The sequence below is a fragment of the Cupressus sempervirens genome, chromosome 3 (genome assembly GCF_028749045.1).
Source record: "Cupressus sempervirens isolate cs-2001-9-10 chromosome 3, ASM2874904v1, whole genome shotgun sequence".
Lineage (NCBI taxonomy): Eukaryota > Viridiplantae > Streptophyta > Pinopsida > Cupressales > Cupressaceae > Cupressus > Cupressus sempervirens.
Window position 1 is genome coordinate 325,033,523 of NC_143120.1, and position 144,179 is coordinate 325,177,701.

Consider the following 144,179-nt stretch of genomic DNA (forward strand, 5'->3'; position numbering starts at 1 on the left):
ATTTTTAGTTACATATCCATCTTCTTCATGCTGACTGCAATCATCTAATTCATTAAATCTAGAATCCATCTCTTTACACTCAAAAGAAAAATTATCATTATCTACGGATTCACTACACACTATTATCTTCAACACATTCACTTTTTCTATTAGAGTATTCAATATAGAATTCATTGCTACTTAAATCACTCTCAAATTTCTTGAAAAAATTTTCAACCTGTAAAATCTTTTGTACTCTCAAATGTGCTGGCCAGTTAACTGAATTAGGCATAAATCCATCTAGAAAAAATAGGCCATGAGGATTCCTCAGGTCTTAAAGACAAGTGTAATTCCATGAGTTCTGACTTGAACATTACATTAACTTGATCATCTCTTAGAGCTTGGATACTTCCTATGGTACTTCCTATGAAACTGACAATCTTACTATGGATTTCCTTTTTCAAAATAGCAATATTTTTAACCACACTTTGATAAATTGGTAGACTAACCTAAGATCTAAGATTTGATTCCATTTGAAATAAAAAATCCTACCTCTTTCCTCATAGTGCTAAAATTCACTATATAAAGGTACTAATTTCTAACACTTGACTTTCATGAAAATCAAAATAGCTTAAGTGATGATGCTGAAAATCAATCTGTTGATCTTGGCATGGGTGTAACTTGACTTCTTCACACCATTTATCAAAACCATGTAGATCCACCTACTCCTTGAAGAGGAAAAATGAGATCATTGCTATGATTCACTTTCTAACATTCAATTTCTTAAAACATTAGATGAATAGAATACTTTAAAACTGATAACTTCTTATCTAAGAACTACTCTCAAAAGATTCAAATTTGCCCATACAAGTTGAAAATACTTCAAATTTTTTAACATGAAATCAACTATGATATTGGTACAAAGATTTAGTGTCACCACTCACACTGGTGAGAAATAAAACATAAATTTTCATTTGACAAATCTGAACAAGACTTCTAGTTTACGAAAAATATGAAAATCATCAAACTACTCTTGGAGATTTACAAGTTTGGAAAAGAGAACAAATACTATTGTTCATTCTTGACTCTAAACTTTTACAACAACACTTTGAAACCAAACCAAACTAAATTGATTGAAGATGAACTCTCTTAGTAACAACACAATTTACACTCAACCCTCAAAGCTAATGCTACAAATGAATAAACCATTACTGGGATGCATGATTTTGAGTAAGAGACTAGAAAGAACATTAGAAAAATTACTACTGCAACTTGTTCCATGCATTTATTTCAATCATATTGAATATCTTTTCAAATTCTTAAGGTTTTTCTACTATACAGATTCAATACATCCCCAGTAGAGTCGCCATTTTGTTGGCTGCTAAATTGATAATTTTTAATAACCTAGTGATAGGAACACATACACCTAGGGGCCATTAATTCCCATGTTCAATGTACCTGTTTAGTCATTGGGGCCAACTATAAGGCTATACTCCTACTTTGGGCTCTACAAGACCTAGATGGGTGAACCTCAGATTCAATAATATGGTACCAGTTTCTAAAAACCTACACTTACATCTATATAACAGATATAACCCCGATTCTTCTATTGCTTATACAAAAATTCATTCACATGAAAGAGCTAATAAAATGACACATAAACTTGATAAGCTAAGTGAGGGAAACTATTTTCATATCCTAAATAGAAAGGGAAAAGATATTTGATTAAAGATTTGAATCAACATAACCTGCATATGCAACAACAATAAATATGAAATCTGCAAGCTGATTAGTTCCTTATTGATTAAGCATTAAATAAGTCAAAACATACACAAGGATACCCAAAATATATTCATATACCCAAATATTAGATCTATCATTCACCTTGCAAAAAAACATCTATCTTCAAAACGAAACTCATACTTATCAAATCCTCCTATGATCACTGCAATTCTATCAATGCATATCATGAAATTTACTCAAGTCCTTGACCCAACAACAAGATACACAATGGCATACAATTTCAAAGCCAACCTACAACTTGACAATATGCACCTTGTAAATATCTCACATAAAACTACAAACCCATGAAAAGGAGACAAGGTTCAGATTGAAACTTTCAACAAAAGGTTTGTATTCATTTCCTTGAAACCAATACATCAAATGCATGTAAAAAACTTAAAAGATACACAATAGATGAATGTACTATCTAAAATGCTTATAATAAATTACACTACTATTTAGATAGGGAAAGAATACTGAGAATGGTGGAAACCCATCTGAGAACTTGCTCAGAAAACTTGGGAACCAACATGTGGTATCAAAGTTGTGAAATAAATTTCAACCAAATCGGAACAATCCTTGTGGTATCACATAACTGAAAAATGTCTAATAACTAGAACCCTTATAATGAGAAAAGATGAAAAATATATAGATAAGACAAAATTCTCGGATAAAATCTCATACTGCCATGTGTCCACATGAAACTCTTCTACTTGTTGTTGTAGAACCTATCTCTTCTCTCCTTAGCCAAAAATCAAATATCATAACTATCAGATAGTAGACTTGTAGAAATATCCCCTTAGAATAATAAGAAAAACCTTCCTTTGATGGGATATCAGATAAGCATCCAAAATGAGGAAGAGTTTTCAAATTGATTTTGTTTTTCCTCTACTGCCCTCAGTTGTGTAAATCTCCAACTTCTTTTGCTGACAAAACCTTATCATTTGCATCTTACTTCAAAACATTCATTTTATTCTTGGCAGCCATTCAATGAATCTAATTTCATCTAAATCTGATTTTATTCCATCTAAAAAATTAAATCCTCATTATTGCTGAGAATATCCTAGAATTAAAAAATTACCTATAACTTTTGCTACTAAAGACCAATGAAAATTTTGTCTGTGAAAATGGAAACTTTAACTTTTCCCAATTCCAGTGGTATATTATACTCCATGTTTTGGATGTAAATGGTGCCCCTAGTGCTTGTTTGAAAAATGAGGCCCTAGGCCATGAACTGAACATTTAAATTGAAAAATTTAACATGATATATAGTTTCAACTATAGACTATATCAATTTTTTATTTCAAATTTTCCACTTTTCAGCTTCAAAGAACATGCACTCAGTATTTTTTTTTAAAATTTTATTTTTCTTTACCTTATCTCTCCAATCCCCAAGTGCCACTTGTCAGCTTCTCATTGGTCTAAGTGCCTAGGGAGGGCCCACATATTTTTATGCATAACTTCCAAACTTCTCAAATCTTGCCACCTGATCTCTCAAATTCAAAATCTTACAATCAATTCATAACTTTATTTCCTCAAGATCCCAATCATACGTCTTCATAGCATCTTAACTTGAAAATTACCTTCTCCCGATCATACGAACCCCTCATAAAATCTTGACTTTAAATTTACTTTCCTACGATCTCACACCTCGTAACATCTCAAGGCTCTATTTTCCATCCTATGAGCTCACACTAATTGTGAGATTGCAACTCTCCTTGTTTGCTTCTTTCAATATTATGAAATGCCTCCATGCTTGCCATGTCATCCACCTTTCTTGGTCTATGTTTAGTTTCAAAATTTCTATAATGTCTTTGCCAAGTCAATGGGTGCCACCATGCACTCAAGTCTTGTCTGTGAAAATGTGTTTCTTTTAAGACATTTAAACTACGAGGATATGGATATTGAAAAAGGTTAAACTTCCCTCACTCACTACATGTGGGATATCTCCACATTTTGAAAACTAAGATGCAAAGCTAGGTGAAGGGTTGAATTCCATTGATATTGTAATCCAAAAAGATGCACCAATCCTTGAGCCATTTTCCAATGAAGATGAGCCTCTGCCAATCTAGAGGAAATCCTTCCTATATTCTCTCATAGTCAGTTTGTTTAAGTTCTTTATGTGTATCAATGGCCAAGTCTAGTTTTGGAGGGGCATCATTAATGGTAGCATTAGTTTTAGTAGTGACCATGGTAGTGGAGAAGGAGGAGAAGGCCAAGGTATACTCATGGTGCAAGCAAAAAAAGGTACTCCACCCACTTAGCCTACACATTCTTCAATTCATCCTCCTACATGTGTGGAAGAGAACCCAACTTTAGTAACATCCAAAATGCCTGCGATCACTTCCATGTGCATTTACGAGTAGAGGGGAACTTTCTATCATTGCAATCCTTACATTGTATTCCTACATTGGAAAAGACACCGTAGCATGCAAGCACATCTCCCACCCATGCCTCTCATCATCTACATTTCAAAGTTGTCTTTGCTTCAAACAATGACTGCAAATTTGGAATTGAACAAGTTCCTTTAGGTTTTCATGGAGTGATCAGTCCTAGGGAAAGAAAATGATGGAGATACCGATTGTATAGACCATTCTCCAACTAAGTGAATCATGATGCATTAACATACTGGAGAGAGACTACCTCTTCTTTCACTCTAGCCCAATCCACAAACTAAAAGACTTTGAGACTTGCTCATTACTTTTTCTTATGCTCCTGTGAATTAATTGGAAAGAGATCCAGTCTCATGAAATGACTACTTGGAAAATCAAGGAAGTTCATCACTTGATCACAAGCCTCCAACATTGTAGTGCCTACCCCTAGTTTACAATTAGTTATTATTTCTGAACTCTTTTAGGCTAGTTTATGTTTATGCTTGATGATTAGTAGCATTATTTTCCAAATTATTGGATATTATTTTCATACTCAACTGATCATATGATGAGACTAGTTTGGTACTAATTACTTCATGTATGCATGATTGTACTTTGATGATGATGATTTACAATGATTTCAATTATTTAATGATGTTAGTTAGATGGATTATTTGTATGTTTTTTCTATGGATACTTACCCCATACTTGCATTTGTATGGTGTGCGTGTATGTTTTCTTTATGTATGACAAACATGATGTGGTTAAAGAAGGGAGTCGTAGTCACTTGCTAGTCGAGATCTACATGATGTACCACTTCCTGCCATTGTCTATTTAGTTTAGAATATATTTTTTTGTACATGTGTGGATTTTATGCAGATTGTAGGTACTAGATATCAACTTCCCTGAATTGCCAGGATGAGTGTACCCTATCACAATATCTCAGTGGTAAGAGAGGGGAGATAAATTCTTGAGTCCAAATCCTATCCTTAAAACCAATTGTCCTAGAAAATTAGGACAAGTATTTGAGATGATTACCCTTCCAAATTCGTCATATGATGTAAATTCATGATTATAACTGATGCAGGAGCATCCAGAGGTATAAGGGCAATCCTGTGTCACCCAAAAAAAATGTACTTAGACTTAGTTTCTGTTTCATGTGTTTTCATTTTTGGATACCCATTTGGGTCAAATATAGGTTCCAACTCTCACAGTTCCACTATCAGTGTTCGTGTAAATCCCAAAAAAATAGGAGTATGTAATTGAGCCATCATTTTGGTAAACTAGAAGGTGTGAATTGGCTAGATGAATGTAATTGTGATTTAGAGCATTCCAAAAAAAGAATCAGGTCAATAGGCCCCACGGTTTGAAAGTTATTGCAGTTTTTCGAGTTTTGGAGACCTCCTAAGAATGCTTCAAAGTTAGGTTTGGGGCATTAAATAACTTCAAAAAGGGTCAAAAAATGGGAGATGAGTGAAGCTGGTCCATAGGGCTATAGAGCACTTCGAGAGATTTCTGAAAATGTAAACGGTTCGTCAATCAGAGCTACGGTTCAAAAGTTATGCCTCTCGGAAGTTCGGTTACCATTTCTGGATTCTTCTAGATTTGCACCGACTTCTAACACAGCTTTCAGAACCTTCTATTTCGTCGGTGGATGCCTACTAGCACTTTCTAGAATGTACTCCTAGTCCTTAACCCTCTGGGGTCTATTTAAGGAGATTTTTGGCATTGTAAAAGGCAGTTCGGAGTGGAGTTTGAGAGGAGGTGCTAAAAGGAGAAATATTCTCCAGATTTATGCTATTGGAAGCCCTTAGGGCATGTTCTGAAGTTTATTTTCTTTGTACTATTTGTACTAGCTTATTTTCTCAGTTAATATAATTTCCCTTTTCTTTTGTGTCCATTCTGTTCTTGGGTCGTGTCTCCATCAAGTGGTATCAGAGCGGGTTTTCCTGAGTGTGTAGACAGAGCGCCGAATGTGAGGCAGTTTGCACCAAGACTGTGTGGTTGTGGGTTCGAGTTAGAAGATGCCTCCATGAAGAGAGCGTGGCAGAAGGGCCAGAGCTATTAATCCTAAGGAGGTTAGAGCCCTCCAGAGGCAGGTACAAGCATTGCAAGAGGAGCTTCGTAGAGGAGCAAATGTTGCCGCAGGTGACAATAGTGAGGATGAAAATGAAGATGAAGTAATGGGACCAGAAGGGGAAGTTGACAGGGAAGTTCTGAATCCTGTAGAGGAAAGGCTTTTTAGGGCCATTGCTAAGTTTGGGAAAAGACCTACAATTGAAGTGGGTATATTTTTAGGAAATCTGAAACCAGATGAGTTGATCGATTGGATCAATGAACTGGAAGAATACTTTGAGTATGAGGATATAAGGGACCCAGATAGGGTTAAGTTTGCAAAGGCCAAACTGAAAGGCCATGCCAAAATCTAGTGGCAAGAGGTTCAACTGGAAAGACTTAGAAGAGGAAAGGAGAAGATCACAAGATGGGATCGCATGGTGGACAAATGGAAGAAGCAGTTCATTCCTGTGGACTACGAGCTTGATCTGTTTAAGAAGATGCATGGGTTAAAGCAAGCAGGAAGATCAGTCCAAGAATATACAGAGGAATTTTACTAACTCTTGATTAGAGAGCGGCATGCAGAAGTAAATAAGGAGAAGGTTGCTCGTTATATCAGTGGATTGAGACCTAGTATCCAGGAGGAATTAAGTCTAGTAAGAATGACCAGTGTTGAAGAGGCATACCAGTTTGCCCTACGAGTTGAAAAGAAGCTGAATAAAAGGTTTGAAGGAAGACAAAGAGGGCATGGTCAAGGAGGAAGGGGAAGTGGTAGATCATCTGGAGGCCGCAATGAAACCCAAAAGAAAAATGAAGATGTGGGTACTAGCAAAAACCAGAGGAATGAGGGTTTCAACCGCTCCCATGATCAAGACTTTGGAAATCAAAGAGGAAGAGGTAGAGGAAGTGGACAAGGAAGAGGAGGCTTCCATGGTACCTATTTCCATTGTAATGAAGAAGGTCATCCTGCCTTTGAATGCCCTCAATGACAAGGAAGGACAGATAGGAGAACTGAGGGCCAAGCTAGGGTTGCTCATGTGGATGAGGATGCACAATCATCACATTCAGAGGATGCAGAAAGAGGAGAGACCTTGGTAAATGAAAGAGTCCTACTAAGCGGTGAAAATGAACCAGGACAGTGGAGGAGTTTGTTCCATACCAGATGCAAGTGTGAGGATAAATGTTGTGATGTGATCATTGATGGTGGTAGCACTGATAACTTGGTATCAGAAGAGATGGTCTCTAAGCTGAAGCTCAAGAGGGAGAAACATCCCCAGCCCTATCGGATTTCTTGGGTAAAAGATGATCATAAGGTCCTGGTAAGTGAACAATGTTTAGTAAAATTCAAAATTAGGAGTTACCATGATGAAGTTCTCTGTGATGTTATTTCGATGGATGTTTGCCATCTATTGTTGGGTAGACCATGGCAGTTTGACAGACATGCAGTGCATGATGGACATGCAAACACATACTCTCTGACAAAGGATGGAGTTCACCACAAATTGAAGCCCATGAAAAAGGAAGGTGAAAAGGTATGTAGCAGTGCTAGGATTTGTCTTGTTGATGGAAGGAAGTTTTTAGATGGCATGAAACATCAGCATATGTGCTATGCTTTGATTCCTAGGAAAGATAAAGAAGGTAGTAGTGAAATACCATTTGAAGTTTCAGATTTACTAGGGGAGTTTGGAGATATTATCTCTGATAATGTTCCAGATGGATTGCCACCAGTAAGGCAAATCAGTCATCAGATAGATCTGATTCCAGGAGCTAGTTTTCCGAACAAGGCTGCTCACAGGATGACTCCGAATGAAACAAAGGAGCTAAATAAACAGGTTTAGGAGCTGTTGAGGAAGGGCTTGATTCGAGAGAGCCTGAGCCCATGTGCAGTAATTGAAGTACTTGCACCAAAGAAGGATGGAGAATGGAGGATGTGTATAGATTCTCGAGCTATAAATAGGATCACCATCAAGTACCGATTTCCTTTGCCAAGGATGGATGATATTATGGATTGCTTGAGTGGAGCTCAATACTTCACAAAGATAGATCTGAAGAGTGGTTATCACCAAATACAGATTCAAGAAGGAGATGAGTGGAAAACAACCTTCAAGACCAAGGATGGTCTTTATGAGTGGTTAGTCATGCCCTTTGGATTGACGAACGCCCCAAGCACCTTCATGCGGCTCATGAATGAGGTACTTAAGAAGTTCTTGGGAAAATTTGTTATTGTCTATTTGGATGATATTTTAATTTTCAGCAAGACTTTGGAAGAACATTTATTGCATATTTGTAGTGTCCTTGAAAGGCTAAGGGAAGAGAAACTGTTAATTAATCTGAAGAAGTGTAACTTTGCAAAAAGGGAGTTAGTCTATTTGGGGTTTATTATATCACCCGAAGGTCTCAAAATGGATCTGGAAAAGGTAAAAGCCATCTTGGAATGGCCTACTCCAAGGTCTACTACTGAGGTAAGATCATTTCATGGTTTGGTTAGTTTTTATAGAAAGTTTATTAAGAATTTCAGTGGCATATGTGCACCCCTAACTGATACAATAAGAGGGGATAGAAAAGAGTTCAAATGGACTGTAGCAGCTATGAGAAGTTTTGAATTGCTAAAGAAGAAGGTAATAGAACAGCCTGTGTTGGCACTTCCAGATTTTAGAAAAGTTTTCCAGGTGGATTGTGATGCTAGTGGTAGCGCTATTGGGCCTTTATTAAGCCAAGAAGGTAAGCCTATTGCATATTTTAGTGAAAAATTGAATGATGCAAAGAAGAAGTATTCTGTTTATGATCAAGAATTCTATGCAATAGTTCAGCCCTTAAAGAAATGGAGGCATTATTTATTGCCAAAGGAATTTATTTTGTATACTGATCATCAGGCATTACAGTACCTAAATAGCCAAGGTAAATTGAATCAGAGGCATATGAAGTGGGTAGAATTCTTGCAGAGTTATACATTTGTGTTGAAGCATAGAAGTGGAAAATCTAATAGGGTTGTAGATGCACTAAGTAGGAGGCAGTCACTGCTTACAGTAATGTAGGTTGAAGTAGTTGGGTTTGATGAACTCAAGAATTTGTACCCTGAGGATCCTGATTTTGCTGAAGCATGGAAAGCTTGTAAAGAACCTGTTGCTGTAGATAGAACAAAGTGGTTAGATTATTTGATTCAGGATGGCATGTTGTTCAAAGGTAGTTAGTTGTGCATTCCAAGGAGTTCCATGAGGGAAAATATGATTAAGGAGAAACATAGTGGAGGGATGACAGGACATTTTGGTTGGGATAAGACCATTGCCATTCTTAGAGAACATTATTTTTGGCCTCAAATTACACAGGATGTGAAGAAGTTTGTACAGAGTTGCCAGGTTTGTCAAGTTGCCAAGGGGTTTAGTTAAAATACTGGCCTATATTAGCCATTGCCTGTTCCATCAAGGCCATGGGAGGACATAAGCATGGATTTTGTTCTTGGATTGCCAAGGACACAAAGGGGTAATGACTCAGTATTCGTGGTGGTTGATAGGTTCTCCAAAATGGCACATTTTATTCCATGCCACAAAACACATGATGCTATCCATATTGCAGACTTGTTTTTCAAAGAGGTGCTAAGACTACATGGTCTTCCAAGGAGTATAGTTTCTGACAGAGATACTAAATTTGTGGGGTATTTCTAGAGGACATTGTGGAAGAAGTTGAGAACAGACCTAAAATTTAGTTCCACGCATCACCCACAGACTGATGGTCAAATAGAAGTGGTAAATAGAAGTTTGGGCAATTTACTGAGATGTTTAGTTGGAGATAAGCCCAAGGGATGAGATTTGATTCTACCACAGGCAGAGTTTTCTTATAATAACTCTGTAAATAGGAGTACTGGAAAATCACCATTTCAAATTGTATATGGGAATAGCCCAAGGACTGCACTAGAATTGAGGAAGATAGAACAAGGGGAGATGACAAGTGCTGAAGCTGAGAAATTTGCTGAACACATCAAGTGTCTACATGAGGAGGTTCAAGCACACATTATCAAGATGAATCAAGAGTATAAAGCTAGGGCTGATCAAAGGAGAAGACATAAGGAATTCCAAGTAGGGGATCTAGTCATGGTGCACTTACAAAAAAAAAGATTTCCAGTTGATACTTACAACAAGCTGAAAATGAAGAAATTTGGCCCCTGCAAAGTTTTGAAGAAACATAACTCAGGAAATGCATATGAGGTGGAGCTGCCAGATGGTATTCACATTTCTCCCATTTTCAACATTGCAGATTTAACAGAGTATCATGATGATGGTGCAGATGAGGAGCTGGTTTTAGAGCCATGTCCAATTCCTGCTTCTAAGAAGGAGGAGATAGAAGACATTCTAGATCATCGTGTGGGTAGGAGTACCAGAAACAGGCAGTATGAAGAGTATTTGGTCAAATGGAAAGGACGGACGATCGAGGACTCAACTTGGATTTCAACAGCTGAGGTTTCCCATTTTAGATTTCCTCTACCATCCATAAAGTGACAGGGTCACTTTTCAATCTACCCTGGGTGTCTGATGCAGGAGCATCCAGAGGTATAAGGGCAATCCTGTGTCACCCAAAAAAAATGTACTTACACTTAGTTTCTGTTTCATGTCTTTACATTTTTGGATACCCATTTGGCTCAAATAAAGGTTCCAACTCTCATAGTTCAACTATCAGTGCGTTTGAAAATCCCAAAAAAATAGGAGCATGTATTTGGGCCATCATTTCGGTAAACTAGAAGGTGTGAATTGGCCAAATGAATGTAATTATGATTTAGAGCATTCTAGAAAAAGAATCAGGTCAATAGGCCCCACGGTTTGAAAGTTATTGTAGTTTTTCGGGTTTTGGAGACCTCCTAAGAATGCTTCAAAGTCAGGTTTGGGGCATTAAATGACCTCGAAAAGGGTCAAAAAATGGGGGACGAGCGAAGCTGGTCCATAGGGCTATAGAGCGCTTCGAGAGCTTTTTGAAAATGTAAACGGTTCATCAATCGGAGCTATGAGTCAAAAGTTATGCCTCTCGAAAGTTCGATTACCGTTTCTGGATTCTTCTAGATTTGCATTGACTTCTAACGTAGCTTTTGGAACCTTCTATTTCGTCGGTGGATGCCTACTAGCACTTTCTAGAATGTACTCCTAGTCCTTAACCCTCTGGGGTCTATTTGAGGAGATTTTTGGCATTGTAAAAGGCAGTTCAGAGTGGAGTTTGAGAGGAGGTGCTAAAAGGAGAAATATTCTCCAGATTTATGCTATTGGAAGCCCTTAGGGCATGTTTCTAAGTTTATTTTCTCTGTACTATTTGTACTAGCTTATTTTCTCAGTTAATATAATTTCCCTTTTCTGTTGTGTCCATTCTGTTCTTGGGTCGTGTCTCCATCAATAACCCTTGAGTTTGATCTTGTATATGGTATTTTATGATGGATTTTCATATTTTTTCTTGTAGGTCTTTGGTATTTTTTTGTTAATTAAGTCAAATTAAATGATTAATTAATGATTTAGTTTAATGAAAAATTATTCAAATAATTTCAATATTTAATTATATTTAATTAATTACAAAATTAATTAAATAAAAAAATAAATTTAAAGAAAAAATTATAGTTCTAATTTGAGAACATAATAATATTATTTGATTTAATAATAATATATTTAGGAGATCATTTGTAAACAAATGCTAAATATTATTATTAGTTAAGTTAATAAATATTTTATCAAAAAAAATTCTTCGAAAATTAATTAAATAAAGAAAGAAAAATTAATTTATTAAAGATATTTTAAATTGCAAAAAGTACTCATGAATATTAAAAAAGTAAATAAAGAGTTAAAAGATTGTGATCAATGAGTTCTGTCACATGATCCCACAATCAGTGCCTCAAATTTAGGGAAGAACTCCATATCAGAGATTTAGAGTTCATTTCCTAAGGATTATGATTTTAAGGAGGGACTTTCAGAAAGAAGGTTTTGAGAGAAAAGAGAATTCTCTCACAATGTTTAGGTGGTTGCTTATCAGCATCAGATTCAGGTAGAATCTTGTGCTTTATTTGCATAATGAATTATGTTATTCGATATTCTTGTCTACATCATGTTTGTTGAATTATTTTTCCAAATTTCATTTGTGATGAATCTTTCAATCTTTCATTTTGAATTTACTGGTAAACTTCTATTTGTATATGAGGATTGAAAGATTAGGAAACTTTCGTTTTATAAATTGAATAGTTGATTATTTTAATCAAGAAAAGTTTTGAAATGAAATCAGAATTTAGAACACAAATTTGACTGGTTTATCTAGGTTTCCGTATTAGACTAAATTTGTAATGTTTATATATATAAATAATATTATGGGGTCTTGTTTTAATAAAAACATTTTATATTAAACAAAAAAAAAAAAAAATGTGGGAGGGAGGCAAGACCCATACCTTACCTCCCCTCCCAATGGTGAATTGAGCCATGACTGCTTGTAGTAGCATTGCAACAACAACAACAATACTTTGTACTATTGCTACGGTCATAGGCTACTATGACAACAACCATTGAAGGCCAGCTAACAGGCCTAAAATGCTTTTTCATATGAGTTCTTTTAAAATTTTTTTTATTAATTATAATTTGTTACTAAATTTAATTATTCTTTATTAATAATTTTTTATTATTTATTAATTTAATTAATGATTAATGAATTTTTAATATAGTTTATTTTAAATAATTATTAATTTAATTTAATTGATTTAGTTTAATTAAGTTTTTAATTAATAATAATTTATTATTTAATAACATTTAAGTTATTTTTTTGATATTATTATTTAATAATTTTGATTGTCAATAAAATCATAGTGTTTTAATTAATGATCAATTATTATTATTATAATTTATTGGGGATAATTATTTTAAAGTCATCTTCTGATATTTAATTGTGAACCTTGAAATTTCATAAGGATAATCATGTAATTTGTTTTATCACAAGAAATGGGTTAAGTGGTAAGGGTAAAATGTAAATCTCATCTACTCGAAAACTTACATTGAAATGAAAACTTAAACCTTACTGTAAACTTAGACGGTGTATCTTCAAAATCAAACAAAACTATTAAACTACATTGTTAACTATATTTTGTCTTATGTTTTGGGGTTTTTAGGTTGATTGACATGTTGACTAGTCCTAGGATGTTTACCAGAGGCTCAGGAGTTCTATTTTTGTGATATCGTGATGATGCTTTGATATTGATCTTTTAAACTCAACCATGGTAGTGCGTCTGATATGCTCTATCATGAGTTTGGATCTATTGTTTGTTATTTCTTTCCAATGTTCTTATGTGAAACTGAGATGAAGGGTATGACCTATTTGACTTATCCGTTGAGTCTTTGATCAGTTATTTTTGGATCCTTTCTAGTTGTTTGTAAAGGACTGAGGTGTTATTTTGAATTGTATTTTGATGCTTTCCAGTCACTGGTATAGGACTGAGGTGAAAACTATGATTCTTTGATTTGTACTTTTATGAGCATAGGGTAGGTTATTTGTATGTAATGTTGGGAAGTGGCTTGCAATGGAGGTCAGAGCCCAAAGTGGTTGCTTGGATAACCCATTGTAGGTTATTTTAATAAGTGAAAACACTCCACTAAATGAGAGTAAAATGGACCTAATAAGAGTCTTTGTCTATTCCTTGCCCATACCTCAAGTGCTAGTACATACTAGGATGGGAGTAGAGAGGATGCTTGGTTGTGACTATGCATTGTTAGTATGCCTATTCAGTACAAAAGGATACTAGTGCCACATAGAGTCACTAGGGGGCCAGGGTCATGTCAAACTATGAGGGTAACTCTAGAGTTGACTCATGTAATGACACTTACCTATTTGCATAGTAGATTCCCTACATGTCTTTCTTTGCCTCTGGGTTTAGATGTCATTTTATCTTGGTATCCTAAGTTAGATTGCTTTTAGGTTTGACCCTTGACCTAGATATTACTTTTGATTTTGGGATTCTTATCTTGTTTAGGACTTGAGACTATCTCCTTAGCGTAGTGGGAGTGAACCTTTTTGGGTTACCATGAGGTTGGGTTGTAGTGCTTTTTACTTTTACCATTGAGATCCGTCCATTGATGCCATGGCTAGAGTTCCTTGTTTTTCTATTCCTTTCATTCTATCTTTGTGTATTATGATGGATGGTTATATCTATATGATGGATGATTTTGCTTATTTTATTGTATTGTATTTTGTCTGATGGATCTGAAAGGGATGATGTAATCCATTATATAAATGTATATTCTTTTAGCCTTTCATACCTTGTAACACATACAGTGGGTGATTGTGCATTCCAATTATTACCAAGTGGCATTTGGAACAAATGTATATTATTTAAAATGTTATGAACTTGTAATTATTCTTTAATGTGGATGTGTTATTTATTGGACTTAGTATTATTTAAATTTAAATGTGATTCAACGTCTTGGGATCCTTAATGAATGTAATTTGTTATGTTTACTGCTGTATGATTCTATATTATTGCTTTCGCTACTTTATAATTTTTGTTATATATTATCTAAAAAAAAAAAAGTTTGGCAAACTTGGTAAAAATTTATGTTAGTTCTTTTGGATCCCTTGGTAAGGTGTTACAAACACATTACTTATCAGAGCTTGCAAATGATTTGCATCTAAACTGCTACCTCTCTATAAGTTGGCTCTCTTTCCTCAAATGTTTTGGCTTCAAATACAATAGGCTTCAGACCTAAACTCACTAAATATTTAGTTGCTAGGATCTCACTCCATCCTACTCCCACAATACCCACCTTATTTTTCCTATACCCCATTGAACTGACAAAGGTCAAAAATATTGCATACTAAATCCCCTTTTCTAAAAGTCTTTTTATATTTCCCATGGGTTCTTCTCCATCTTTTTCACAGATATGATGGGTTTAGATATACTAAGAACTTCAGTCCCTTTCCGCTTCATCAAACATTAATACATAAGGGAATAGTTACCCTCTAGGTAGACATCATGCCTAGAAGTTGTTCGGGCAAGATTCCTTAACTGAAAAATGGATAAATGTTGACTTCACTGATTTGGAATTGTAACAGAAATCATAAATTTGTCATCCTTCCTGACTTGTTTGCATTCATTAGGCAATGCATCATGAGACATATTTAAATGTTCATAATTCTTATATTGTTGTAATCTTGTTTCATAGTAACCTTTCCATGTTCATCTAGTATTCATGGAAATGTCATCATTTACATCTCCCAACTCTTATTTCAACCCCAATTCCTTATCAATCTATTGAAATTAGTCAGGCCCCAAAGTAGGTCCAACTAATTTTTTTTTTAAAACTGAAACACCTGACGCTTTGAACTAATTAGTTAATCACTTGGAACTAATAAAACTCAATTTTGACCATTAATTGGTCACTTAAAACTGAGTTTACCTTTTTTTTTTCAAACTATGATTCTCTAATGGGGGGCCTATAGACTAGCTTTAAAAATTGACCAAAACACTTGAGTGAGCCCTGAAATCAGACATCTTGATTCTCTATTTCACATTCTTTCACCTTGTCAAATTTTGCTACATGATGATATTTTGGTCAAAAGCTATTAACTATCAAATTTTCCTTCTCTAAATTTCTTGCAAACAAACATTTTAGAAAACCATAAAATGCATACAGTTTTGGCTTCAGAAATAGGTCAAATGGATACTTGAGGGCTTAAAAAGTGGAGTTATAGTTCATTGTCATGAGGAGAATATAATTATGTGATTTGGGCTAATGATGAATAATAGGGTGCATTTGGAAAGAGGTCAAATTTAGGTACTTAGATTTGCAAAATTGGGAAAAGTGGTAGAAAAGCAATTTTTACAAATGGAATGGACATAGGGAAGTGTGTAGATGGATTGTTCAAGACTTAAAAACCAGGACACTTAAAGTATTTTTAGAGTACAACATAGTGGTACAAAACATTTTATTTGATCTATCATAGATTCATAGTTATGACATCCTGAATAGGGCTACCAATCAATCTATACTTTGACACTGGCAAAACTTTAGAAATTGCATTTGGAATTGCGTTTGAAAACTAGTCAAATGGATTTGTCATAAGCTCAAATCTATAACATAGAAAGTGTCCAACTCCTATAATTTAGTGAAAAAATAATTTTCTTAGTAGGGTCAACTGTGTCAAAGATATAATTGGTCAAATAGTCCCTCCCAAAATTTTGAGAAATATGCATCGGTATGACAATAATAAACAACCAACATTGAGGGATTCAAAACCTAGTCAAAACATATTGAAATGACTTGAAAATTTCTTTGATATGCATAATAAACACTCCCAAAGAAAAAAGTCATGAAATTTAACCAGGTGCAAGATATTCAATTGCAAAGTAGGCTTCCTATTGTTGTTTGGCACTTGAGAAAAATTACAAATCTGAACATTGCTCAAAATGAAACTTCACAAAATGACTCAAGATGACAATTTAATACCATGAGATGCATGGAAATGTTGAATGAAAGGTGTTAGAAACATAAAATACTTCATAGGGCTCAAAATGATGACTGGGTACACATGTATAAAAAGCTCATATAAAGAAATTTTAGAGTGGTACTCAAAACAAGATTGGATTTTTGAGACCCATCAAGAAGGATGAGAATTAGTGAGAGAATTGACCTTGTAGGTAGGGATATAATCATCAAAGAACCCCTAGAGATTACGGTCATCATCCTCCTGCTCATCCGACTCATAAATTATAGTCACACAAATGAGGACAGAGTTAGAAGGTTTTGCCAAAGTACATAAAGGTTCTTGGTTAGATGACAACTTCTAGTCCAAGTGGGAAATTTGTATTACCTTTTCTAAGGTGGCATGACTAGCCTCTAAATGTGTTTCTATATCATGTAACTAGCACCAGTTGGTTAGGGGATAAAATTCTACCATGAGGGTGATATGACTAGCTCCTTTGCCCCCTTAGTTATTTGGTTGATTTAGGGGAACTCTCCCATTATTCAAAATGTTATTCCATTATTTATTACCAAATAGTTGATTGTAATTTCTTTTATTTTTGTTGTAGGGACTAGATTTAAAGGATCCTCTTTGTCTTAAAAAGATATTCCCCTGCTATGGAGGATTTGGTTGTTGGTTTTTCACTGCAGTCTTGTCTATCTTCAATTGGCTCATGTCATTAGGCATAGTAGTGAAAATTCTATAGAAGGCTTTCATTTCAGCCATGGAACACGTAATTTGATTAGGTAGTTGAGAAGATTGGACGTGCATGTCCATTGAATTAATGGGAATAACATGGTTTTTCCCATTTGGGCCGGTCGATAAAAAGGTAGGGAATTCATATGATGATGTGTCCCAGGGGACAAATTAGAGAATGAAGTCCCATGTACCAACTATACCATCTACTAAGTCTAGTGGGAATATTTTTAAATTGGGTAGAAATAGCCTGTGATGCATAAGTATAATGGGAGGTGGGATTAGTTGGTAGTCCTACCACCAGAATCATGTTATAGCTATTGGAAATCTAATTGAAAAGATCATTGTGAGAAGAAGATTGATTGAAAGAGGGAGATTGTTGTTAAAATAATGTTTTCAATCATTTTTTTGTCATTGATGTCAAACCTGCTATTTGTAGGAATGACAATTGCTTTTAAGATCCAAGTACTATCACTTAGTTGAGTGATGAAGATGATTTAATCAACAAGATGTAACAAGAGTACCTAAAGGAAAGGTTGAGTTATGGTTTTTTAATGAAGTGCAAGGATCAGCTAAGACAATGGTTAAATGATGTATTGATAACATACTCAAAGATATAGAGATTGGCCACATTGAGAAACACTAGAAGTATAAGTAGTAACAAGGTTGACTGCAAAGCTTAAACTAAGTTCATCAGCGGGTGCCAAGCAAGCTAGTTTAAGCTGAGAAAATTTTTAGTTGGAGCTGAGCAAATGGAAAATCTAGTGGGTGCTGAGTGAAGTTCAAGTGCCGAGTGATATAGAAGGAGTCGAGTGTCAAAAAATCTTAGTAGGTGTCAAGTGAACTTCAGGTGCTAAGCATCAGTAAAATGTAGTTGATGTTGAGTAACACAGTATGTTTTGAGCACCAGAATTTCAATAGTGCCGAGCTGCTACATTATTTGAAAAGTCAAAGATTCACCAGATCTGAGCCGATAGAGTTGTTCTCTTAAATTTTGTGAACCAGTTGGAGGATAAGGATGATGAGCTAGTGGCACAGAATTTTGTGTAAACCTTTTTTGAGTGAATTCAAGAGGATTCTTCATGATGTTTCTAGAAAGAACAAAATATGGGTTAGATTCAATGAATCCTACCTAATCGATATGAATTAAAATTCAAGGAGGGAAGAATTGAGTGGGAAAAGAAATTTTAGACTTCTATTTAAGGAGTCATAAACCAAGAAGCAAGAGCTACTGGTGTGCCAAATTGTGAAGTGGTTGAAAGGGTGTTAAGGAGAAGACATCTAGGAGAAGGAAGAATAGAGCACATAAACTCTGCTTCAATAAGTGGTCAGAAAGAGAGGACTACACTAGTACATCAAGCATGGGGACTCAAGGAGACAAAGCTTGAAAGGAGGGAAAGCTATCAAGTGTTGCAAAGACTGAAAGCCAGACAATGTTATGGGTTGATAAGTGATCTGAAATCTGCAAGCTAAGTTGTATGCTGTAATCAGGTCAAACCCCTTATTGTTACTCTCTAGAAATTGTATCAGTTAGGGTAAAAGAAAATCCTATGGACTTAGGTTGGCTTAACAACCACATGTAAATCCTTTAACAGGGTGGCATTCCAAGTGAATGTTCTAAAGTCCTCTAACCAAACCCACTTCTAATAGGGTGGTTAAATCTTTTAACTAGGTCACATTTAACAGTGTGTTGTAGCCTTTATTAGGGCATCACTTTAGAAGAGTGAGAATTGAGTAGCATGTTACTGGTGGTTTTTCCCAAATTGGGTTTCCATGTAAATCATTGTGTTATGTGTTGATCTTTTCATGTGTTATGTTTGCATGTTGATTTACAATAACTTGCTGAATAGGAAAGTTAAAGCTTAGATGAATGAATAAGTTTGATGGGCACACTTTACTTGATGAAAAGTTTGAATTGGAGATTTGGACCTTGAGTAAACAATTCACCCCCCCCCCCCCCCCCCCCCTTAGTTATTTTAAAGCATTTCTAATAATTGGTATTAGAGCCCATCTACTAATTTAGTTTCAAGGTACTAGAAGCAGGAAGATCAAGATGTCCAAGAGAGAAGTACCCAAGCTTAACAAAGACAACTTTATTGCATGACAAAGTTTGATGAAATTGAACCTTGGATCAATAGGTGATTATGCAAAAACCTCAATTGGAATAGAGCATGTAGACCCAACTGGACCTCTTACTGCAAATGATTTGAACAAAAAGAAGAAGCCCCATCAGACAATGCTGGAGATTGCCTTTGCACTCAGTTATGCTAAATTTGATGACATCAAAGGATGTGATACTGCATTCAAGATGTGGAAAGCCTTGTTAGATATCTATGGAGGAGATCAGAATGTTCAGAGAGCAAAGAGATAAAGCCTCAAAGGAAATTTTGATGACATGAAAATGGAGGAAGGTGAAAATGTTGCTCAATATGCTGCCAGAATGAAAGAAGTGGTAAGTGCAATAAGAAGTTTAGGTGGTCAATTGGAAGAAGATACTGTCAATAGCAAATACATGAGAAGCTTGCTTCTTAAATATGCTATTAGAGTTTCATCCATCCAAGAGCTAAGGTGTGTACAAGGAAACACATTGACCTTTGAAGGAATAGTGGGAAGACTTATTGCATTTGAATTGTTCAACTTTGATAATTATAGACCTAAGAATCTTGAATCTTCTTTCAAGGCTAAGATGACATTGAAAGACACTGAGGAGGTGAAATCAAAGAAGAAGATTAGAAAAGGAAAACATGCATCCAATGATAGCAACACAAATAAGGAAGATGTGGAACAGTTGGAAGCACTACTGACTAGAAGATTCTATAGAAACAAAGGTAAATTCAAAGGTAAGCTCCTTATCATTTTCTTCAATTGTAATGAAGTAGGTCATATTATTGCAAGGTGTACATAGAAAAATAACTAAAAGAAGGAAACGAGTACAAGAACAAAAGAGAATATGATAGCAGAGATTACAAGGACAAAGGTAAAAGATGCTACATTGTTGAAGAAGATTTTGATGAGAATGATGATGAAGTAGTTTATGTGGCCATGAAGGATGAATTAGATGAAGAGGAAGCAATATCACTAGTGACTTGTGTGAACAGGAATGACAAGTGGATCATAGACAGTGGGTGCTCACATCACATGACAGGAGACAAAAGTAAGTTTATTACCTTTACTTAGTATGATGGAAATAGTGTTAGATTTGGTAATGATGCTCCATCTCAAATCAAAAGAAAAGGTTCAATTAAACTTATAGAGAAGATTTCATGTGATAATGCATACTATGTTGAAGGATTGAAATACAATTTGTTGAGTGTATCATAGTTAGGTAATGTAGGTTGCGAAGTAGAATTTGAAAACAAAACTACCAAAATCTATGAAACTGATGGAAATCTGATAGGAAAAGGTGAACAAACCAAAAGTAATCTGTTTTATCTAGATATGGAAGATGCAACTTGTCTTGTTGTTAGACTTGATGATGTGTGGTTATGGTATAAAAGATTGTGTCATGTTAACTTTGACAATAAAATTAGCATCAACAAAAAGAAGAAAGTCAGAGGTTTGCCTAAACTGAAGAAACTTGAAAACACAATGTGCAAACAATGTCAACTAGGAAAGATGACTAAGTCTAGTTTCAAAAGAAAAATATACACTTCCAAAGAAGTACTAGAGCTAGTCCATATAGACTTATGTGGACCAATAGAAGTACAAAGCTACCTATGAGACAAATACATAATGCTATTTGTAGATGACTATTCAAGGATGATGACTGCCATGTTCTTAAAAAAAAAATATGATGCATTCCAAATGTTTAAGTGGTATTTGGCTAGAGTTGAGAAGGAAACATGTGAGAGTCTGAAATTCCTAAGATCAGATAGAGGAGGAGAGTTTACATCAAAAGAGTTTGAGATGTTCTACAATGACAAAGGTATCAAAAGGCAAACATTAGCACCAAGAACTCCCCCACAAAATGGTATTGCTGAAAGAAGAAATAGATCAGTAATAGACTGTGCTAGAACCTTGATGATGGAGAAAAATGTTGCTGTAAAGTACTAGAGAGAAGCTATAAGTATTGTTGTTTACACCCTTAATAGAGTCCAAGTCAAGAAAGGAACAACTGCAACACCTTTTGAACTATGGTATGGTCACTCACCTAATGTAAAAAATTTCAAAATGTTTGGTTGCAAATGCTATATTCTTAAAGAAATTACAAATGGCAAGTTTGATGCAAAATGTGATGAAGGCAGATTCCTTGGGTACTCCACTAGAAGCAAAGCATATACGTGTTTGAATACTAACACTAACAAGATAGTGGAGAGTGTAAATGTAAATTTGGCTGAGTATACAAATGTCCAAGTTGATGAAACTAAGCAATCACAAGATTACAGATCTTTTGTATACTTCTATGAAGGAATGACTATTGAAGATAATGTTGCCAATCAAGTTGGGAATCAACAATAAATTTCAGTCTTAGTTGATTCACAACCAGTGAATGCCGAGCTACATTCAGAAGTCGAGTTGTAAAATGAAGAAAATGAAAATTTTGACTCTAAAAATAGTACACATGGAAGAGATAATGAAATACCATATGGAGAAGAGAAAAATGACTCTAAAGCTGAAGAAACAAACATGGAAAGAAGGACATAACCAATATTAGACAAGTATGTAAGGATACATCACTTTTCAGATCAAATCATTGGTGACAAGGATGCCATACCAATGACAAGGAACAAACTAAGGAATGAATCATGTCTACTGAGCAAGGTTGAGCCCAAAATAGTGAAAGATGCATTATAAGATGATGATGTAGGGCCCATTTGCTGTTGCACCAAAAGCCATGACTGTTAGTGAACATGGAACACCACATAATTAACCACCTGTGGGCAGGGGAGCGCATCGCATCACCCAACAATCTCCCCCTCGACGCGCATACCAGGTACAAAACCTGGACCCTAGTTCTTAGACTAGCTAATAAGAATGTAATTGGTACCAAATGGGTGTTTAAGAACAAACTTGATAAGAATGGTGAGATAACAAGAAATAAGGCTAGACTAGTTTGTAAAGGCTATGCACAAGAAGAAGGATTTTATTATAGGGAAAAATTTTCCCCTATTGCAAGAATGGAAGGAGTAAGAACACTACTTGCATATGCTGCTTACAAAAGTTTCAAAGCCTACTAGATGGATGTAAAGTCTGCTTTTCTGAATGGTCTACTAGAAGAGGAAGTCTACATAGAACAACCAGAGGGATTTGTTGATGAAAACAACAAGGATATGGTCTACAAACTGCACAAGGCACTCTATGGCTTAAAGAAAGCACCTAGAGCATGGTATGAGAGATTGCATAAATATCTTGTGAAGATAGGATTTGAGAGAATAGATGACAACAACCTATATATCAAGGAAAAAAAGGTAAAGATATCTTGATATCTAAAATCTTTGTTGATGATATAATCTTTGGAGGAAAAGATGTCCTATCTAAAGATTTTACTGATCAAATGAAACATGAGTTTGAAATGTCAATGTTTGGAGAAATAAAATTCTTTGTTGGATTAAAAGTACATCAATTGAAGCATGGAATATTTGTGAGCCAATCAAAATACATCAAGGAGATACTCAATACATTTGGATTAGAAGACTCAAAACCAATTAGCACACCAATGGTGACAAGACATAAGTTATTCAAGAATGATGAGTCAGTTGAAGTGAATTAGACAATGTATAGATCAATGATTGGAAAGTTGCAATATGTTGCACATAGTAGACCAGACATTACATTAGCTATTGGAATAGGGGCAATATTTTTTGCAAATCCAAGGGAAAATCATCAGATGGTAGTAAAAAGAATATTGAGGTACCTAAAAGGAACTGATGACTTTGGTTTGTACTATAAGAGGAGTGAAAAGTTTGAGCTAAGAGCCTACATTGATGCAAATTGGGGAGGCAATATTGATGACAGAAAAAGCACCAGTGGAGGAGCACTTTTCTTAGGAAGAAGATTGATTACATGGACCAAGAAAAAACAAAGTTGTACCTCACAGTCCATAGCAGAAGGTGAATATGTTGCAACTACTATCAATTGCACTAATATTGTATGGATCAAACACTTATTGCAAGATATGAGGGAAGAGGTAAATGAGCTTGTGATACTTTATTGTGATAATACAAGTGCCATCAACATATCAAAGAATCCTGTAATGCATGCCAAGACCAAGCATATAGAAATTAAGATTCACGATGTATGAGAATTGGTGGAAGACAAACAAGTGAAAATGGAATATGTAAGTTCAAAGGAACAAATTTCTGACATCTTCACAAAATCACTACCTAAAGATGCTTTTGAGTATCTTAGAGGTAAGTTAGGGGTAATACCTCTAGCCAAGGCTACTTGAGGTAAAAGCAAGACTACCCTGCATCAAATGAATTTATTGTTGAAATATTACACATTGATGTAGAGGATACTTACTTTAGGATTTTCCCTAAAGTAATTAAAGTGATGAAGTTACAAATCAGTCACAAGCAAGGTGATAGAGGGAGAAATTGAAAGAACCTGTAAAAGCTACACTTGCATATTAAGATGCTAAGATAATATGTCTTTGGCATTGTTATCAAAAGGGAGAAATGGCAGAAAACTGATTAACAATATTCAATTGGATAGAGGGAGAAGATAAAGAATGAAAAAGAATGAAGATTGAGGGAGAAGATGAAGAAGCTCATTAGAACAAAGAATAGTAAAAGATGCACAATGCATATAGAGGGAGAGAATGTAAGAAAATAAAGAAAAAGGATATAGCAGCTAAGAGGGAGAAGTGGAAGTAAAGAAATTAGAATAGTAGAACAAGAGAGGAAGAAATTGTGTAATCCAATCCAATTTTCTTTTTGGCATTTGACTTACTGTTCTAACCTAGTTAGCATTTTGATAAAATGATTGAATACTTTGGTCTGATGGTTGATCAGTTTGGTTTTCCATCAATGCCAAAGAGGGAGATTGTTGGAAATCTGATTGAAAAGATTGTTGTGAGAAGAAGATTGATTGAAAGAGGGAGATTGTTGTTAAAAGAATATTTTCAATCATTTTTTTGTCATTGATGTCAAACTTTCTATTTGTAGGAATGACAATTTCTTTTAAGATCCAAGTACTATCACTTAGTTGATTGATGAAGAGGATTTAATCAACAAGATGTAACAAGAGTACCTAAAGGAAAGGTTGATTTATGGTTTTGTAATTAAGTGCAAGGATTAGCTAAGACAATGGCTAAACGATATATTGATAACATACTCAAAGATACAGAGGTTGGCCACACTGAGAAACACTAGAAGTATAAGTTGTAACAAGGTTGACTGCAAAGCTTAAACTAAGTTCATCAGTGGGTGTTGAGCAAGCTAGTTTAAGTTGAGAAAATTTTTAGTTGGAGCTGAGCAAATGGAAAATCTAGTGGGTACCGAGTGAAGTTCAAGTGTCGAGTGATATAGAAGGAGTCGAGTGATATAAAAGGAGTTGAGGGTCAGAAAATCTTCGTAGGTGCCAAGTGAACTTCAGGTGCTAAGCATCAATAAATTGTAGTCGATGCTGAGTAACACAGTATGTGCTAAGCACCATAATATCAATAGTGCTGAGTTGTTGCATTATTTGAAAAGTCAAAGATTTTCTAGATCTAAGCCGACAGAGTTGTTGCCTTGAATTTTGTGAACTAGTTGGAGGATAAGGATGATGAGTTGGTAGCACAATATTTTATGTAAACCATTTTAAAGTGAATTCAAGAGAAGTCTTCATGATGTTTCTAGAAAGAACAAAATATGGGTTAGATTCAATGAATCCTACCTAATCGATATGAATTGAAACTCAAGGAGGGAAGAATTGAGTGGAAAAAGAAATTCTACACTTCTATTTAAGGAGTCACAGACTAGGAAGCAAGAGCTACTAGTGTGCCAAATTGCAAAGTGGTTGAAAGGGTGTCAAGGAGAAGACATCTAGGAGAAGGAAGAACAAAGAACAAAAACTCTACTTTGATAATTGGTCAGAAAGAGAGGATTGCACTAGTACATCAAGCATGGAGACTCAAGAAGACAAAGCTTGAAAGGAGGGCAAGCTATCAAGAGTTGCAAAAACTAAAAGCTAGGCAATTTTATGGGCTGAGAAGTGATCTGAAATCTACAAGCTAAGCTCTATGCTATAATTAGGTCAAACCCCTTATTGTTACTCTTTAGCAATTGTATTAGTCAGGGTAAAAGAAAATCCTATGGAATTAGGTTGGCTTAATAGCAACTTGTAAATCCTTAATAGGGTGGCATTCCAAGTGAATGTTCTAAAGTCCTCTAACCAGGCACACTTCTAATAGGGTGGTTAAATCCTTTAACCAGGTCACATTTAACAATGTGTTGTAGCCTTTAACAAGGAAGACCTTTCATAGGGCATCACTTCAGAAGAATGAGAATTGAGTAGCATGTTACTGGTGGATTTTCCCAAATTGGGTTTCCACATAAATCATTGTGTTATGTGTTGATCTTTTTATGTGTTATGTTTGCATGTTGATTTATAGTAACTTGATGAATAGGAAAGTTAAAGCTTGGATGAATGAATAAGTTTGATGGGCACACTTTACTTGATGAAAAATTTGAATTGGACATTTGGACTTTGAATAATTGATTCACCCCCCCTCTTAGTTATTCTAAAGCATTTCTAACAATAGCTACCTAGGTGAGGGGCTACTATGGATTTGGGTTGAGATGCCATACCCTTCTAAGCATAGAATAAATGATCTGTAAGCTGACTAGATGCTTCCAAGGCCAAGGCATAAATTTTGGTTGAGGCATCTTGATCTTCTTGAGTTATAATTTGTATGATGAAAGTTGACAAAATTTGAGGCATACCATACAAATACATCCTTAGGGTCAGGTCTGGTGTAAGAGAAAAATCACCCAAAAATTGTTTGAGAGTGCACTATAATTAGTTATTAAATACTGGAAAAGGTTCATTTGGCTCTTTTTGGATTCCAATAAACTAACAATGGCATAAATCAGGGTCATTCTCAGACTAAAATGTCAAGAGTAAGGTTTTGTCCATGTCAACCCATCCACTAATAGCGAGAAGGCAAAGGTACTAGTTTAGCTTGTTGGGACTGAGGGTCATCAAGAATAGGCACCAAGAAACATCTTCATGTTCTACATTATTCTAGACCAAGGAATCCTTTAATTTCAAGACATGTTCCTCCACTATCGAGGGAGCTAAATGCTCATATTTAAAAAAAGTTTCTCAAGATGTAATGGTAGATTGTGCATTGTAGGGAAAGTTTCCAAAGGTGACAACTACCCACCAAAAAATTCAAGTCGTTATAGAGTAGCCATTGTTCCTAATGGTAATCTACATGCAAGTTGGGGCTTGGAAGCCTCAACTTTCTTATTCTTCTTCTTGTTTTTATTATTTTAGGCTGTGGGTCCAAGTTTTACAAACTCTATGGGGATAAAAAATGACCACAAATATTGAAGGTGAGTTATAGTAAAATAGATGAGTCCACATAGGGTTTATAGGACATGATATTTTTTGAACTCTTGTTTGGGTGGAGACCAGTCAAGATCCTCAAACCCAAAAGTAAAATTGGATGGAGCCAGCAAACTCAAACTTCTTTGGGCTAATTTTTATACTACATAGGGTCAAATGAAACCCAAGTCACTAATACAACACAAGAAAACCATACAAAGGATAAAAAATGACCTTCTAGTGCTATTTATATATTGATAAAACTTTTTTTCATGCACTACAAATAGAGTAACAATTATCACTAAACTACAATGTTCAACCAATATCACCTAGAAGAGAAGAGAGATGAAATATTGACTCCCAAGATCCTGTAGATTGGGTCTCAATCATGCAAGTAATAGGAGAATTTGGATGAGGAAGTGATTTAATTTATAGTAAGGTAGGTGGAGTCTTCAACAATTCATTGTGTTCATTGGATTTTGATGATGAGTCAGTTGAACTGAGTTGGGAAAATGTCATAGGGTGGAACTAAAAGGGGAGTTATAGAAAGGAAATAATAGAGAAGTAAAGAGCCTACAGAGTTAGAGATTTACTATAACTATAGTCTACTTTTGCAATATTATTATCAACAATACATTCTTAAATGATAGGATAACTTAACATGCTTGATCAATTAATCAAACATTACTAAGTGTTGCAAATGAAATAATACTAAAGTAAAGAAAATCATTTAGATTTATCCAAGCCAAGGAGGATAACTATAATAAAATAGAAATATTTCACTACTTTTAAAGATAAATGAATCCCATAGCAAGCATTCTAGGATTCCTATACTCTAATAGAAGCTTAAAATACTAGCAAGCACTAGGAAAAACAATGCTTCAAGGAAGAAAAATTGGAAAAGGAAAAGGTGTTACTTCTTTCATTCATAACACTAGTTTTACAATGAAATGGAAGATAAAATCATCAATTTTTCTGACCCTAGAATAATCAATGATCTTCATATTTATAGGCTAAGATCTATAACTTTAGGTAGGAAACAAACTTAATTCTTACCCCAACTAGTTCACCTACCACCTTAATTTATGAGTCTTACAAAATCTACTCCCACCTTCATGAAAAATAGTTGTAGAAGAGGAAAATACACTTGAAAAGGTATAAAAGGAGGATAGAAAGAAGTAGGGAATGAGGAAATGTATTTCTTAAAGAAAATTTGATCTATAAATGATGATCTTTAGACACTTTCTATGTCACATCTCTATAGTTATCTCTTCAAGGCACCCATAGATTGATAAGAGCACTCCACTTCTTAGAAAAGATTAAATGCATCAATTACATGAGGAAACATGCAATTTGACTAAAGAGGAATTCTTTATCTTCCATCATGAACATCCTATTGTGTTATTAAGAAATATGTTAGCCACATCAGTGATGAAAGGCTAGATTTAGAAGGAATCCAAGCACATTTGTTTTTGCATTGAAAGGATTGGAGTTCCAAAACCTTTGAGCACAAAAAAATGACTTTTGGCTACCATGTAATGCAAGTTCACCTAACTAGGTCATGATATTTGTATTCTACAAAGTTATGCTACCTTTGAAAGAAAGAAAAACTTCCACTAAGATGGTATTGAAGCTGGCCAAAAGGGTCCCTACATGTCAAAAATCTTTCTTTTAGGGAAGTCCTTGTAATGCACTCTCCTGCATCATGACACCAGAAGGTTTAGAAGTGAAAGGGGAAGAGGGGAGACATCATTGACCCTAAAATATATTTGTTTCAAACTCTCTCATGTGGAGTGATAATCATGTAAGTAGCCTTTTGTGCGCTAACTCGTTGCAACCAAGGAGTTTGTTCCTATGAAGACTCATCTCCTATGTTGATAGTTAATCCTTCCATGGTTCAAATATTGGGATCCAACTAACCTAGACCCATCAGGGAATCATAATCTCATCATAGTTTCAAGATACCCCTTTTATCAGGTGGCCTCTATCTTCTGAAATTTGCATTAGTCTTTTTCCAGCCACGATACTCAAAAATATTTTTTGATCTTCCAAAGAAAGTACCCATCAACACCTATAGAGAATGAACAATCATTTTTACCATGACCCTCTTTTCAATAGTAATCCATTTATCAAATTCAATATTTTTGGGATTTTGAAGATCCATTCCTTGCCATCCTTACAAAGGATAAATGTGCGATAAGGGAAAGGGACACAAAAATTTGATATCCCAAAAAAATATAGTAACTAATAAAAGACAAAATAAGGGAAATTGAGAGCCATACCTTGGAAGCATGAAATTTATCTCTCACTATTAATGGGGAAAATATTCCTCCAATCTTGAGAGATTTCTATTTTAAACTTTGTGAGTGCAAGAATATATAGTTTCAAGACCCAAAATTGGATTATTTTCTATGTACCCAAAACACAAGATGCATCACTTAGACAAATGTTTTAGCAACACAGCTCATGATACTGAGTTTTCCTTGTTGAAAAAAATTGATCAATTGTATACTATCTTTGATGTTACACAAAATTTCATATCTTTACCAGTCAGTGTCTGTCAAGCTCACTCGAATGATTAAGATAGTTTCCTATGTCTATTGAGCATTCTAGTGTTTATCAAGTTCACAAAATAGTGTCTACCGAGTTCACTCAGGCACCAAAGAAAAGTTCACAAAAGTTTAGTGTTAAACAAGCTTACTTAGTTTCCAAAGGAAGATTAAAAAGTTTCAGTGTTAACCGAGTTGACTTGGTTAACATAGGAAAATCATTTCAGAGTTAGTATCTATTGAGCTAGGTTAGCTAACAAAGGATTTTCTTGTTTTGGCATATTGAATAATGGATTTGTTTATTGGTTCTAACCGGCTGAAGAGATGAAGAATTATTGTTATAAGTTGTATTCAAGCCAACTTGATAATGTATATTATATAAATATGAGGTCAAGTTGAGGATTGAATGAGTGAGAGTGTGTGGAAGATAAGAAGATGCTTAGATGAAGAGAATTGGAAGGATAAGCAAAATATCCTTATTGGGCTGCAAAGATTAATCTAATCAGGAAGGATCAAGTATTCAAGCTAGAATGGAGATATGAAATAAGAAATATAGTTGCATTAGAAATCAGGTCATATGATTGTTACTCTCTAACTATTTTAGTAGTGAATCAGTATCTTAACAGAGTTAGCCTAACAACTATTTGTAAATCCTTTAACAAGCTGTCATTTCTAGATTGAAGTGTTTAAAGACCTCTAATAAGGGCACTCCCAAAAAAGTGATTAAATCCTCTAATATGGTAACATCTAATAGTGTGTTTTTTAACCTTTAACATCATTGTCTCCTAATAGGGCTCACTTTAGAAGAGTGAAAAATAGTAACTAGTTGCAATTGGTGGTTTTTCCCTAATTGGGTTTCCACGTTAAATCTTGGTGTCATTTGTGTTCATGCTATTTCTTTTATGTGTATGCAACTAAGTTAATTAAGGTTGATTACACTTATTATCCTAAGTTATGCATGTTCAGTATTTTTTGTGTAACAATTGATATTACAGTACTCACCAAGTTACAACATATTGTTAGTGTTAACCAAGTGCCTTTGTGTTAACTGAGTGACAACAATTTTTGCAAAATTTGTGTTTTGTATTGTCATTTAAGGGATCTAGAATTTATTTTTGTTGTAAATGATTCACCCCTCCCCTCTCAATTACTCCTCTTATATTTCCAACAATTGGTACCAAAGATTTTGGTGCTTGTAGAGAAGGTTTCAAGGACCTAAGCTAAAGATTGGATGTCTTACAAAAGATAAATTCCCAAGTTGAACAAAGATAACTTTAAGGAATGAAAAGAACTTATGAAACTACATCTATCAACCATTAGTGATTTAGGTTTGAAATATTTGAATACCTAGTATAAGGCTCCTACTGGAACTTTGTCTGTGGAGGAGATTGCTGAAAAGAAGAATCATAACATTATGATGATTGACATTGCATCCACTCTTAACTATGCTGAATTTGATGAAGTCAAAGGGTGTGCTACTACTCATGAGATGTGGAAAAAAATAAAAGATATCTATGGAGGTGATGATAATGTGAGAAGAGCCAAGTTAGAAAGCTTAAGAGGTTAGTTTGATCAGATGAAGATGAGGGAAGATGAAAATATTGCAAAATATGTTGAGAGAATCAAAGCTAGTGTAAGTACAATCAAAGCCTATGGAGGGAAAATTGATGATGTGATATTTGCAAGAAAGGTACTTAGAACCCTTTTTCCTATCGATGCAATTAGAGTGTGAACTATTCAAGAGATGATATGTGATCCCAATAATAATATAAATTTAGATTCTCTAGTGGGAAGTTTGACAAAATTTGAGCTAAATAACTATGATAATTATGTTCCTGGTTATAGCAATCTTGAGTTTGCATTTGAAGCTAAGTTGTCATTTAAGAAGAAAGTTGCAAATTCTAAAGAAAAACTACTTGAAAGTGAAGAGGAAGATAGTTTTGATAGTGATCTTGAAGCCATTGGAGCCCTTCTTGCAAGAAGATATCCCAAAGGAAAAGGAAAGTACAAAGGTAAAATTCCTATAATATGTTTTTCTTGTGAAGAAGTTGGTCAGATTGCTGCGAGGTGTCCAAATAGAAAAGATAAAGAAGAAAAGAAGACATCAAGTAAAAAGATAAGAAGGATTTCAAAAACTACAAGGACTACACAGATAAAGGTAAGAAGTCCTATTTCATGGCTAAAGATTTTGATTGTAGTGATGATAATGAAATGGTTTATATTGATGTAAAAGGGGAATAAGAAAATGAAGAAGATAAGATGGCATTTATTTCTCATGTTAGAAAAAATGATACATGGATTATTGATAGTAGTTGTTCTCATCATATGATTGGTGATAAAAAAAAGTTTTAACATATGGAACACTATGATGGTGGGAGTGTCAGATTTGGAAACAATGAACCATGTTACATAAAAGGAAAAGGTTGTATTTCTCTAACCAATAAACTTAGATGTGACAATGCTTATTGGGTTGAAGGACTAAATCATAATCTACTAAGTGTGGCATAGTTGAATAACATTTTATTTAAGGTAGAATTCATGAATGGGAATGCCAAGCTACTAGATGAAAAGAAAATCTAGTTGGAACTAGTAATCAAACTAAAGGTAACTTATTCTACCTAGATCTAAGTGAAAGTTCATGTTTCATTGCTCAAGTAGAAGAAAGATGGGTTTGGAATAAAATATTGTGTCATGTGAACTTTGATAATTTGATCAAGATAAGAAAAAAACAAAAGAGTGAGTAGTATTCCTAGTCTAAGGAAACCGGACATAGGCATGTGCAAGAATTGTCAAATTGGTAAGATGGGCAAGACAAGTTTCAAAAGAAAGAACTTTCATTTTCAAGAAGTCTTGAAGCTAGTTCATATAGACCTTTGTGGACCTTTTGGTATAGAGAGATATAGTGGAGATAAGTATTTGATTTGATTTGTTGATGATTATTCTAGGATGATGGCAATAATGTATTTGAAAGATAAGTCCGAAGCTTTTCAAAAGTTCAAGTGGTATCTGCCTAGAGTTGAGAAAGAAATAGGAAAGAAACAAGGTTAGATAGAGGAGGTGAATTCATTTTTAATGAATTCAATAAATTTTGCATTGAGAAAGGAATCAAAAGACAAGTATCAGCCCCTGGTACACCTCAAAAAAATGGTATAGCAGAAAGAAGGAACATATCAATCATGGATTGTACAGGAACCCTAATGATAGAAAAAAATGTTGAAATCAAATATTGGAAGGAAGTAATTAGTACAATAGTTCATACCTTAAACATAGTATAACTGAAGAAAGACTCAAATCAAACTCCTTATGAACAATGGTATGGATGGAAACCTAATGTAAGTTACTTTAAAGTATTTGGTAGCAAATGTTATATCTTGAAGGAGACTAGGAAAGGTAAATTTGATGTCAAAAGTGATGAAGGCATAGTCCTAGGATACTCTAGTAGAATTAAAGCATAAAAATGTTTAAATCTAACTACTCGTAAGATCATAGAAAGTACAGATGTGAAGATTGATGAGTTTATAGATAAGAGTGAAGAAGAGAGAAACAAAGAACCTAAAGACTACAAAAAGTTTTTTTACTTTGAACCTAATACATTACCTAATCTATTTGGAAGTTAGCACACTTCACCTGTTGAGACCCTAAAACATCTAGAAGCTCCTAAGTTGTAGCTAGTACAATTCGAGTCATAGTTTGAAGGACCCAAGTCACAATCATAAGCTACCAAGTTGCAGCCAATGCAACCCAAGTTTAAGTCTAAAGGACCTGATTCATAGATAGTGGGACCCGAGCATGATGCAAAAGATCATACTTAGGCAAGTGAAATAAGCTCTAAATCAAAGTACCTATACTTGCAAGATATGTTAGAAGGCACCATGCACCTAAGAAAATCATTGAAGACAAATAAGAAGGTACAATGACAAGGAACAAAATGAAAGGTACATGTTTGCTTACTAAATTTGAACCTAGTATAGTTAAAGATGCTTTGGATAATAAAAGTTGGATTGAATTAATGAATGAAGAGATAGAAAGAAATAAGACCTAGGATCTTATGCCTAGCCCCTAGGATAAGAATGTAATTGTACAAAAATGGGTGTTTAGGAATATGTTGAATGAAGATGGAGAAGTTTCAAGAAAAAAAACAAGGTTAGTATGAAAAGGTTATTAGTATGAAAAGGTTATTCTCAAGAGGAAGGTATTGATTATGGTGAAACTTTTTCTCCTATTACAAGATTAGAAGGTGTTAGGAATCTACTTGCTTATTTTGAACATAAAGGATTTAAAGTATATTAGATAGATGTGAAATCTACATTCTTGAATGGAATTCTAGAAGAAGTCTACATAGAGAAACCTGAAGGTTTTGTAGATCCTAGAAAAAAGAATATGGTTTGTAAACTACACAAAGTATTATATGGTCTCAAACAACCTCCTAGAGCTTGGTATGAAAGACTTCATAATTATTTGATGAAGATTAGTTTTCAAAGGGAAAATGATAACAAGAGCCTATACATCAAAGAAGGACCAAACAAAAAGGTTGTGTTGGCAGAAATCTTTGTAGCTGATATATAATTTACTAAAAATGATGATTTGTTCAAATATTTTTTAGAGGAAATGATTAAGGAATTTGAAATGTCAATGTTTGAAGAAATCATATTTTTTATTGGCTTGTAGATTCAACATAAGAAAGATGGTATCTACATTACTCAATCTAAGTATATCAGGGAGATACTAAAGAAGTTTGGAATGGAGGATTCAATACCAATTGGAACACCTATGTCTACTAGACATAAGCTTTCTAAAAATGATGATTCCAAGGAGGTAGATTAGACCACCTATAGATTTATGATTGGAAAACTTCAGTATGTATTACATAGTAGACCTAATATTGCTCTTGTAGTTGGTATGATGGCAAGATTTTTAGCTAATCCTAAAGAAAATCATATGATGGAAATCAAGATAATCATGAGGTATTTAAAGGGTATTAAAGATTATGAATTATAGTACAAGTAAGAAGGAAAATTAGATTTAAAAGCCTTAATTGATGCATATTGGGAAAGAAGTGTTGATGACAAGAAGTGTACCAATGGTAGAGCATTCTTTCTTGGTTAGAGACTAGTGTCCTAGACAAGTAAGAAACATAACTACATCTCTCAGTCTACAATAGAGGCAAAATATTTTGTAGCGGTAGTCAATTATTCCAATATTGTTTGGTTCAAACAACTGTTAGTAGGTATGAAGGTAGAAATCAAGGATCCAATGGTTATATTCTATGATAACAACAGTGCAATCAATATATCAAAGAATCCTGTGATGCATACCAAGACCAAGCATATTGCAATGAAATATCATATTCTAAGAGAATTAGTGCAAGACAAAGAGGTGAGATTGGAATATGTGAATACTAAAGAACAAATTGTAGACATATTCACCAAGCCATTACCTAAGGATGCATTTTTGTATCTAAGAGGTAATCTAGGGGTTATTCCCCTATCTAAAGCTCATTGAATGAAGTTTAGTGATGCATCAACTAAAGCATGTTGAAGATCAGTCAAGTTGATGTTGTAATGAAAGGGCACATTGCATATGAATTAGTACATTAGGTACATTGGAACTTGTTGAATATTGTCTTTGGCATAAGATGTCAAAGAGGGAGAAGTTTTTTGTCATATCACAAATTTTTTGTAAAGGGAGAATTTGTTATATCAGAGAATTTTTTCTAAATGTTTGAAGATGCAAAAGAGGAAGAGTTTGATGAAGAATAAACTTAGAGAGTTTGCTAACAAAGGGAGAAACTAAAATCAGAGGGAGAGATTGATGTTAGAGGGAGTTCACACTAATAGAGGGAGTTCTCATGGATGAGAATCAAAATGAAACTAAGGATGTTATCCTTACTTTTATTTTCTCTAAAATTTCATTGTATTATGACATGTTGTATTGCCATCAATGCCAAAGAGGGAAATTTTTGAAAATTATTGATTAATTATATATTGACTTTGATGTTACACAAAATTTCATATGTTTACCAATCAGTATCTGTTGAGCTCACTCAGGTGATGAAGACAATTTCCTATTTCTGCCAAGCATTCCAATGTTTACCAAGTTCATAAGACAATGTCTACCGAGTTCACTTGGGCACCAAAGAGAAGTTCACAAAATTTCAGTGTTAACTAAGCTTACTCAATTAACAAAAGAAAGTTGGATGGAACCAATGTTTATCGAGATCACTCAGTTACCAAAGAGAGATTACAAAGTTGCTTTGTTAATCAAGTTGACTTGGTTAACACATAAAAATAATTTTAGAGTTAGTATCTATAGAGTTGGGTCAGCTAACAAATGATTTTCTTGTTTTGGCATATTGAGTTTAATGGATTTGTTTATTGGTTCTAGCTAACTTAAGAGATGAAGAATTATTGTTATAAGTCATATTCAAAATGACTTGATAATGTATATGATATAAGTATAAGGTAAAGTTGAGGATTGAATGAGTGAGAGTGTGTGGAAGAAAAGAAGGCACTTAGAGGAAGTGAATTAGAAGGATAAGTTGAATATCCTTATTGGGCTGCAAAGATTAATCTCATCAGGAAGGATCAAGTATTCAAGCCAGAATTGAGATATGAAATCAACAATATAGTTGCATCAACAATTAGGTCATATCATTGTTACTCTCTAACCATTGTAGCAGTGAATTAAATCTCTTAATAGAGTTAGCCTAAAAGCCATTTATAAATCCTCTAATTGTTGGAAATACAATAGGGAAAGTAAGCTTTCGAAGGTGGAGAGGGTTGTGAATAGGTACTTAAAAAATTTAACCAGAAAATCATTCACCACACATCCATCTCACAATTTGCATGTAAACTAAAATAACTAGCTAAACATATTCATCCATAACATGAAAGAAAATAACATTCAACACATATATGACACAAGATATTTGGTTACCCAAAAACCCTCTAATGAGAAGGTAAAACTAGGGTGGAGATGACACCTGCAAATCTTCACTACTATAGTTGTAAAGTGTATCCAATGAAGGTTACAATATTTGATCATAAACTATGATCTACCCTATGAAAGGTCTACCTTGTTAAGGCTTACAAGATTGTTAGATCTTACCCTATTAAAGGATTTAAACACCTTATTAAAAGTGTGTCTGATTAAAGGAATTAAACTTACAATGAAATAAGAACCTTATTAAAGGATTTACAACAACCTATTAGGACTACTCTATTAATATAATGTCTCAACGATGATCCTATGTTTAGCACTCTACTGCTACATAACAAATCACCTCTTTCTTGATGTGTACTTGATCCTCTCTAATTAGATGTATCACTTCTATCCTCTAACTCCATTCCTCTATTCTCCTTTAACTAATTCAACAATGTATAACTCAATTCACAACTCCATATCCACCATGAATGCTTTGTTTATGCAAGCAAACTTTTCTCTTTGCACATACAATGTATAGGGTTTTCCTTCCTTAAGAAGACCTAGGTGACTTAGGGTTAGGTATGAATCAACAATTGTCATTCACTAACTTTTCCACTTAATTCATCCCTTTAACTAATTGGTTGCATGTATCGCATAAGGGTCCTCAATATAGATTCATTCTTATCATCTAGAATCATAAAATAATCCTTAAGTTGGCTAAAAAATAGTTTACATAGAAGTTTGTGCCATTACAAAGAATTATGTCCAAAACTATTTTACTCAGCACTTGAAGTCTCTAATGCTTGACATCCACTATATCTTCAATGCTGTAACTTAGCGTTTGAATGACTCAACATCAATTTTCTACTCAACACTTACTATTTACTTGACACATACTATATATCTCGCTCGGCATATACTATCTAACAACTTATGCTTGACATATATTGCTTGTTTGGAATGAACTAAGTTCTATCTTGTAAATGACTTATGTGTATTGTCACTCATATGTCAAAACCAATCTAAGATTAACAAAGTTCCCTTTGACATGAGTGGCAAAAATACTTGGTCATGCATGAATAACCTTAACTTATGAGCATAAATTAGATAATCTCTATCTAGTACATGGCTTAGATACAAAATTTTAGAACTTCAAAATTTTGCAAAACTTGTGACTTATTAGTCATAACTAAATTTTTTATAACTTCCCTTGAGTTGATTGTTCTTTTCTAAATCTGAATACTCCTGCTGAGTAAATCTGTTTTGTTGGCTCTATTTCTATACTAACTCCCCCTTTATTTGATCTCCCCCAAAACTTATGTATTCTCCCCTTTTAACTCATTCTCCCCCTTTTTGACACTTATGTCATGGGTGGTACACAAATAGTGTATTTTTCCAAGAATGATTTATGGACCCCCATTATTAGCTTTAGTGTTGCATCCCAATTGTCACACGATACCTCTAGAGATTTAATTTTAATACCTAACTTAGTAGCAAGGTTAACTAGGTCTTCATGAGTATAAAGATGGGGATCTTTCTTCACCATTGCTTCTACCAAGGCTAGTTCCTTATGTAACACCTCCATGTGAGGGGTCAACATGGACTAGATGCTGATTAGTGTAGCCTGAATGTTTGCATCTTGAGCTTGCAATCCTAGTAACTGAACTTGGGCTAAAAAAATTTGTCAAAAATGAGACTGGCATTAACTAGGAGATTTTTGTAGGATGGTACCTATTTTCTTCAAATCTCCCTCCAAGTTGTCATTGTGTCTTTGCACTTCTTGTGTGAATAGGGTGCATCACACAACTTGGTGTAAAGAGATAAACTATTCTCCAATAATTTCTTCACACCATCAATTTTGGTTGCTAACTCAACCTTACTAAGTGCAATGGCACTTGATATCTTTTTAGTTACCTTGGTATGAAATTTCTTCTCAAACCATTCCAGTAATTTGACATTTGTATCTAGGTCTTCATCATTTACCTTCTCCACAATATTTGCCAACTTTTCAATGATTGGCTTTGCTTCATCAGGTGAAAGTAGGATGAATGCATCAAGAAATATGTCCTTGATGTCATGAAGTGTTTATTTCTACCTATGCTCCCTTTTGAGGAGTTCTTGGTGTTTCTTTTTAGCTATAGCTTCCTACAATATGCCCATTTTCTCTTTGGTGACTGATTCAAGATCAAACTTTGGCAATTCAATCACCTCATCTAAGTTGATATCACCATAAGATGTGACCTCATCAACCTTAGATGTGCTAGAACTAGGCTTGATGACTGTAATGGTGTAGCTTCTATACTTGTCCTATGAAATGCTTGACTAGGAATAGGAGTAGTAGCATTTGGTAGGGTAACCAGTGTTTGAATTGCTATTACTTCCTCTAGTTTTAAAGTCAAGACTAAATCTTTAGTCCTATCCTTCTCATTTTTTGTGATTTTTGTATCACCTTGTGCTTATGTTGTAGGTGTAGGAATGGCTTCCTGACCTATTTGGAATGGTGTCCCATCTTTCTCGTCTATTGAAATTGCATGTACTAAGACATTTTGCACCAATGTGCTAAAATGTGAGGACATTGTGTCCTTCCTTTGATATACTACCATGGGCATTGTAGATTTCACTTCTATAGATTGAGGGGGGGCAATGGATAATTCTAGAGTTTTCTCCCCTACAGATGCCAATTTTGCCTTCTCAATCTCATCCACACTCACTAATACAAGATGGTTGCATAGTTTTGCCTTGGTGGTGGTATCAATCAATATCTTCATATCCTCCTCTATTAAGGGATTGATTTTCTCAGTGGAGTTCTCAAAGACATCCTTGATCTTTACTATTTCATCTTATTGATCCTCTTTGTCAATATGAGGGGACTGACACTTAGCATGTGTACCTCTAGTACATTCTGATCTTGCTTTTGCTCTTCATCAATTATAGCCTCTGTATTTGCTTCTTTCTCAGTGCCTTCCTCATGTCCTTCCCTTATAGATTTCTTTTTTGTTACCTCAAATTCCTCTCATTCAACATTTTCTTCACCTACTTCCACATGTGTCTATTTTTTTGACTCATCTATTGCTACCCCATATATCACTTTCCATAGTAGGGTGGTCTTTTGGACAACATTTTCAATATTGTTCTGTAGAATGTTAAATGCTCTATATTTTGGAGCAAATATCCCCTTATACTTATTTATGGCCTTTTTCATTACAAACTTGTCCAAGTTTAGCATCACACTTTCTAGAGTAGTCTCTCTAATATTCCTTTCAATTCAAAGACTGTATTGCTACTTTTGCTCAACTTTGTTAGATAGACTTTTTGGTAAAGAGTTGGCAATCTCAATTGGAGCTTTCTTATAAGTTGTCATCATGGCATACACAGATTCTTCTACTTTATTCATTTCTATCTTCCCAATTTTATTGAATTCAACATGTGTGAACCCTAATAAATCAACATTGTTCTTGATATTATCACACAAGTTGTCCAAATGAGAAGAGGGACTATGAATTACCACTTTGAATTAGTTGTTCTCATCTGACTCAGTCCTCTCCTCATATGATTCAGCTAGAGCTATATATTTCCTCCTTTTTCTTTGCTTAGGTTCATCTTCCATAGTAGCTATACTAGCCCTCTTTCCTTTATAATTCTCAACTTCTTGAGTCTTCTTAACAGTATCTCTTGGGCTAGCCCCAGTGATAGGAACTGTAGGCTTTTGTTGTGAAGGTTTCACAACTTTCTTGGGTTTTCTTACTGTTGGCTTCTTTTCTTTTCTCTTTTTCTTTTCTGTAGTAATAGGTGCTTCATTGGATTCTTCTCCCTCAACACCTTCATCAAATTTTATTTCTTCTTCTCCTTGGTCCTCACCTTGACCTTGTGTGAGAGAAATTCATGCTTGGATAGGTGTATCTTCTTCATCATCCTCTTCTTCTTCATCTCCTTCTGCCTCTTCACCAAATTGTTCCTTCAGATTTTTCACAATTTTGTTCTTCTTCCTTATCATAGAAGATTTCTTTAAGTCCATTGTGATTTTAGACTTGGCTACATCTTAGTTTCCAAATGTAGCAGCCTTCTTATCTACTTCCTCTACTAATAAAGTAGTGATGGTTGCAAATGCCTCACCCACATTAATTATAAGGCAATGTTTTGAGTCATCTCACCCTTGGAACAACAACTTGAACATAAGTAAAATCAACATCAACTAGAAAAAAAACATCATTGAAATGTTTTTCTACTAATGATACTGGTATACTCTATCTTTATTTCATTAGCTTCTTAAAGTCTTCAAAATAACTTGTCATTATAGTCTCAAAATTATCTCCAAGTTTCTCTATATATTCTCCAATCTGTACCTATTGGTCTTCCAAGCAACTTTTCCAAATGAGGGAAAAGTATTCTGCACATAGAAAAATATGCAAACAATTATTGAACCAAATTTGCATTGTGCACTTTTTATCTTTCTTATGGCTCCCAAGTTTTCTGATAACTACTGGAGTTGTAAGCTGACAAGGTCATAAGAGTGGTCCTTCTTAACTATCTTATAGTCTAAATCCATAGCTATACATGGTATTGTATTCAATTTGCTAGATTGAAAGAACTTATGTACAATGACTCTTATTGTAAATGCAATTAGGGGATCAGTGATTGTATCTATGGTCATCCCTCTCTTGTTGCACACTGCCCCTGTATTCTTTTCAAGTGCCTCTTTTACATCACTCCTCATAGTCATTTTTTTGTCTAGGGTAGGATACCTTGTTACTCTTTAAATAATCCTCTTTGTAATCTTGATAGGGCCATCTTCTAACCATACAAAGTTATGATATATTTTATTGAGAACTATCTTAATCCACTCTATCTTGAATACATTAGGAAAATATAGGGTATGGGTTAACCCTTTTCTCTTTACAATTTTCTTTTTCTCTTTCAACACTCCACTTTCACACAATTTTCCATACAAGTCTCTAATTTCCATGTCTCCTATACTCCCTACCTTACAAGTGTAGCTACACCTTACATCTTGTATCATTAAAACTTGTGGTGATATCATAGATAACACACTAGATGGGTCTCCCTTGTATGTAATGTTAGGAATTGCCCAAAAATATGGCTGTTTAATCTCATTACTAATAATTGAACATTTAAAACTTCTTTTCCTTCCAAAACCATAAAGCAAAAGAGCTAGATGCTATAAGAACTATCTAGGGTTTTCATAAATTCAAACAACGTCGCTTGGCACATGATAAATACCTTTAAAAATTTGATGTTTGGTGGTGAGTAGTAGTTGAATTCAATATGAAGATGCTTGAATTGATTTTTCCAATTTTTCTTAATCTCTTCGTGCTCTCTTCAAACTTGAATGATTTCAAATGAGTCAAGAAATAACCATATAGCCCTTGAAACTTTGCAATAAATGCTTAGTGCTTACACAATTGTAAGCTCAACTCCAATAGAAATTTTGACTCACTCAGCTTCCATGTAATTCCTACCATGCTTGACAACCATAATAAGCTCGGCCAACACTATCACCTTTGATAGCTCTACATCAACAAAACTTTCACTTGACAACAACATGAAAAGTTATAGTTTTCTTCTAAGTTCTAACCAATACTTTGCATCCTACTTTATACCATATGATGTTTTCAAAATTGAATCCTTGGAACTAATGCATAATTGAACTTTAAAATATCAGTCCTACACATACCTCTTGATTGCCTAGTTGAGGGTTGTGTGATCACTTGACCTATTGGATGAAGTGATCCCATCTAAACTCCATGTGCTGCAATTTTCCTTTTTCTTCCATGTCTTGTTCATCTTCACTTTGACTTCTTCAACATCAACCTTTCCTTTTCCTTTATTGAATTCACTAATAGGTGCTTTTGACCTTGTTGGACAATTTTTACTAGTGTGACCAGTCTTCAAACAACTAAATCTTGCAGTTTGACTCAACCATCTACTGTAGTCACTTTTGAAATGTGTTCTAATACAATTCTTAGTAACATGTCCATACTCTTGACAATAGTGACAACTATACCTTGTATTGTAATCCCAATTGTAGGATTTTCCATTGTGTTGTACCTTTTTTACTTGTTTGTTGACCAGTTAGGCTTGGATCTTCACTCATATGCTCTATGTCCATACTTCTTATAGTTGTAGTAGTAACCTTCAACTATTTGTGAACTTGTTATCTTGGTCTTGCATTCACATGCTTGATGTTTTTGATTGTTGCACTTATGACAATTACCCATGAATTTCTTCTTAGGGTTCTGATTTGCATTGTTGCTCCTACAAACATTTGTTGTATGATCTATCTTTCCAAAATTATGACAAGTAGGTTTGTAGTTCTTACCTTTGTTGCTTCTTTGTTCACCACTTTTAGATGATTCTCCTTCTTTAGTAGTAATGTAACCCAATCCAATAGTATCACTATTAGATCTAGGAGATCTCATCGATTTATCAAAGTACTTGATGGAATCATTAGGTTTGTTGAAACTTTTAGCAAATTCTTTTTCTCTTTTTAGATAATTTTTTAATTGTTCATTCTGCACTTTAGTGTTGTGATATCAATATCCTTTCTATTCTATTCATGATTGGTAATCATCATTTGATTCATTGTTTCCAGTTGCATGTGAGAAATCCTATTCACCTCTGATGTCTTTTCTTCCAATCTGTTAGTTAGTATCCTTTTGTCATCTTCAATTATGATTTTTTCTTCCTCAACTTTATTTTTTTGCTCAATCACCTCACATAGCAATACTAATTGGACTTCATGTTCTATTTTAATATTTTTGACTTGTTCAATTAGGGCTCCATTATTTTCCATTAGATTTGCAACTACTCCATCAAATTCGCTTGTGTTTCCACCTATAAACAATTCAGTAGTGTTATTCTCCTCGATAGATGTCTCTTTTACTCTCTTCAAGGAGTGCTTTAAATAATCTCTTACTTCATTCAGATGACGTAGGGAAAGTTGTATTTCAATCTTTTGATTATCAATAACCTTTCCCAACTTGTAGACTTCCATCTTTAAGATTTTTCTTCAAAGCTGCTAAGCTTTCCTTTCTAGAGAACTAACACTCTTATACCAATTTTTGGAAATACAATAGGGAAAGTAAACTTCAAAAATTTAACCATAAAATCATTCACCACACATCCATCTCACAATTTGCATGTAAACTAAAAGAGCTAGCTAAACATATTAATCCATAGCATGAAAGAAAATAACATTCAACATGTATACGACACAAGATATTTGGTTACCCAAAAATCCTCCAATGAGAAGGTAAAACTTGTGTGGGGATGACACTCACTAATATAGTTATAAAGTTTATCCAATGAAGGTTACAATGTTTGATCATTAACTATGATCTACCTTGTGGAAGGTTTTCCCTGTTGAAGGCTTACAAGATTGTTAGATCTTACCCTGTTAAACGATTTCAACACCCTATTAGAAGTTTTCCTGATTAAAGGACTTAAACTTACAATGATGAAAGAAAAATGTTAAAAGATTTACAATAGCCTATTAGTACTACTCTATTAAGAGATTTAACTGATTCACCTAGTAGAATGTCTCAGCAATGATCCTATGGTTAGCACTCTACTGCCAGATAACAAATCACCTCTTTCCTGATGTGTACAATGTGTAAGGTATAAGTATAAGGTTAAGTTGAGGATTTAATATGTGCAAGTGAATAAAATAATAGAATATTCTTAAAACAAGAAAATTAGAAGAATAAGAAGAATATCCTTGTGGAGCTACAAAGATACATTCGATCAGAAAGGATCAAGTATACTAGTTAGAATTGAAATTTGTAATAAAAAATTTAGTTGCATTAGAAAATAGGTCATCTAATTGTTACTCTCTAACCATTGTAGTAGTGATCTAAATCTCTTAATAGAGTTGTCTTAACAACTATATGTAGATCCTCTAACAAGGTGGCATTTCTAGATTGAAGTGTCTAAAGACCTCTAACAAGGCCACTCCTAATAGGGTGATTAAATCCTCTAATAGGGTTACACCTAACAGTGTGTTTTGTAACCTTTAATAGGGTTGGCTCCTAATAGGGCTCACTTAAAAAGAGTGAAACATAGTAACGAGTTGCATTGATGATTTTTCCCAAATTGGATTTCCACATTAAATCTTGTCGTGTTCATGCTATTTATTTTATGTGTGTACAAATAAGTTAATTAAGGTTAATCACACTTATCATCCTAAGTTATGTATTTTCAAATTTTTTGAGTAATAGTTGATATTATAGTGATTTCTAAGTTACATCATATTGTTAATGTTAATTGCGTGTTTATGTGTTAATCAAGTGACAATAGTTTATGCAAAGTTTATTTTTTGTACTGACATCTAAGGGATTTGGGATTTTTTTTGGCAACTGATTCACCCCTCCCCTCTTAGTTACATCTCTTATTTCTCTAATAGTCCTTACATGATTGACAATATTACTATTTCACATCCACTTACATGACACCCAAAATTTGTGAATATTGGTTACTTTTGATGTGAAAGTTGTTTAAATTCAAAATACTAATGAATACATAGTGAATGACATAAGGAACTTAGTCCTAGGAGGAATATTTCATCCATGTAGATGAAGAAAGTGAAAATCCACCACTGACCACCACCTAGAATGCTATGGAGTCATTGGGGTAATGCCAGGAAAGCCATCGCTTGTCCTACCAAGGCTGAGGTTGCACATGTGCATGTAATAGTGGAAACATACCTATACTTTTCATCTTTCAGAGCCTTAAACTAGACATCTATGGGGGTATAAGTGTAACTTATTTGGTCAAGAAAAAGAATATTTCCTAGTGAGGTCCTACCTCACACCAAAACCAAGACCAAAATGAGGTACTACAAAGTATCCAGATGGCAGAGGCTACCTCTTGGCAGAGCAAGTTCTTAAAAAAACTAGAGGAAATGAAGCTCGCACCACCATACTAACAAGAAAAAAGGAACCTACTATTCCTTCCACTAATGGGATGAGTTATTCACTATGAATTATGGGAAACCCTTTATAGGGTCCCTAAGTCTAGGCTACATAACTCATCTCATTGAAAGAACCAAAAAATCAACTTGATAACACACAAAGGGTGGAGTCAAAATGACTCCACTTGAAAAACTAGAATAAGAAAAAGAAAAAAAATCAAATCCAAATAAGCTATGCCAAAGTGACAAGAAAAACAAAAAAAACAATGGAAAGGGATCAAACAAAAGAAAGAAAAAACCCCACAAAAAGGAGCCAAAAAGACATGACCTATAGATGAAAAAAAATGCCACAAAGGTGAGACAAAAAACCAACCTAGAATAATAGGGTGAGGGAGTATCACAATGATAGAACCCATCCTTGTCTTCATTTGAATAAGAACTAGCTCTATCCTAAGAAGACACCTTCATAGACTTGCAAAACAAAACACCTTTAGGCAGGGTGATGACTCAAGTGAAAAATTTGCTTGCAAATCACAATTGTGATTATCAAATAAAGTGTCAATTAATACCTTTAGATTTCTTAAATAACCTATCAATCATGATATTTGAAAAGATGTATTAATTATACTTTCCTTTATTAATGAACATTACCAAGTGTCTAGCCTTAGGACCATTGAAATCTTAACCCATCATTGAGGATACAAGAGAGTAGATTCTTGCATGATTTGAGAGTAATCTTTTTTGGAGGCAAAGGAATTCCTACCCCAAGGTTAGAAAGTCTCAATTTCTTCTTCATCACAAAAAGGTGCTACATCCTTGACAAGGATAAAAATACTGGAAGATAAAAAGACAAAACCAAACAAGGGGACCTACCCTATTTGATGTAAGTCAAAAGAAAAAAGAGGGAACCCATCTTTTTGGTCACAAAAAGTAGGGACATGTATCTAGGGCATACCAATATGTTGCCCACATTTTTCACTCTAGATTTATATAATCATTTTACTTAACACAAGAAACCCCCAAGTTAGTCATTAACCCTAAAGTTGAACCAAGTGATTCCATAATTCAAAGGTTCAAAGCCATCTATACTTCGTGTCGGGTATTTTTTCATTTTTTTCATTTTATTACATTCCAAATCTTGAACTTGAACCATGAACCACAAGGCTCAAGGTTTAAGGCTCAACTGTTAAGGGTTGCATGTTTTGTATGTTTGACATGAAGCCTTATGTTTGTTGGGGAATATTGTCATCAATTTGGATAAGAGTCGAGTATGAAAATTCATTATGGTTGTCATTTATGGAAACATGTCATCTATATAAAGACAACATATCATGTAGACATAACTTTGGTTTGATGGCTTAGAAAATAAACTAAGTATCATAGAGTTTATCTATTAGCATAAACACCTCTTTGGTTTGCAAATATCATAGATATCAAATTGGCATGTGTGAACTTGAGGAAAGTAAGAATAGGTTATGAGGATCCCACATGAAAGAGAGCAAGTCATTATGATTAGTGCAGATAGATTTATCAATGTTTTATTAGTTGCAATACTCTACAAGAAGAACATGACAACATTAAGGAAAGTGGTATTTTAAGTTAAGGAATTATTTTTTTTATCAAAACAATTACTTAACCAATTTGGGATGACATCCAAGATGTTAAATCAAAATGAGAAAAGTATGGTTTTTATATTATGGGAGACATGTGAAGACATGAAGACTGATAGGAAAGCTTTGGAAGTACATAATATCATTGTAATTTCATGTTTTAGAAGTAGGATCACCTTGCATACATTTTGTATTACTACAACTCCTAATAGGGTTGATGCTTCTAACAAGGCCTAATCCACTAACAAGGATAAAAAAACTATATAGATGTAATGGACTCCTAACATGGTCAATACATTTCATGAGATACTTTTGATTAGTAGACAATTTTGTGGGTACCATCCCCACTAGGGTTTTCCCTTGGCTAGGGTTTCCTTAGTTAACAAATAATGGTAAAATAAGTTGCATTGTTTTATTTCTATGTTTAATTTTTAGTAAAATCACATGTGCATGTTTTAAGGTTATAAAAGATATCCATAGTTGGAAAAAAGTTTGTGAAATACTAATTCACTCTCCCTAGTATCTCCTAGGTTTAACAATTGGTATTAGAGCATAGTTACTCAAAAGAGGCCTAACAACTTGAGTAAGATCTCTATGGATATGGATCAGTTGGAGAAGAATATAGATGAAGCTCTTTAGGAACTTGATGTGATCAATGAAAAAAGAGATAGTTTAAAAAATAAACACAAAGAGAAAAAAGCTTACAATCAAAAGTTCAAAAAGGAGATTGAATATGCCAATTCCTAGATGAATGATCAGATTAGAGATTAAAAATATAATATTGAATTTGAAGGATGATGAAAAAATATTGAATCACATTTGAGATCTGATAATGCAAATCTGAAATCCAAACTTACCAAGGTGACATCTAAACTTGAGACTTCAAAGCTACAATATGTATAATTTGGAAAGTACAACATTATTGTGAAAGGAGAACTTACATAGACTAAACAAAATCTTGAGAAATTATATTCAAGTAGTGAAAATCTTGATGAGAAGATCATGATGCAAAGACCTCCCTATGATAAGAATGGTATTGCTTAGTATGATGGTGAATCATCAAAGATATTTGAGGTTACTAAGGAACCAAATTGTGTGAGCCAAAAACTTGAAAAAGAAGAAGAATGTATGAAAAAGGTTGATACCAATCAATCTAAAGAAGTGCCTAAACAATCTAAACCACCTAAAGAAGTAAGAAATAAATTTACTGAAAGATGTCATGTATGAAATGAATTTGGTCACACAAAGAAGGATTGTACAGGTAAGTATGCTAACCCTATTTCTGGTTATTGTTATAATTGTTAAGCTTATAGACATACAACTAGTGAATATAGAAGAACTATATTTAATAATATGCATCAAGGTAGTAACCCTATAGCTATTAGACCCATTGGTGCAAGTAGTTTCATGAAAAATGGAGTTATGTGTTATAAGTGCAACAAATTTTGGACATATTTCTAGAGAATGTAGATTACAAATCAACTAGTTAGGAAATAAATATGGAAAAAATGTGACATCATGTCATATTTGTAACAACATGGGTCATATAACAAGATTTTTTAGAATGAACAAAATAAGAATTCCAAACAACTTGAGATCATAGAATCCAAGGACACCTAATTTTAGAAGGAATGTAAATAATGTTAGAAGGAGTGAAAATGGTGATGATAGAAAAAAGGAGAATGTGAAAGAAAATGTAGAAAAAATTCAATGAAACTTTTTTTTGAAGCTAAGATTCCAACAAGCATACAAATTTGAGTAGAGAAGAAGACAAGTAACACACCTAAAAACAAGTTGAATTCAGTGATAGTTTCTTACAAATCACTATCTATTTGGGAAATTTACTTCATAGAAGATAAAGGGGACTTAGCATCAAAAAATTATTTAACTCCTATATGATTTAATATAGGCTTGTGTAATTAAGAGGAGGTAGATAAGGATGTAAGGTAGGTATGCCTAAGTCCACATAAAATTTTGAGCTCATATGTGAGTGCACAAACAAAATAAAGTTCTCTAGTTAATGTAATCAACATCTTGAAGCTTGTGCACTTGTGCGTTTAATTTAGAAGTAAATTGGAAATGATTTAAAGGTTTAAATTGATTGTTTGAGCATCATTTAATCGTGCAAAGAGTTGAGGAGCCCTTAGAAGCAAATTTTAGAGAAATTTATCAATAGTTTGGAGTATTTGTCAAATCATTTTACCATGATTGCACAAAAAGCCCTAAATCATAAATTAAAGGTATTTACACTCTTGCATGGTTAATTTGTGAAATAAGATTGTGAACTATTGAAATAGAAGAAAAATGAGAAAAATGTCAAAAATATTATAATTGAAAACACCCAATGAACTTACAATGATAGAGGCATAGTCATAAGTTAAATAAAACAAGATGACGTATGGTTTATTTTTGGGATTATTGCTACAAAGTCATGTTCCAAATCTAGAGATGATGAGTTAGCAAATAGATTTTTGCATGAAGCATATAAATTATGCATTAAAAAAACCAAAGTGAATTTGTGTGAAATCCTAAGAATTCAATTGATAGATACTTTGGAGAAGATAAATAAAACAAGGAATGGATAGCTTATATTTCAAACTTTGATTGCTTGCATGCTTTTCCATATTTTGAGGAAATTTACATTCATGTCCATAGCTGATTGGAATAATGACAAATGTAGAGTGGATAAGATTATAGACTTACATAGGAGGCACTCTATTAACAAGATTAAGAGCAGTGAAACACTTATTTTGACAACATTTTAGTCAAAGATGAAATAAAGAACAAGAATCCAAAAATTGATGGTTGAGATGTATAAAGATGGGATATGCTTTGATGGGGGAGCTTCTAAGTATAAAAAACTCAGCAATTATGGTAGAAATAAAGGTGACAGTAGTCTAAGAGAAAATAACATAAAATTACAACCACATCATAAGACATAAAAATAAGCATGTGAGAAGAACATAAAGAATTTGCATAGGAATATAAAACCACTGAAGAGTATGGAAGTGAATGTAAAAAAGGAGAACCTAAAAAATTTGAGTTAAAGAAGGTAGCAATAAAATGAGTAAAGAGAGAGTAGAAAATAAATTAATAAACATTCCACTACCTTATAATAATAAGGTCTATATTATCTTACAAAAGGTCTTATAAAGAAATTGGAAGTTAAAGTATGTCGGAAGACATTACTGAAGTTTATAATAAAGGAAAAAAAGATAATAAAAGAAATTTAGAGGGTAAAAATCTAACTTATAAATAATATGGGCATACCACCATATCACAACATAGTAAATGTGAGGTTGTCATGAGGATTTTTTCCTCTTTGATAATTCAAAAATGTTGAGGAGATGGAAATGAGATGGAAACCACCTACCCTTACACAATATAAATTGAATTTTGATGGTGCTAGAAGAGGAGGTGTAGGAGTGGTGGGAGGAGTGCTACGAGATATGAATAGTGATGTGCTATTGGTTTATGCTGGGAAGGTGGGAAATGTTAGCAATAATCTGGCTAAGGCAATGATGTTGTTTTAGGGTCTTTAGTTGATTAGTGAAATGCAAATTAGGGAAATAACAATAGAGGGGGACTCCAAATTAATCATTGATCTATTTAAGGGAATGTCCCAACTAGGATGGAATATTTGAACTATCATTATGGATATTAGGCAAATTTTGGAAGGGATGGAAAGTGTCCACCTGCAACACATTTATAGGGAAGGAAATAAGGTGGCTGAAACATCGGCTACCATGGGGTTTAAATCAATGCCAATCACATGCTGGAGGGATATGATAGATCTTAACGAAGACATTAAGTCATTGATAACCAAAGAAAGAAGTGGGAATATCATTTAATCATGACTATACATTTTAAATTCGGGGCCAATTTTGGCAATTTTTTTTTGATGTCCGCTAAATTTAACAAAGGCTTTTTGGAAATGATTAGAAGAAGTGGTCACACAAATGGAAAAATGAGCAAATGCAAATTAAGAGAGATGTCTTTTCACCATTATGGTAACCCATCACGGAATTCAAATTACTTTCCAATTAAAAGTATGAATGATATCTTTTATCAGATTGTCAGAGATTTTTGGGGTGTGAAAATTATGATACTATACAATCATGATTTTGATAATGAAATTGCATGGGATTTTGGAACCTATCAAGCATGAGACTGTAAAATTATTTTTCTTATTGTTAAAGGTCTTAGGGTGGAAAGTAGTTGCAGAGATTTTGTAGAGAAGGAAGTTCAGATGTGCATCACTGAAGTAGATAAACGAGATATTGGCGGAATAGATATGGGTGGGGACTTGAACAGGCTGGAGCCCACAAAAATGGAGAACTTCAAGGATAGGATGGCCACTTGGTTTCTGCTGAAGGAAGGGGGTTTTTTTCCCTACATGTAGTCGATGGCAGGGTACGATGAGAATTGTGCCTTCCAATTTGTTAACGAGTGGAATGACCGCAAGGTCACCATTAATGGAATCACCTTCCAAGTGAATGAGGAAGTGATTGCCATGGTGACTAGCCTTTCAATGAAAGGGAAAAAATGGAGAAAGGTCACTAAAATTGCTAATGAGGCTAGTATGAACAATTTCTTTGCGAAAGATAAGGAATCAGTTTGATATAGAGGAGGGTTTAAAAGGGTCAAGCTGCTAGCCCCATGGGATGATGTGTGCCTGGTTCTCATGAGATATCTAACATTGGAGGGTAGGTTCAGTGTTTGCTACTACTACCATTTCCCTTAAATCATTTTAGGAATAGGGATTTCATTTCTATCCTATTTTTCCTTTTGCATTCTCTTGAGGATATGGTAGCTAATGTTAGGGAAAAGAGGAATAAAGGGCATAACTTTACCATAATCCATCAAGGCCTAATTTTTTTCCTCTACCAATTCCACCTTACCCTATGCCCTCCTAGGGTGGTGGTGGTTGACAACCAGTGCCACTGCCAGAATTCACCCTCGAGCACCAGTACTGGCACTAAAATTCATACCGCCCATCCCTCCCCTAGCTGGGAAAACAAGAAAAAGGAAAAACCTGATATGACTATGGAACAAAAGGGAAACAAAAAGATAAAAGTTGAAATTTTTTTTGAGGTGGAAGAGGAGGATTTGAAGGAGGAGGTTGGGGGTAAGACTAGGAGGAGATTTGGAAGACTCACCTAATCCTAGGCAAGGTGCAAACAAAAATCCAATAGATTTAGAGTTGAGGAGGTTGAGGAGGAAAACTCAAAAAATAATAAAGAAGAAAGGGAGGAGGAAGACAAATCTAATTCTAAAAGAGAAGAAGGAAAGTAGGAGGTGGAAAAAAGTTCTAACTCAAAGGATAATTCTGTTGAAAATGCTTAGACTCAGGTGTCAGCTAATAATGCTGCTACCATAGAGATCACCCATGTTTCTGCTAGCTTCACCGTCAAACCCATAACCTTCTGTGAAGAGAGAAACAAAGTAGACACCTCCCCCATAACTATCTCATCTATGACTAAGGAAAAATCTAAGATTTCTACTAATCCAAAGGTTTTGCATGATGATATTGAGGTATAAAAAGAAAAGGAGGAAGCAAAAAAGGTGGAAACGGATATGAAGGAAGAGATTGAGGAGCAAGTGGAGGTGTATGCCAATTTGGATAAGAGGGTTAAAATTTTAGAGGAAGGTTCTTTACCTTCTCTAAATTTTTCGTCAAAGTCACCCATGCAATGGCCACTACCCTCCAACTACTGACATAGGAAAAGGAAGATACTGGGATGGATATGGAGGACCATAAGCTCCTCTTCAAATTCCTTGCTGATGACTGGTCTTAGATTCTACTGACTATGAAGGGGAAGGAGAAAAAAGAAAATTGAGTTTTTTAGTTTAATGGGATCTTCGGATCCAAGACTTTTTTATTATTCTGTTGTTTTTGGTTTTGCTAGTATCCAATTGTAACTAAGACTTGGGTTGGCTTGATATGCCAATAATTATTTTGTTGAACTTCAATAGTTGTTAGATCTTTTGGAATTTTATTTTAGTTTAGTTGTTCTTAAGTTTTTACTGGTTAGTTATATTCATTAGGTTCTATGGTTTTGTGAAGCTTTAGTTAGTTTTTTGTTTGCTGTTGGTCACTGTTGGCAATGCATTGGTTACCAACTTTTGGTTTGTAAGGGCCGACCCCCTTGTTTTTGGTCACTTTTTATTTCAAAAACATAGTAAATGTGAATATGAGTTGGGGAATTCTAAATTAATTAAAGCCTTGATAAGAAAAATTATATGATTAAAAGAGTGAGTGTAGAGGAAAATAATAAGGATAAAAAATATAACAACCAACAAATGTATGAAGAGGGAAAAATAAGGTTTATATTTTAGAGAATATTAAGTATTAAATGCAAGTGATTAATATATAATGATTAACTTAGTCAAGTGTAGATCTAAATTACTTAGTTAAAAAAGTAAATAATAATTTTAAACTGTGAATAAAAAAATATATCTATTGATGTTAGTATCAAGCATAAATGGAAGGAAAGTACATGGAGTAAAAAAAATCAAATGATGACTAAGTCTCTAGAGGATAGGAATTTCCATCAACTAATTGAAGTAAAATCAATGGTTGGAAAATAGATCTTGAAGGGGTCACACCAAGTGGAAAAACTTACCAACAGAAAATTCTCATTGGTAGGATGAGAAATCACTTTTGATACAAAATTGCTCAAGGACAAGCAAAATTTAGGCATGGTGGATTGTCACAAGCCATCCTTTATGTATGAGTATATAAGTAAACATGTTAACACATATTTATCTATAAAGATCTTAAATTAGTATTTATTCAAATATTAAATAACTAATCTATATGACTAAATGAACACTTATAATGTAATGGAGAAATAAAATATATTTTATAATTATTTATAATTTACCATCCATTTATAATTTATAGTCAATATTGTTTCTATCTTAGTATTAATAATTTATAATGAATTATAATAATTTATAATCAATAGTGTTTTATTAATCAATATTATTAAATTACAATTAATACTCTAAATATACAATTAACATTTTGAAAAATATGATATGGATTATTGGTAATAAATGAATATTACATTAATCTATTTACTAATCACTTATTAATAATTAATAACTCCATAACTTAAATAAATTTATCCAACAAACGGTCCGTAATGAAGAAAAACAACAACTTTAAACGACAATGGTAAGTTACATAATGATTGGAATAGTTGCCTCTTTGTTATTGACTCTGTATAAATCCCACAATCGATTGAAACCAAAAGAATATGATAGAATATGGAGCTTTTATATTAGGTAAGAATTCGTAGAGAAAGTTGAGTAATACAATTGGATTTGGAAAAGAAGATTCACTATGTAAATAATAAACCAAATTCTTGAGGACCTAAATTCATATAATAGTAGATAAGTAAGCTTGTATTTTCCCATATCTATAATAAAGAGGGAGTTTGTGAAAGGTGGAGTAATTCAAGCACAATGAGGAGAAGATTCCCAAAACAAGATTAGTTCATGAGGGAGGCTCTTAATTAAAATTTGTTTCCACCTTAACACAATAACTCTAACATTCATTGTGGAATATGAAAAGACTAAAGAAACCCATCTATTAAATAGAGTACTGATAGTCTATGAAATAAATAATAATAATTAGTATGATAAATAAACTATAAATGACTATGTTAAGTTCATGATCTCTCATCTCCACCTAGAATTCAATATGAAACAAGTTTGGGAAGGGATCATTGTACAATTGGTATTAGAGCATGATCCTATCATCCTATGGGAAAAAATTCAAAATAAAAAGTGGTAATTATAACTAATGTAACTATTTTAGACAAAGAAAACTTTACTACAATTGAATCAATCTTTTATGGACTGTGATATTTTATTGACAATAGGGGGCTTAAATTACTTCACATTCACTACACTTTTTCAATGCTTGTTCAAAGACTTTGAACTCAAATTTGACAATTTTGTTTGAAATAAATTCATTTATTTATTCTATAATTGGATGATGCTTTGACTTATTCCTTGGTTGTGTAATGTCTTCATGAAGGGATCTTGCATATGTTTTCAATGTGAATGCTAATTGTTGAGTATTCTTAGAAGTTAAAACTAGGCATATTTGAATTGTGCTCATTTTCACGATCGCAGAGCATCTATGAGAAGATACCTTTCAAGGAGTGGACAATTGAAATATTTATTTCATAGTTATACATGGGTTTCTTTATAAATGTAATTACATATCTGTATTGTCAACATTAATAGGCATATATATTCTCCAAAGGTCTTGCCCTACATGTTTGATTGCTTAGATATAGAAACATAGTTTATTATAGAATCCCTTAGTTCTAATAATTTTAGATTGGTCACTGGTTATTCTTCTTCTTAAATTTGGTGTTCAATGACTATGTAAAAACACAAACCTATGTCACCCTTTTGTAAAGGAAAAGGCTAACAAAAGTATATTTGTTCAACTTCAATGACATAAAATTGGTATTATTATTTAGAATTTGAAAATGAAGTAAACTAATGAAATGTGTAGAAATGGATGAAGTTTAGGATTATAATTTTTAATAATAATTTTAAATAAGAATTGATAATTTTTCCTATTTTTCATAGATTTTTTTTAGTTGCTAAAAAGAGATGAAAACTAGGGGTTTAGTTCTACCACAAAACTATATGGAAATAAACTTATTTCCATTTGAACTCAGACTATGTTATAGATAACATATATAGCTAGAACAATAAAAATTAAAAATTAAATTTAGACCAATATTTTCTCTTTTATAATGATTCAAATTTCTACTTACCTGAAATCGATAGTTTTCATCTCCCACCATATTTTTCAAAGTAGATCTATTCTAACTAGAAAAATTATACATCCTAGAAGAGGAATATCTCCTCTAGAAAGTCATATAATATTTTTTTTATAGATGATGTAATATTTTTCTTTTTCAAAATTGACATCTTTTCAAGTGTTCAAATACGTGCTTGTAGAATTTTTAAATTACAATATGCTATATCTAATTAAAACACTATAAAATCTATATGAGAATATTCTAGACTTTGAGCTCTATAAAATGGTGTTTACATATTACTAAAAAAATCATAAAAAATAGTAAGAGTTATTGAAATGTCAATTTTCTAAAATAATTTTATTTTTTTGGTAATTGCTTACAAACTAGTATAAAATATGCATTTAATAGACATTTCCAATTGAAAAAGTGTGAGACCATATATAACTTAGATAGAATGAATTTATCTAGATCATATGTTTGAACAAAATTAATTTTTGGATAGAAATACTCAAATTTAGTTGTTCTAATAAGTCATCCTAAAACGTGACACAACTTTGTACTTTTACCTTACTACATATTTTCTTTCACCTGGTTGTGTAATTATATCTTGATTTTCTATGAGTACAGTCATTGAGGTCATCTTTATTATTGAATTATAATAACTGACAACATCATAGATGGCACGTCATCATTACATTTTTAGTAAAAATGAATTAAGGAGAGATACATGTTGGACTTGTAGGAAACACCATCGTTGATCAATCTAAAATTGAATTAAATATTTGCAAATCCATTTGGATAAATGGTTGTCTACAACCTAAATAGTTCCTCAAATAGGAATACATGACTTTATTCATGTGAGTATTATCTAGGTTGTTGAAGAATGCTGGCCAAACATTCTGGGCTAAAGTTATTGAGAACTGATTGGGTAACTTCTAAGATGATAGTGATAGGTACAATTTTTTTTTTGCATGGATTTATAGCTCATAACCATGGAGTATAGCCGTGCCAAACAAATTGTGAATATAGATGAGGTGATTGGTATCATGTATGAGATAGAAGAGATTTTTTTTTAAAGATGTCATTGAATAGACATAGAGAATAATTCACACAATCTAGAATAGACTCTACTTAAACCAATGAGTTAATTTATTTGTGCAATCTACTTATATAATAGTTTTGTGAGGTTCCATACAATTGGATCACATGATCTCTATAGTTTGGATGCTAAGTCAATTTTTTTTTTTTAATATATAATTTTAGAGTTAATCAATATCATTTTGAGGATTCATCCATCAAAATTTATTATTAGTGGTGGAAAATAATCATAGCAGTACATACGTTCCATTTAAGAGATCCAATCTTATGAAAATAAAAAAACAATCAACTAGTTGTGATATATATAATGACATGAACATAAATTAATAAAAATGGAACAAATAAGTTTGAAAGGGGGGTAATATATATGTGAAGGGGTAAAAGAATTAAAAAAAATTAAGAGGGCATATCAAAGAACTTATCAACATCAAATAAGGTGAAGAAAAATATAAAAAGAATCCCGCTACTATCATGCTTGGATTTTTTATCTAGTGTGCCTCTACTAAAAGTTCTATCATGTTGAAATCACAATAAAGAAAGTGGATATGGAGGGTCACCCAAACTAAGAAGAAATATATTAAATTATAAAAAAAACTAGCAATTATGGTAGAAAGAAAGGTGACAGTAGTCTAAGAGGGAATAACAAAAAATAACGGCCACATCATAAGACATAAAAACAAGCATGTGAGGAGAACATTAAGAATTTGCATAGGAATATAAAACCATCAAAGAGTATGGAAGGGAATGTAAAAAAGGAGAAACTAATAAATATAAGTTAAAGAAAGTAGAAATAAAATAAGTAAAGAGAGAATGGCAAACAAATCAATAAAAATTTCACCACCTTATAATGATAAGGTTGTTATTATGTTACAAAAGGGGCTTTAACGGAAGTGGATGTTAAAGTATATCAAGGGACTTTACTGAAGTTTATAATAAAAAAGAAAAAGATAATAAAGGGGAATTTAGAGGGTAAAAATATAACTTACAAATAATGTGGACATACCACCATAACACAACATAGTAAATGTGAATATGAGTTGGGGAATTCTAGATTTTAATTAAAGCCTTGAAAAAGAAAAAGAAAATCTTAAATAAGACGATTAAAAGAGTGAGTATAGAGGAAAATAATAAGGAAAAACAATATAGCAGCCAATAAATGTATGAAGAGGGAAAAAATAAGGTTTCTATTTTAGAGAATAAAAATATTATATACAAGTGATTAAATTAGTCAAGCATAGATCTAAGTTACTTAGTTAAGAAAGTAAATAATGATTTCAAAGTGGGAACAAACAAACAAATACATCTATTGATGTTATTATCAAGCATAAATTGAAGGAGATTACATGGAGTAAAATAAATCAAATGGTGACTAATCTCTAGAGGATAGGAATCTCTATAGTTGGAGAATAGGCCTTGAATGGGTCATACCAAATGAAAAAAAATGTACCAATATAAAATCCTCATGGGTAGACAAGAAATCACTTTTGACACAAAATTGCTTGAGGAAAAGTAAATTTAGGTGGGGTGGATTGTCATGAACCATCCTTAGTGTATGAGTAAATAAGTAAAAATGGTAACAAATATATTTATCTCTAAAGATCTTAGATTAGTATTTATTCAAATATTAAATAACTAATCTATATGACTAAATCAACACTTACAATGTAATGGAGAAATAAACATATTTTATAATTATTTATAATTTACTATTCATTTATAATTTATAGTCAATATTGTTTCCAACTTATTATTAATAATTATTTATAATCAATATTGTTTTATTAATCATTATTTATAATTTACAATTAATAATTTGAATATACATTTAATATTTAAAAAAATATAATATAGATTATTAGTAATAAATTAATAATACATTAATTCATTTACTAATCACTTATTAATAATTAATAACTCCATAACTTTAATAAAGTTAATAAACAAATGTTCTGTAATGAAGAAAACTAACAACTTCAAATGACAATGGTAAGTCATGTAAGGATTGGAATAGTTGCCTCTTTATGACTGACTCAGTATAAATCCCATAATCAATTCAAACCAAAAGAATAGGATAGGGTATGGAGTTTTTCTATTAGATAAGAATTAGTAGAGAAAGTTAATGAATACAGTTAGATTTGGACAAAAAAGAATAACTAAGTAAATAATAAACCAAATTATTGACGACCTAAATTCCCATATCTATAATAAAGAGGGAGTTTGTGAAAGGTGGAGTAATTTGGGCACAGTGAGGAGAAGATTCCCAAAATAGGCTTGGTTCATGAGAGAGCGTCTGGAGCCTATTTCCACCTTAGCATAATAATTCTACCATTCATTATGGAATGTGAAAAGACTAAAGAAACCCATCTATTAAATAGAGTACTAAGAGTCTATGAAATAAATAATAATAATTAGTTTGATAAATAAACTATAAACAACTATGCTAAGTTCATGATGTCTCATCTCCACCAACAATTCAATATGGAATAGGTTTTGGAAGGGATCATTATATTATGTGTTAAGAAAACTAAACTAAATTTGTGTGAAATTCTAAGAATTTAGTTGATTGACAATTTGGAGAGGATAAAGAAAACAAGGAATGGATAGCGTAGATCTTAGACTTTGATCACTTACATATTTTTCCATCTTTTGAGGAAGTTTCAATTCAATCCATAGCTGATTGGAATAAAAAAAAATGTAAAAAGAATAAGATCATAGACTTGCATAGGAGGCACCCTATTAACAAGATTGAGTGTAGTGGAACACTTATTTTGACAACATTTCAGTTAGAGATGAAACAAAGAATAAGAATCACAAAATTGATGGCTAAGAATTATAAAGATGAGATATGCTTTGATGGGAGCTTCCATACTAACCCTAATTACTAGGGTTTCTCTTAATCCCTTTGACTAGGCCTTCTTCGAGATCAGTTCTTTGGTCCCTAGGGGTCCTCTAGACTCCCTATCCTGTAGGAAATCTCTCCACTAATTCAAATGTTTCAACTCTCGCTAATTAGGGCACAATGAATTCCAAGGCTCCAAAATGCAACTTGGCTTCTACCATGAATGGATGGGTGTTAGAAAGTGTCAACACTTTATTCTTGCAAGGTTCTAGCTATTACAACTTTTAGCTTCAATATGATCTTTGCAATCCCTATAAAATAGGCCTAGTAGACCTAATAGCAATTAGGCCTCCAAAAATAGGGTTTTGTCTTTAGTTTGAAAACTCCCTTAATAACACCCCAAATAAATAATCTTTCTTGATACTATTTTGTCCATTCTTATATATTTTCTTAGTTTAGGGTTCCCATCCTATCCGTACACCCCTAAACCCTAACTAGCTCAAATTGTAAAGGAAAATAGCAACTTATTGTATTTGGTTGTGGATTCCATGAATTTTCCCATACATGATCAATCCAATGCTTCTAACTACTTCTAAAACCCCTCTAGAGAACATCTAAACTCCACTTTTATGCTCTCCAACCCATCCATCCTCACAATCACCAGTTGTGATGCTTCCTGCACCTTGCCAAGACCCTATTGTATCACCTAGGGAAAGAATTTAAAAAATAGCTAACCAACTACTTTGGCCTTTAAATTGCATATTTACAAAGTAAATTGATTTTCCTCCCATGTTCTAATAGGCTGTGATGATCCTAAGGTAGGATTTTATGTTAAGAGAAAGTTTTCCTTGCCTAGTTAGAACTAGACCAGTGAACTGGTTCTTCGCAAAAGATTTACAAAATTAATAAAAATGAAAGCTTCAACATCTAATCTATTGTAAAGAATTAGTAAAAACATGAACCTAACTAACAAGAATGGACATATACCAAGATAAATCTATTAAACATAAGTTGATTATGTTGCAAGTGGACTGTGACATAAAAGTGCAAAACAAATCCAATAACTTGCAATGGAAAATTCTTCAAAACATCAACCAACCTCTACAATAGGTTGTGGATGGTCTTATATACACCTCCTCCTCATGATCCAATAGTTGTGGAATTTCTATAACTACCCATGCTTAAAAATGCAATTGTGCAAGAAATTTTGTCATCAAAACATTGTAAAGTTGCAATGTTGTCATTGACAACTTTGACAACTTTTTGCAATCATGAATTTCATTTGTCTAGTTTCTTTTCCAAAATTGTCTCATTCATATATTATACCTATGGATGGAATTCCACCTTCTTTCAAAAATTGCCTCATCAATTTGGGTTCCAAGACCAAATTGACCCCCTAATTGCACTAGAGCAACTTTTAGCAACTTTGAACCATTATGCATTCTAGGTTGAAAAAGTGCAACTTGTCACCTTGTTGGATATTCCTATCACCTAATCACACTCTTAGGACCCTAAGTGTCCCATTATTCACTAGTGTCTTGGATATGACCACAACTATGAGAAAAAATAGACTAGGAGACCTAGGGTTTTCAATACCTTACCTAGGTGCTTGTACTGTAGAAACTAATTTGACATACATGGAGGAAGTCACACCTAAAGTATTATATGTTGACCCACTTAGATATGAAGTTATTGAAGAGGCAATTGAAGGATATGAAAAAGCAATTCTTAAATCAAAATTAGATCCTAATAGTGAAAGATTTGGAACTTGTGAGAAATTTTTTTCTTTCGGAATATCAAGCTAAGATTTAGAATTCCACAAGGAAGAAGGTATAAAGTAAAATGAATAAAATCATGGAAGAAGAAAAAATGACTCAAAAGTGTTTGAAATAGTAAAACAAACAATGTCTGAAATGAAATAGATTGGACATGAAGATATTTTATTTGTTCCATCTTTGTCAGTTGAAGGCTCTAACTCTACACCTGCCTACACCTAACACTCAATTTGTTTTAGCACTTGTAGTTTTTTTAGATTATCCCTCATAAGAGAAAGATGTCGGTATTATACACATTCAATAATTTTCATCTACTAGCCCAAGAGGATTAGTGAGGTTGGTAGAAGTTAAACAAGACCATTGGAAGCCCCCAAGCCAAAAAGAATGAAATAAATAGCTACAAGATGAGGTTAGAGACATAACTTTATAGCTACATATGAAGGTAGAAGGATGAGAGGACAAGTTTATACGCCTGAAGTTAAGCCTTAACTACAATAAAAAGAAGGAAGTAGTAAGAAGAAAGCTTCATGGAAGCCAAGAATTATGAATCTTAATGATTCTATATTGAATGAAGGGAATCTCAAGAAGATCAAGAAATTATATGATAGATACCCTATATATGAACAAAGAGACTTGGATGTGATGATAATTCAACATATGACAAAATTGAAGAAACCATTTCTCACCATTCATGGTGAATTAACTCAAGAACTATATGTTAGATTAAATGAGGATAGCTTAAGGATAAAAAAGGAAGAAGAGACTTTCAGAGAAGTTGTAAAGAGATGCTTTGATGTAAAGAATGATGCAAAAAGGGATAGAATAATGTAGTCACTTAGTAAAAATATGTGAAATAAGATGAGAGTAATAAGGATTATGAGAGGATTAAGAGATGAGATTATAAGAGATATGTAAATAATTTTATGGATACAATTTAGAGTGAACTAATCTGTAGATCCTATATAGAAGAAGTTGGAAAAGAAATCACAAAACCTCCATCTACTGGATAACCACCAAGGATATCAAAGAGAAAAATTCCTATGACTTAAAAGAAGACTTTAGAATACAAGATAATGTTAGATGTCCCTAAGGCTATCAAAGAAGAGAGAAACACAATGTTAGGGGGGAGAACCAAAATATTCATTTCCTATTCCTATGGAGACAAAAGAAAATATAAAAAAAGGCACTATAATGATAGAAGAAAGAGAAATCAAGGAGACATAGGTAGATATCAGTAAGCCACCAAAAATTACCATTAATGTTGACACTATGAGTATTGATAGCTCACATATAACAGTTGATGAGACCAAGGATCCATTTAAGGATCAAGCAAATATTGTTGAATTTTTTTTTTGTGAAGAATTTGGTTGAGTATCCAAGTTTTGATGATGATGAGAAGAAAGTTGACAAAGAGAAATCAAAATATTTAACCATGTTGGTAGGTGTTCTTAATAGTGATGATTAAAAGTTATAAATTTATTAGAAAATAATATAGCAAGAGACTTCTCATTTCATGCCTCAGCTAAACCATATTGAAACTGAGAAGGAAATCATTGAAAGTCAATAGATAGATGAATTAGAAACATAAAAGGACTCCACTAATGATGGGTTGACACTTTAGCCCTTGAAAAAAATAAACAAAGAGGATGACCATCAAAAAATAAAAGAACAATTGGTTTCCCCTACCAAGGATACAAGTAGAGAGGCACCTAGCTCATCTAAATCACCATTGGAATAATTTACTACAAGAATGATGAGTAGTACACCACTGGCAACAATAGAGGACCCTAAGATTGAGGTGCTTAGTCAATTATCAACATTGGCTACTAGCAGTATTGTAGAAAAGAGAAAAGGAATCAAAGGCACTCAAAATATACTTGAGAAGATGATATAAAGAATAGAAAGTTTAATGAACATTTAGATCACTGAGAGTAATCCACAAAAGAAGAAAACCAAAGTTCTTGAAGAATTTGATAGTCATAAAATTTAGTTGAAGTTTCTACAGTTAAGGCATGAGTTAAGCATGATGCAAACCTTTTTTACAAGGTATGCAAAAATGTGAAAGATGACTTAGCTAACTTGGACACTTTTATAAAAAAGTTGAGAAATGTGCACTAGAACATGAATACATTCATACCTTCACATCTCAGATCAAGGGAAAGGAAGATGAGCTAAAGAATGTGACCAATGAGCTTAAAAGTGTAGATGTTCAAGTTATTTAGTTGGAACAAAAGATAAGTAAGATCCATGATCAAAGAAGAATACTAGAAGTCAACAAGGAACATACATTGCAGAGATTCTCTTTATTGAGAGAGCACTTATCTTTAAAAATTGACCCAGTACAAAAATAGCTAGACAATTTCTTGAAGGCAAAGGTATCACATGAGAATTTTAGCTATCTAGACTTCTAAGACATAGAGTTAGCCTCCTATGGACTACACACACTTATCATAGTTCCAGATTCAGTTAAAGGAGAATGGGATGAAGGTTTGAACAGTTTAAAGAGAATTTTTTATGATTGCATGCCATTACTAAATAATTCATCAGAATAAAAGGAGTAAAGGTAAAATAAAAAATTTGACTTGTAAATAGCCTTTTGACTCACCTTTTTCATTGATGTCAAAAGGGGAGTGTTTCTATGGAAAATTGCTTGTATCAGGAGATATAAGGTAGAGCATATACTAAGAGGTAATATGAGTATGTATAATGAAAATATAGTAAATGGTATATAATATAAAAAATGATCCACATTAAAAAAAATCTGTATGGCCACGTGAAGATCTTCATAATTTTGAAATTTTGCATTTTGGGACTTAGCCAATTTTCCCATATGTTTCCATCAATGCCTTAGGAGGATATTTTTAGAAATTTGGCGAAGAAGTGAGTATGGAAATGTATTGAGGTTTACACTTATGAAAACATATCATCTATATAAAGACAACATATCATGAAGACACTACTTTGGTTTGATGACTTGAAAATTCTCTAAGTATCACAAAATTTATCTGTTAGCAGACATACCTTTTTAGTTTGCAAATATCATAAAAAATAAATTTGCATGTGAACACTTGAGGGAAACAATAATGAGTTATGAGGATCCTACATGAAATAACCCAAGTTATTATGTACATACATAATTATTAAGGTTTAATTGGTTGTAGTATTGTACAAGCAGAACATGACATATTTAATGAAAGTGTTTGTTTAAGTTAACAAATTATTTTGTTTATCTAAGAAATTACTTAACTAATTAGGGATGAAATCTTAGATTTTAACCCTAAGTGAGAAAATTATGGTTTTTGTATTTTGGGACATGTGTGAAGACATGAAGGGTGACATCACATAATAACTTGTTATGAAGGATAAATTTGGACATGAGAAGTTGTGTGATAAAAATGACTTTGAAATGCTATTATTTTGTGAGGTGAACTTGATGTTAGAGAAGAGAAGGATTAGTACATGTGAATTTATGTATAGTGAGATTCAATGGAAAAATCAAATGTCGAAGACATCAACATTATCAAAAGGTTTTTGTATCTATGCCTTCTATGTACATAAGATCATTGTAATTTTCATGTTTTGAATAGTGGACTCGTCTTGCATACATTTTATATGATGCATCAACATCTAGTGGTGTATGGGCAATCCTGTATCACCCAAAAATATGCTTAGTGTTAGTTTCTATTTAATGTGTCTTTACTTCTTACCCATTTGGGTCAAACAGAGATTCCAACTCTCATAGTTCCATTATTGGTTTTTTGGGTTAGAGTTTTGAGCACCTTGAGATATGTGCCAATGTAGAAAATAGGTTGTTTTGTAATTGAGCCATAATTATGATGATTCATAGGGTGTTATTTGGAAGTATGAATATACTTGTAGCTTAAAGCACTCCAGAAAAAGAATTAGGTCAAAAGGCTTTACGGTTTGAAAGTTATTGTAGTTTTAAGTTGCTTGGAGACCCCCCAAGAGTGCTTCAAAGTTAAATTTGAGGCATTAAACAGCCTCATACGGGCTTTAAAAATGGGGAACTAGCATAGCTCATCCATAGAGCTATAGAGTGTTTTGAGAGCTTTCCAAAAATGTAAACAGTTCATCAATCGAAGTCCTAGATCAAACGTTATGCCTCCCAGAATTTGGACTACCATTTTTGGATTCTTCTAATTTTACATTGTAGACACCTAAATCTGATTACACCGCTTTGGTAATCTTATTTAGCTATCTCTAAAGGAATCATTAATTAAATTCCTATTTAATTAATCCTTTTGCCATCCCCTAGCTGATTAATTTAATTAATCATCTATAGTCCTAATTGATAAATCAAATAACCCATTATTTATCAATTAATCCTATTCTCCTATCTAATTCCAAAACCCTCATTTATTAAATAAATCTATTTGATAAATAAAGCCCTCAAATCTAATAACCCCTAAACTATCCTAAATCCTCCATTTAGCCTAATCCACCCCATCCACCCATACTAACCAAGCTTAGCCACTAACTCACCCACCCTCATTAAATGCCATCCACTTGCATATCTCTAACATCCCTAATCTAATCCCACCACTAACCTTGTCACATTACCTAAGCAAGCTTAAGACTTTCCTAAGCCAAGCAAAGTCAACAATCTCAACTCCCTCCAAAATATCCCAACCACTAAGCCTTCAATGCTCTTACAAAGCCATAAAAGACTCTTACAAGCCCATTCATTTCTCTTACAAGCCATTATGAAGGGTCTTTATGAAGATATTATCCCTTGAGCCTCCTTTGTTGACTCATCCTTGCCCTTTCCTCCATCCACTCACCCTATGACATGTGTCACTCCTTGATTGGCTATAAGGAAGCACAATCCATGTGCTCTCCTCTCATGCAATCTAAGCCCTCCATGAGCTTTTCCCCATCCTTGCATCTTAGCCCTCAAACCCTCAAGCCCTTAGCCTATAAATTGGATCCCCTCCCAAGCCATTTTATCACAATCTTTGAGTTAAATTTATAATGTTAGTTTGAGAAACAAAAGCCATCAACCATACCCTTATAATGCCAAATTGAGAGCTCACAAAGCTACCAATTTGCCATTACTCATCCCCACCATTGAAGCATAGAGCAAGTTTGAGCATACATCCCAAATCCTATCAAATAGACTCATCTACAAAGCAAAGAGCTAATTCCTATTGGGAGAGTCCATTCATTTGGCTCACATTCCTTATTAGGGGTTCCTCTTTAGTCTCTCATATATGTTATATTGATCTTGTTAGTTAATTCTTTTATTCTCTTAATAGATTAGTATTTCTTGCTAACATATTAGTATATACATACACTAACTTTTGATGTGTTTTCTAGAACCTTCTATTTTGGTAGTGGATGCCAAATGGCATATTCTAGAATGTATTCCTAACCCTTAACCTAATTCGGGTTACTTAAGGTCATTTCTGGCATTATAAATGCAATTTTGGTGGAGTTTGGGAGAAGGTACTGTGAGGAGGGTTTTTCTCCAAAATCAGACAACATTATAAGCCCCTAGGCAATGTCATTGTGTCTATTTTCATTGTACTAAATGTAATAGCTCATCAGTTCTGATAATAATATTCCCCTTTTCCTATTGTGTTCATTTTTCTTTGCTTGTGCCCTCATCATTGTATTACTAAAAATCTTAATAGGGTTGAGGCTTCTAAGAAGGCCTAGTCCTCTAATAAGGACAAAGACACTATACATATTAATAGACTCCTAATAGGGTCAATATCTTTCATAAGATACTTTTGATTAGTGGATCATTTTGTGGGTACAATCCCCACTGGGGTTTTCCCTTAGCTAGGGTTTCCATAGTTAACAAATAATGGCATTATGAGTTGCATTGTGTTATTATTGTATTTACTTTTTAATCACATGTGCATGTTTTTATGGTTATAAATGATATCCATAGTTGGGCAATTTTTTTGGAAATGCTGATTCACCCCCCCTCTCAATATTTCTTATTTCTAACAATTGGAACTCTTGAATATGGTTAAAATTGTACCTCAAGGTTTTATTGTTAGAATTAATGCTAATGATATTCCTATGGGGGAGTCATAGTTTTTTGGAGCATTGGAGAGATTAATAACATGACTATGTTTTTTAATTAATGTCAACATATTGTGAAGATTGGCAAAGTAGTAGATAGAGATTGAGATAATACAGATCAAGGTTTGAAGACAAGGTCAAGTGTAGTTGGGGACATGTTGTATAGAGTTTCATGATGATGTGGCTAAAATATTATAAAGAAAGACAAATATTGGTAGCATTAATTCAAGATTTAGAGAAGATAGTTTATAGATAGAGTTCCTAAGAAGTGGTTTTTGATGTTTGGATTATATCTCCTAACATGGATAGAATATGGTTGAGTGTAGTTAGAATAAGATAGAAAACATCACGATGATGATATCAGTGAGTGTGTGAGGTTAGAGGTGGCACATATAAAATATTTTTGATGACTATGAGGCCACAATGTTATTTATTTATGAAAAGACATAATGTAGTGTGTTATCTTAATGAGGTCCTATTGTAATTATTTGGGAAAGCCTCAAGGCCATTTTAATGAATTATTTTAAGAAACACATATAAAGTATAGGTATTTTCCTTGTGTTTAAATGTGTAACGTATTCAAATGTGCAAGTGTATGCGATAACAAAAGAAGATTAGTAAATGCAAGCAAGCAATGAGATTTGAGAAGTGTTTGGTGCAAAAAAGTGTAATGAACCTAGATTAATGTGTTTTTCTTTATCAGAAATATTATGCATCAAATTAAAATATTTATTTAATCAATTTCACTTCTATGATAGCACTACTTTAATTTGTTTTAATCAAAATAACATACTAGTTGTGATAAATATTAACTTCATAATTTCCAAGTCCCATATAAAAATTCACATTATAAATATATATATGAACATTCATATTATAAAAATATTATTATATAGTTAACTTTTAATATATATAGATCTATTATTACAAATATTATCTATGTTTAATAAATCTAATTATTATAAACATTCTTTGAAAAAAGAAAAACCCTAATCAGCTAATTGTTATTATTTTGATAGTTATATATAATTACAAAGCACTTACTACATGAATGTAATAATGCTTATTGAATAAATATAATACACGCATTGAAATATACAAATAAGAAGTTAAACTATAATCAAATGTAAGTCATGACTTTACATACGTGACTCCCAAAAGGTATATAAATACCCATTATTAGGGTTAGGTCAAATAACAAGGAAACAACAGAATATAGTATATCAATCAAGTTATAAAGCAAGGAAAATAATAATTGAGCCACATGTACTCTTTACTCAACATACGAAATACCTTTTCCAACCACTGATCACGCAGTACTATACTGAGGATAGATAGCCTACTAGCTTTTCTCACCAAAATACGATACGGGAGTCCAACGATAAAATTACGAGAGTCCAGTGATAAAATAAGGAAATCATAATAAATACATCTATACCTTGCATGAAATATCTTCTAAAGTCCACTAGTCATGCCAGCGTGTACCCACACTGTACCGAGGACTATCCACCACCTACAAATTCATCATCAGGTACGATGCCGAATCCTAATTACATTTTTATTGGTTACAAGCAAACATTGTTATCGAATATATTATGAATATTGGTAATAGCCCCATGCATTATGAGTTGGAGACCTACATACCACATAAGACTTAATTATATATAAAGTTCCTTTCATATATCAATCTAAATTGATATACATAGCATGATATTAGATCAATACAAATATTTAAACATACGTTACTATATATATATATATATATATGTTTACGCACACAATGATGAATAATTTATATAATAATAATGTGTGAACAACTATGATAATAAACAAATATGGTTACATTATATTTAACAATAATCTTAAAGATGACCATTAAAAATGTATTTCAAACTATAGCCCAGGAAGCCTTGTTCTCATCTAAACTATGACATCTTTAGGTAGGGAGTGGGTGGAGGGAGAGGTGGAGTAAATTCAAGCACCTAACGGTATCCTCCAGGGAGCCGCTTGTAGCTTGTTTCACGCGCCCTTTGCACCGTCAATCTACCATCTCCAGATAGTCATAACTTGAAGAGAGTAGTTTGCTTGGTGCTATAGAGTAAACCTTTATAAATCAATTAAACTAATTAAATTCTATTGCTCAATCCCTCCATTTTGAATAATAATAAGGATCTAAGGCATGTTAACTGGAATTTCTTCCTAAAATTATACTAAATTTTGAATAACAGGTTAAAGAATTAAGAAGGGGTCATTCAATTGGTATCAGAGCCTGATCCTGCCATCCTAAAAATATAGTAAATGACCAGGGAGCAAAGATGAGTGAGCAATTATCTAATGAAATTAGAAATGTTATGGAACAGACAAACCAAACCTTAGCAAAGAAAATAGAAAGATCAAATCAAGCACTTCTTCAAGCCTTGCAAAATATTGGAAATTCCATAAACAATCTCAAAAATCATAATTCTGGTGGAAGAGACATAAGCTCAAACCATTCAGAAAATAATAGAGCTTCACCATCTCAAGTACCCAAACCCCCTTTCTTATCAAGGGAAGGCCCTCCCAGGGAAGAAGAAGACCAAGCAACCAATACTGCTATTGAAAATGCTAGAGCTTATGCCAATCTTGAACCAAAAATCAAGGAGTTAGTAACATTCAAGGAATTCTATGAAGCCAACAAGCAAGAAAGTCATAGGAAAGAAAAAAAGACATTAGAATCAAGATTTTAGAAGTAAAGTAAAAAAAGTGACACTTCCAAATTTTAATGGATCAGAAAAACTTACGGCACGCGCATGGCTACAAAAATTGAATACCTATTTTACCCTTAGTCCAATGATGGAAGAAGATGCACTTCAATTTGAAATCTTGCACTTAGAAGGTATGGCACATGATTGGTGGCATCATGGCCTTGTCACCCAAGGACACCAAAATATTACTTCCTATGAAGAATTTTCTCAAAAACTCATTAAGAGATTTGATAGGAAGCATCCTCAAGAAAACTTTAAGAAATTAACTCAATTAAGGCAGCAAGGAATAGTAGAAGAATATATTAAAGAATTCCAAAGGATCTCTATCCAAGCCATAGGAGTAGATGATGAACGCTTTACCTACTTGTTCATAGAAGGGTTGAAAGATTCACTAAAAGGTCTTGTAAGAGCTTTAAAACCCTCATCCTTAGATGACGCTTTTGAAGTGGCATTAAGATTGGAAATTTCAAACACAAGAAAAAAATCATGGAATAAGCCCACTATTAAAAATCACAAAAAAGATAAATCCTACAAAAAGTTCATTCCATCTAAAGAATGAGAAGAATTAAAGAAAAAGAATTTATGCTTTAAATGCCAAGAACCATGGGAGCCAGGCCATAGCTGCAAAAGGAACACTTGTAGAAATTGTGGAATAGAGTGGGTGCCCGAACACAGATGTGGGAAGAAAGGTCGCATCCAAAGAATGGAAGAGGATGATGAGGAAGAAAGGGTGAGAAAAAAGGCAATATGTGACAAAGGAAATGACGAAGAAACAGAGGAAAAAGAATACAAAGTAATAGCCACTATGACTCAACCCTCCAAAAATAGGGTCTTAAGAATTAGATGCACCCTTAATGGACATAAAGTCATTGCACTGGTGGATAGTGCAGCATCCCATAACTACATTAATGAAAGACTGGTTAACAGAATGAAATTGAAAACTGAGAAGTTCAAAGGCTTTATTGCTGTTCAAGCCATAAGATCATTGGTACGCTGCACAAAAGTGATTCCACAACAAGAAATAACTTTAGGAAGAAAGCACACCATCAAAGAAGACCTACATGTGGTACCACTAGACTTAGATATAATTTTGGGCAGTCCTTGGATATGTTCTCTGGGATGTTTTAGTTTCGACCTTCCAAACCTAAAAATCCATTTTGAGCACAATGGGGAAGAAATAACATTGGAAGGAATATCTGATGATTCTGCTAAATTAGTTTCATGCAAAAGAATAGAAAGAATACTATGACATGATCAAGGTGAATGGATTGCACAATGTTTAATATTAAATAAATCAACTCCATAGGAATCCATCATCCATATTGACATTGAGCCTATCATTAAGAAACATCAAAGAGTGTTTGAAGAGATTCCCCCAAGATTACCTCTCAAAAGAGGATTTGAACATATTATAGAATTGGAAAAAGATGCTAAACCGGTGATCACCACCCTTTACCAACATCCTCAAAAGTATAAGGATGAAATTGAAAAGGCCATTAAAGAACACTTGGAAATGGGACACATACAACCTAGCTCTAGTCCCTTTGCATCACCAGTAGTACTTGTGAAAAAGAAAGATGGGACAATGAGGATGTGTATAGATTATCAAGCCCTAAATAAGAAGACTATATAAAAAATTTCTACCCCATTCCTAGGGTGGATGAACTCATAGATGAACTTCATGGAGCAGTATATTTTTCTAAAATTGATTTACGCTCAGGATACCATCAAATTAGAATGAGGATAGAGGATGTTCCCAAGATGACATTTAGATGTCATTACGGGCATTTTGAGTTTCTAGTTCTACCCTTTTTCCTAACTAATGCTCCAGCCACCTTCCAATCATGTATGAATCATATATTCTAGAAAAAACTCAGGAAATTCCTTCTTATTTTCTTTGATGACCTACTTATCTATAGCAAATCATGGGTAGAACATCTCCAACACATTGATGAAGTCCCGAGTATATTGGAATTTGAATCCCTATTTGCAAAAGCATCAGTATGAATTTGGATTAGAAGAATTCTATATTTTGGTCATAAAATCAGTGCCAAGGGTGTAAGCATGGATGAGGAAAAGATTAAAGCAATAAGGGAATGGCCAAAACCCAAAACTCTAACTCAACTCAGAGGGTTCTTGGGACTATGTAGCTACTATAGATGGTTTGTGAAGAATTTTTCAAAATTAGCATTCCCATTGACAGACTTGACAAAGAAAGGAAATTTTAGATGGAATGAGGCAACACAAGAGGCTTTTGAAGAATTAAAGGAAAGAATGAGTTCGTGCCCAGTCTTAGCTATCCCAGATTTTACACAACCTTTTGAATTACAATTTGATGATTCTGGTGAAGGAATTGGGGCTATGCTTATGAAAAACAAACACCCTATTGCTTTCGAAAGCCAAAAACTTTCTAAGATAGAAAGAAACTACTCAATTTATGATAAGGAAATGTTGGCTATCATGCATGCATTGGAAAAATTCAGACAATACCTAGTGTGTGGAAGATTCAATATTAAAATAGACCACAATAGCCTAAGATTCTTCATGAGTCAAAAAGACCTTAATGATCACCAATAGAAATGGATAAGTAAAATCCAAGCTTATAATTTTGATATTGAGTATGTCAAAGGAACCCATAATGTGGTAGCTAATGCTTTATCCAGGCAAGGACAATTGAATACCCTTACTAGTATCAAAGATAATTGGAAAATGAAATTGTTGTAGAATATGCTAAAGATCCAAGAACCAATGAGATCATGGAAGGAAACATAACCAATGACGAAATCAAAATTGTAGAGGAGCTCATACTATATAGAGGAAGAATATTGCTAGTAGAAAATTCCAAAGTTAAAAGAAAGATTATGAAGGAGTATCATGACAACCCTCTATCCGGTCATACTGGATTTTACAAAACTTAAAGGAAGATAAGAGAAAGATACTCCTGGAAAGGTCTGAAGAAGGACATCATTAAGCATATCCAGGAATGTATAACATGTTAGAAAAATAAATCTGAATAGGATTTCCCAGCTGATTTGTTACAACCATTACCTATCCCAAATAAAAAATGGGGGAGCATTTCTATGGATTTCATTACAGGCTTACCTAAGGTGCAAGAAAAAGACTCCATCTTGGTAGTGGTGGACAGGCTAACAAAATATGCACATTTCTTTCCCATATCCATACATTATAAAGCACCCTAGATAGCAGAATTATTCTTTAAAGAAATTTTTAGGCTTCACAGATTGCTAAGGAATATCATAAGTGATAGGGATAGAAAATTCCTTAGCCTATTCTAGAAAGAAATCTTTAGGTTAGTAGGAACTAAATTAACCCCCAGCACTAGTTATCATCCCCAAATAGATGGACAAACTGAAATTATCAATAAGTGGGTAGAAGGTTACCTCAAAAATTATGTGATAGGACAACAAAATACATGGTTCAAATGGTTGTACTTGGGAGAATATTGTTATAATAATACCCATCACATGTCAATAGGGATGATTCCATTTAAGGCATTATATGGATATGAAGCTACTACATTTGGAGATTTAATCATCCAAGAAAGCAGGATACTAGGAGCCAAGGACTTCATTCAACAAAGCATTGATATTATGGAAGTTCTCAAAGATAATTTCCACCATGGTCAAAACCAACAGAAGATTTATGCTGATCAAAGATGAGTGGAAAGGTCATTCCAAGTTGGAGATCTAGTATTCCTAAGATTGCAACCCTACAAACAAACCTCACTCAAGATCAGTGGAGTAGAGAAATTAAAACCTCATTTCTATGGTCCATACCAGATCCTAAGAAGGATAGGAGAAGTGGAATATGAGATAGAGCTACCTAAAAATAGTAAAATCCACAACATATTCCATGTATCCAGGTTGAAAAGGTTCCTCGGAAAGAATATAAACCCCTATATTGATCTGCTACCACTAGACAATGAAGGAAAGCTTGTTCTAGAGCCTGAGACTATTCTTGAAAAGTGGCATAGGAGATTAAGGAGTAGGACTATTCCAAAATACTTGGTAAAATGGAAAAATCTTCCCAAAGAAGATGCTTCTTGGGTTGGAGAAGAAGTCCTTTCTCATACATCATTGCTTGGGGACAAGCAAAATCAGGAAGGAGGGACTGTACTGAACCTAGATTAATGTGTTTTTCTTTATTAGAAATATTATGTATCAAATTCAAATATTTATTTAATTAATTTTACTTCTATGATAGCACTACTTTAATTTGTTTCAATCAAAATAACATACTCATTGTGATAAATATTAACTTCATAATTTCCAAGTCCCATATAAACATTCACATTATAAATATATAATATCAATGATTTACAGAATGACATCCAACTTATGAATTAGGGAGTGGAACCAAGATTTGAACCTAGAGAAGAAGTAAGAATTGAAATAGTGACAACACATAAGAATTTGATAAAGAATCACCCTACTAATCAAGTTATTGGAAGTGAAGACATAGGATTTATGACAAGAAACATAGTACATGAAGAGTTATGTATTATTTTTCAAGTAGATCCTAAAAGTGTTGATGAAGCTTGTAAGGATGATAATTGGATTCAAGCAAGGAAGAACTAGATTAGATTGTGAAGAATGAGACATGGAAATTGATTTCTAGACCAAAGGACAAAAATATTATAGGAAATAAATGGGTTTTTAGAAATAAAATAAATGAATAGGGTGAGGTTGTGAGAAGTGAAGCTAGATTGGTATGTGAAGAATATTAATAGAAAGAAGGTATATATTATGAAGATACATTTTCACATATTTCCAAAATTAAAGCAATGAGAATGTTCTTGGCTTATGTAGAAAACAAGAAATTCAAAGTGTATCCGATGGATGTGAAGTCAACATTTTTGAATGGAGATCTTGAAGAAGAAGTATACATTGAAAAACTTGAAGGATTTACTTTGACAAAAGAAGGAGATATGGTATGCAAATTGAAGAAAGCATTGAATGGATTAAAGTAAGCACCTAGAACCTAGTATGTGAGGTTGGAAAAATATTTGGGAAAAATGGGATTTTCTAAAGGTACTATAGATAGTAATATGTATTTGGAAGAAATTGAGAATGATTTATTAATTATTGTGATGTTTGTGGATGATATAATCTTTGGAGGTTATAATGATGTAAGTGACATACTTGTTGATGAAATAAAGAATGAATTTGAAATGAGCATGATTGGTGAGATTTTGGGTTTGCAGATTGTGCAAAACATTGAAGGTATTTTCATTTCCTAGACTAAGTATTTGAAGAAATTGAGAAAACAAGAAATGTTAGCTACCAACCTTAGTGATGCTAACCTACTACAAACAACCTATCCCATTGAAGGTTTCTTTGATCAGATAATAGTGATGGGCTAAATGGGGGACAAAAATGGCCAACATTCTTGGTGACTCAATGAGATAGTTTCTTGCTAAGAATACATCATTGGCCTTAAGAAATCCATTAAGCATGGATTCAATAGTGGAGAGTGATATGTTATCCCTCTAGAAACTTAACAAAACTTTGCAACCAACAAAAAAAAAAGGCTCTAGGGAGCTCTAAAAAGCTTAGGATAGCTCCATATCAAGGGAAATTTGTTCATGCACTTCTTGGAAAGATGGATATCTACTCTAATATGTACAAAAATCCCTTAAACCCCCTCTAAAACAAGGTTTAAGGTGAACCCCATTGACTAGGATTGGAAGAACTTTGCAATTAGGCTTAGATAGCTGAAAAACATTGGCCTTTTTGAAGCTAGTGATAATATATGGGCCACTCTACATAGCATCAAATTTGGAGTGCCTACCTGGTTTGGCTCTATCAACATCCCACTTGAGGACAAGGTCTCCTTCCTTTAATATTCTAACTATAGCCTTCTTGTTAAAACTTCTTTTGACCTATTGTTGATGTACCTCAAGTGTATGCATAGCTTGCTATATTTTTCCTTCTAGCTCATAGCATAATTTTCAACTAGCTCCAATTGATGAACTAATTCAAGAGAGGGAAAATTAAGTGAAATAGGAATCCTTACTTCCCTTCCATATACTAGCATTAAGGGTGAGTTTCCATTTTCTCTCTTGGGTGTAATTCTATCAGCCCAAAGGGTAGTCCTCAATTTGGTATGACAATACCCATTATTATCTTCAATTATCCTCTTTATTATTCTAATGAGGTTTATGTTGGAAGATTAAACTAAGATATTCCCTTGGGGATAGTAATTTTATAAATTTCTTAGATATATTCTATGTTCAAAATCCCAAAAGAATATATGAGTTTGAACAAAAGACTTAGCATTATATGATATGATAGTTGAGGGAACACCAAATCTGGTCACTATTCCATCAAGCAACTGAACCACTGAAGCCTCTATTTCATCTCTCAAAGCTACTACCTTTGTCTATCTTGTGAAGTAATCTATGGCGTCCAATATCCATTTTAGACCAAAACTAGAGGGTGTGTTAGTATTAAACCTCAGATAAAAATAACAAATACATTCAAATATAGACAATATTAGAAAATAATAATCACATAGAAAAGAACACAAGACGCCAAGATTTAACATGGTTCACACAATCTCTGGGCTACACCACCAAACAACAAGTTCGTTATTATTATGATCTAGTAATTACAACTTGATTACAATTTGTAATCCCTTATAGCTCAATACCACTGCAAGAACCAATTTTTGCATCACTCACTATGAAACAATCCCTAACCCTAAGCCCTTTTATACAAGTATTTTTTCCACTTTAGGGCTACAACATATCATCCATAAATTGGTGAATATTAGCCCAAACTTTAGTTGTAAATCAGCAAATAGTACCAAATTTTTTTCACCCCGAAAAATTTATGAAGTATGTACAATACTTCCCTGATCAGTCACCAAAAACTAACAATCTCCCACTTGGGAACTGATTAGACTCCACATTAGACAACAATCTCCCACTTGGAGATTGATCCTATAGCTATGCCACTACACCATGAGGCTCCCACTAGATCAAACTGCCTTGGACTTTGTTGTTCTTGTATTTTTGTTTAGTCTAGAAGACGAACCAAAGCTGAAGATGAATTCAGCTTCTCCGTTGTCACTACCTTTACAAAAATATCTATTGGATTGTCATCTGAATGTATCTTATCCAACTTTAACTATCCATCATCTAAAATGGACAGAAATGGTACCTCAACTAAATGTGTTTAGTCTTTGAATGCAGAGCTAAATTCTTTGGAAGATGAATGGCACTCTGACTATCTGTAAACAAATAATTATCCCTCTGAGGGTGTCCCAATTCTTCCAAGAAGAACTAAAGCCATATCATCTCATTGGCTGCCTCTATAGCAGCAACATACTCTGTCTTTGTAGTGGATAAAGCATTAACCTTCTGTAACCTAGAAATCCAGCTCACAGTTGTCCCACCAACAATAAATACATAACCTATAGTAGTCCACCTAGTATCAATATCTCCTACCAAATCTAAGTCAACATAGCCCTGTAACTGTGAAATGTCCCTTTTCTGATTTTACATGATATTTCCAACCTTTAATCAGATCTTTAAGATCAAACAACTAATATCACAAAGATCCTCCAAATTTCTCAAGAAACCCCAAATCGGGTATGCCAGAAATTGTGCCAAAAGCTTCACAGCTTCACCAATTACTAATAAATCTGAAAATGGAAATTTTTACAGAACTTTCAGCAGCATAACAGCCTACAAATTGACATTTCCAGATCCGTATAGCCTTTACACAACAGCTCAAAAATGTAGGACCAAAACTATGCTCATCGGGCTCCCGAAATAGCACAAAATATGCCCGGAAACACCACAAGAACACTAATAATCTATCTCAGAAGTTTAATCACGTCCCAATATATATATTCAGATCTATTTTAATAGCTTAAAGTCTAAAATACAGCAGCAACCAAAACTGATATGAAATACTCAACCGGAAACACCAAACTCTTACAAAAATACACCCGGAAACTCACAAATCTGCACTGTTCAGCACAAAGGCAAACTCTGTATGAGCATGCACATGGAATGGCTTCAAACTCCCATCCTTAGCCTTCCTAGAAACCTGCAAACTCCCGTTCTTGGGTCTCCCTGGAAACCTGCAAACTCCCGTTCTTGGGTCTCCTTCTCCACAGGTTTGGCAGCCTCTGAAGAATAACAAAGAATGAGCGAAAATCAAGTCTGGAATCCCCCCAAAATGCCTCCAAACCTCTTTAAAAAGGGCATAACTGTAACTCACGTCCAAGAGAGGTTAATGAAACATATTTTAATAATAATTATCATTTATTAGTCCAACGGTTTCCAAAGATTAACTCCCTTTTTCCGAAACTTCACTTTCTTGGGCCTGCCTGTCTTAGCAAAGATTATTATTTTCTAATTATTTGAAAAGGGGACATGACAAGTCCTCCCCTCCCAAACATTGCTTGTCCTCAAGCAATGGCTGAACAATAAACCAATCAATCCTCCTGGATCCCAAATGAAGTCATGAACTATACTACTACCAATTAACACAGACTCCTGCAAGATCCTCTGCAATATGACCAAGAGGAATCCATAATCAAACTGGAAATTATAGCTCAACCAAGCTCCAAAATCACCATTACCACAGTCAAAGACACAAACTCTTAGAATATCAAAACCCAAGTAAAGTGGACTACCAACATAGTAAATACCATCAATGCATTCCACTGGCCTATATGGAATGTACAATCCAACTCTGCAACAATGGTGAATGCTCTCAAATGAAACTATACCAAGTATGGAGAATCCACACACTGTACAACTCCTGCAGTCAACACAACTCTGTAGATCATTGGCCACTGTCTCATAACCATAACTCCCATGCACCCCTGATGGTGAAAAGCCATCACAAGATAAACAACAAGAAATGGAACCCAAACCAAAATTTTCTGCCATCAACTCCTCAGCATAAGGATCAATTGTTAACTGATGTACATACCCTGCAATATAATGTTGATTAAAAAAACCAACCTCAGTCAACAGCTCACCATGAACAAGTGATACAACCCACTGTGACTGATCACTAGCTAAGTCAGGAGATGTCATAGCCAAAGGAGTAGAATCAATAACAACACTTGTTGAAGCATCACTCCAAAACTCCTGCTCTAAGTCATGTATTATCAAGCTATCAACTACAGAACCTGTCGCCATGTCGTGCCCATCACAACTCTCATCTCGAGGCATCAAACTATTCCATAACTGATGATAAGCACTAGGAACCAAAGTACATCTCTGTATCATAATCTCATCAACATGGTCATCAAAGGTAAATTGATGAGCGTACCTCATAGTGTAATGCTGATAGAATGCGCCAATCTCAGTCAGTGGCTCAGACTGTAATCCAGATGAAACTAACTGTAATTGATCATCAACCATGTTGGAACTGACTACTACCTCCAAAGATATCACCAAGGGAGTAGTATTACTAGCAGGAACCATGCCAACTGTCGACTCACCAACATCACACATGACCTTTGATACATCTCTAGTCTCTGTGCCTTTAGTACTAGAGGCCACCACCCTGTCAGGCATACAATAATCTGCTACAATACCCAACTCAACTAAACCTGACTCTAGTGGGAATGAACCTGATATGCCAATGTTAGTATCAAGGATGGATGCATCCCCATCTCCACTGTCTCTGATAATCTCAGCCATGGACATCCTCGAATCACCAAACACCATAGCTTGTGACTGTATAGAATTAGATAAAGACTGTAGTCGCTCTAACTCCATGGTCACCTTAGCCAAATGAAACTGTGACTCCTTGAAAGCCAACTGTGTACTCTCAAGAATCTCAAAAGTCACCTCAAGCTGCTCAGTAAGCTCACTCACCTCATCTTCCTTGGCCAACAATGCATCATATGCTGTACTACCCCACTCCATAAGATAATCTCTGTCAGCTACCAACTGCATATAATTCTGTCTCAAAATCCGAATAGCCTCCCATAAAGAGTGGATCTCTGTCAAGGAAAGATAACTTCCTCCCTGCTCATCACTAGTAGGAGAACCCCATCCATAAACTGCTAACAACTGACGAGCAGCATCGAAATGTTGGCAAGTGATAGCAATGTCTTGGTCACTAACTCTCAACTGATTAGACACATGATGGCACTGGCTTGACTGTCTCCTACAAACCTCCTCTGATGCACTGTCTGAAGGAGTGTCCTCAAAGTTACTAGTCTCTAGAGTATTACCATCCATATCCTGTGAATCAAATCTAAAGCTCATATCAACATACGGAGTATCAAAAACATTAGCATTGCTGTCCAACTCCTCTATACCCAAGGAAACTAAGTCTTCAAAACTGCCCATTGCATCCTTCTGGATGTCATCAATGCCAATATGATCCTGGGACTCATCTATACACACTGCCAAATATGAAATATCATCAACACATTCCAGCAAGTATGGCTGACTGGATATATGAACAAAGCCCAACATTGGTGTATAAAAACTAATACCAACATCAGATAAGATACTGGCACAAGAAAAGACAACACCATGTAATCTGCTAATCAAATCCATGATAGCACCCAAACAAACACTGCTACCGAAAAGTGTTAAAGATCTCCAGTCAACTGAATCCCAAATGCCAATATAACAATCTCGAGTCCATATCCGTAAACTAGAATCAACTGGTGACTCAAGCAAACTCCTCACCTGAGTAATATGACCAATACCAACTAACTCCACATACCTGTCATGATGAGATAATGAAGTCACACTACTATCTTTGTTCACCTTCAGCTGGCTGGACAAATCATGTGAAGTACTACCAGCCTCAACCTCATGTGATGAAGCATCTAACTGTGTCTGGTACTCTTTCTCAGAAAAGTCATGAATGCTCAATGTCTGCTCATCTCTACCAGGTATCTCACCATCCTGCACAACAACATCCTCATAATCATCATCTGAACCCACTACACTGTAGTCACTGCCTGTTGTAACTATACCATCCTGAATACCTGTGGCATCACCCTTTGACGACCTGTAAACAATTGTCTCAATTTGAGTATCAAGTTGACCGTTACTATCAATCTTTGTAATATCCCTTCCCACCACCTCCTGTGGTAGAGTAGAATCTGAGACCTCTACCTGGCTATCAGCTAGTTTCTCAAACTCCTCATGCAAGTTCTTGGGAATTTTGTCATCTGTCCTGTGAGAAAATCTACCAAATAGAAATCCAGTCAACTTATCCACCTTAGCTGGGTCAGATAACATGTCATTTATACGGTGGTGCTCAACCAACTGTTTAGACATGTCATGGCTTATTTTCATAAGTTTATCTCGAATGTCTAAATAACCATCCTTTCTATTATTTTGACTCTGGCTATCAATTGTCCAAGATTGTTCCCTCTGAGACTCTGTACTATACCTGTCCATTCTGGATAAAGTAGAGTGTAACCCCAATAGGATATAACTTCTTCAAACACCAAGAACTAACGTGAAAATGATTAGAAGTAGCATGCAACCATAGATTTGGACATGCAACTGATTAGAAGCAACATGCAACCACCAAATTATGACATGCAAGATCTGGGTAGTTGTCAAAACTGACATGCAAACTTCTACAACCACCAAATTCACCAAGAACTAACATGCAAATGATTAGAAGTAGCATGAAACCATAGATTTGGACATGCAACTGATTAGAAGCATGCAACCACCAAATTATGACATGCAAGATCTGGGTAGTTGTCAAAACTGATATGCAAGATCTGGGTACTTGTCAAAACTGAAATGCAAACTTCTACAACCACCAAATTCACCAAGAACTAACATGAAAATGATTAGAAGTAGCATGCAACCATAAATTTTGACATGCAGCTGATTAGAAGCAACATGCAATCATAAATTATGACATGCAAGATTTGGGTAGTTCTCAAAACTGAAATGCAAGATCTGGGTAGTTGTCAAAACTGACCTGCAAACTTCTACAAACCCTCAGGCTGGCAAGATCATGGCTCTAATACCACTGAAATGTCCCTTTTCTGATTTTACATGATATTTCCAACCTTTAATCAGATCTTTAAGATCAAACAACTAATATCACAAAGATCCTCCAAATTTCTCAAGAAACCCCAAATCGGGTATGCCAGAAATTGTGCCAAAAGCTTCACAGCTTCACCAATTACTAATAAATCTGAAAATGGAAATTTTTACAGAACTTTCAGCAGCATAACAGCCTACAAATTGACATTTCCAGATCCGTATAGCCTTTACACAACAGCTCAAAAATGTAGGACCAAAACTATGCTCATCGGGCTCCCGAAATAGCACAAAATATGCCCGGAAACACCACAAGAACACTAATAATCTATCTCAGAAGTTTAATCACGTCCCAATATATATATTCAGATCTATTTTAATAGCTTAAAGTCTAAAATACAGCAGCAACCAAAACTGATATGAAATACTCAACCGGAAACACCAAACTCTTACAAAAATACACCCGGAAACTCACAAATCTGCACTGTTCAGCACAAAGGCAAACTCTGTATGAGCATGCACATGGAATGGCTTCAAACTCCTGTCCTTAGCCTTCCTGGAAACCTGCAAACTCCCGTTCTTGGGTCTCCCTGGAAACCTGCAAACTCCCGTTCTTGGGTCTCCTTCTCCACAGGTTTGGCAGCCTCTGAAGAATAACAAAGAATGAGCGAAAATCAAGTCTGGAATCCCCCCAAAATGCCTCCAAACCTCTTTAAAAAGGGCATAACTGTAACTCACGTCCAAGAGAGGTTAATGAAACATATTTTAATAATAATTATCATTTATTAGTCCAACGGTTTCCAAAGATTAACTCCCTTTTTCCGAAACTTCACTTTCTTGGGCCTGCCTGTCTTAGCAAAGATTATTATTTTCTAATTATTTGAAAAGGGGACATGACAAACTGAGTATTAGAGCTCCTAAAGTGTAAACACTTACTAGATGTTCCTCTCAAATATCTGAGAATCTATTTTATTGCATTCCAATGCTTAATTGCTAGATGAATCATACATATGCTAATGACTCCCACTACATGTGCAATATTTGGCCTTGTATATACCATGCATACATCAAGCTTCCTATAGCTGAAGCATAGGGTACCTTGGACATCTTATCCTCCTCTTCTTGTGTCTTAGGACATGTCTCCTTAGTCAAATTCAAATGACTAGGTATATGTGTGCTGATAGCTTTATCATTCTCCATAGAGAAATATTACAATAGCTTCTCAACATAATTAGCTTGAGACAGTGTCAATATCTTGTTCTTCCTATCTCTAGAAATCTTTATACCAAGGATTTATTTTTTTACCACCAAATCCTCTTCATAGAAAATGCATGTGCTAACTAGTGTTTCAACCCCTTAATGTGATCCATGTTAGACCTAGCTACAAGAATATCATCAACATATAAAGATAAAATAATGTAGTTGTCATCATCTAGCCTCTTAAAATAAACACAATGATTTTAATGACACCTACTATATCTATGCTCATGCATAAAATTGTCAAATTTCAGATACCATTGCCGAGGTGCTTTTTTCAAGCCATATAAAATTTTATTCAATCTCCACACTAAGTTCTCCTTACCTTTGACCTCATATCCCCATGGCTGAGCCATATTTATCTCTTCATCTAAATCACTATGAAGAAAGGTTGTTTTGACATCAAGCTGCTCTAAATGCAAATCTTTAGTTGCCATAAGACTTAAAATAGTATGGATAGAAGTCATTTTAACAACTGGAGAAAATATCTTATCAAAATCAATGCCTTTTTGCTATGAAAATCCTTTTACAACTAACCTAGCATTAAATCTTTTCTTACCTCCATCCTCTTCTTTTAACCTATAAACCCACTTATTCTATAAAGCTCTTTTACCTGCAGGCAACTTGCATAAATCCCATGTCTTATTCTTCAACAAAGAGTCCATTTCATCTTTCATTGTAGACTTCCACTGAATCTTTGTATCCACTTGTACAACTTCATCATAACATTTAGGTTCACCAAAATCTATTAATAAAATAATATACAAAGAGGGAGAAAATCTTTCTAGAGGTCTAATTTGCCTTGTTGACTATCTAACATTCACTAGTGTGTGTGGTATTTGTTGTTGTGGTTGTTGCACATCATGAGGAATGGCTAGAACATCATCTTTTAGAGTATCATCCAAAATTGCATAATCATCTTCTTTCTTCTCATGTTACTGCAATAGATCTTTGTACAATACTTTCTCATTGAATATGACATCTCTGCTTCTTAAAATTTTATGATTTTCAAAATTAAAAATCTTATAACTAAATTAATTAATGCCATATTTGAAAAGTACACATTTATTTGACTTAGCTTTCAACTTGGTTCTATTTTTAGAATCTATATGAGCAAAAGCTTCACAACCGAAGGTCTTGACAAAAGAATAACTCACCTTCTTACTAGTCCATGCTTCCTCTAGAATACTATAGCCCAAAAGAGTAGAGGGACTTTTATTAATCAAATATATAATAGCATTGATAGCCTCCACCCATATGTGTAAGGGCAACCCAACATGCAACCTCATGCTCCTTGCATGTTCCATTATAGTCTTGTTCATGCGTTCAACCACTCCATTTTCCTGTGGAGTCCTTGGAACAATTTTCTATGTATGAATGCCATTAGTGGAGCAATAATATTCAAATTCATAACTACAATACTCACCACCATTATCAGATCTGAGACATTTTAATTTCTTATCAGTCTTATTTTGAACCAAGCATTTCCATTTCTTAAAAGTTTGAAATACATTAGATTTTTGTCTAAGGAAATAAACCCATACTTTTCTAGTTGCATCATCAATAAATGTAACATAATAATGAGAGACACCAAGAGAAGATACCTGAGCCGGTCCCCATACATCGGTATGCACAAGTTCTAATTTCTCCTTTTTGTTTTCCTTCCCAGTCTTCACAAAATTCACTCTCTTTTGTTTTCCATATACAAAACTTTTATAGAAATCCATATTAACACATTTTATACCTAGTAAAACATTCTTTGAATGAATTACTTTCATACCTTTCTCACTCATGTGCCCAAATCTATTGTGCCACAATGTTGTATCAAAATTTACAGTAGCATTTGTTCTCCCTGCTCAACTACAACAACTATTCCTAAACATTCATTTTTCTTTGAAATAATTAAAGTAGAAGGAACAATATGATGTGTACAAAGATATAAGGTGCCTACTTTCACACCTTTTTCTACTACAAGGGAACCTTTTGAAACCTTCCAATTTTTATCATTAAAAGTAACTACACAACCCTCATCACCGAGTTGCCCTACTGAAATTAAATTTCTAATCAACCTGGGAACATGTCTTAACTCATGTAGTAGCCAATGATTCTTATTCTATAATTTAATCTTAACTTTTCCCTTTCCAACAATCTAATAGGGTTCATTATCCCCCAAATAAACAAGCCCAAAATCCCCTTGGACATAATAAATGAAATAACCCCTATAAGGTGTAGCATAAAATGAAGCACTAGAATCTAAAACCCATGAATTATCAACACTTTCTAAAGATAGAAGCAAAGCATCCTCTTCATATTTGTTACTTAACACATTTGCTTCCTTTTTATCATCTGGTTTATCTCTTTCATTTTTCTTTTGAGTCCAACAATCTTTCTTTTTATGCCTTGGTTTCCCACAATACTAGCAGTCATTCAGTCCTCTCAATTGAGACCTCCTCCCCTTTGACTTTCCTCTTGATTTCCCAAGATTTCTAGAATTAATTCCTCTCTCATTTGTTCTACCTATTAAACTTGTCAACCCTTAGCTTACCCTCATCTGTCATTGCTCCCACTCAACTATGAGACTTTCCTGCAGAGGATAACTATAAAAAAAACCTCGCTTTGATACCACTTGTTAGGATTAAACCTTAAATAGAAATAATAATTGTATGAAAATAGAAAAAATATTAGAAAAGAATAGATCACATAGAAAATAACACAAGACACCAAGATTTAATTTGGTTCACCCAATCCCTAGGCTACATCCACCAAACAACAAGTTTGATATTATTACGATCCAATGATTACAACCCGATTACAATCTATGATCCCTTATAGCTCAATATCACCATAAGAACCAATTTTTGCATCATTCACTATGAAAAAATCCCTAACCCTAAGTCCTTATATACAAGTATTTTTTCCACTGTAGGGTTATAACATATTGGCCATAAATTGGCAAATATTAGCCCAAACTTTGGTAGCGAATTGACAAATAGTACCAATTTTTTTTTTTGGATGCCCCAAACCCCAAAGAATTTATGAAGTATGTATAGTACTTCCCTGATTAGTCACCACAAACTAACAAGGTGGGTTTATTGGACCAATGAAATCCAAACCCCATTGAGAAAAAGGTTGAACCGATTGAATAGGATGAAGAGGAAGGGAAACCAATCTTTTTTTCCAAAGAAGAAGACACATTTCTCACACTGTCTCACCCACTTATGAGAATCATTGAATAAGGTTGGCTAATAATAACCAACCCTTTTTATCATCATTGCTATAATCCTAGCTGAGAAATGACTGCTAATAGGGCCATCATGATACTCTTTTAACAACCTGCTGATTTGATCTGTGTTGATATAACTCAATAGAACTCTATCAAGATCCCTCTTGAATAATACTCCACCCACCAAGACATAAGGAATAAATTGCAACCTAAACTATCTTCTCTTAGCTCTATTTAGACCTTGTGGATATCTTCCTTCTACCAAGAAGGTAGTCATGTCATGTAACTATTATCATTTTTTATGTCCCACCAAGATTCAAATTTCAAATGTTTTACCTGCCAACGGCTATTGTGCAGAGTTAATATTATTTTAAATACCCAATCAAACCTTATAATATGTTTTGCGGCCCGCAAGTCTTCCATCATCAGATCTAAAGAATATCTATGGTTGGCGCTATCTCACCATGGGAAGTTGCATGGTGGATAGGTTAGTGACATAGCGCCCTTCTGCCACGTGTCAGGTGGGTCCCCTTTTCCTTGATTGTTTCTCTGATGCTGAGTTTTGCCAGTTCCATGGTGGGCACCATGGTGCTATCAAAAAATCTGAGCTTCTAGTCGTTAGCGACATAGCGCCTAGATGGAAAGTGATCCTACAGCAAGGTTTGGAAGTACGGTGGGTCCCAAGTGTGCCCTGTCAGATATCAGTGAGGATTTGTCAGACGAGTTGGCGATGGGTTCATCTTTTCATTGGCTAAGTATAATTGCATGGAGTATGGGTCCTACTTTCCTTGGTAGGTCGCAGATAGGGGGTTTGTCAGACACTTGGCACGTGGCTAGCTCCTATTGGCTATGCACTAAGAAGTTAGATCTATCTTGCTCACTGTTAGATCAGTTTAGATCAATGATGGGCGCTATCTTGATATGGAGAACTGCAAGAATTTTAACCATAGCAACATAACACCTCGGTGACATGTGGCATGTGGGTCTTTTTTCATCTTGTGGGCTACAAGATGAACAGGTGTCTCATCCTTAGTGGCAATTGTCAGATGGGTTAGGATATGGTGGCATTTTTTCATTGGTCCATTCAACCATCTCGAGACGCAGTTGTATAGTTTTGTGGATCACCATAGATCTAAGGCAGATCTACAGTAGGAACTATCTTGCTATGGAGAACTATGAGAATTTTAACCATAGTGACATAGAGTCCTTTTGCCATGTGGATCAGGGGGCCAGGTCTCACCAAGGTATGTGTGCCAAGGATTGCCAGGTGTCATTCGAGTGTGGTGTAGTTGCCGAGATGGTGTCAGGTATGTTGGGCCTAGGTAAGAACAAGCATAGTATTATGATGAGTCTTCATGATCGCCAGATTTTAGGAAGATCGATGGTTGGCATTATCGCGCTATTGAGAGTTGCACACTATATACCATAGAGACATAGTGCCTTAGTGACATGTGTCAGCTGGGCCTGTGTTATCTCATGAACCTCAAGGATGATGCTAGGTTATTCTAGGTAGATACCAGGTGTGTTGATAGTGTTTCACAAACCTAGAAGTTGAAAAGAAAAGTGTGAAATATGACGAGTCTCCACGATCATCAGATTAAGAAAGATCAACGATGGGTGCTATCTCGCTATGGAGAACTATGAGAAATTTAACCATAGTGACATAGCACCTTGGTGACACATGTCTTGCAGGCCCAACCAAGGTTGACAGTTAATAGTTGGCAGTTAGTGTAATCGTCGCAACTGGAGTTGGAGGAGTTGGCATAGTTAGTGATGAAAGAGATGGTCAACTATGTAGGACTTCCACGAGGTGGCAAAATAAAAAGAGGCTGTTGGTCCACGTGGTCCATCTTGCTTACAAAAATAGGTTGACTCGCTGACTCTGCTAATTCACAAACCAAAAAATGAAGGTAATCAATTTTGTTGCACGATCTGATCTTCATGATCGATTCCAACTACAATGAAATGAATGCAGAATGAGAAGAACACTCCACCACCCATATTTTGATCTATCTACTAGGTTAGAGCACAATTATGGCATCGTTTAGGTCTTCTTAGGGCCCTATTCCAAATCATTATGTTTGGATCTACATCCAGATTAGATTTCCCCTTGATTGTCCTCTGCAAGACTTAATGGCAGGTAGCTGCGAAGTCACTTCAGCTGGAAAAGATCTCAGTTATGCCTGAATTATAAAGGCAACTTTGGTAGAAAAAAAGGGGGACCTTTCTCTGGCTTTTCTTTGCTGTTGCTCTACAATTCCAATGTAAATTCCCTTGTGCCTCTAAACTGTATGATTCTCTATCTTATCTCCTTCAGCCATTGGTATGAAAGTGCAAGAACTCTTTGCCTTCGCCATTGTTTTGTGAAAGTCTATAACCTGCATGACTGTATCTCTGTTGGCCTGTGAATGGTATATAAGTGAATCTCTCTTTCCTTGTGTCATTCATCTTGATCATCTTGATTTGCATGTGGTTATTTGATTAAAGCAAGTCTGAATGTGTATATCCTTAGTTTCATTTTGGTTCAATAATGCATATATGGGCAGAGATTGGTCTGAACACTCTATTTGGTGCATCGCCTCTTTAGATTAGGCTAGGTGGATTTGTTTCATGCTCCCCTTCTCCCTTTTCCTTTCCAAGAGTAGTTAGGTGCACCCTTATAGTAAGAGAAAGCCGGCCTTCTTCGGAGACTCAACCTCATAGTTCAAGTCACACAGCTTGGAGGTTGTTTCCATGTTTCACTAGGTTGTCCTCATGCATAGGCTCTGGACAAGGGTGAAAACCTAAGTGACAACAGTAACCAATCATTTTGGTTTTTATTCTTTGCTCATTGCTCATCTTTTATTAAGAGGGCAACCTCCTTAGATGTCTCAAAAGATGAGACCATTTTCTTACACAATCGTTTGCCTCTTACAAGCTTGGTGATATTAATTTCAATATCATATTCCATGACCTTGGTGATCCATCCAACTCTCTTTTCATTGATATCCTTGTTCAATGGACATTCCCTTACACTTGCATGTAGAACCAAGAGTTGCACCTTGTTATGGGACATAAAATGTCTGAACTTTTTGAGAGCCCTCACAATAGCAAGAACTTGCTTCTCTACATAGTTATATCTACTCTTGTAGTCCTTAATTCCTTCACTAAAGAAAGAAATGGGCTGGTCCAAATCATCTTCATTTAATTTTGTTAAAATAATTGATGTACTTGATTATCTTCCAAGAGAATAGAGGATGAAATCCTTATCAAAGTTGGGATTGACAAGAATGGGAGTTGATGCAATTGATTTCTTGATCTCTTCAAAATTGGCCTTTTCTTCCTTGGTCCATGTAAACATCATATTCTTCTTCAGCATGGCTATGAGAGGATTCACCATAGAAGCAAGATCAGGGATGAACCTTCTAACAAAGTTGATCCTACCAAGAAAACTCTACAATCCTTTCTTGTGCTTGGGAGGGAGAGAGAGAATTGCTTCCACCTTTTTTGGATCTATCATTAGCCCATCTCTTGACATAATGTATCCCAAGATCTTTCCTTGATCAGTAGGAAATACATATTTTTTGGATTTAGAGATACATCATACTCTTTAAATTTGATGAACTCTTTCCTCAAATGACCAAAGTGATCTTCTGCATGCTTTGATTAAATAGTTATATGATTAAGATATATTAGTAAAAAATTTCTAGCAAACCCTTAAAAATCATCTCCATTACTTTTTGAAATGTATCACCTACATTGGTTAGTCCAAATGGCATTTTACAATAGCCATAAGTACCCCATTTAGTGATGAAAGTTGTCTTTTATCAGTTTGACTCATCGATTAAAACTTGGTCATAGCTTTAAAAACCATCTAAGAAAGGAAACCTCTTTGAACCACTAACCTTGGACAAGATTTTTTCCATGGAAGGAAGGGGATGGTGATCTTTAAGAGAAGCCTTATTAAGGTCCCTAAAATCTACACATAATCTGATTTCTTCAATCTTCTTTTTAATAGGAACAATATTGGCTACCCATGAAGAGTTCTTAATAGGGAAAATAATACTGGATTGTATAAGTTTGGATAACTCTTTTCCCATCAAGGGTTCAATCTTGGGGTTGGCTGGCCTTTGCTTTTGTCTAACAGGCTTTGAATCATGGTTTAAATCTACAGTGTGCTAAAATAATCTTGGGTTAAAAACCTTTAAGTCTTCATATGTCCAAGCAATAACATGACTTAATTATTGGCATAAATTAATGAAAAATTCTTGTTCAGTTTGAGTGTATGCCTTTCCCAAGTTAAGAGCTTTCCATCAGCAATGGTGATATGTATGTAGTCATTTGTCCTTGCAGTCAGGTTTGAGCCTTTGCTTCTTTCTTGATCATTAGAATTAAATATACCCTTTGAAGTGATCAAACCTTTAGGAAACCTATTGGAATGAAGATTCATAATCTAATTTCCATTTTGACTTTGTAGCTTAGACTATTTTTTAGTAGAGAACTCTACTTCATTTTGCATAAAATTAACAATTTTCAAATCAAAATCAAAGACTTTCCAATTTGTGCAATTTTTGGGACATTAGGGCTTCAACAAGTCTGATCCATTGTACTTTTTCATTAGCAACATGTTCTATTATATCATAGTGAGCATTAACTGCTACAAGTCTATCAGCATGTTTGTTTTTACTTCTAGGAACACTTTGGCTATTGAATCCCTGGAAGCCCTCAAGTAGATCCCAAGCTCTATGCTTTTATGACTTAAGAAGGTTGACATTTTTGGCATTCTAATTTTTAAGTTGATTTACAACCAACTTGCTATCCCTAAATACTTTCAAGAGTCTTATATCTCTTGTGTGTGCAATTTGGAGACTTGAATCAAGGCTTCATACATGATGACATTGTTAGTGTAGTTGAATTGGAGTTTATATGAAAAGTAACATTTCTCCAAACTAGGGGAAACAAGCATTACACTAGAATCCAAACCATTTTTATTCCTTGAGCCATCAAATAGCATATTCCAAAATCCATTAATATCTTCTTGTGCTTTCATAAGATTGGGAATAGGAGAAACCTCCTTAAATATACAATAAGTTCCAAGGCATGTCTCTTACACTTTTTGTATTGTGTTAGGTTGGAAAGCATTAGCCAATTGATCTAAAAGATAATTAGGAATGTCTATTAAGAGAGTAGCATGTTCATGAGTTATGCATTCCTCATCTTCTTCATGGATTGTACAATTCATATTTATGGGGCTAGGAGTATAAGTCTCTATGTGATTAAGGGCCAATGGTTTTGCCTTTATGGAAGCCTTTGTTCCATATCTAATCCTAAAGAATATGCAGGACCAATCATATGCAATATAGTCACCAATTTATGTAGTGAAGTCCCTAGATAAGAAAATAAAAAAATGTGGAGGAAAGTCAACAACTAATATGTCTTGTATAGAATTACAACCACGACATGCATGCAATGTCATGTTTATTTTTTCAAACACTCTAACTATTGTAATAGAACTACCATCCAACTAATGAACCCCTTTAGCCATTGGTTCATATTATATGCCAAGAAGATCAACCACACATTGTGGCATAACTGAGTTGTTAGCTCCAGAGTCTATCATACAATTGTGAACTATTTTATCTCCTATAATCAAAGAGAGGTAAAAGGGGGAAGATTAACTCTTCTTACTTGTTTTTTCTTCTCTTATAGGTTGCACAAATCATGCTACTCCATCCATGATAGCTGGTTCATTCTATACTTTGAAGTCTTTAATTCTTGTTGTAGTAATTACAATTGAGATGGTATTGCAAGAAAATCCCACGTAGGGACACTGATATTGCTCATCTTCATTTGATCTACAATGTTGAGAGGAGTGTATGTTGACTTGGCTAGAACCTTGGTGACCATAGGGCTTGGTATATGAATGGGAGCAACATGCAGCTCTTTAGTCTTCTTGCTGTTCTAATTTTGCAATGGAGCAACAAAATTGTCTTGTACATTTGAACTTGTGGCACATGGAATAGCCTTCAAAGTTGTAGCTTGATTTGATGAAGAGGATGGAGTATTCTATATAGCTCTCTTTTTTATCCTAGTTTTTTGAGCTATTCCATCATTACCATCATGATTTACATGGCAGTAATCTTCAGGGTGATAATTCATAAAAGTGTAGTCCCCTTGCTATTGGGATTGGAAACCAATAGCGGGCTGATTGGCATCATATTGTTGCCTTGTCATCTTCTCTTGTGTAGCCAAAGCTTGATAAGATTCCACTCTATGACATATACATTACTCATATGAAAAGTAAAAAATTGAATAATATTCTTGTTCTTGAGCCAAATTATTTTGAGCAACTAGCATCCTTACTGAATTTGTATTTGCATTTGCAATGGATGCATTACCCATGAGTCTATTTTGGTTGTATAGAGCTTGAACATGATTTGGCTGCCTATTGAATGAACTATTCTAATAATTTGGCTACAAAAATCTACTACCTTGAGTTTGTTATCTCTCCAAAGTCACTAGCTTGTTGCTCATTTTTTGCATCACTGCATTTTGATCTTGAAATATTTTATCCATATCTTGCATCATAACCTACATCATGGCCTCAATTTTTTCTATCCCATTCAAATATGTAGAAGTTTAAGGAGAAATAATAAGATGTTGACTTGTAGTTGTATTTGGGATGGGAGCCATTGCAGCTCATGTGTAGGCATGTCGGGGAATAGTGGGCATTAGAGACATTGGGGATATCTTTCTATTAAAAGAGCGAGATTTTCAATAAATTGATACAAGTATGATAAATGTGTTTCAATCATTTTTTTGTCACTGATGTCAAACCTACTATTTTTCTAGTAAGAGAATTGCTTATATGATTTGAGTACCATCACTTATTTGATTGATGAAAAGTATTTGATCAAAATGATGTAGCAATAACACCTAGAAGAAAGATTGAGTTATGATATAAAAATGGAGTACAAGGATCAACTAAGATAGTGATATCATATTGCATTGATAATCTACATAAGGTTGCAAAGGTTGGTTACACTAAGAAAGTTTAGAAGAATAAGTGAAACAAAGTTTTTTTGCCAAGCTTGACCATATGAATAGTCAGTATCGAGCAAAGTTACTGCAAGTTGAGTAGAAAATTAGTTGGAGCTGAGTAAAAGTCTATTTTAGTGTATGTTGAGAAAAATAGTGAATGTTGAGTAAAGTTTAGTTGATGCTGAGCACTAGTAAACTTTAGTTCATGCCGAGTAATTTTTTAGTTAATGCCAAGAAACACAGTTTGTGCTAAGCATCAAAAGCAAGTTAATCCTTAGTATCAGCATTATTAGAAAGATCTTGAATTCAATGGATCTAAGCTAACAAGTTTGTTTTCTTGGATTGTGTGAACCAGGTGGAAGATAAGATTGATGAGCTAAAGGTACAAAATTCATGGTAAATTTTTTTGAGGTGAATTCAATGAGGATTAAAGGAGAAGTTTCTAGAAGTGATATAAAATGAGGTGTAGATTCATTGAATCCTACCTAATATGTCCTAATGCTAAATTGGATGATGGAGAATGGATGATAAAAGATCTTAATTCTCTATTTATAGGGATGGCTAGTCAGAAGCAAGGGTTTTCATGTGTGGGAACCTAAGGAGACAAGGAGTCTAGGGTATTGTTCCATTAGGTGACCTAATTGAAAGTTTGCATTGGCATGTTAAGTAAGAAGGATTAAGGATATGGATGCTAAAAGGGTGAACAAGCTATTAGAGATGAAATGTGTGAAAGCCAAGTAGAATGGAGGACTTAAATAGAGATATGTAATCTACAAATGGAGTTGTAATTTATTATCAGATCAATCCTTACTATAAATCTCTAATAATTGTATCAATGTAGGGTAAATCTTTTGGATTAAGGTTGACCTAAAAGTCATTTGTAAATCTTTTAAATGGGTGACATTCCAAGTGAATGGTCTAAAGTCCTCTAAAAGGCTCACTCCTAATAGGGGGATTAAAATCCTTTAATAGGGTCACATTTAATAGTGTGTATTGTAACATTTAATAGAGTAGGCCTTTCACAGGGAATCACTTCAAAAGAGTGAGAAAGAGTAGCATGTTAGTAGTGGTTTTTCTCAAATTGAGTTTCCATGTAAATCATCATATCAAGTGTGTTGATTGAATCTGTTATATTTCATATTTACATTTTTGCAAATTGATTTGATAGTAACCTACAAATTTTTAGTGATTGCATAATCTTATGGATGCATGCATGTTTTATGGGCTCACTAAGTTGTGGAAAACCCCTTAGTTATTCTAAAGAATTCCAACAAGTGGTATCAGAGTCATCTACTTAAGAGGGCTAATTTGAAGATACTAGAAGCACAAAGATCAAGATGTCAAAAAGAGATGTACCCTAGCTTAATATTGATAACGTTCCTACATGACAAATTTTGATGAAGGTACACCTTGGAGGACTTGTAGATCATGCATAATCTACCATTACTACTGAGCATGTTGATCTTGTTGGAGCCCTAACTGCCGAGGATCTAAAAAAGAAGAAAGAACACAACTAGGCAATGTTGGAGATTTCCTTTGCCCTAAGCTATACTGAAATTGATGATTTCAAATGTTTTGATAATGCAAATAAAATGTGGGATGCTTTACACACCATCTATGGAGGAGACGAAATTGTTCTAAGAGCCAAATTTAAAAGTCTCATAGGTAAGTTTGATGATACGAGAATGCAAGAAGGGGAAAATATTGCTCAAGGATGAAAGATGTTTTTAATGCAATAATAGGAGCTACTAGTAAAATAGATGATGATACTATACTAAGAAAAGTTTTGAGAACATTGTTGCCTATATATGCTATTACAATTTTTGCAATTTAGGAACTAAGATGTATACTAGGAAATGATCTAACTCTTGAAGGTCTAGTAGGTAGACTCACTGCTTTTGAGTTATCTAGCTTTGATAATTACAAACTTGAAAATATTGAATCTATTTTCAAGGCTAAGATATCATTAAAAGAACCTATTATGAAGAAGAAAAGAACAAAATATGTGTCTAGTGACAGTGATACAAATGAGGAGGATGTAGATCAACTTGAGGCACTACTGGCAAGGAGATTTTATAAAGGTAAATGAAAATTTAAAGATAAATTACCTATCATTTGTTTTAATTGCAATGAGGTTGGTCATATTGCTGCTAGATGTCTAGAGAAGAAAAACTACAGAGGTGGTGACAAGTATAAAAGTAGAAGAGATGAAGACAAAAAATATTACAAAGATAAAGGCAAGAAGTCTTGCTACATTGCTAAAGAAGAAACAAGGGATGAATCTGATTAACATGATAATGAAGTGGTGTATGTTACAATGAAGGATGAATATGATGAAGATGAGGAAATTGCACTTGTGTGAACAAGAATGATAGATGGATCATTGAAAATGGATGTTCACATCACATGACTAGAAACAAAAGTAAGTTCATTACCTTAAATTGTTATAATGGAAATAGTTTAAGAATTTGTAATGATGCACGATGCTTGATTAAAGGAAAAGGTTCCATCAAACTCATAGAAAATATGATATGTGGAAATGCTTACAATGTTGAAGGAGTTAACTATAATTTGTTGAGTGTGTCACAATTGAATAATTCAGGATGTAAAGTTGAGTTTGAAAACAAGATTGCTAAGATATGTGGTATTGAAGGAAAACTAATTGGAAATGGTGATCAAACTAGGATTAATCTATTCTATCTTGATATAAAGGATGCTACTTGTCTACTTGTAAAATTTGTTGATGTGTGGCTATGGCACAAAAGGTTATGTCATGTTAATTTTGATAACTTGGTCACTATCAATAACATGAGAAAAATTAGAGGTTTTCCTAACTTGAAGAAGCCTACTAATATAATGTGCAAACAATGTTAGTTAGGAAAAATGTCAAAGTCAAGTTTTAAGAGTAAAAATCATACCTCTAAAGAAATACTAGAAATTGTTCATACTAACTTGTGTGGACCAATCGAAGTGCAAAGCTATAAAGGAGATAAGTACATTATGCTTCTTGTTGATGATTGTTCTAGAATGATGATAGTTATATTTTTGAAATAGAAATCTGATGCTTTCCAAATGTTCAAGTTGTAATTAGCAAGAGTTGAAAAGGAAATAGGTAAAAGTTTGAAATGTTTGAGATCTAATGAAGGAGGAGAATTTACATCAAATGAGTTTGAAATGTTTTGTAATGATAGAGGAATCAAAAGGCAAACATCTTCTCTTAGAACCCCTCCACAAAATGGAATTGCTAAAAGGAGAAATAGGTTTGTAATGGACTATGCTAGGACACTCATGATGGAGAAAAATGTTGCTTTGAAATATTGGAGAGAAGCTATAAGTATAGGTATCTATACTTTGAAATTTGTACAAGTCAAGAAAGGTACCCATTCAACACCTTTTGAACCATGGTATAGATACTCATCCAATGTAAAATATTTTAAGGTATTTGGAAGCAAATGCTTTCTTCTCAGAGATTTTAGGAATGGTAAACTAGATGCAAAAAGTGAAGAAGGTATATTCCTAAGTTATTCCACAAGAAGTAAAGCTTATAAGTGTTTAAATACTAACACTAACAAAGTTGTGAAAAGTGAAAATGTGAAATTTGATGCATACATAGAAGTATATGAGGCTAAACTACAAATCATGTGTATACTTTTATAAAGGTATGACTCCTAAAGAATATGCAACAAATCAAGTTACAAACCAACATCAAGTTTTAGTGACTGTTGAATCACATACTATGAATGCCAAGTTACATTTAGGAATTGAGCTACATTAAGATGCTGAGTTATAGAATGAAGTGGAGGCACATTCTGATTCTAAAACTAGTATACATGAGAGAGATATTGAACTACTTGTCAAAGATGTACATAGTGACTTTGAAGTTGAGAGACAAAATGAAGAAACTAGAGCTAAACCAAGATTGTCTAAATATGTCAAGAGAGATCATCCTGCTACACAAATCATTAGAGATAAAGATGTTAGACCAATGATAAGAAATAGGTTAAGAAATGATACATGTTTGTTGATCATGAAAGAACCCAAAATAGTGAAAAATGCCTTAGAAGATGTGGACTTGAGTAAAGCCATGTAAGAAGAGATTGAGAAAATTCAGAAAAACAAAACATGGACTCTAGTTCCTAGACCAAAAGGCAAAAATGTGATTGGCACCAAGTGGGTATACAAAAATAAGCTAGATAAAAATGGTGAAGTCACAAGGAACAAGGCAAGATTAGTCTATAAAGGATATGCATAAGAAGAAGAAATCGACTATGGAGAAACATTTTCTCCTATTTTTAGATTGGAAGTAGTGAGAACTCTACTTGCTTATTCTACATACAAAGGTTTCAAAGTTTATCAAATGGATGTTAAATATGCATTTATGAATGGCATATTAGAGGAAGAAGTTTGCATAGAATAGCTAGAAGGATTTATTGATGTTAACAATAAGAACATGGTATGTAGATTACACAAAGCTCTATATGGTTTGAAACAAGCACCAAGAGCATGCTATGAGAGACTTCATAATTATCTTGTAAGATTGGATTTGAAAGGATTGATAATAACAATAATTTGTATATGAAGATAGAGAAAGGAAAAGGTATTTTGTTATCTAAATTTTTTGTTGATGATATCATATTTTGAGGACAAGATTCTTTATGTAAGGCTTTTGCAAATGAAATGAAGCAAGAATTTGAGATGTCTATGTTTGGAGAGATCAAGTTCTTTGTGGGTTTGCAAGTACATCAGATGAAATATGGTATATATATCACTGAGCCAAAGTATGTCAAGGAGATACTGAATTTTTTTGGATTGGAGGATTCTAAACCAGTAAGTACACCTATGGTGATAGGACATAAATTATCAAAGAATTATGATTTAGCTGAGGTGAATCAAACATTATACAGGTCTATGATTGGTAAATTACAATATGTAGTACATAGCAGACCTAATATTACATTATCTGTAGTGATAGTTGCAAGATTCTTTGCTAATCCTAGAGAGAATCATTTGATGGTTGTAAAGAGAATAATAAGATATCTAAAAGGAATAGAGGAATATGATCTATACTACAAGAAAAATAAGAAACTTGAATTAAGAGCCTATATTGATGCTGATTGGGCTAGAAACATTGATGACAAAAAAGCACTAGCAAAGGAGCATTTTTCTTAGGCAAGAGGCTAGTTACAGGGACTAGTAAGAAATAAAACTGCACTTTACAATCTACTATTGAAGCTAAATATCTTGTTGCTATTGTAAATTGTACAAACATTGTATGGATCAAACAACTACTGAAAGGTATGAAGAAATAGATTACTAAACTAATGATACTTTATTATAATAATACAAGTGCTATAAATATATCAAAAAATCCTATGATGCACACAAAGACTAAGCACATTGCAATCAAGTATCATTACAGGAGAGAATTAGTTCAAGATAAAGAGGTAAAGATGGAATATGTTAACACAAAAGAGAAAATTATTGATATCTTCACAAAAGCATTACCTAAGGATGCTCATGAGTGTCTAAGAGGTAAACTAGGGGTAATACCCCTATCAAAGGCTATCTAAGTAACAAAAGGAGTGCCCTCAATCAAACAAGTTGATTGACATATGTTACATACTGATGCAATGAATCTTACTTTAGGAATTTCCTAAAGTAATCAAAGAGCTAAAACTACAAATTAGTCACAAGCAAGGTGACACAGGAGAAACTGAATAAGTGCATATTAAGATTACAAGTCTTTGGCATTTCAAAGAGGGAGAAATATAAGAGATTGGAAATTGAACAAAGTAGGAGAAATCCTAACACATAGTATGAGGGAGAAATTCTGACTATTGTGAAAGAAAGTGTATCTACTGATAACATCTACCTAGTAAGAGGGAGATATATGTAGAGGGAGATATAAGAAGTAATTCAAAGGGAGTCATAAGGATGACACAACAAAGTTTTGTAACCTATTTAGAATATGAAAGTTGCTGATAGAGGGAGAGATTTCAATACAAGTAACAATTTTCTTTTTGGTATTGTGTTGGTCTTACTATTTTAACTGAGTCAGTTTGGTTTTCCATCAATGCCAAAGAGGGATATTATTGAAAAAGATTCATATGATTATGATAAATATGTTTCAATCATTGTTTTTTCATTGATGTTAAACTTTCTATTTTGCTAGTAAGACAACTATTTATATGATTTGAGTACTATCACTAATTTGATTGATGAAAAAGATTTGATCAAAATGTTGTAACAATAACATCTAGAGGAAAGGTTGAGTTATGATATAAAAATGGAGTACAAGAATCAACTAAGAAAATGATATTATAGTGCATTGATAATCTACTTAAGGTTGCAAGTTTAGAAGAACAAGTGAAACAAAGTTTGTCTACCAAGATTGACTGAATGGATAGGTGTCAAGAAAAGTTAGTGCAAGTCGAGAAGAAAATTAGTTGGAGCCAAGTTCTATTTTAGTGTATGCCAATAAAAATAGTGGATGTCAAGTAAAGTTTAGTTGATGTTGAGCACGAGTAAACTTTAGTTTGTGCTGAGTGATTTTTTAGTTGATGCCAAGTAACACAGTGTGTGCCAAGCATCAAAAGCAAGTTAATGCCAAGTGTTAGCATTGTTAGAAAGATCATGAATTCGATGGATTTGAGCCAACAAGTTTTTTTCTTGGATTGTGTGAACTAGGTGGAAGATAAGATTGATGAGTTGGTGGTATAGAATTCATGGTAAACCATTTTGAGGTGAATTCAAAGAGGATTGAAGGATAAGTTTCCAGAAGTGATATGAAATGAGGGGTAGATTCATTGAATCCTGCCTAATCTATCCTAACCCTAAATTAGATGATGGAGAATGAATATCAAAAGATCTTAATTCTTTATTTATAGGGATGGATGGTCAGAAGCAAGGGTTTTCATGTGCGAGAACCTAAGGAAGACAAGGAGTCTAGGGTATTGCTTCATCAAGTGACCTAACTGAAAGTCTGCATTAGCAAGTTAAGAAAGAAGGCTTAAGGGTATAGATGCTTAAAGGGTGAACAAGATATTAGAGCTAAAACATGTGAAAGCCAAGTAGGAATAAAAAAAAGATCTATAATCTACAAATGGATTTGTAAGTTGTTATCAGATCAAACCTCACTGATACTCTCTAATAATTGTATAAGTCTAGAGTAAATCCTTTGGATTAAGGTTGACCTAACAGTCATTTGTAAATCCTTTAACTAGGTGATATCCCAAGTGAATGGTCTAAAGTCCTCTAACAATGCTCACTCCTAATAGGGTGATTGAAATCCTTTAATAGGGTCACATTTAATAGTGTGTATTGTAACCTTTAATAGGGTTGGACTTTCATAGGGCATCACTTCATAAGAGTGAGAAAGAGTAGCATGTTACTGGTGGTTTTTTCAAAATTGGGTTTTTACATAAATTATTGTGTCAAGTATGTTGATTGAATCTATTATATTTCATGATTACATTTTTGCAAATTGATTTGATAGTAACCTACAAGTTTTTAGTGGTTGCATAATCTTATGGATGCATGCATGTTTTATGGGTTCACTAAGTTGTGAAAAGTTTTATTTATACATCTGGACCTTGGATAACTAATTCACCCCCTCTCAATTATTTAAAAAAAATCCAAGACTTTCCTCCTTAGATAAGAGTGTTTTCTTCCCTTATAGAAATTTCATATGTAGCTTGAAAATTGTCTCCTCCCGTAGTTTGCAGTGTGGTAGCAATATCACTGTTAAAATCTCTAAGATAATGCAAGAAAGAATTGCCTAGATTAGGCTTCACTAAAGTAGGGATTCTATCCCATTTTTTTTGGAAAAGATAATTGAAATCTATCATAAACTCATGGGGTGCTCTCTAGATTGTACTTAGCTGCTCCAAAAGTGATAGATGGTCACTTTTATCTTTGAAATTCTTGCACAACCTTTCTCCTAGCTCATCCCAGTTATGAATAATATCATGCCCAAATCTTGACCAACACACACACACACACACACACACACATCTATTTTTTTTAAATTTTTGAAACACTTTAGTAATTCATACCAAATCACTAAGAGATGATTGCTGAAAATTTTAATTTATTTTAATCATATTTAAGGAAATATTTAAAGTAAAATATTTTCACAATTTTGAAAAGTCTTTTCAAATATTACAATCATGATTTGATCTTTACAACAGTTCAAAAATTACATAATGAAGATGCACAAATGATCCTTTTCAATACATAACTTTTATAAATATTTATAATAAATCTTCTTTAAATATCCAATAGAAAATAAAAATCTTCCAATCTTTTCTTCAATACAAATCTATTTAGAAACCTGTTCAAAACAATATTGAAAACCATGGAGAGCTCACCTCCCAACCTAGGTATATATGAGACCACCCACTAAGCTTGGAGAACCAAGACCATCCTAGTAGCAATCAAGCACAAACACATAAAACAATAATTACATGATAAAACATTTAACACCCTTTTTTAGCTTGCACAACAGGTTACCATAGCAACCAATAGAATGGGTGAAGTTCTTCCTAGAACCCTAAGGAGAAGCCAAATACATAAAACCAAATTTTCCTTCACAATCCATACAAAATAAATATCAACTCTCACAAAAATTCTCCCCTTATCACCCCCAAAGTGCATAACAATGTACTAGCGCATGTAGCCCATACTACATGTGTATCCCTCTTCCTTCCAGGGAAGAGACTCTATACTCAAGGGAAAGACCCAAATAACCCCTTCACTTCAAGGCCACTTCTTCCCTCCCAAGAGTGAGTAATTTCCTTCCACACTCATAACATCATACTCTCAAAATCAATGAGAAAGAAAAAAACAAAAAAAACAACAATAGACATTCATTCACACTCAACAATACAACATGGACAATACACATATGCATCTGTAGTCAAATTTACATAACTTTTATTCAGTAAAATAATACAATACATAAACTCTAAAACATGGAAAAAGCTCCAACCTTTCTCCAAGCTATAGAAAATGAACCGACTTGAGAAAATCCCTCTATCCTTCCTTGATCAAACTTTGAAAAATAGAAAATCTCCAAAACTAGAGAGTGGGTGAATGAATCTCCTATTTTCAAAAATCCCCTTTAATAAGGAAAAAAATCAACTCCTTTTTCTCTAGTATGAATTAGAAAAAAACACCTTAACTCCACCTAACTTTCCCTATTTTATTAGAACTCCAACTCACTAAAGATAAGGTGAGAAGTTGGGTAAGATTTCTTTCATTTTTGTAATACTTGAAAAATGGGGTTTTAAAAGGGTTTAAAGTCAAAATTAAAGCCCTAACATATAGTAGTAACATGTAGGTAAATTAATTTTACTAAAAGAACACCCTAGGACTCTAATAAAGCCCTCTAATGTCACCTTAAACTAAAGATCCAAATTTAATCTAATTAAAGCCTTCATATGATAATTTTATGCAAGGGGATATAACTTAAATATTTCTAATTGGTTAGAAATGAGGTTGGATGTCTTTTTCCATTATCTAAATTTGACTTGCCACTGATACACATAACAATATAAGTGCTAAGTGACACTATGAAATATACACTTAACATTACGAGTAGAAAATCTAATCTAAAAATACTCATTCACATTACGTTCACAAAGTAAAATGCTAAACAATGAGGCTAAGATCTCTTCATTAGATATAGCCTTGGCATTATCAGTAGATACAAAAGTATAGTCTTGGTTCTCCATTTTACCATGGTTATTTCCTGCACATGCTCAAACTGCATATTAGTATTCCAAGATAAATAAATCATATGCATATATAAATCCTAACTCAATTCTATATTCATAATTGAATCAAAACAAAAATAATTTCTCAATAAAATTTCAAATACCATTTTTTTTCATTTCTAAACCATTGTACATATATAATACTGGCATAATCAAATTAAACATGAGATGACCATTTTGCCACATTTCAATATTTTGAAATATATAATCCATCTAACCTTTGCATTCAAATATATTTTTGTACTCCTTAATAAAATAACTATCCAAATATTTAAATATAGATAAACTTCATGTATCATTAATAAGTTCTAACATCGTAATAATCACTATAATAATAAAGCATCCCATAGTATCAAATAGTCCAAAATAGTCCAACATATAACAAGGTCTCAAAATATAAAGTTTTTAAAATGTAAATAAACCACTATGGTATGCTATGATGGGCTAGGGTGAGGCCTCAAATCCTTCCTCTATAGGCATGAACCTCCTCTTGGAGTTCATAAAAAAGATAAGGGTACTATGATCCTATTGAATCACATACTCTCATGTAGCCATGGATTGGTTTTATTGACACTCCATGCCTTAATGAGTTTGGTTCTAAAGATCACCTTCTTGATTGGAGTCCATTTCACTCTTTCTCTCCTAATTCTGTGCAAAAATTAGACTAAGGTCTCATTATACTTGGGTCCAGAAAGAAAGAGTAGTCATACTTTGTGATGAAGGGTGCTCCCCTTAATACCATAAACCATAACAAAAAATAAAGAAACAACAACAAATACTAGAATAGAAAATGGAATTCTTATTTGCACTACAAATTTGAAATTATAGATTTCACAAGTACAATATGCTAACCCACATTATCACCTTCATTACAATAATCTATAAGACAAGCTATGAACTATCACCCAAAGCTGTTCTAGACAATGTTCAAGCCTTTCTTAAATAGGCAATTTTATGCTACCAAGGAAGGGTTTAGATGCTCAAACTTAATACCTATGGCAAAAAGTCCCTAACAATACATATAGAGTTAGCCAAATATATCTTTGACAAATTATTTTAGATATTTTGGTAGCCCAACTTCAGAAGGCCATAATTGTTGAACCATTTCTGCGATGGGCTATTATAACCACTTTTAGAAATGCCAGATTTTGATCTACAGGCTTGGAATTGCACATGTTCTTAGATCTCATCTGGGCACTCTAAGGCCTCCAATAGTGAGTCTGAAGACTTTTCTACACTTTTTTTTTACCGAAAATCTGCAATAACTTCTCTGATACTTAAGCTGGAGCAATGAAATTTTTATGATAGGCTTATAATTCCAAAATGAACCTTCATGTAGAAAATGAGAACATTACAACTCATATGAGAAACTTACTAAAAATAGCAAGCTCCCATAAATAGTAACCACCTTGTCTACTAGTCCTTATTAAAATAGAAAAGATTAAAATTAAAATATTTTTTGGGTGATGCCAGATTGCTCTTACACCTAGGATGCTCCTGCATCAGACACCTGGGGTAATTTGAGAGGTGACTTCATCATATCTCAAGTATTTAGAGGAAAGCCAAGATGGTTAACCTCCTCCCTTGCTAGCCATGATGAATCCTTCATTGGCATCCCTTTCCATTTGACCAGATATTCCTCATAAGCTTTGTTCCTTGTGCTTTTGCCAACATGACTATCCAGTATCTCCTTAATCTCCTTTATAGCTAAATTAGCTACTAGAATACTTCACCATGCTTCTACAACTTCATCTCCATCACCTCCTTCATAATACTTCATTAAATCTGAAATATTAAATACTGGTGAAATATTCAATTCAGCAGGAAATTCCACTTCATAAGCATTTCTAGAATAATGCCTTTTCACTATCTTGCACAGTCCAAACTTCTTCATCTTTAGCTTATCATATGTACCCACTAGAAAATACTCCTTTTGCAAATGAACCATGACTTCATGTCTAATCTAAAATTCCTTATACCTCCTTTTCATAGTTGCCTTAGCCTTGTACTATGTATTCATCTTTATGATGTGCTTCCTTGCCTCCTCATGGGTGTTCTTCAAATGTTTAGCAAATTCTTCTACTTCAACACTACTTATCTCTCCTTTAACCAAAAATCATTATTCAGAATCATTTCTAGGACTACTCCCATATACAATTTGGAATGGTGATTTAATAGTACTCCTATGGACAGAATTATTATATGCAAATTCCACTTGTGGTAAAATCATATCCCATCCTTTTGGCTTTTGTCCAAACAAACATCTCAGCAAATTTCCCAAACTACGATTCACAACTTTTTTCTGTCCATTAGTCTATGGATGATGTGATGAATTGAACTTCAAATTTGTCTTCAATTTCTTCCACAATGTACACAAAAAATACCCAACAAATTTGGTATCTTGATCTGAAACTATACTCTTGGGCAGACCATGTAGTCTCACCACTTCCTTGAGAAATAATTCTGCCACATGAACATCATCACTAGTCTTCTTTCAAGGAATAAAATGTGCCATCTTTGAAAACCTATAAACCACCACAAAAATAGAATCATGCCCTCACTATGTCCTAGGTAATCTAAGAACAAAATCCATACTGACATCCTCCCACAATTTCTTTGGTACAAGTAATGGCTGATATAACCTTGTATTTTGCTTCACTCCTTTCACCATCTAACATACTTTGCAACTTTGTATAAACTTATTCACACCTTACTGCAACTGTGGCCAGTAATAATTCTCAACAACTAAAGCAATGGTCTTATCTCTCACAAAATTTCCAACCAGTCCTCCACTATGCTTCTTCTTGATGACATTCTCTCTCATTGAACTTCTGGGAATGCACAACTAGCTTCCTTTGAACAACATACTATCCTAGATCATGAAATCTAACCACTTTGTCCTATCAAGTGTAATAGGTTTTTTATAAGCCTTCCACACTTCACCAAAATCAAGATCATCTGGATACAAAGTACTGAATTCCTTTAACCCAACCACCTCTACTTGCATTTTTGTCAGAAAAAGTTGTCTTCTACTAAGAGCATTTGCAACTCTGTTAGACTTTCCACTCCTATGTTTCTAAAAAAATGTATAACTCTACAAAAACTCAACCCACTTCAAATGCCTTTGGTTCAATTTTTCTTGACTATTTAAATATTACTAAACTTGATGATAAGTATAAAAAAAAAACTCCTTCTTGGCTCATAAAAACTCCTATTGCAATACCACTAGCATCACAGTCTACTTGAAACACCTTGTTAAAATTAGGAAGTGCTAAAATAAGCTGCTTAATAACTTTCTATTTCAATAGATTAAAACTCTTGTCTATTAAAACTCTTATCTACCCCTATAGTCTAATTTAAATTCTTTCCTATCCCCTCTTATTGTTTCAACTAGGGGTCCACAAATACTACTAAAACCTCTTATGAGCTTTCTATAAAAATTAGCCAATCCATGAAAAGATCTTACCTCTATCACACTCCTTTGAGTAGGCCATTCAAGGATAGCCTTCACTTTCTCTAGGTCCATTTTTAGACCTTGTCCTGAGACTACAAATCCCAGGTACACCAACTCCTTCTCTACAAAACTATACTTCTTTAGGTTTATCAACAACTTTTCTTCCCTCAACTTATCAAATACCTCGCGAATATGGATCAAATGCTCCTCCAATGTCTTACTAAAGATCAAAATATCATCTAGATAAATGATAACAAACTTACCTAGAAACTACTTCAATACCTCATTCATGAGCCTCATGAAAGTGCTTGGTGCATTGGTTAACCCAAAAGGAATGACTAACCATTTTTAGAATCCTTCTGTTGTCTTGAAAGTAGTGTTCCACTCATCACCTTCTTTGATGCAAATCTAATGGTATCCACTCTTCAAATCTATCTTTGTGAAATACTTAGCTCCACTCAAATAGTCCATAATATCATCCATCCTTGGCAATGGAAATCTATATTTTATTGTGATCTTGTTGATAGCACGAGAATCTATACACATCCTCAATTCTCCATTCTTCTTTGGTGCTAATACAATTGGTACAACACATGGACTCAAACTCTCTCGAATCAACCGCTTCTGCAACAACTCATGAACTTGTCTATTCAACTCTTCACTTTCTATTGGTGTCATTCTATGCACTATCTTGTTTGGAAAAGTGGCTTCTATAGCCAAATCCATCTAGTGACTAATCTTCCTCATGGGGGAAATCCATTAGGTATATTATCTGATACAATATCAGAATACTCTTCCAACATATCTGCAACTTTTGTAGGTACCTTCTCTACTTCTTCTTTACTATCTTTTAGAATTATAGTAAAACACATATGCTAACACTTCATACCTTTGAGAAACTATTTTCCATCAACAAAACATATTCTAGTAGCACTACATAGTATTTCTTCTTTCTCTTTCAGTGACTTCAGCTTATGTTTCACTCCATCCTAAGTATTTGCTCGCCCATCATGTACAACATGCCTATCAAACTAGCATGGCCTGTCCAACAACATATGACATATTTCCATAGGTATGATATCACATAGTACCTCATCCTAGTAGCTTCCAATCTTGAACTCCATGGAATAGTGCTCATTGACCATGACCTTGTGGTCATCTTGCACCCAAGAAATATGGTATGGATGTGGTTTTTTCTATCTCTTCAGCTTCAACTTGGTGACCATCATTTCTACCACCAAATTGTCAGTAAATCCACCATCAATGATCATATCACAACACTTATCTTCACATCTACACCTTGTGCAAAACAAGCTCCTTCTTTGATCAGGTTCATTCTCACCACTCAACACAACTCTTTTGTTATTTAAGACTTCTCCTCTTTTAGCATCTTTAGAATGTGAGGATCTGGCCTCTTCATCAACATGTATAACTCTAGCCTAGCCTTCTATTCTTTGATTTGTCCTTCCTAGGTACTGGGAACATTCAAATACTCTATGCCCTTCTTCTTTGTAGTGAAAACATTTCCCATGGAAGCCTCCTCTTCCAGATCCTTGTCCCTTGCCTCTTCCTATTTGATCTCTATTGTTCTAATCATGGAAATGATTAGAATTGTTTCCCCTTTGGTTGTGATTGCTACTTCCAACCTCATCCTTTTTCTTTTGATCATCATTACAACCTCCATAAGATCATTTTCCATATCTTCCACAACAACCTCTTCTGCTACTCTTCTTGTCAAACTTCTTGCTCAGTTTTTCCTCAACTTTTAGGGAAAACTAGTATGCCTCCTCAATATTGTTCATTTGAACTAGACTCAACTGATCTTGAATTCTTGGCCTTAACCCATAAATATAATGGACCACTTTCTCCTTATCAGCTTCTACATGGCCAGTTCTACTGAGAACTTGGTAGAACTCTTCGATATACTCTTGACCATATATTTCCTTTCTATGTCTCTCCAACTAAACCTCTTGCCACTAGATCTTTGCATGTCCCTTTAGTTTTACCTTAGCAAACTTGACCTTATCAAGATCATCAATGTCTTCATACTCAATGTACTCCTCTGGTTCATGGATCTAATAAATCAGCTCTTCTCAGTTAAGATTTCTCAAAAATATGGGAACCTCAAACTTAGGTCTTTTTCCAATCTTGGAGATGGCGGTAAAAGGCCTCTCTTCCTATGGGTTTAGAATTGCCTCTTCTTTGGCATTTTCTTCTACTTTGTCCTCATCCTTACTTTCATCTCTTATGGGAAGATTTACTCCTCTATGCATTTGTTCTTCCAATACTTGCATTTTTCTTTAGGGGGCTAGGAAACCCTCAAGTGTAACACCTACAACTCTTCTAGCACACTCTCTTCGTGGAGGCATTTTCATGCTTCCACTAAAACCCTAGTGCTAACAACCTCACAATCAGTAATCTTTCTACATGCTCAACCCAAACCAGATGGGCACCTTCATTACAATAATCTGCAAGACAAGCTACAAACTATCACCCAAAGTTCTTCTAGATAATGTTTGGGCCTTTCTTAAATAGACAATTTTATGTCACCTAGGAAGTTTCTAGATGCCCAAACTTAATATCTAGGGCTGACAGACCTAAGAATACATATAGAGTTAGCCAAATACATTTTTGACAAATTATTTTAGATATTTCAGTAGGCCAACTTTAGAAGGCCATAACTCTCAAACTATTTCTTTGGTTGGCTTTTATAACCACTTTTTGGAAATGCTAGCTCTTGATCTATAGGCTCAGGACTATGCAAGTGCCCTTCTATTGAGTTTTCAAACCTCATCTAGGCAATCTAAAGCCTCCAATGATGAGCCTAAATATTTTTCTACAATTTTATTTTTATTGAAAATACACAATAACTTCTTTGATACTTAAGCTGGAACAATGAGATTTTTATGGTAGGCTTATAATTCAAAAAGGAACCTTCATGTAGAAAATGAGAATATTCTGAGCTCATATGAGAAACTTACTAAAAATAGCAAGTTCCCATAAATAGTAACCACACTATCTACTAGTCCTTATTAAAATAGAAAAGACTGAATTTTTTTTTTTGTTTTGGGTGATTGAAGATTGCTCTTACACCCAAGATGCTCCTACATCACTTTCACATGTTTTTAATCAAATAAAAGAATACAGGGTGGCAGGGTTTCTTTTGAGGAGTAGTTTGGATAACTATCTTATTTTCAATTAATGTTACATTTTGTGGCTAAAGCTTCATATAATTATTTACATACTAAACCCAACTTAACCTTAATTGAATTTTTTAACAACAAAATTAACACCTAAATAAATAATATAAAATAATGAGAAGCGGTTTCCTAATACCATCAATTGATCACTTGAATTGATAAATATTAACACATGCGCAATAGGTCCTTGTATGATTCTAATATTCTAGTTTTATCAAATATAGTATATACACATATCGACGTGGTGTATACAAAGGTGCCTCAACCATAAAGCATAACATATTATCCTATATAGAAAATTACCAGAGAATTCCATATTAAAAAAAAATACTGACGAGGAGTGGGTCCTACATCCTCCCCCTCTTCTCCTTTGACTTCCTCTTGGGAGTCACCGAAAACAATAAGGCATATTCCTCATGCTAACCTATTATCACTTTACAAAAGTGCTTATCTATAATGCCCTAGGTTAACCTATAATCCTTCACTAATCCTTTGCGTTGATTTGACCTTGGCTTGCAATACTCAAAGGAAGCTATCTACTCCTACTAAAATATAGGAGAGGGTGAGCACTGATAGCTCCACTAAACTCTTTATCCTAATGCTCTACTTCCTACCTAATCATCAGGAATTCCTTTATGGTTTGGCCATTCACAAGTTACTTTGTCAAAATAATTTGCAAGAAAATGCCTCATAATGAAATTAAAATAGAAGATAAAATAACCAATTAAGAAGTATAAAACAAAAAAAAAAAATCAAGAGTGGCCATACTAGAAAAATTTTAATCAAGAAAATAAGGCATATCCTAAAGGTAAGATAGGACCATCCTTAATAAATTTTAGCTAAGTAACCCAATATCACATTTTACATTGCTAACACGAAAGAAGGAGAAACAAAATACAAAAATTGCAACAAAAAAGAAAACAACACTAAATCACATTGATTTCATAGTTTACATCATGATCACAATGCAACCATACTAGGATCACTAAGAAAAAGGAGGACTCCTTATGACTCGGTTGGGGATTCTATCTACTCTATGAATAATACCATTATTGGTCTACAAAGTGTAAGAGAACTAATGAATCTATAATGTTAAATTTGAAAGCCCAAAATAACCTCCACCCTTTCCTTGGTATAAATATCTTGATATTCATCATCCTCAACCTAATTGTAAATGCAAAAAATGTTTTTTTGCACTATGAATCTCATAGTGGTAGAGAACTCTACCTCTTAACATAGTGTGATCTTCATCAAGCAATAATTAAGGAGTTACTTACATATAGTTATAATATATGCCAACACTATATCATATAATTATCTAACATCATCATCTCGCTAGAATTTACATATTAATGTACCTATCTCCCAATCCTATGTGTTACCCTTAAGACCAACACTCATCATAATATACAATAGGAAATTCGAGCTACTAAATCCACTAGGCTTGGCATCTCACACATACATATGCCTTAATGCAAATCCTATGAAATCAAGAAGTCCAAATATTTTTCACTCTATTAGAGGATGAGGTTAAAAGTTAGTCTTTGATTTGATTCTACTATACATCTAAACGTTTTACTTAGTATAGGAAAAAAATAGTTTATTAAATAGAACTTCAAATTTTCTAATTCACCATTTAAACCTATTATTCTAAATGATTAAGATATGGATTTATATTCAATTACCACTCTTTACTAGCTTCTTTGAATTTAGTCAATGGTCTTAAATCTACATTCAAAGTATATAATAATATCTATATTGTACAAACCTTGTCTAATACATATATTTATAAATTAAAAACTTCATATATATACCTATTAAGTTATATATATTATATTTTTCAATATAATGTAATATAATATAAAATAATTTAGTAATATTATAATAATTTTAAATTCACTTTAAACTTTACATTTTACACACAGATGCACAAATATACACACATATATATATATAAATATTAAAAAGAAAAAAAAACATAGAATTAATCATATAATAAAATAAATCTAAAGTAAATAAATTATACAAAACAAAATACATTGTAAATAAATTAAATAACATCTAAATTAAAAATTCTAACACAAGACATAATCTAAACAAATATTTCATTAACTTACCTTTTTCTTTTAGGGCCCGTTTGGCAATGGGAATACAAGCAGAATAGGTATATGTAAATTCTTAAAATTTTGAATTCTTCATTTGGATGCACCAAATCGAAATTGGAATACAAAGTAAAATAGGAATACGTATTCTAATTTTGGCCCAAAAATGAGGTTTTGCAATTCCACCCAAATAGGTGTTATTGGAATACGTATTCCTATTCCACTTTTATTTATTTTAGAAAACATAAATTTTGGGGTCTGTGAATTCCCATCAAATATTGGCTGAACCAAATAGAGAACAGGAATACGCAGCCCCATTTTCTATTCTAGAATACGTATTCTAGAATAGCTATTCCTATTCCCCTATTCTTATTCCCACAACCAAATGGACCCTTAACTCGTTGTTCCTTTCTTTAAATGAGGAGAGAAAAGTGGGGCATGTTTTCCCTTCCCACTTTTCCTTTCCTTTAAACAATGAGAGAAAGGTGGGGCATGTTTTCCCTTTTTAAGAAGATTCAATTAATAAGAAATGTATTTTTTATTTATTTTCTTGATCCTACAAAGCTAATAGGAAAACATTTAAATACATATATTCTTTAAAAAAACATTATATTTTCTTTTAGTGGTGCTTAATGTTTATCTATAGTTTTTTTGTGAAGGGTATTGGTCCCTTAAAAACTTGTTTTACCTTAATCTAAAACATTATATTTTCTTTTATTTAAATAATTTTATTTTCTATATTATAGAACTTGTTTGTTGAATTATTTCTTATAATTAATATAATACTATTAAATATTAAATAACATATATAATTTTTTAAAATTATGTATAGTTATATACATATATCTGGTAATGAAGAAAAACATATTTATTACAAAAATTATCAATTTACATAATAGTTAAATAATTTTTTATTATATATATTAACTCAAATATATATTATAGAAATCACAACAAAAACATAATCAACCACATATAGAAATACACATTACCATCTATCTATTTCAATATGATAGATTTGCTAAAGTTTGTTTACATAATCAATTTCGCTTGTTTTCAATAGTCTAAATTTGGCCATAGAATTATGGGTATGAAAGTCATCATGTAATTTTATTCATAGTATGCTAATATTAAATTTCCATTGGAAGTGATCTTTCATGATAACTAACAAAAGCTTTACTATAAATTTATATACAAACTCATAACAATTCATTATTAGATATAATTAGATTTAATGTGATTAAATTCCATATCACTTTAATAATGAAAAAGAATAATTTAAATTAAGTCTTATATAATTAAATCTAAAGACAAACTATATTTTATTTAAAATATATATTATTAAAAATAATTTTTAAAAAAGAAAACATTAGAATTGTAAATTTTAAATGACATTAAATTGTAAACTATAAAATTATTATAAAATTCTATATTTTATTAAAATTTATATTAGAATCAAATAAAACCAGTTGAAAGCTGAATTTAAGTAAATCTAAATATATTACTAAGAACATATTCTTTATTCTAAATTCATTTTGATTAAGTTGGTAAATCGATAGATATGTATAACCAAAGCTATTCCTTTTAATAGATAACTACTAAAACTTTAGTGATATCCAAGTCAATGGAGATTAAGAATTTAAAAAAAAAAAAAAAAAAAAAAAAATTAGAATACATCCACCATGTATGCTTTCTTAATTAGATACGAGAATCTATAAGATGAGTGGAAGGGTCATTTGTAGGTGACCTACTTAGAAAGGCATGACAATTTTTAATTTTTAATTTTTTTAAAAACATAATGCTGGATGGAAAATGACTCCAAAAATCAATTATAGTTTCTTTTTTCTTTTTAAATAATTAAAATAGTCAATTTAATGTATTCAAGATATAATTACAAAGAATGGTTGAAACTGAATAAGAATATGTGTATATATATATATATATATATATATATATATATATAGAGAGAGAGAGAGAGAGAGAGAGAGAGAGAGAGAGAGAGAGAGAGAGAGAGAGAGAGAGAGAGAGAGAGAGATTGAGATTTTATTTGTTCATATAAATAAATCATTTATATTTTAGAATATATAATGCATACTATACATATTTAAAATAATAATATATTCCCTCGTATCATTGCCCTATGACTAAGATTGCTCTTTCTTCAAAACCCAAGAAACATCATGGTCCTCAATCTTCATCAAAATCTAAAGATAACACTATTATCATTTCCAATAAAGAAGTCGAAGATACTTGGCTTGAATGTCAAAAGTTAGGAATCTTCATGGTATGGAATGACCCTAAGAAAGATTTTTCCCTTCTCTCCGACTGGCTAGAAGAATATTGCGATGAACAAGTAAGCATGTCTCACATTTTGAAAAGATTTCTCTATCTACATTGCTTGGATGAATTTGTTAAAAAATAATTTATTTTAGTGTCTGAATGTTTCTTTAAAGATCATGTTGTTAAATTTGTAGAATGGACCCTTGATTTTAGAGAAGGGTTAGATTTTATGATACCAACTTGGTTTAATATTCAATCTTTACCTCTAGAGCTTCTCCAAAAAGAAATACTTAGGTCTATAGGATCTTCTTTGGGAGAGTTAATAGGTATATATTCCACATTTCAATACTGCAATAATGTGAAAATGCTTATCAAATCCAAGTTTAATCAACCAACACAGATACAGAGGAAAATAATAACAAACAAAGCTACATATGATCTTAAACTACAATCCTATGGAGGTAAAATATCAAAAATTATAAGGTTAGACGACAATAGCAAAATCAGATTCAAGACACTACCTTTCACATTAGATTTCAACAACTTCCCAATGATTAGAATCAAGAACAAGAGAATGAGTCAAAGGAATTTAGAGTAGAACATTTCCACAATATCTCATGAGAAGTTTGAGTTCCATGTAGAACCTTTTTGCACAAAAAGGATAACCAGTGGAAGGACAGGTAACTCTCCAACAGACAAAGTTAAGCTTAAATTAGTCATAGTGGTTGATCATAAGGAGAACCTAGAAGTGACAAAAGATGACGATTCTATTAAGAAACAAAGACTAAAGGAAAGAAACAAGCATCAAAAAGCAACATGGGAAAAAGTAAGATAGTAGAAGATGGCACAGTTAGCGAAAAAAGAGGAAACAAAGAATCTCAGCATCTGTAGGAACAACAAAAAGGTAAAGAAAACGAAATGGAAAAATTCAACTCCACTATAACTAAGCATAAGGATATAGAATCCCCTCCTAATAAAGTGTCTACAAAGATTAAGTTAAATCCTACAAGTGAAGATGTCAAACATAGAGTGATTTCAATATTACAGCAAGCAAAGGCTACATGGGACAATAAAAAGGGTAATATAGAGGACATAGAGAATTCTTTTCAGGGGGCTTAGGAATCTTTTGGAACCCCAAGAAGGTTTCCATAGATATTTTAAACATTAGTAATAGCTGGATTAGTGGTAATGTCCATAGTTTAAAATTAGATCTTAAGTTTATTCTCATTATTATCTATGGTCCTATTAGCAGTCTCGATAAAAAAGCAGTTTGGGAAGATATTGGCTGATTTATGAATAATCTCAAGGGCAGTCTATTTTTAGTAGGTGGAGACTTTAATACAATTTTAAATATTAATGAAAAAGTAGGTGGAAGTCAACAAATATCACAAGCATCCAAAGACTTCAAAGAATGGTGTGATACTCATAACATGATTGATATTCTGATCAGTAATGGGATTTTTACATGGAATAATAGGAGGAAGGATTTTGGTTACATTGCTGAAAACATTGATAGGTTCTTGATTAAAGGTGATCTGGATGTTAACAATCTAAAATTTCAATCTTCTATGTTGATGATCACTGGGTTTGATCATTTTCCAGTTAGATTTGAATTTTTAGAACCACATAAACCTGCATAGAACCTATTTAAATGTGAGAAAATATGGTTTTTAGACCCCAACTTTATCAATAATATTAAAGAATGATGGGCACAAGACAATTTTGAAGGTTCAAAGATGTCACTAAAATGAAGATTCTTAAGGAACAAATTCTTAGATGAAGTAAGGAACACTTCAATAATATCTTCAAAGAAAAACTAGATATAGAAAAAAAATTAAAGGATATAAACTTAGAAGTAATAAGGAAAGGTATGAACAATGACAACTATCTATTAGAAAAATAACTATTAGCAAAGCAAGAGGATATACTATCCAAAGAAGAAATTTTTTGGAGACAAAAATCAAGAGAGAGATGGTTAGATGAAGGGGATCGGAATACAAAATTCTTCAATAACTCCACATTATATAACAGATCAAAGAGTAAAATATCCTATATCAAGAATCACTTAGGCATCCTAACTGATAAACCAAGTGGAATTGTGGATAACTTCATAGAATACTTTCAAAATATTTTAAACAATTATGAAGGGTCTAATAGAAAAATGCAAGCTAATCTCCTCAAAGTAATCCCAAAAATTGTTACAACTGAAGATAATAGGGTTCTAAATAAACCCATCACTTTGGAAGAGGTTAGGATGGTAGTCTTTAATATGATTTTGGATAAATCCCTTGGCCTAGATGGTTTTTAGGCCTTCTTTTTCAAAAAATGTTGGGATATTATTCATAAAGATCTGTAGAAAGTGATTGAAGCCTCAAGAAATGGGGGTGCTTTATTATGAAAAATCAATCATTCCTTTCTGACTTTGATATCCAAAAAATTAGAACTTGAGATCCCAGGAGACTTCAGATCGATCACTCTTTGTAACACTATTTACAAAGTTTTTACTAAGGTCTTAGCAAATAGACTAAAGGGTATCCTTCCAAAGATAGTATCAAAGGAACAAATAGGATTTGTCCTGGGTAGATCCATTCTTGATGGCATTATTACCATTCAAGAGACAATCCATTCTACTTGCAAGAACAAAGAGGCATGCATGTTCATGAAACTAGACATTCAAAAAGCATATGACATGGTTGATTGGCGGCTCCTATGTAAGGTTCCTAAAGATTTTAAGTTTTCTCATTAATGGATCAACCTCATTTTTAAATTCATATCCACCCCCAATATCTCAATACTCATTAACAAAATTCCTAAAGGTTTTTTTTGATATATCAAGAGGTATCAAACAAGGAGATCCATTATCTCCTTCACTTTACATCATAATGGCAGAGGCATTTGGAAGAGCAGTGGCTGATGCACATAAAAATCAAAATATTTCAAGCATTACTATTACCAAAAATATGCCTAACATTACACATCAACAATATACAAACAATAATATTTTTCCTGGCAAAAGTATAGTTGAAGAGGCTTTAGGCCTAAAAACCATCATTAAAGCCTATATGGAAGCCTCAGGACAGAAAGTGAATGAGCTCAAATATGAGATTTATTTTATAAATACAAGACCTGATATAGAATATCAAATATGCAAGATCATGGGATATAAAAAATGTTTATTCCACTATAAGTGTTTGGGAATTACCTTAGAGAAAGGCTTGTAATCTAGTAAGGTCTAGTGTAATACCTTGGAGAAAATGGATGCAAAGCTTAGTAGCTAGAAGGATAAATGGTTAACAAAGGTAGGAAAAAGCACCAAGATCAAATCAATTTTATTTGTCATTCCAACCTGCCCTCTATCCTTCCAAAGAAAATCCATGAGTTTAGTTTTGAATTTAAGAAGGTGCCACTTGGATAAAGGGAGACAAGATAGAGGGCAGGTTGGAATGACAAATAAAATTGATTTGATCTAAGGATTTGGGTGGGTTAGGGATTAAGAATTTATAATGGAAAAATGAAGCCTTAGGTGCCAAACTAATATGGTGTCTCTATAAGGAAAGAGATCATAAATAGGCTAAGATTCTTTATAATAAATATATCAACATCGATGATCCTCTATTGATTTTTAGGATGAAAAACCTTCCCAAAGGTTCTAAGAGTTAGAACTTTATGATAAAGTGTCACCATTTGATTTGAAAGTATCTTACTTGGGATGTAGGTAAGGCCAATGAAGCTTTATTTTGGGAATATTCTTGGGATGGGCACCCTCCATTATATCATAGCTCTTTCCCTAAGGATCTCAAAGAAAAATTAATTAATCTATGGGGAAACAAAGTCTGCGACTACAAGACAGTGGTTACTTCAAAAGGTAGATCTAAATGTATATGGAAACCTTTGGATGGGATGGGTGTGGATGCTGATATGATTAAAGATTATGAAAATTTATTAGCAGATAGGAGGATTAAGCAATCAGAGAGGAAAGATGAACTTATTTGGGCAGCCTCAAATGATGGGAAGTATAGCATGAAAATTGGTTACAAGGCTCTATTAGATTCTCAAAAATGGGACAAATTGGATATTTCACTCAAACTCTATTAGGATTCTGCATGCCTTCCAAAAGCAAGATTCTTCTTATGGTTGGCTTTCCAAAATAGAATCTTGATGGAAGACAGGTTATGTAAACTTGGTTTTCAAGGTCCATCTAGATGTGTATTATGTAAAAAAAATTGTAAGGACTCTGATAATCTTTTATTTCACTGTCCTTTTTCCCAAAGATGTTGGGAATGGCTCAAGCACATGTTAGGGTGGTCAATGACTTTCCCAAAATATTTTTCTAATCTCCTCAAGGGATGGGCTACTAACTTGGTCAATGCATTTATAATAAACTCTAGAACATCTGTCCTTCCATACTGGCATGGGAAATATGGAAGGAAAGGAACTAACATATTTTTTGTAACTTAGAATTGAAGCCTAAAGAGCTAATATTAAAAATAGATACTAGCATAGTTGAAACAACTAATTCGCATCTCAAGAAGGTTCAGAAAGAAGAAGGCTCTTTCTGTATTTGGGAAGGGAAAATGAAGAAGAATTGGTCTAACTTGATTAATCCTCCTCTGTTTTATGTGAAAAATAGAAAAGAGGCAAGAGAAAGATGTAAATGGTTAGCTCCTCTGAAAGGATGGGCTAAAATCAACTTTGACAGTGTTGGTAGAGGTAACCCAGGTACAATAGGTATTGGTTGCATCATTAATGATGATATAGGTCATTGGGTAGCCAAAAATCCATGTCTATCCAACTCACTTCCAATAATATGGTAGAATTAGAGGCATTGGATCAAGGTCTATAGTTGTGTCATAAGTTAAATTTATCAAAAGTTATCATAGGAGACTCACAGATTTTCTTAAATGCGAATTAGATAATGTGCAACCCCTAATTGGGTCCTTAACTCTAAGCTAGAAGTTTTTGTACTTCTAGATTAGTTTTTAGATAGTAGGATTTGTCATATTTTCCAAGAAGGTAATCAAAAGGCAAATTATTTAGCAAATTTGGGGCTGATGGGGTCAATTCCTTGATTATCAAAGAAGTATCAACTATACCTAGTTTATAGTGGTAATTGGTGTATTTAGATTCTCCTAGCATATTTTACCTTGAAGATCTATCCTCATATCTATATATAGATATAAATATATACTATATATATTTATACATATATGTACATACAAATACACACACACACACACACACAGACACATATATATACATATATATATATACATACATATACATACATACATACATACATACATATATATATATATATATATATATATTCTTATAATAATATATATTACTTTTATTTATATCAGATCTTTAATATGATGATTCCTTTTCTTAAATTCCTAACCATTATCTTTTGTACTATCTTTATCGGTGTCTTTTAATCAATTTTTGTTTGCTTAATACTCATCATGAAGTTGGGTGGGCCATTTATTCACACTTGTTAACTCTGCTAGTTTTTTCCTTTTATCCACAACCTTATCATCATTTAGTAGTTAAGGCCAACCCATGCTTAGGTTAATGTGGGTGACATCATTAGCTGTCATAATGATAAAGTTTCTAGGGCCTTTTCCTAACTTTGTATTTCCTCAGGTGTTGCCTTCCATCACTTTCACATGGTGATTTCTTACCTCGAAAATGAATACGAACATCAACATTTATCATAGCTCCAAAAGTCAAACCATGGCATTTTGCGGCAATGTCAAACTGGAGAGATGGAACAGAATTCTTAATCTGGTGGATGACATGACTAGGATTGCTATAAGTAGAGCTATTAGTGAAGGGGTTTTTGATTACAAGGTTTCATGGAGGAAAAATAGTGATATAATTGGCTCTTTCATTAGATGCATGGCAAGAGCAAAGGTTGTAGTGGGGGCCATTATCAAACTATGCTGCAACATCTTTGATCTAGTGTGGTGGAAGGATCTTGAGCAAGCAATTAATAACATAGATGAAAAATTATGAATTCCTCTTTCAGAGAAATATATGAATCTTCCTCTGGGGTCCCCTAAATTAGAAATAGCTTATCATCGTCCTTCATTGGTAATCTACGAAAACTATGCCTTTTACTGTGAATGGCCCAAGATGAAAGCAAGTATTCAATTCCTCCTTTGTTGGAGAGGAATTATTGTGGAAGAAAGTAGAGAATGGTTAACCAATTACCTCAACTTGTTCAATGCATACATTCAACCTAGAGTGGTCTTTGACAATCTTGATGCCCTAAACTTCTACACTCTGAATTTGGACAAAACTAGCAAGGCTAAATTTGACTTCAAATTCCCTCCAAACTTCTATGTGGAGAATCCTAATGATATCCCTGAAGTCATTATGGTGTTTTGGAAGTAAGGTTATCTCTGGTGTTATATTGGGAAATTTGCTCTATTTTTTAGAAAGGGTTAGATGAAACCATGTATTAGGAATTTGTCATATAGATCATTGTTCTATGTTAGGTTTTATGTAACAATCAATATGTTTATAATATTTCATTGTATGGTAGTAGTAATGATGAACTCTAGATCCTTGATATAAGAGGCTTATAGATTTAGATGAATGAAGATATGGACTCATTTGAAAACCTGTATATATCTTGTTTTGATAATATAGCTAATTTCAATAAGTTTGGTTTATCTTATTGTTCTTTTGAGTGATTTGGATTTGGATGCCATCGGGGTTTATGGTTTCTTAGTTAATTTTAGAATAATACATATCTTCTGATTTTATGGGTTGGTATGCTCTAATTTTGGCAAGATTTATAAAATTAATAGAGTATTAGGGATAATCATAGTGAATGCGAACAATTTTCCTTTTATCTGGTTTTAAGATAGATATAATGCTATGTGCTTGAAAGATGGTTTGGTCTGTATGACCTTTTAATTTCTCAACTGAATGAGATAGATAAAGAGTGATATGTGCATCATAGGCTGGTTATTTGTCTCAATGCTCTATATTAGGGCAAGCTCTGGTATTGCAATGATAGAGAATCAACATCATGATTTCAAGTAATAAGTACAAAAGTGATTTATGGTGTTTAGTAGTGTTTCACCAAGTTTATCGAAATATGTTTGAGATCAACCATGGTGCCATCTAATTCAATTGGTAATATTGCTTCTATCTATATTTAATATGATGGTATAATTTTTTTAGTATCAGATACAAGTATTGGTGAGGTTTATAATTTTATGCTAAGCTTGGTGTCTAATGTATACTCGTAGATTTGTTTTCATTTGAAAGACTAGATCCTTAGAATTTACAAATCTGCTCTATTTGGGCTAACCCAAAGGCTGGTGTGTAAAAATATGGGGGCCTATTTTTTGATACCATGAGTATCAAAAGTGAGAATGGGTGGTAATAGAGTGCCCCTATGCTACCTAGCATTCCTTTGAAATAGGATAGATTTTGATAATATATAGATAGATGGGTTTGGCTTGATTGTCTCCTCTTTAGCAATTGATACTTAACAACTGAACTATAGCTAATGGTAATTCCACTTCAAGTTTTGGTATCGATTCAATTTCCATTTGAGGCCCACAAGGAAAATTTCTTTTCTATCTTACTATTTTGTTTAGTGTGGGTTTATATGTTTATAATATCTTGATAAGTTTAGGAGAGAATATTATACATCTCTTGATATAGTTTAAATCTATGTTAATTAAAATGAGTTTAGTAATATAAATTTAGATATAGATAGTTTCTTAGTTTAAAGAATTTTGTAAGTTTTATGATTAACTAGTTTGATTGGCAAGATGGTTAGACAAGAAAGTTCGTACTTGGAAACTATGCAAGAATGTAAAGATTGTGATGAAATTTCTTTAAGAAATCTTGTAATGTTTCAACAAGATTTACGCTCAAATATTTTTGTATAAATTTGATCTTTGTAATGTAATATATAAGACAAGAATAATTTGACTAGGGTATGCCCCTTTTATGTTGTAATAATATAGGACCATGGTCCTGGGCTAGACTGGAGGTTTTCTTTCCTCATTCCTTCCTACCAGTGCTTGTTTGAATGGTGGAACACTATTGTATGTATGTATTTATTTTATTAATAATCAATTATCATGGCCATTTGGCCATTTAGCGATCAATAATAATAATATAAACCACTTTATAAACTATTTTATAAAAGATATTATATAAACTCAATTTAAAAGTTAAATAATAAAAAATAAGAATAAAACAAAACAATATGTACAAAAAACTTACTGAAAATCCCTATCTACTTTACCCCCTCTATTCCACCTCTCACGACTTAATCATAGGGAGGAGTCACAATGCGATGCCCAACGTCAAATGCATACAAATATAATTTTATTTTATTTTTAAAGAGATGTAGATAAACTCTAGTAATATATGTGTAGCTTGTTAGTAGAAGACATTGGGGGTGGTAGGACTAATCCAGGTACCACCTGTTAAGTTTTTTCTTTTTATATTAATAAAAAAAATATATTACCTTCCTGATTTGCGCCACTCATAGGGTTAAGTGAGGTTCACATGCTCTTCTAATAGACAATCATACAAAAAAAAAAAAAAAAAAAAACCTTAATATAAGCTTCTTCTCTTTTATAACAAGAGATATATACATATAAGGGTGTTTGATTTTAAATCTATAAATTAATCTTAACCACCTCTTTTCCCTATATAATAGGGTAGAGAGTTTCTTTTCAAAATCTATTTACTATTTTCTTTAAAAATATAGACTTACTTTATGCACTGGATTTTTAATTGATCCTCTACAAATATTTAGTTAGAGTTTTGTTTTACTTCTATTTAACTAGGCTTCTAGATAATGCTTGTTTAGGAGCTCATTGAGGACGAAATTTAAAAGTTGTAATTTTCTTTTGATAGGATCGCTTGGTTTTTTTCCCCATACAATAACTAGAATCTTAGCTAGATATTTATGTTTTTTTCCTCATGTAATTTTTTTTTTTTTGTCTTTTTCTCTAGATGTCTATAAGCATTTTATTATCTTGTTTGATTTGTTATACAATATAGGGTTTAAAGCTAGCATTTTTTTTTTCATTGCTCTATCTATTTTATTGCCTCCATTAGTAATGAGTTTAATATGTCAATCTAAAAATGATGTAAAATTCATAAAATACTGAAATAAGGGGAATGTTATTTTACTTTTTTCTTTTTCTTTTCACTCAACATAGACCCATTTTCCCCAATATTTTCTAAACCTGGCTCTGATACCAAAATGAATAGAGTTATGTGCTAAACCTCTATATGATTGTAAGGCCTTTCCCTTTAGTGATGAAGCTAATAATCTAATAGCAACATCATCCTCTATAATACCATTTATATTGCAAATATTTGAAACTTTTTATATGTTTTCTATTGGGGAAATTGATTTTTTTCTAGTGAAATCTAGTGGGCTCTTAAGATCAGATACTAGTATATCATGTCTTTGAGCTAAAACAAAAGGGCTGCCACCATTAAAGGTAGAAAAAAAATGATTTTTAGGGAGGACCATGTGAAATAATGATCTATTCAAATGAAAAGGTGGTGCCCTAGGTTGTGATCTATGAATTGGAGGAGTGGAAAGAGATCTAGCAAGTGTATGTGCTACTTCTAAACTCCTAGAGAGAGTCTACTTCTTTTTCTTCTAGGATTTGAAAATGAAAGCTTAGTAAACTGAAAATTACCTCTAGAAGATGCCTTTTTTTGAACCTTGGGCATGAATTACAACATTTATGGTCTGAAAAAAAAGATGTAGAGATGGAGTCACCAAGTGCTTGAATGTGAGCCTCTTGAAGGCTGAAATGCTAAGAGTAGCACTATCTTCTTAGCATAGAAGTTGAAGCCCTTTAATTAACACTAGCAAATGATTAGACATCTTAGTAAGCTTGAATACGATCCCACTAGGCATGCCAAAACCTATTGACATTAAAGTCTACACCCCTTCCCAACATGTTAACCCTGAGCGACCTTGTGTAACATGGAAACAATCTCAACATTGTGGGACTTTGTAATTAGAGATTAAATCTCTGGAGAAGGTCAACTTCCTCAAAATATGGGACACCTAACTAAGACTTAGAGGGAAAAGGGGGAAGGAAAAAAAATAAAAATGCTGAAGGGGAAAATACAGTGATGCACTAGATAGATTGTTGATCGACTTCTTCCAATAACTGCACTAAAATCCAATAGACCCTATAAGACATATCACTATCTGTATTCTTTCGATTGTAAGACCATAAACTAAGACAAAAAATCAACATAACCATGCAAGAAATACAACAAATTTACTTAAAAAATTAGTTAATTAAAATGAACATAATCGTAAGGGGCTACAATCACCAAAATACATACAAGAAAATGAGGCATAAAAGATTTCACAAATTTAACTAGCTAAGAATAGATGAAACAACAATAATTTATATTGAATAAGAGGCAAAAGAATTTACATAGATTAAATCTACAAAATATCAGAGAAAAGAGATGCCGAGAATAATAGAAAAACTTGCCTTTATGGCGTGTATGCATGAATTAGAAAAAATCTTGAGTTTAAAATCCAACCACAATAGAGTTGAGGTTATAGAGTATGTAATAAATGAAGGATTAGACTAGAATCCAATTTCCATTACCACTTAGCTCATGAAAGTGATGAGAAGAGCCAAAAAATATATTGGTGGATGAAAGGACCATCATTGCTTGTAAAAATCATAAAATAAGTAATAAGAAGCATCAACATTAGCATTACAAGCCCCAAGGAGATATTTTGCATTAAATAGATAGCCCTTGTAATGTGTCATGGCTGCAACAAATGAACTCGTGTCATTGTCAAAAAATGTAGGGTGAGATAACACTTGAGTTAACCATCCACAAAAAATATAGAGTTGAATTGTGTGAATAAATCTAATTTGCCCCAAAAATGGTGGATCATTGATGAAGATATCCCTTTTGAAATAGATGACCCAGATGCTACGAAAATCTGCCTAGTGAGGGATGAAAATACAACCATCAATGTAGATGAGCTTTATTTCCAGGGAAGGGTTGAGATGTTGTGAGGAGACTCTTCAAAATGAAGGAAGCATATAGCATGAAAGGTGGGGACCCCTACCATATGGTACAATTCTAGGTCTTGAAGCCTTATAGAAGCATTGCAGAGTGAGGAAATGCTAGAGAGGTGACATGTAGCATCATGACACAATAATGCATCTTGAGGAAATGCCAGAATCATGACATGTGACAACATCTCCACAATTTTGGGATTCAAAATCTCACAGAGAAATTGGCGTATGAGGAAACACCAAAATAGTGACACTTGGTAGCATCTCGCACTTTCATGAGACTAGAAGACTATCTCATGAAAATATGCAGGCCATTGATGTACTGTTCTGTCTGACAGAAAAAAATGAAGATATTTTAATCATCCATTGAATCTTTTTCATTGATCTATACATGTGCATGTTGGGATAATTTAAATGCTAGAGATGGTAGAATTTTGAATTTTAGATCCTTGAGAAAGCATTGCAATATGAGGAAGTACTAGAATGATGACTCATGGCAACATCTTACACTTTCAGGAAGATGGGAAGATAGCTTGCAAAAACATGAGTTGTCTAAACTCATATCATGAGTCAACCTAACTGAGAAAAAATTGAGCTAGCTCAATCAATGAAGAAACCAAGCCAACACAAAATGTTAGTTGCCAACCTTAGCGATTTTGACCCACTGCAAAGAACCTAGCACATTAAATGTTTCTTTGATCAGATATTAGTGATGGGTTGAATGTGGGGAAAAAATGGCCAACAATAACTGATTTGGAAAGCCTCAAGGCTGATTCAATGAATTATTTTGAAGACTTGGTATAAAGGAAAATTATTTTCCTTGTATTGAAGTTTGTAAGGTATGCAAGTGTGCAAGTGTATGTGATAAGTAAAGAAGATTAGTAAATGTTGGTAAGTAATCAAAGGGATTATTGTGATACAAGTTTGTCAATATAGTATTGAGATTTGAGAAGTGTTTGGTGCAAGAAAAACATGGTAAGAGGAAAAAGAAATAGGTTGAGTTGTTGAGATTAGTTGTTTTCTATTAATCTAAAAGGAAAACATGGAGGCCAGTTGGATAGTGAGTTCAGTGGTCTTGCCTTTGAATCCATTTGGACATTGGGTCCTTCTACCTTCTACAACTCCTAATAACATTTGATTCTCCTCTAAAATATTAAAATTCTCCTAAAAGGGAATAATATGTACTAAATTTAATTGATTGGCTCCTAACGTAGTACATTCTCTTACAAGGAACTTATATATTACTACATCATTTTTGGGTACCATCCCCACCAAGGTTTTCCCTAGTTAACATATCTAGTGTTATTTTGTATGTGTATCTTCTTATGGTTTCTATTTATATTGATCATACATTTGAGGTTTTATAAGGTTAATACAATTTGTATTGATTTGATAATTGATTCACCCCACTCTCATTTATCTTGGTAGATTTAACTTTCTAACATTTGTTAGTTCAAAATTTGAAGTTCAAATAAAGTTTTTTTTTAAAAAGGTAGTGATTCAGGTCTCTCAAGTGCTATGTCACAATATTATTGGAGGTTTAGAACTTGAACTTTGAACCAACTATTTCATGGGTCAATTATTCAAGGTTCTTAGGCTTATGACTTACCACCCATAAACCTATGGCATACATATATACTTTATTCATCTTGGTTAAAGTGAAAAGATGTGTTTAATGATCATTACAAAAGGTGGTGGTGAAAGGAGATTTTTTATGTGCTAAGGAAATTTCTTCATTAAGAGATTATGTCATCTTATCAAATTAGTACCTTCTCCTATCTTTCAACAAACATGTTATTCAATCGAGTTGTTATAAAATCCCTTTTTCAGTAAGTGTCATAATTTCTTGAGCAAAGTAATGTTGACATGTTTTCTTGAAGTCCAATATGAAAAGAATGTAGTGTCCATGTCAGATGATTGTTAAGAATTCAATCATGGTGAGTTTTACTTTCTTATCCAAATCTTCTCTTTTTGTCTCTTTCAATATTTCAAGAGCTCAACTGGTTTCTTTTCGTACCCTGTTTAGTTTTGCAAGTTAAAATTTGCACATTTCAATAGCTATCCCAAATCCTAAATTGCTAACAGAAAAAAAACCTAACCCTTTTTTATTACCAAAATTAGGGGATATATCTCTTATGGATGAGGAGAATTAAAAGGTAGTGCCTATATTCAAGAATTTCCAACTCAGATTCATAGCAAAAAGAGTGTCCACGAGTGGCCTAGTTTAAGCTCCTAGTTTTCTTAATGTTGTCTCTTTTTCTTAACTGGTGCTAGAATGTAGGGATAAGTATGATGATCCTGAAAGATGTATTTGAGATCATAATGTTGAATTCTTAGTGTATGTAAACCATATCATTTTCATGGAAACCCTATAGATTCCATTGAAAGAAGTGCATGAAGATTGGACCATCAGTCTAGCATGTTCCCAATTTATGACCAATTCTAAAGATTTCAAAATCATCATTGCTAAGAATTGGTTGTTGAAGCTAGAAGGTTGGTTCTCACTTCCTAAGACCCCTAACTAGGAAACAAATGGTACAAAAAATTATGGATGTTATTATCTTCTTGAATAGGGTAAAAAAATACCAACATGCCTTTTTGTGGGAGAAATGGATGTTTTTATTCATCCAAGTACTTGACAAGGGAAACTTCATTTATTAGGCCAAAATCATTGTGGATAAGCTTCATGAAGAGATCTCAAAGGTATTAGGAACTATAGGTTTCTATATGTCATCTTATTTGTTTTATGTCCTAGCTTGTTATAGACAATGAGAAGGCTTACCCCCACCAAATTTGGGCCGATAACATGGCTATAAATGATTATTACCCATTGTTGCAAAAGAAGATAAATCTCAATGATATTTGAAGGGTACAAGATATATTTCTGGCTCCTTAGTATTTGAGTTGCAAAGGAAAGAAAATAAAATATTGTTTGAAGAGGCTATGGAGTTAATCATTTTTTATGGTAGCTTCTTTATACAATTCCCTAAATTCACTTACCTAAGAGCTGGAGGGTTTTAAGAGAAACCATTGAAACTACCAAGGTACCATCTCAACACATGTGTGTCAATTGAAGTATGTTTCCAATTGTGAAATTAGACAAAATTTATAAAACTAGAAAAAGGCTCAAAGTATGCATTCCCTATTGCATTGGATCATTAAATTTTCACAAACATCTAAGATTCTTTCAATATGAAAGAGTAATCAAAGACTACAAATCTGCAACCCACTGTGCTAGACCAAATTTGATATTAATAACTTTTCCAAATCTCAATTTGAACTTGATCCTTCATTTTCCCATGAACCTCATGTTGACTCAGCCTTACCACGTTTTATTGCTTTATTTGTGCTTTCTTGGAAAGTTGTTAAATGATGCTAGATTCTTCCACAAGAAAAGACTTGGAGTACAAAAATAGAAAGTTTCTATTTTTTGGTGATTTATTCTCTTATGCTTTGTTTTTATGCAAGGCATAAGAAAGTTTCTAAAATAATTTGTAGATGTGTTAAATGTAGACGCTTTAGAAATTGTTTCCTCTTGTATGAAAACTCTATAAGTACAAAGTATTGTTGTAGAGAATGTAGAGAGAGATGAGAAATTATTTGCGTAGGGTTATTCTGCTAGATTTTCTCTAGAATGAAGCAAGATGTAAATCTCCATGTGAAGGGTGGAAATGTATTGTAACTTGTTGCTGAATAATACATTAGCTTGATGGTTTGGAGGGTGGGGTTTTTACCTGGAAAGGTTTTATCCACGTATATCTGTGTTCTTTATTGTATCTCATTCTTCTAGTTCTATGATGATGGAATACTAATCTATATGTCATAATGCCACTAAAATTTATTTAGATTGGTAAATTGCAATCACTTTCCTTTAAGATTTTAACTGTGGGAAATCAACTATGTTTGTTTCCACTTTTATGGCATAGTAGTATGCACTTGTATTTGCTGATTAGAAGTTGCTCAAGGAACTACTATATACAAGATGTGCATACTGATCTCTGATGAATTTTTGGGATGCTCTCATTTCCTTGCAATTGGTATCAGAGCTTAGTTTTTTGAATTTAATGTTGCTTGCATGTGAGGATTCACAGAGTTTATGGTTCTATGTATTTATTCTATTAAGATTTCTTAGCTTGTAGAGCTTGAAGAAGTTTGTTTTGAAGAAATAGATTGATAATTAATCCTTTGATGAGAGAGAGTCTTGTAGTTGATTTATTCTTTCAGGAGATAATAGACATTTCTTGAAGGATGGTGGAGACAGAGAAAATAGAGTTGGTCATGCTGAAATGGCATTGATCTGGAGCTCTTGGTTAACAATAGAATAACTCTTGATGCATGGGTATTTGAAGGTGTCTCTTTTGTTACTTGGAATGCATAGAGGCTATGGAGTTGATCATTGGATGATCTAGAAGCTTCTGGATAACTTATCTCTCTTGGATGAATGTACTAGTAGTGGTTCTGGAATTGGTGTACAAGTGGGCCTAGAGTTCAAATACTATGTTCTCCTCTTGGATTCGTGTTTTTTAGATCTAAGGGGTTTATAGATTTTCCTAAAAAATCTATGGTGATGTTCATCTATGATAATCCATTATTTTGGATTCAATTGTTTGATATTTTTTTAGACTTTGAGTCTTCTAGATGAGAAGTGGGTGTGGATGTGCATGGGTGTTCATAAACACAATGTTTTTGTAGGTTTTGTATGCTAAAATAAAAATTTGTAGTTTTTTGTGGATCTACTGAAGAGTTATTTTTTGGACTCTTGTTCCTTTAGAGTTGTACCAGATGAGATAGTTGTAGTTCTACATGCATGCATTCTTTGTGCATGGTGAGAGAAGGTGTTTTTCTTTCTCAACATGGAGATGTTGGTACATGATCAGTCACTTAGCATTTCTGTGGTGATGCTTTGTTGGATTCTTGGACTATGGTGCTTGATGTGGACATAATTGGCAAATCAGATTTGTTCTTAATCTAGTATTTGAGTCATGTTGTCTACATACTTATCCTATTTGATCTTATTTGCATATGTAACTAATGTGATAGTGGGTTTGCATGTTACAATGATTGGATCTACAATTTATGAAGTCAGGTGGGTAGGCCACCCATTTAATTACAATGGGATAACTTGGATGTGGAATTTCTATATCCACTAGATTTGATTCAATGTTGGTGTAGACTTGTTAGATGGCCTTGTTTGTGGTCACTTGTGCATTTGTGTGATTTCTTTGAGAGAGAAAATGGATGATATTTGAGTACTTGGATAGTCAATTATGGAGTTCTAAAGCATGGTGAATTTCCTTAGTGTGGAGATCTTGGTTTCACCAAGTGTGATGTGTGGACCTGGATGATTTTCAGATTTAGAGGATGGTGTGTCATATGCTTGGAGAGGTTGGTATCACACTTCAGTGGGGGCTTTAGTAGTGGATGTATTTTTCCATCATATGGTGCTAGATGATCTTCTTTAGTAATGCAAATTTTGGAGGATGCCTCAGATCCTATTGTTGCAGAAAGGGCCTTTCACATTTGTTGGTTCACTAGTTGGAGATGGTATCTTAATGTGATTGGAGATGTTGAAATCTTTTGGATTCAAGGGGTCCTTGGTAGAGATGTTGTTTGTGCTTTTATTTGATATGTTATCATGGTGGCTTTTATGTCATGGTTCTCTCTTTATTACTAGTTTAGAGTTGTGACATGATATAATTATTTGATATGATCTCATGAAGCATGTTATCTCTTTGGAGGAGATGGTTTAGATTATGATGTCATGTTTATGTTCCTAATTCTATGGTTGGAGCTTTGACATTGATCTTGTTTTAGTTTCTTGGTATTAAGTACTTTGATCATTTTCTTGATACTTCATGACAACGCTATGTTCTAGTGGAGTTTTGCATGGAGTGATTGATTACAGGTGCTTGTGGATACTTGGAGACTTAGGTGAGGCTAGATTTCTCTTGAGATGAGAGACATGTTCTTAAAATGTATACTCTTAATGAGATTTCAACAGAAAGTTTGAGGAGCCTACACCTTTATTGGACATGAGTTCAATATAGACCTATGAGGAGATTTTTCTTGGATAAGTCATAGGGTGACTTGCATATCTTGGAGGAGAATTCTCATTCCCCACTCTTGGTCTACTCAATAGTTTATCACTTGAGAGGTATTGCCAAATGTTACTTTTAGGTGCTTTATCTTTTATTTCATATTCATGGATCTTGAACTATAGTTAGATGGTTATAGAGGATTCATTGTGAGAGATGGATAACATGACTATCTCCTTGAAGTGTAATTTTATTTATGATGACAATAGGAGATAGTAGTGTGCTGATTTCCTGAAATGGGAAATGGAGTTGTTTGATCTTATTTGAGGCTTACATCCATGAAGAGTTATGATATCATGTTATGTTTGATTTCTTGAGGTTGAACGGTTTTGGATGTTGTTGTGGCTTTTCTCTTGGGGTTGTGGAGGAGATCATATTTGGCATAGTTGACATTTAGAAGTTTTTGTAGAAGGACATGCTACATGATTATGATTTGCAATTTCTTTCTTTGGTCTTAGTTCTCTTCTTGTATGTTTTGGTTCACATAACATTATTTTTGATATCTGTTGGAGCTATGGTGGTCACTCTTTTGTGTTCATTTGTTATCACTTGTACTTCATTGTTTTTTTGATGACAAGGTGGTTCCTTTATATCTTTTCTTTGTTGGATGTGGAGAACATGGGAGAGTTGTAGAGACTGGATGAGAGAGATGTATCTTGCAGTGCTTTTGCTATAGGATTTTCATATCTTTGTGGATGGTCCTTGGTACTACATGATTACACTCTCTTTGTGTTGTTATTAGTAGACTCAATATGCTTTTGATTTTTTAGATTTGACATTACCCATGTAGTGGGAGTTCTTGTATGTGTTTGGTCTTCATCGACTACTTTGCACATAGAGCTTGAGGTTGTAGTTTGTAGTTAGTTATGTTGTTGGCATGAGTTTTTTGGTGTTGGATACCTTTGAGGTATGGGTGATTGGATGAGTTAGCATTTACTGTAGATGTTATTTTCTATCTCATGGGTTTATCAATTGGATTGGACAAATTAGTTTGGGTGTTGTTTTAGCTGAAGTTTTATCTTGTTTTCTAGAGGATGACTTCACAGTTTTGTTGGGATAAGAAGTCAATGTTTTTTATGCTTCTGTGTAGCTCATGAGCATAGTGGAGTGGTGGAAGTGTGTGTAGCCTTTGTTATCACATGGATCTTATGCTTGTGTTATTTGGGCAAGTGTCTAGTTTGAGCATGAGAGCATATGTTATGATTTATGTTGTTTCATGGATGGTTGTGATGATATAGTTTCATCAGTTTGAATCTTGTAAGGTCTTTGTCAAGTGGGAGATTGTTGGGATAAGGTGACTCAGCCTTACCATGTTTTATTGCTTTATTTGTGCTTTCTTGGAAAGTTGCTAATGAAGCTAGATTCTTCTACAAGAAAAGACTTGGAGTAGAAAAATAGAAAGCTTCTATATTTTGGTGATTTATTCTCTTATGCTTTGTTTTTATGCAATGGTTGTGCATAAGGAAGTCTCTAAAATAATTTGTAGATGCATTGAATGTAGATGCTTTAGAAACTATTTCCTCTTGTATGAAAACTCTATAAGTACAAAGCATTGTTGTAGAGAATGTAGAGAGAGATGAGAAGTTATTTGTGCAGGGTTATGTTGCCAGATTTTCTCAAGAATGGAGCAAGATGTAAATCTCCATGTGAAGGTTAGAAGTGTATTGTAACTTGTTGCTAAATAATACATTAGCTTGATGTTTTTGAGGGTGGGGTTTTTACCTGGAAAGGTTTTCTCCATGTATAGCCAATTAGGTTCATACTCAATCATCAAAATGAATTACTCACTCTTAGAGCAAAAGGAGGAAAAATATAGAGGAAGTTGTGGTGGTTCTTGATAAAAAACCTAATGAAGGTGAACTAGTAGAAAAGTCCACTGTAGGAAGCCTCAAAAAAGTCATGGAATAGGAGAATAAAAAAATAGTTGATGGCACTAATACTATGAGTTCAAATACATTGGCTATTGGGAACCCCGTAGGATCCTAAAAAATTCAAACAAAAAGTAACCCCACTTCTCCAAACTAGTTGGACATTTTTGTCAATAAAAAGAGAAGTATAGTACTTGTAGCTATTCTATTATAGGACATGGTTGGAAAATACATTAGTAAGACACCAAAAATTAAGAAGCCAAAGTAGAGGCCATGCTTGAATTAGATGATAAAATAGGACACTAGGTGGAGGATATTTATAAACTTATCAATGATAAGAATCAAGATAAAGTATTTCCATATTATTTTATAGTGAAAATAACTGATCTTGGGTTGGCTATTAGAGAAATAGACATGAAATTATTTAGTATAAGAAATAAGAAGATTAAGGATAGGATTTGGAAAGGTTGGAAGGAAAAAAGGTACTTGAAGTAGACTATACAATTGATGGTTGAATACATCCATGCCCTCAAAAATCCTAATGCATTGGTTATACTAGGTAATGCTTCTATAGTAGATGTCTCATCTCCTACCAACCAAATATTTCTAGATTAGATAAAAAGAGATAGGTCTATTGCTAAGGTTTTTAACGTCTAAGTAGATATATAGTGATGGCTAGTGTGGTAAACTATATTCTAGAGTTCACTAAAATTAAAACATGAGAAAACAAAGTAATGGCCAAGTTAGAATCTGACCTAAATGCATAAGAGGCATAAAAGGTTAAATGAGATGAATATATCATCCAGATTACTAAGGTTCATACCTATAGTATTTCTAATCTCTTAATAGATATACACAGTGTATTTCTTGATGCTGACTTCTTATTTTTTGTAAGGTCTAATCTATAATGGAGGAACTTTGTCATTAGGTGCTAGACAAAACATCTGAAATCTTAAGGGAGAACAAATTCTTTAAGAAGATTTTGGATAATGAAATCAATTTTATTGATGGGATAATTATGGAGAATAAATACAAGCCTAATGGAGGAATACAAGAAGTATTGGCATCCTTTCAAGACAAGATTAAGATAATAAACGAAATCAAGAAAATGATAGTTAAGGATTTCACCACCATTTCATAAGCTAATTCCATAATGATCATCTAGAGAGACCACTTGGAAGCACATGAGAAAGAAACAAACCATATTCATTAGATCAAAAGCATGTGGAAGTTTAGGCTGGAGCACATTGAGGTACTACTACATAAATAACTGATCAAGTTTACGACCTCATACAAAAAGTGAAAAGAAGTGGGCAATGGACTTCCAGAAAAAATGGACTCGTAAGTCAATCCTACCACCACATTTGGAAAGATAGGATTGAGGGAATGTTAGAAAATATCATCTTTTCCTATTTTTATTTAGTTTCTTTAAATCTATGTTTAAACTTGTTAGTTTCTCAACTTCATTGGGAGTTAATTTAAAAAAATGAATTTAGAAGCCCTACATGGCTAGATACTATGATTTTATGATTTTGAGAGGGTGAGCTCTCTGGATACTAAATTATTGTTTTTTGATTATTTTTCTTTAGATATGTGATGCTTATATATATGTAGTGCAAGAGATACATGGAATCTTAAGGTTTTGTATATAAATGTTTAACTAGTAAATCATGTGGTTTATTAAAGCATATTGTTCATTGTCTTGTGAAAATGGATGCTATGTGAAGTCAACTCATATTGTGTATTATATAGTTCTTGTATCTAAAACAACGAAGTGGATTTCATTTCTATTATTTAGTCTTAGATTATTTCATTATAGTAATTAGTCATGTGGTTTATTATTATGGTGAGATTTGAATTGATCTTTAACTTGCACATTCTTTTCATAGTTATGAATTGAATGTTTTACCTTTTTCTTTTAGGTTAAAAGTATTTTCAAAAATCAATAAGATTTCTAAAAATAATATTTAATTGTGAAATATTTCAAGTCGGGAAGATGCACTACCTAAATGCAAAGTTCCTTATCAGGGAAACTCATTTGTTGATTTTTGTATTTTTTTCCTGAATTTGGGAATAAAGTCAAGAGTTAATTAAAATATTCAAAGGGAAAAAATTTTCACTAACAAGATGAATTAATCACAACCCCTTCTTTCTCTTCTTTTTTGAGTCAATGACTTCTTTCATATTATGATCTTGGAGTTAGTGAAGACTCAATACCTTGGGGGTTTTATGGATTCTTTGTCTCCTTGATTATGATAGGATTATCTAATGTCTTGTGCTATACTTACGAAGAATTTGGTTTTAGTCCATAGCCTTGCTGAATCTAGGACTAAATATATTGTCATAAATTAGAAGCACTTAAATTTAGTAATGATTTAGCACCTATTTAGTGATATTCAATGATAAGCTTGCATTTGAGTTGTATTCTCCCCTTTCTTCTTATCTCTTCTCATTCGTCCTAGATAGACTTGATGTAGGATTTAACTATCCTTGGAATTCCTATTTCATTGTAGAAATATTGAGGTAGGAATTATCTAGTTGGGTCCTCCCCTTCCTTCCTTTAATCACCTAGAATCTCTTTTTTACACTAAACTTGGGTTTTTGCAAGATATCCACCTAATTTTCGAAAACTAGGACCTATTTTGGGACATTGAGGGAATTTTGGTGGTTTACAAACCCTAAAATCAAGGATGTACCATATCCTTGATGATGTAGTTTATCCTTGATGATGCAATGCATATTTGATTGGGACCCATTTTTGGGTCTACTTCCTAGGCCTTATGTTAGTGTCAATCTGAGGCATTAATTTTGTGTCTAATCAACTGATGAGAGAAAATTTATTCTGATCCCTTTATAAGCACATTCATTTTTCACCAACCATGTATTCCACCACTCACATGTAAAAACTCTCAAGAACTTAGACATTCAAGAATTCAATTACATTTAAGGAGATCCTTTTGAAAATCATTGGAGGGGAGATCTCTTTTATTCAAGAATTTATCAAGAAGCTTTAAGGAGCTCATTTGGGGCTTCATCATCTATCTTCCATGTTCATGCCTCAACCTTTCATGATTTAGCTTCCTTCATTGGTGAGAGTGGATCTCGTCATCAAGAGAGGGCTTCTACATTCATAATTCTTCTATGTTCACATCTTCTTGATCCATTCAATTGGTAAAGTGAGTATATTGCATTTGATTTAAGATATCCTCCTTTTGTAAGGTGAATTTGTGCATTTTCTTTATGTTTCTAGCATTTCAATTATTTTAATTTCAAGGTTAATTCCTAAATTAGAATTTGACCAAGGAAAAACCACCATCAACAAAACAAAACAAAATTTGTTACTAGTTGTGGATTTCAAAAGAAAAAAATTAAGACATTGATTCAGATACCCTCTTCAAAGAACTTCAAAGATTGGAAATTGTTTCACCGTCAAACACTAAAAATTAGGGACCTAGTGTGATACTAACATATCAACCCTACTTCTCTAGATCAACTATTCTTTTCCTGATTGACCATGATTAGGAGCCTAAATATTTTTGGGTTTTAGAGATCTGATTAATTTATTTTTAGAACCAACTTATCTTTCTATTTAGAGTTGCATAGAAATTAGAAAACTACATTCTATATTTACCTCATTTTTCAAGGTAAGTCATTTAATTACTTTCTTCATTTCAACATATCTACTTTTTGTTTCTATAATTTTAATCTTAATTACATTGCATAGTTGTTGGTACATGAGGGTTTTAAGTGTATTGAATTCTTTCTCTAATTCTATAATGATTAGATCTTTTCTTGTGTTACTGCTTCTTCATCATTTTTTTGCACTAATATTCATAGATATAATTACCTTAGAGTTATAACTAAAAGGATCAATCTCCTTAATTCACTTTGAGGTGTAAGGTCAATTCTAAAATGTGGAGTAGTTGAGCCCTTTTTACAATTGCTTCACATTTCACCCTCCACAAAACAAAATGTTATTTTTTAGAAAATCTACCCACAACCACAAATATAGAATCATAACGTCATTTTTCCTTTGGTAATATAAAAAGGAATCCATAAAAATGCCCTCCCAAGGTCTAATAAGCATAGAAAAAAGTGTATACAAACCTACATTTTGACTATTGACCTTAGGAAAGATAATAATTTAATGAATTGGAACAATTTTTGTGACATCCTTATAAATATAGGGCTAATAATATCTCTCACTTACCAAACTTACTATCTTGTCAATATCAAAATGTCTTGCAAGCCCTCCACTATGTTTCTAGTTAATTGGATTATCCCTCATTGATACTCCAAGTAGGCATAACTAAACTTCCTTGAACAACATATAATCTTGAATAAAGCAATCTAACAATTTTTTGTTAAGTACGAGGGTTATTGTTGCACCAAAAGATTAACCTAATAATGCTTGATTTAACCACTAGAATTTTAGAAGACATAAGAGTTCATTAAGCCATGTTACAAACTATACAATGGATGATGGGCTATTGCCAATAATTTCCATCCCATTATCAATCACTATAGCTTGTATAGATTTGATGCTATGGCTAAGCTCTGATACTATAGGACTGGGTCAATGAGTTTGATTGAAAATCACACAGTTAAATCCTGATAGTAATATCACAATTTGAATTGCTATGGAAATTATCTCCTATTTATCAATTGATGAGCTTAAGTGACTTTCTAATGAATGGTTCATAAGGCACAACACTTGGTGAAAGTTTTGCAAATGGGGTTGCAAGCTTTGGGTTTAACCATGGAGGAAATTTTGTAGTTAAGTGTGCTCAGGCTAGAGTAGTACTGGGATGGGTGACCTCCTAGGGAGTCTCGGTGCTTCACCCCTATGAGAATCACTTAGATCCAATTAGTGCTAAGTGTTCCATTTATTCTCATGAGAGATGGATTCATTTTGAATCACTACTCATGAAACATGGGTCAATGAGTTTGATCCAAAATCACACAGCTAAATCTTGATAGCAATATCACAATCTGATAGCACTTGTTAACTACTAGTTGACATTACACCAAAAGATTGACTTGTTAATGATTGATACAACCAATAGACTTAAAGAAGACATGAGAGGTGGTTAAGCCATGCCATGAATTCTGCAAGGGATACCATACTATTTCCAACACTTTCTTTATTCATCTATAATAGGTTCCTTGTAATCCTTCTCATGCTTTTGTAAACTCTAGATCCATATCACACAAAGTCTTCAATTAATCAAACCCAAAAACTTCCACTCTCATCTCTATCAAAAAATTCATTCTTCTACCTAATGCATCAACTACTTTGTTTGACTATCTTCTCCTATGTATCAACATGAAATCATAACTCTATGTATCTTTAATTAAAATTTCCTTGAGTATTGAAATACTACAATGATTTATGATTAGTATGCAACAAATGTTCATTGAATAACAAGTAAATTCTCCACTTCTTCAAAGCTTGAACTATGATGTAGAACTCTTGATCTAAGTATCATTCAAATTTTAGCTATAAAAAGAAATAGGCCTACCTTATTGACTTGATAAAGATCCAATTTTATTTCTAATCACATCATAATCCACTTGAAATACCTTGCTAAAATTAGGAAATGCAAACATTAATTGTTAAAAAAAAATCTAGTTCAATAACTCAAAGTTGTGACCTACTCCATGTTTCAATATGAAATCCTTCTAATCATCTCTCATAGTATTTTTCATAGAGTTTTAAAACCAAACTAAAATTCATGATAAGATTTCAACAGAAAATAACTAGTCCATGAAATTATTTGAGTTCCCTAACACTCTCTAGTGTAGGATATTAAATAATATCTTTAATATTCTTAGGATCCATCTTAAAACCTTGAGCTGAAATTGCAAATCCAAAATACTCTATTTATTCCTTCATAAGATAACATTTCTTGATATTGATATATAAAGTCTCTACCTTCAATTCCTTCAATACTTTTCTCAACTACAAAAAATGTTCCTCTTTACCCCTAAAAATTAGAATATCTTCTAGGTACACAGTCACAAATTTAACCAATAATTTCTTCAATACTTCATTCATCAACCTCATGAAAATACTAGGTGCATTATTTAAACCAAAAGGAATATCCAACCTTTTATACAAACCCTCTTTAGTCATAAATGTATTCTTTCATTCGTTATCTTTTTTTATTCTAGTATGACTATAACCACTTCTCAAATCAATCTTAGTAAAATACATTTCTAATCAAACAATTCTTTGAGACATCCATCCTAGGAAAATGAAATCTATACCTCATTCTGATCTTGTTGATATCTATGTGATCAATGCATATTCCCCATCCTCCACTCTGATTAGGTGTCATTATTGGAAAAATAATAAGGAAAAAAGTAGCTCAATTAGAAGCTAAAAAGAGACATTTACTAGAATTTTTAAAAAAATTCCTTCTTTAATAGATTTTAAAGGGCCTCCTATGTGTCCTATCCAATCACCTTCTAGAACAGGATCAAAATTATTGCCATTAGATCAGAAGAGTACTAGTGAAACACCAAGAATTACTAGTATGGGAAAAAGAATTTGGTCCAAACAAAGAATGCAATTTCTTGAAAAATTCATATCTCAAGTTATAGAAGAAAGATATGAACTTGAAGATGAAGAAAATGAAAAGTTAACTAGTGAGCTTAATAAAGGTCATGAAATAGAAAAGTTCATTCAACAAATAAATTCCTCACTAAAAGAAGTAGGACTACATTCTAAGCAAGTAGTAAAACCTGCCCTTCTTGAACCATAACCTTTTCAACTAATTTCACAAACAACAGAGGCTCTTCTATGTCAAGAAAGGTTTAATCCAAAGATGGAATATGTTTTAGTATCTAAAGGATACAATCTTGACACTAGGGAAGAATTAAGCACATAGTGTTGAGTTGTTAAGCAGTTAGCCAAAACACCTTTCCCAAGAATAGAACTTCAAATTCATTTTCCCGGTATCAAAAAATATCCTTTATCCCTTTTATGGGATATTGGGGAAAATGTTAATTTTTCTCGATATAATTTTCCCCCATAGATAAGTGGATTCCATTTGATACATAAATTTCTTTTGGAAAGGGAAAACTACTTCTCATTACACATGCATAGCACCTATTGCATTTGTAGATGGGCATAAATAAGATCTAATCTTTATTCATGTTGAAATTGATAGTTATGATGCTATCATTGGTAGTTAATCTATGAAACACTGGGATCCCATAGTAATAACCAAATATTACATTAGATTAAATGGTCATCCAGTTCCTAGATTACAACATGAACTTGCTTACGCTAGTAAAAGTATTGAGCCACAACCTAGAAGAAATAAAAGAATACCCATTAGGTTACCAAATAGTGTGAAAATATTTAAGCTACTACTAAACAACTCAAGAAAGAATTTGAAGAATATTTAATGACCAAAGACCTAAAGAAACACAAAAGAAATCTTGTTTGTAGGTTTTATCTTAAAAAGCATAGTGAAGTGAATTACTGCCAAAATCTAAGTCTAACTATTTATTAATGAGTCCACCAAAAACAAAGATGTATAAAAGGGAAATTGAAGACCTAATTACCTTGGAATTAATGTCTTCTTAGTCTTCATCATTTTTTTGACATGCAACGTATGTGCCAAAATATGATGAAAATGGTAGTGAATTGTCGGAGAAAATATTGGTAGCAAAGTACAAGCCACTAAATAGTTGCTTGTAGGATAATCAACATCCATTACTTGGAAAGGATAATATTTGGAAAAAAGTTCAAGGCAGTCATATTTATTCCAAGTTTGACCTGACAAAAGGGTTTTGGCAAATTGTGATTCATCCGTAAGACATGTACAACATTTCTTTTTTGGTACCTCAAGGCCTTTATGAATGGAATATCTTTCCCTTTGGAATCAAGACAACCCCTAGTATATTTCAGCAACACATGGATATCATCTTTAGGTTATATTCTAAATTCATTCTTCTATATATTGATGATATCCTTGTATTTAGCCAAAGTCTTGTTCATCTTGAACATCTTCTACATTTCCTAAATTTATGTCAACACCATATATTAGAAGTCAATCCTTCTAAGATTCATTTTTCGTAAGAATCTATTATCTTCATTGGCATTTGTATTCTTCTTAGAGGGAGAATGGAGGCACAACATAATATTTTATCTCAAATTTCTAATCTACCAATTATTAACTTCAAGGAATTACAAAGATTCTTAGGCCTGCCTTGTCAATTATATATCTAGATTTTATTCTAATATTGTATAGGACAGAGCAGATCTCAACAAGATATTAAAAAATAATCCTCCAACATGGACAATAAAGCATGATGATTCCAATAACCACATTAAACATAAATGTTCACAATTGCTAGCTTTGAAGTTAGTAGGGAATGGAGAAAAGTTTATTGAAATAGATGGTCCAGTGAAAAAAATAGGTTGGAATTCTTAAAGAAAATAATCAACAAGGTAAAGAATAAATTACTTGGTACATTTTATAAAGCTTTAAAGGAAGTGAATTGAATTATCACAATACTTACAAAGAAATCTTTACTTTAATAAATTCACTAAAAGAATTCTATATGTTTGTGGCTAATAATCCAAAAAAAAAATCTAAGGATAAAGTAATAAGAGGTTGATTATCTTAGATGGCCTCAATTCTTAAACATGTTCAATTTTGACATAGAACATCTTCCAGGATCAAAACATGTGTTAGCAAATTATTTGAAAATGGAAGGCTCTACAAAATTTAGTGGACATGTAAGAGTAATAAGAATATGTGAAGAGTGATGGTTCAAAGAAAGTTGTCCATAAATAAGTAGTAATCCAAATCCATGATGAGACATGGAAATTTTTAATCTTGCCAATGATTATCTTTTTTTAGACATCGCATGTTATAGGCTAAATATCTTTTGACCACTCCAAATATTCGGAGCCCTCATAGGTGGTTTTGGATAGAAAATTAGTCCAAGAACTTGTGAATGAAGAAATTAGGGAAATTATCCAGTCTCTTGAAATCCAATTTCAAATGCCTATCCAATTTATAAATCCCTTAATCCAATGACTAGAAGGATGGCTTATGTAAGAGAAAGGAAGCAAACTAATTTGAGATTTGTTTCAAGGACCATATCCTCGGGAACATATTTAGTTTAGTTTTTCTAGTTATAAAGGAGTCTTTTAGAAACCAATGTTTGTATCTAGTGCAGATGATCTTATTAAGGTCATGTTTGCCAAAATTATGGACCTTATGCACATTGATCAATTTTTCATCATTGGACCATTGGAACTCATATCATATATTGAAACAATTCTTAGAAACCCATCTAGATTCATGTGATGACCTATCAAAAAGAACTTAGAAATGCTAATGCTCACTCTTAGGGTATTTATGGAACCTATAAATCAAAGATCATATGCACCATGTGGTAGGAGCCACCTGGACCATTTCCTCCAAAACCCCATTGGAATCCCTTCTCAGGATTTGAAACTCATCATGATTGCTACTATCAAAGGTGTGTCTGTGGAGAATTTGATAGTGATGACTAGTGGATGGATTTTCCATCTACTTGTAAACTAGTAATCCAACTCTAGTTAAAAAAAAAAGGTGGTGGACCCAATTACCTACCAAAAGGGTTTAGTCCAAATCCTTAATAAGACACGCATTTTCTTCTCCATGATTTCAAAAAGAAGGAATCTTTGTATTCTATTTTAGATGTAAAGGGTCATATACATGACATGGTCCATCACATTGGTTGTTGATTCACTTTTTTATGCTAAGATATTAGGGTCCACCCATTAGTGGGCATCTTACTCAGTGAAATGGGCTTCTTTATGATTTTTCTAGATAAGGGGCTTTACAGATGTCATCTCTTTAATGAAAAATTTCAAAATGAATTTAATTTATAACAAGATAACATCCACCTAGAAGGCTATAAATAGAAGCCTCACTTCTCTCTTTAATCTTCAGTTGGTTAGTAAGTCTTCAAGAGTTTAGAATTTGTCTTTATGTCTTAGAAAGCTTATGAGAAGACAATACACTCTTATATATTGTGGTTCCACAACAAATGCCCCATTCCCAAGGAGGAATGGGGACCCCCTACTTTATTCTTCTAGATTTTGGGCTACTTTGTTCCTACAAAAAGGGTAGTGAAGAGCCTAACTAGAGAAGTTGTTCTTGAACTCCCACCCAACAATATTGAAAGGGTCTTTCATCTCCCTAGGATAGATCAATTCATCATAATCATTTATGAGGCAATAGAAAGGTGGTACAGGGAACACTTGAAAGAGGTGACAAATACCATTCAATATTCCTATCTCATTGAGAAGACTCCTCTAGGAAAGGAAATAGGGAAGGTGGATATGATGAGGGGGTATATGAAGGAAGATATTGGATACTCTATCATTCTTTTGAGTAGAGTAATGGGTCTATTGGTCGCTGGGCACTTGAATGATTTCATGGTTAATTTTATTGAGACTATCAAGATGGCAAGGATGCCACTTGACTAGGCCACCACATTGAGGGAAAACTTATGTGAACAGTTGGAGGTAGTCAAGGATAAGAAGAAGTTCTACATGACTTCATATTTGGTATATTTGTTAGTTTCCAAGGTGACAAACTATCCCAAATTATATAGGAAGGGTAGCATGCAGGATCCCAATGCTTGGTTGTACATTATCTATCCTTA